At 52.5% G+C, this 129,587-nt stretch overlaps 2 protein-coding genes and 1 long non-coding RNA gene across 14 annotated transcripts; all 3 read right to left on the bottom strand.

The window, feature by feature from the left end:
* Window positions 1–2,340: 2,340 nt before the first annotated feature.
* LOC137841851 (uncharacterized) lies at window positions 2,341–12,199 on the bottom strand. Of its 6 annotated transcripts, none has more exons than XR_011088789.1 (5): window positions 12,070–12,199; window positions 11,613–11,793; window positions 5,266–8,853; window positions 3,161–3,469; window positions 2,341–2,680 (listed from the first exon to the last, which is right to left on the bottom strand). It is a non-coding gene; the product is annotated as an uncharacterized lncRNA (long non-coding RNA). The 6 variants fall into 6 exon arrangements; XR_011088788.1 differs by lacking the exon at window positions 2,341–2,680 and adding an exon at window positions 3,953–4,162 and having other exon boundaries at window positions 2,688–3,469; XR_011088792.1 differs by lacking the exon at window positions 2,341–2,680 and adding an exon at window positions 3,953–4,162 and having other exon boundaries at window positions 2,688–3,469; window positions 8,711–8,853.
* Window positions 12,200–31,598: 19,399 nt separating this feature from the next.
* On the bottom strand, window positions 31,599–47,353 carry PMP22 (peripheral myelin protein 22). The gene is made up of 5 exons (XM_068654777.1): window positions 47,194–47,353; window positions 46,270–46,370; window positions 45,116–45,206; window positions 36,053–36,193; window positions 31,599–32,879 (listed from the first exon to the last, which is right to left on the bottom strand). The coding sequence occupies exons 2-5, from the start codon at window positions 46,345–46,347 to the stop codon at window positions 32,713–32,715; spliced, it is 477 nt and encodes a 158-aa protein (XP_068510878.1). The 5' UTR covers window positions 46,348–46,370; window positions 47,194–47,353; the 3' UTR covers window positions 31,599–32,712.
* A 6,133-nt stretch (window positions 47,354–53,486) lies between these two features.
* TEKT3 (tektin 3) lies at window positions 53,487–123,873 on the bottom strand. 7 transcript variants are annotated; one of them, XM_068654773.1, is made up of 8 exons: window positions 123,739–123,873; window positions 59,547–60,154; window positions 58,945–59,028; window positions 57,502–57,572; window positions 57,144–57,287; window positions 55,666–55,888; window positions 55,346–55,500; window positions 53,487–53,835 (listed from the first exon to the last, which is right to left on the bottom strand). In XM_068654773.1, the coding sequence occupies exons 2-8, from the start codon at window positions 60,123–60,125 to the stop codon at window positions 53,619–53,621; spliced, it is 1,473 nt and encodes a 490-aa protein (XP_068510874.1). In that variant the 5' UTR covers window positions 60,126–60,154; window positions 123,739–123,873; the 3' UTR covers window positions 53,487–53,618. The 7 variants fall into 7 exon arrangements, with proteins under 7 accessions (XP_068510874.1, XP_068510876.1, XP_068510872.1 ...); XM_068654775.1 differs by lacking the exon at window positions 123,739–123,873 and adding an exon at window positions 114,933–115,676; XM_068654771.1 differs by lacking the exon at window positions 123,739–123,873 and adding an exon at window positions 110,091–112,083.
* Window positions 123,874–129,587: the final 5,714 nt, after the last annotated feature.

The raw sequence follows: 129,587 nt of genomic DNA, 5'->3' as shown, positions 1-129,587 counted from the left end.
GCAGGGAGACGTGGCTGGTCCTGCTGCCACTGATGTCCCCAGGGTCCAGGCTGCTGCTGAGCAGGTCGAGGGCTGGGCGATGCCTGCCTGGGCTGCAGCTTGGCCCTGGAGCAGAAATCAGGGCCTCTGCTTCAGGAAGAGGAACTGCATCCCCACCTCCAGGTCCTTGTCCCAGCTTTGAGAGGAAAACATCAAATTTTGGTCACTTTTTCATGTTACACTTCCACATCCCTTGTACATCTGCTCTAGGCAGCTGCGTGAAGCGAGGGAGGATGAAAGGCAGTGGTTGAACAGTGAGCAAACCCCAAGAGCAGCTCCCAGCTGCTGTTAATGGAGTTGGGTCCATTTGGGGTCCTGGACCAAGCTCGGGTATGTGCTGCTGCTTGATCCCCACTGAGGCTGCAAGCACCTGAGAAAGGCAGAGTGCCACCAGCCCGTGGCTCTCCTTCTCCTGCTACCTCCCCGGTGTGGCACCACGATCCTTTCTCCCAGTACTGCTCAGCACTCGGTTGTTGCCTTATAAATACAGAGCCAAAGAAAAGAGGAAATAAAAAAGGCAGCACTCGGAGTATTATCAATGACATTTAATCTTAACACCAGGATGACACCTAAAGCGTTTAAACCATCGCCTTGCCATGTCAGCAACTGTGCAAACAAGATCAAAAGGCTGCTGGAGCTGTAGCCCCAGCTTCACGCGTTTTGGCAGAGATGTGTGATGGCCAGGGGAGCTCTGGGAGCCGTGGCTCTGCACTGATGGGTCCCAAGCATGCAGGGGACAGCCAGCCCTGCAGGCACAGGACACACATGGTGGGCACAGCACCCATCTGACTGCGTGCAGAAATTGCTGTGCAGTTGGTCCGTGTCTCTTCAGTCCCAATCTAACTTGACAAATTTGAGCGTACTGAAAATATATTATGTCATGGTATGGAATGGATTTTAAACGCACCAATTGGCTCGCTCTGGAACATTTTAAATACCTGTTAGAGTGCTGCCACATGGCCCGGCAGGGTGTAACTGCGTAATGAGATGAAATTGAGCAAAGGAAAATTAAGGCCAAATAACAGCAGCAAATTCCTTGGGAATGAGGTCTCCTGTTCCCAGACCGCATCCGTGCTGGAGAGCTGAACTGCAGGGAGGCTGTTGCAGTGTGCCCATCCCAGCAAAGCAGTTCCACCCTGCAAACCAGAAGCCAGGCAAGCTTAACCCTTATTCTTGAAGCAAGCCCTCCAACAGGGCATCCCACAGCTAACGGTGGTGCTGCCTGAGGGCTGGGGGTGCTGGGAAAGAGCAATGGTCTTTCCGAGTGGAGGGTAACCTGAAAGGAGTAAAGGAAGAAAAAAAAAAAAAAGAGAGAGAGAGAAAATGGGAAAACGCCAAACACCAGGAAACAAGGGCTTCACCTCTCTTTGCTGATTCTTTTTAGGAGCATCCGACTGCAGCCTGCACCTCCACCCTCACACATACCCGTGTGTCCAGACCTTAGGCTTCAACCAATAATAGCAAATTTCGTATCCCAGATCAAAAGTCATAAAAGCAACATGCTTCTCCCAGGCACGTGTGTGTGCTATCTGGGACATTAAGGTCATATCATATAAGCCACAGATGTCTCCTATGCCCCCCTCAGCTCCCTTGCTGTTCCCCTTAACCCTAAACCAGGCCAGATTTCCTCCCAGTGAGTCAGGAAGTCTGATGGAGCAGCTCTGTGCCTCCTCTGATTTCATACCTTTTTCTGCCTAAGTTTGTCTGTGTTCTCCCAGGGCTATAAGGAAACAGCCCACACTTAAATTCCATTAGAGATTGACTCCTGGAGTCTATTTTGACAAATAAAGACTCTTTTGCTGGACTGCCACATTACAGCCCCAAAGCTGGAAGGGGACACGTGTCCCACAGAGGTGCTGCAGGGTTTGCATCTCTTCCAGCATTGCTGGAGTGAAGCATGCACAACCTGCACGGGGCTTTTTGGGAGCAGGTACCTCGTCTCCGGGCCTGGATGGTGCTGAGTGGTTTCACCACCTGCTAAGCCCCTCTCAAAGCCCGGCCATGCCTTTGAATGCGTGTTCCAGTCGTGCTATGGAAAACCTTTGTAAAGCACTGGCCAGCTGCCTAGAAAATGACTGAATGAGAACCCTCTTTTCTGGCCGTAGAATAATCGGTTACCTGGCTATCTATGACTGCTCCACTGCATGTCATCGAAGGACAATTCGCTCATTCATTCATTCACAGCAAACTCCATTAACCTCGTATGTGAGCCAAAAGGGTTCTGCATCTTGAAGATGCCCCATGAGTCTCTCCATGACACCAGCTAATTATCTCCTCATTAACAACAACATTAGCATTCCATTTGATATATACAAGTTAATTTGTTAATTGCACTTTAATTACAAAGTTATTAAGAGCTCAGAGGCATTCAACAGAAGATTGCAATTAACACAAGCTGCAAAATTGCTCCCGGCAATTTGGAGATGTTATCGGAAACTGATTCTCTGCGTTCAAGTGAAGATGGAAAAGAGACAGGAGATTTATGGGCTGACATCACAAATTCTCTGTTCCCTCTGAAGATGCTTTCATCCGCACCCTGGGAAGCACCAGGAGCTGCCATGTTCATACATTCTTCAATGTGGCTGAGGTCTGTGGCTCGTGTTTCCAGAAGCTCTGTTCCTCACCATGCACCCAGCAGAAGCTGGAGGGAAGAAGGAAAAAAGGAGGCATCCATGGGACTCTGTAAGCTGCATGAAAGTATTTGGCGTCTTGCAGATCAGGCCTGCACGTGGATGCAAAATTGCTGGTGCCTTCTTCTGTTGTGGAGAGGCCACGGTGAGATCTTATTCCTCTCCAGAGTTGAATTGTGTCTGCACGTTGCACTGGTTATCACCTGCACTGCCCGGGATGCTCAGCACCTTCCAGCCTTCAGTTCAGCACAACTCACATCACCCCCCTGTGGTGTTGGGCAAGGTTTTGTTTTGTTTTACTAGATGTCCACACAGAGGAATGTTTACATCGTTGGGTGGACACCCCAGGGATGAGGCTGCACCTTGGCCATGCTCCTTCCTGACCCCATGTATGTTGGGATCTCTGAGGCTGCCCCCAAACCACTGAAAATCTCAGTGACTAAGACCAAGTTCTCAAACCCTTGGAGCCCTAACGATTAAAAATATCATACCCTGGTGTAACCAGGCATCATGCTCAGGTTATAATTAAGGCTTTGTTCCTTCCCAGCGTGCTGGGTTTCAGGACCAACACCCTGATCTGCTCTGTGCCTCCTGGAGAAAACCAGGCAGTGGGGGCTCCCCTGGGCTCGGTGAGGTTTCCTGTTCTCTTTTTCTTTCTTTCCATTTATCTGAAGACTCTTACTGCAGCGTCATTCCTTAGATTAGCTGTCAGATCTGCTGGAAAAATGCACTGGTGAATATGGCCATTATCCACCCAGCCAGACGGAGCAGAACCCCGTCGCTGCTGTGTAAAAGGTGTGCTGTGGATGGAAAAAAGCAGGACACTGACCGTAGTACATGCCAAAGGCAGAAATAAATGATAAATACAGAGGATTTACAGATGGATTTAAGATAAAATTCCACTTTCCTACTAGCCTTACTAATGGTGCATTTCTTAGATGCTTTCATTTTGTAACTTATGAAAGACTGTGAGTTATGAAATGCCAATTGCACTTTATTAAAAAGGCCCCAAAGAAATTTTCTAACTCCTTTGAAAAAAGAACTTCTAGGGAATAACCACCAGCCCAAGGATTAGGGCAACCCAAAGAATGGGGGAAAGAAGAGAATTACATTTCTGCTAGAGAATTCTATAAAACAGTGTTCAGAAACCATGCAGATACAGAAAGGAATTTATTCCCTATAAATTATATATGTATGTAGGCTCATTTCTACAGATCTGTATTATGCGCATTTCAGCTGGCCTCTGTTCCTTTCATCTCAATTCATCTTTATTGCACTGTTACCTGCGGGACTCCATCCCACTTTTGCAATATAAAACATCTCTGGAAGTACCAAGTTTTCCACACCATTCCTCCTGGACCTCAATGTTTTCCCTGTTGCACCACACTCTGCTGCCACCGCTGCTCTGTGCTCAGGCTCCCTCTGCCTTCACCAGCTCACGGGACCGGACACCTCACCACGCCGACACACTGAGGGCAGGCTTGGTGACGGCTCTGCATCAGGATAAATTACTTGATTTCATCCAACATTACACTTAATAGCTGAAATTACCATTTTTCTCCTCAAGGTGATTCCCACCCACCTTTTCCAGTGAGAACACTTAGGAGGACTTTGGGAATGACATGGAAAGGAAGGAGTTTGGAAGGGTTCCTCCCGAACCTGAACTCACGAACTCCATGTTCATCACTAGAGCAATCAGTACGATGGTCCACAGCACACCAGCTAGATGAGATTTAGTGTGAAAATGATCCAAACACACACTTCAGTTTGAGTTTCCTAGCAGCAAATCAAAACGTGTCAGCAGCAGTCACCCCCTCAGATTAGTTCTGCACAAGCTGCAGAAATGAAAAACCATTCCTCCGGTCTGTCCCATGGTAAGAGCAGGAATAAGACAAGTTATAAATACAACTTTGACAACTCGCAGCAAAACCCCAAATAAGAAAAGCTCTTTTTGTTACTCACTTTGGTGAAACTGCATTTCCTCAGCTTTCTGATGCTAAAGCACTGGGGGGGCAGAGCAGAGGGAAAGCAGTTCCCAGAGGGGAGAGCACGCTTAAATTTGCTTTGCATTTTGCTGTGCTAAAGGAATCTCATTCCAGTTAGTTTGCAGTTACCAAAGGTAGAAATAATAATAATAATTACAATTTCTCCTACATTATTACTTTGAAAAAAGAGCTAATTCCAGCAGAAAAGTGTCTTTGATATGCTAAAAACTATTCTTGCACTCATCACATGTTTCAGTCCAAAGTAGGAGGAATATATTCATAAAATCATGATGCTTCAAAGAACAATCTAGATCTCCTTGGACAAATGCTCATTGATTTTAATGAAAACTGAGGGAAAATTCAAACAAATGGAGGCCAGAGTAGTTCCTGGACCTCTGCTTGCTGAAGTTTCACATGCTGGGGTCATTATTTCCCCATGAGCAGGTCTCCTTGCATGCACAAGGTGCAAATGGAAGAGGACAAGATAAGACATTGAATAAAAGTCAAAAATTGTTAGGAGAAAAAGGAGTAGTTCAGGATAAGAGGTCACCAAAGGAAAGGACTGCAGGGAGAGCATGGAGCTGGGGGGAGATACCAAGGGGGTCCTACACCTAGAGAGGGGGAAAGAGGCTCACATGGACACTGCCCTTCTGGGCTGGCATCTCTGCAAGGTTGGGACTCGTGCTGGTCCATTCCTGGGGGGCTTTGTGCAGAGCACCATCGTGCAGGGGCCCGAAGGTGTTGCTCTCACATCTTCCCTTGAATTTTGCAGTGGGTAAACAGAGCTGTCAGACACCAGGACTCTGTCCACACTAAATATTAAGTGTGAGTAGTAACTGCCGCAGCCTTCCCACGCGCTGGCTGGAAAAAAACAGTGCCAGTGTTAAACTGCTTGGCACCACCTCTGAGGGCTGCAGCTCAGGCTCCAGGGAAAAAAAAAAAAAAAAGAAAAAGAAAAAAAACAACCTTGGAAGTGGCCAAACTCGCCTGTTTTCAGGGGAGATTTAAACACAACCTCAGCTGCCTGAGGTATACAAGCTGTTTTCAGGATAAAGCCATGGGATTGAGTAAACCTGAGAGAAGTCAGCATTTCAAGCAACAATGATGAGAAACTCTGTGCCAGCTCCATCAGCTGGAGACAGACAAAATTTTTGATTCAAGATGTTTTTAAAACAGACTAATCTGGCCCAACGGAAACACTCATCCCAACTATATTTTGAGTGTTTTCTATCAAAGCTCAAAGGCTTGCAGGACCATGACAACTGAAAAATGAAATGTCTACCAATCAAAGAAAAAACACCAGTAAAACCTATTTATTCTGATGAAGCAGCTAATTCTCTTCTATTTGGATTACCAAAAAAAACAAAACAAAAAACAAACAAACAAACAAAAAAAACACGCCTGAAATGCTTACTTATTGGCTGCCAAAGGCCAGGAACATTCAGTCTGATGTTTAGGCAAAATTCAACTGATTTTATTTACAACTGATCAACAGTTTTCCCCCCGGAAAATGTCTTCATCCCATCTATTCTGAATCAAGCTGGGTTGCCTTTAGACAGCAAAGGCTTTAATATTACTTACAATGGACAGGAGCTAGCATGGAGCAGACCCTTCTCACACACCCAGGGGCATATGAGTAGACAAATATAAGTACAACAGGACTTTGGTTACAGCAAAAAGCAGGACAGAAGTGGCTTTCTCAGTAATGACATGCCACCAGCTGTGGATGTGCATTTTTGGGGTTGTACCCAGCAAAAACCTTCCCCCACTGCCAAGCAGAGGCTGGCTGAAGGGATGAGGCTGGTTTGCTGGTTTTCAGTGCAGTGATGAAACTACCAATTCTGCTGCTGTCTGGCCTAATTAAAGTACCAGTGCATCATATCAACAGTGCATGAAATGCCATCAGAATGTAAGAAATAGGGGCCAATTCTACAAGCAAGCAATTGTATGGCTGTGTTGAGAGGTCCAGGACCAAGCCCACAGGTGCAACCAGGTGAAGGAGAACACTGAGTTTACCCCCCCAAGTCCCAGGAGGTGCCCCAGGTGTTCAGCCCCAGGGGGGTTGAACTTTTTTCAAGGAAAAAATAGCTCAAAAGCTTTTCAAAACCAGCAGCACTCCCCTTAAAGATTGTCTCGGTTAAAGAACAGTTTGTTGAATGTCACTGACCAGCAATTCCCACCCACGGCCCTATCCACCAAAGCACTTTGGCCATGCTTTCACCATGGAGTCAGAAGAAATTGTCACTTGCCAAAGGACAGGACCACATTCAGCTGATGGAGACCACCAAGGAAGCTTTTGGGGCCATCTGCTCTACAGGGGCAGACAGTGACTTCTTGCCACCTCCAGACAAGCTCAGCAGCATCCCCACGTTCACCCGGATCAACCAGCTCACTAAAATCAGCCGTGTGTGAGCATGTCAGCAGCAAGACCTGCTCCTGCAGGTCCACTCCAGTCTTCTCCAGGGCCAGCAGGGGGGTCTGAGCAGGCAGCTGCAGTTTGGCCGTCATGAGCCAGTTCCCAGGAGGAAAGCACCTTGGAGCTCGCCCCAGTTCCTGCACCGACCCAGCACAGGAATGTGGTGGGAAGCCAAGGACTTGTCAGGCTCTCTCCCGCTGCAGATTTGCCAGGAGGTCTATAAAAATGTCATTGTCTCTCAGCTGCTGGTGATTATATTCCCCTTTACTATGGCTGCTGGTAATATGTATGTGTGTATATATAAGGGGGAATATCATTTCTGTGCAGGGCTGGCCTCCCCCTGGCCTTTTTCAAACAATAATAGACTAAATATAAAGAGACAGAAGCCGTTACTTGGCTCTTTAACCAGTGCCAAGGAAAATGAATAATTAAGAGCATATTACTTGCAATGAATTTATACTGATGCTTTTAAGTTAGGACCTACTAAGATCCTTTTTAAAATACATCATTCCCCCTTCATCTTTCATACAGAGTTCATATTCCAACCTAATACTTTATAGCAGCTACTGTTTAGAACCGAGTTAAAAGAAAGGCAGGCTTTAGGTTTCCATTACATGCCAGAAAGGAGCTCGGCGTAAAGGAATGAGGCAGTTAATCTGTTTTGTCTGTATTCTACCTGCCTGCAACTTTGCATCTCATCAGCCAGAAGAAATTACTTTGGCACCTTAAGCGCAAGCTGCTAGAAACATGGCCCTAAAGAGAGAAAGAATTGAAGCACCCACCAGCAAAGTTCACAAACGTCAATGTTGCTTGCAAATACGATGGTGCTATGGAGTCCCAGAGGAGCCCTGAGCTCTGTATCAGAGCCCATGGGCTCAGTTCATCCCTCCCATCTGTCTGTCCCCCCCTTTTTTTAAATAAAGAAATCACCCTCCTCTTCTGAGGGAAACAGAGGGGACAGTCCCCTGCTCATCACCCACCATGAGACCAAGGCTGCAGCACACTGGTACAGCAGCCTGGAGGAGGTTTTGGTGGCCAGGGAACCTCAGGGGACCTTGTTTAGTGAAAGACTGCAGTGTTTGGGGGTATTCATTCCATTAAATGCTCAGCCACGTGGAGATTTGCAGGTCAGCTGTCCAGTGTGGGAAGCTCTGTGATGTGAAGCAGGAGCCAAAGGACCAACAAGAGGTTCAGGATGCTCTATTACCGAGCTCATTCAAGGAAAGGCTGAGAGGTGATTTGACTACAAAACCTCCAGCAGAGGCTGTGACATCAACAGGTGAAGTTACAGCAAGTTTTGGTAGCTGTTAACCAGAAGTTAAACAAAACCATCAGGGAGCAAGTGCAAATTGTTGACATCTCTTAGCTGTCCATGCATGTGTGCGTCCTGCATGAGCAGGCTCACAAATAGTGCGGATTTTGGGCCTGAATTACACAGAAGGTCAGCCTGGGCCTATGGTCTGCTAAGGCCTCACAGGCTCTGCACAGTGGGTCTGTGCAGAAGACTTCAGATTACTTTTATTCCAAACACAAGATCCCTGTAGCAATGTCCCTGATCAGTGACAACGAGCACCAGGCCACTATGCAGAAGTCAGCAGCAAGATAAAGCCACAGCACACAGCTCTGCTCAGCTGGCTCACCATTATCTGAAGTGGTTTCTCCTGCTGGTTTGGCTGTTTTTGGGGGTTCTCCTGGAAGTTTGGCAGCTCAGAAAAGTGCCTGTCAGCTGCTGCTTGCCTTCTGAGGCACCTGCTCACCCAGGCCATTGAAGTCATGGAAGAGACTGTAGTAAATGAAAAAAAAAAGAAAATTCCCAGTCAGTTCAGCAGCAGCCCCTTGTGATCGGTGCATTATGCATCCATTGTGAACATCTAGCCACCATTAATTACAAGCCATTTGTGGTATTTCTCTGGGTAACTCCCCTGTTACTCCCACGCTCTGAGGAGGTGCGTGTAAGTGGTCATCACAAGCCAGGGAAAGCTGTGAAGGTAGTGGGGTTGTACTGACAACCTACAAAATCCAAGATAACACCTTTTCCTTGGATCCAGAATCCTTCACAAGTTTTCCCTCAGAAGCCACAAGGCCAGCAAAGAGGCTCCTCTGCTGCTGAGATGCCCGCTTCCAAATACTCAGCTTACATAAAGGAGAGGAAACAAATTGCAGCAGCCTTCCAGAACATCAATAAACATGTTCCAAATTACATTTCTTTTCACTCAAGAAAACACTTGTGGAGCATCATCTGCGACCACCAGCAATCTCCCTCCCACAGCTGCTTTTCGGCAGCCCTGTTACAGCCCCCAGCAAGGCTTTACATTTAATGGGCCTGAGAGTTCAGCAGGTCTCGTGAATCAGAAGTTCCTTGTGAATCAGAGCCTAGCTGGAAAATACAAGCTCACTGAGCCCCCAGGTGTGCTGTGTGAAACATCTCCCCTTTAGAAGAGCTCTCACTGAGGTCTGATTGCTTTCATTCAGCTCCACCTTTCCTTCCTCTCCCATTCAGCCCTAGGAAGCAGCTGGACCACACCGATGCTCTGCAGGCTGCTGGGTGAGGAGATCTAACCTAATCCACTGCTATTTGGTGCCAGCAGCAAGGAGCTGGGCAAACTGTTGTGTCCCACTCACGTGGGGCACTGGTAACAGCAGGAGACTGGAAGGGACACGTCTGGGTTTGATACCAGCTTCGTGCTGTAGCTCAGTGACCCCCACTGAGAACTTCAGCCAAGTCCTCCTGCAGCCCAGCCTGCACTGATGGTTTTGCTCCTCAGGGTCTGCAAACATCTGAGGTATCTTTTGTGCCCAAGAAAGATGTGGAGAGTGGCTCAGCCTCCTAGGAAAATGGTGACCTTCATGAAGAACGAACCCTGCTGTCCATGAGATGAGTTCTTGGATTCCCCCAGCATCAGCAGGTTAATAGGGCAATGTGGGGAAAATGAAGTCATTGCTGCTGACAAGGCACTAAACTTATCAAGAGAAAAGCATGCCCAGAGTGTTAACAACAGGGTGCTGAATGCTAACAGCTGCAATCTTTGTTTTTAACCAAAATAACTTTATAATAAATAAGGCCTTAAGCTGCAATCGCTCTTTAGAGAAAGGAATTTCCACCAGGTGAGTTGGACACACAGGAGCAGTATTTGCAGGCACTCGATGGCTCTGATCCCAGAGGCGTTAACCACACCACTCGTACCCAGGCAATTTTAAATTTCTGTTTGAATATTCCTACAAGTGCCACTCCTGAGTTGATTTAACACCACGGCAGTGGCGTCTAATAGCTCTCCAGTGATTAATAACAGTCATTTGTTCAAAGCTAACAGCCCCAGTGTGACAGTAACAGATAAATTAGCAACATTAAAAATATGCTAAAGAAAACATTTATGTACTGGATCAGTGCAGTATGTGATAGTAATATACATCAGTTGTGCCAATAACTAGCTATTAATGATGAGTGCTATATGTTTAAGCAATTTTTGCCCAGTTCCTTTGTAATTGTTCTGACATTGTTCATATTTAACTTGACGAGATGGGCCAGTTCTTAGGGACATTAGTGGGGTTTTTATGTGCTTAGACAAATACTGCAAGCAGATGGTGGGAGGAACAAGGAGAAGGTATGGCATTGTGTCCCTATCAGTCCTGTTTGTCTCTGAGAAACCAATGTGCCAAGTAATATTTGGGCATAAATTATAAGGCTATTTACCACACTACGTCCACAGCATTAAATGTCATGCAAAACATTTTAATAATGCAAATTAAAATTCTTATGCTCAGCACATCCTAAGATGCTGTGCTTGCTTATCAGAACTCCCTGCAACGTGCTCCTGCCCCCAGGGATAGCCAGCAGCCGAGCCCATGCCCTGGATCACAGCCTTCTGGCCCCATTCCAGCCCAGAGAGGAGATATTTAACCTAATTTCTGACAGAGGCCTGAGGCTGGCCTGGCCATGTCTCCAGGGCAGGTGAGAAGAGCAATGTGACATCCCCACTTGATCTCCTGGAGGCTGGGGAATACACTCCAAGGCCTCACAGTGTCCACATGTAAAGGCACAGCCAGCCCAGCTGGGTGCATCCTTGCATTTTGCTCTTATTTGTGCTCATGAACCACAGCAGACTGACTGCCATGTTTTTATTCAGATCTTTAGACAAGAGAAGGCAGCCCTTCTGCTGAAATTGCCCATTGCAATGCTATGTTGCTGCAGAAGTTTTTATGTTATTAGGAGGGATTGGCTTTCGTGTGCTTCCACCACTGACATTCAGGTGTTTGCAACAGGACAGCACAGTCTACAGCTTTCCCTGTACATGTGATACAGGGCATGCAATAGATGCTGCCAGTTGCCCTGGTTTTGATGCAAACAAGGCTACTACAAGCACTGTTGAGGTGGCAATGTTCCTAAACAAATCTCACGAGGCAGGCACGAACCCCAAATCCTAGGACTAAGTAGCAGAAAACCTTACAAACAGCCTGAGCCCTGATCCCAGAGAGGGGCACGCAGCCTTCCAGCCCTAGCACTACAACTGCTCACGCAGCCTGAGAGCAAATTTCGAAGTTTACCTGTGGTTGGTGGTTCTGCATGTGTCAGACCTGTCTCCAAAGGGCTCCAAGAACAGGACCACGCTGTCAACACACGCACACGTGCGCGGATGTTGGACGTGGAGCCTGTGCTGACAGATCCATGAGCTCATTGTTTCGTGCAGGTTGTTCTGTGGTGCTCAGCCTCCGCTCAAAAGGCCCACTGCAACGGAGATGATCAGGAAATGTTTATCTCTCCTGTCACACCATAATGGACCACTATGATTAGGCATGTCTAGCTTCCTCTAAATACTGCCTCTGCTTCCAGACTCTGTCTGGTTTTTGGGTGTTTGTTTAAACACTCCCAGTTTCCATTTTGAAAAATTTTTTAGGAGAAAAGAAACATTTTCAACTGTAAGCTTTCTAATCAGTTGATAAGCAATTCCATATATTAAAAAAAAAATGTTATTTTGGGGAAAATTCTCAAGCTACCTCCTACCTGGGATGGTTTCCTCCTGGGACCTCCAGGGATTTTTGCAAAGGGAGAATAGAGGCTGGGGACAGTCACTGATGAGCAGAGAGACAAAAGCCTTCACCTCTCCCTTGCTGTGATTTATAGTAAAGCACCCCAATCCAAGCCCTATTCCTCCCACCTGCAGCCCTGTTTATCCCACCTGCTATCAGTAACAGCTTCTCTGCAAAGGCTCTGCAGCCTCACCCTACAGAACATCTCTGTACTGGCACCTACAGATGGGACTGGTTGTCACTGCCTATGCAGAGGCATGGAGACACCTCCCAAAACTCACTCTTGAGTTACCCAATGTAAAATCTATAACCTACAGTTCCATAAATGCCAGCTTACAGCCCTGAGCAGTAGAGGAACATCATCTCAGGGGTGATGCTTGCATCCATTTTATAACCTCTCTTGTAGAAGCAGGAGAATCAAGTTTGAGAACAACTGATTTGAGGTGCAAAAATGCAAGGAAGTATATTTACCTAAGGAAAAACCATGGGAATAACAGATCAGGCATTGGCTGAGTAAATGAGCACTTACAAATTACTGTGCTATACAATATTAGTCTCAAAAATGCAGCTGGACAATTTTTCTTCTGGATTACATGACTCCAAGTCTCCTCAAAACTAGTGGTTCTGCAGCCTTGCTTTCCAGCTAGGGATTCTGCCTAGGCACAATCCAGCATGTCGAGACTTTGCAGCATGCCAGAAAATTTGCCATGTACCCAACACAGGCTCTGCAATTCCTCACCACTCCCCAGCACTGAAAGGGGATGCCCTGTGATTCAGCATCTCTCTTTGCTGTCACGCGAAGTTGCCTTCTGCTCCCACATTTTACCCCACCCCGGGCTGTTTGCATGCAGGAGAAATGTGTGGGGCTGTTTTGCTGGAAAGGTACCTCCTTGGCAATGCATCCCTGCAAGTCCTGAGCTGCAGGGCACTTTCTGACAGGGCTCACAAAATGCCTCTGACAGATGGATATGGTGCACATGTTATGCATTGGCTGAGGTGGTCTGTTAGCTGTGGCAGATTTGTGGGACAGGCAGCTGCGATCAGAAAGCTTTGGACGGGGTGTAGTCACAGAACCTTCTCCAGATTTAATGGACAGGAGGCTCTGCGCCGAAACCTGGCAGCTTGGCTTTGCTTTGAAGGCATGAGTTATGGTTTGTTCCCAAACAAGCAGGGGCAGACGTATGTCGAGATGGAGGTGGTGCCACATCTCAACCCAAAACAACTCCTCGCTGCTGCTGACCTGGCTTCAGCTGACCGGCATTGGGAAGGGAAGGGCCAGAAGTCCCCGGAGGCCACTGCGAGACAGGCACGGGCTCAGATGGCAGATGTCTACCTGGCTCTCACAGGCCGGGTGCTGCTAAGCCTTTATTTTGTCTCTGCTATCAGCCCAGCCAGAAGCTGCGGTCAGCTGTGCTGCTGCTGGGAAGAGAATTCCAGATTTCATTCATTAAGCCAAATCTCAGCCTGGCTGAGAAAACGCGGAGCGATTCAGATTGAGCCTATCAATCACTTGGATTGGCTTTTACATTTCTTACAGGCAGCAAAAGCCTTAATAAATATCAACTGCTGGAGATTTCTGACGTTGCTGGAGAAGTTTTCCAGGTTGCTGGTGGAGCAGAAGTTAACCAGAACCCAGGGCATGTGCTGGAGCCCCAAGGCTGAGGAATGGAGAGGACCACAGGGAACTGAGCCTCAGCCAAGTGTGCATAAACCACCCAGAGACTCATGGTGTGCAGGAAGGGAGAGGAATGTGAACAGCCAAAAAGGCAAGGAAAAGCAGCCCCGGGAATCGTGTGGTGGCATTGGAGGACAATAAAAGCCAGAATGTGCTGTTTGGATTCAGGTTAACTCTTCATTGCAAAGGAGATGGAGTCAGACTCCTCCTGCCTTCAAGAGAAGTCTGTCCTTCAACCCTGAGCTCCCAAGCAGTGAATTTAAGCCCCTGTGAACAGCAAAACTCAGTCACCTGAGAAGCAGCTCCCCGGACCCTAGCTCAGACTCCAAGCACATACCTGTATTTCTGCACCTGGCCAAGGTGCAGAAGGCAAAGGGTTTGTGTGCCAAGACAGCTCAAACAGGAGCATGCTGGCTAAAAAACAAGGGAGCCTAAGGCGTACCTGTAGGATTGCCAGACCCAAACACATGCATGGGCAGAAGCCATGCTCAGAAAAACAGGGTTGGAGGAGCTCCTGCTGGAGGAGCTCCTGCTGGAGCAGCCCCTTGCCACCCCCAGCAGCCCAGGCTCTCTCCTCTTGGTTCACAAGCAGGCGTTGCAACACGGCTGATCAGCAAGTGTCCAAATATTTCCTTTAGCAGCAATAGGCAGGAAATCTGCCTGTATTAGTGGTGCAAGCTCACGTTGCAGACCTTTGCCCCCTCGGTGTGAACATTGCACGTTCCATGCGGGTCGGCGCGAGATGCTTATTCTTTTCTGGCTTGTTTCATACCCAGACTCATTTGCAAGGGCCCAACTGTCATCACATTTATTTTTCTTCCTCATGCTTTTCTTGGCCTGGCCTGCTGGGCAGTGATGGTATGCGGGCCCAAGGGACCCCAGATGTGCTATGAAATGACGCAGAAGCATCAATATTTTCACGTTAAACGGATGGGGCTTTCTGCTGATCGACAACTCCTTGCAGTCAAGGTTGTTTAAGGGCTTGGGCGAGGAGGAGAGCAACGGTGGAAACAAAGGAGGGAAGAAATGCTTGAATGCAATGGTCTGGGGGAGATGATTTGGTTTTAATAGGGCTGATTATGATGCACAAGCAGAAATGGAGCTGCTGAAAGCCAGCTCCCCCGGCTTCACTGCTGATAAATCTCTGCACTTCTCTACGAGTGACAAAGGCAGCACCTCCGAGAGAGGCACGTAGCTTGGAGCTTAATTTTAAAGGCGTCATTTTGACCAAGGGCACTCTGAAAGCTCTGCAAAGGAAGGGCCTGATCCTGCCAAAAGAGATTCCTGTGTGAGCTGTGAGCATGAGAACAGTCCTGGGGGGAGCAGATGGGTGTTATGGCACCAAGGAGGGAGGGAGGCTCCGGGGCAGGTCTGGGGCTCAGGTAGCCCAACAGTGGGAGAGCATCAGCAGCAGCTCCTCAAACTTTATAAAAAGATATAAATCACTCCCTCTCCCTGTACTGATGGATTGACTGGAATAAAAACAGAGTAAGCACGTCCCAGAAAACCCTCAGGGGGACAGTGGTGCCAGCCGCCTGGTTTCTGATGAGACCAGTCTGTTTCAGCCCAGGTAAGGGCAGGCACTGAGACCCGTCCTGCCCCAGCAGGATGCAGAGACGAGGTGGGAAAGCAGCATGTTTACCCTCCCAGGCCATTCAGAGGCATCCAAAGTCATTCCCATGCCTCAGTTTCCCATAAAAAAAAAAAAAATCCAGACAGCAATACCAACCAGTTTTTTAACAGTAATTGAAAAGTGCTGCATCATATTCTTGTGTTTTTATTGTCAGTGCAATACTGGCAAGCTCTGGTTCAAACTGCAAGAAAACAGCCACGCTGTAATTAATTAAAGCAAAAGCTTGTGATCAAGTATAGCTTGACTGGGAGCCTGTGTTATACGACTTTCCCTCTTGAAAGAGGAATTGATGTTCATGCAACGCAGCCCTGCTGATCTGCCAGGAGCTCTCAGCCGTACGGGGACCACAGAGGCAGCCACGGGGTGCTTCCCGTCTCCAGCTCCCCCCAGGTTTTAAACCAAGCGCCCTTGGTGTGATTCCTTTGGATTTGCTTATTATACAAGACATTTTCAGGATGTCTGATCGTCTGGTTTTCGTATGCTCTGTGACACTGGGGAACAGAAACCAGGGCTGTGCAGCCTACTTCTTGCGCAGTTCCAGGACACATTAACACCAAGGGCCGGAAAGCATTCCTAAGTAATAATAATCATTAAATAAGAAGGCGAGAAATGCAAGCCAGAAATTGGAGAAACAGAGGTCGATCAAAAATATCATTAGCAAAGGAGAACAAATACACTGAACGTCTGTTCTTTCAAGTTCATGGAAAACCCCAGACACTGCAGGGCACTTTGCCTGCTTGCAGTAAATGGGAGGGTCACAAATTGCTACCTGCCAAGGGAGCAGGGCGGTGTGAAACCACCCCAGGATGCTGAAGGAAGGCTTACACCCAGAGCTGTTGTTTTATTTTTGGCAAAGCTTTCTGGTTTCTCATACATTGTGAAACCATACCATTTCTCCCTGCACTGGACTTTTATGGAAATGGATCAGACTTGGCAGATGATCTCTGAAAGAAACTCCCCCTTCCAGATATTTTTTTTTATTATTTGAATAAGAAATAAATGCAAAGGTCATGTTAAGAATAAAATGGGTGTTCTGAGCTCCCAGCTATACGCAGAAGATGGGCAGGCCCATGAACAGCAGAACGAATGTGCTCTGTTTTCCTACAGATGTGTGTCTCCCGTTTGATTCATTTTGGAACTGAATTAGGGCAAAGATCGCTGTCATCTCTGCCCATGCCCATCAAACTCCTCTCCCGGTCCTCCCTTGACAGAGATGTTGGCTGTGGCTTGTCAGCCGCTGGGCTCAGCTGCAGGAATCAACCCAAAACGATTAGAAGCAAAAGGGACACTGACCAAACCCCAGCCCATTTCCCATGCAGGTACACACGGTTGTTATTTCGGTAGCTACCTTCCCGTCAAATTGGTTGCCATCAGCCAGTGCATTCATGCATGAGAAGGGGACCGAGGACGGACAGAGATACATGTCCTTCCACCAGCTGGCTGCTCGGAGTCCCTTTCCCTCATACAGAGAGAAAATTTTGCAGCAAGGTCACCGCTTGCAGAGATAAAACTCCAACAGTCGTAAGGATCCCTCCCAGGATTGCAATGGGTGTTCCCCAGCACCTGATGTCAGCAATGTCTTCAAATATTGTGGTAAAATGCAATTTATTACTTTTTACTTGCAAGCAGCATTTTGTGCTGGGGACCATGTACAAGGTGCTCCCAGCTCCCTCACCCATGTAAGCAGCAGCAGGTGGATTCCTTCCTCACCCCACTGCCCTTGCTGCCCTCCTGCTGTGCTGTGCCCCCCCTCTCCTGATGCCCGAAGCCTTTTTCCCCACCAAAATCCCACTATTTGAATGCATCTGAGTAGCCTCCCTTCCTGAAGCCCAGTCTTCTGTGTCCTTGCTTTCCAAATTTCTAATCCAGCTTTCCTATGGAGATGACACCGTGTCTGTCTGTCTATTCCTCCAGCTCTCCAGTCTTTGCTTTCGGATGATTTCTCTTGAATTTCCCAGAGCAGAGGCAGTTCCAAAGACCTTAGTTTTTTTCCCAAGCACTGAGACCAGAGCGTGCAAAGCAGACAAAAGGGACTCCATGCACATCCCTGTAGGCTGTGTCCAGCAGTGCCTACACGTAGGGAAGCCAGGCAAGAACACAGCCCTGCTGCCCCCGGGATGGAAATTTGCTGATCTGAATACTACATCTGAGCCCTGGACATTGTGTGGGGACAACTCTAGAAACTGGGCTGCTGCCCTTGCTAGAAAAGAGGCAAACAGCTCTTATTTTGCTTTCCAGTCAGAGCAGGGAGCTGGCGATGGGGATGGGAAGGACCCTTCCAGAGCTGGGTTCGATGCCTGGCACCCAGCACCCAGACAACCCCCCCAGCCCCGCTGTTCACCCACAGTAACTCACAATAAGAGATTTTAATTGGCAATGTATTCTTTTTTTCACTGCAACATTGTTTTGCTGAACTCTGTCTTCATGTTCCTGACCAAAAAAATGGCCATGGGAGAAGCAAGGCTTTCCCTTTGGACTGGTGCCTCATGGCTGGTTTACTAAAACTTTCTGAATTCCTGTAATATTCCTCATAAAATTGCAGGGAAGGAAGTGGGAAGGAACTTTGGATTAAAGTTCTTGAGGAACGATATCCCCAAGCCTCACGTCAGGTCCCTAAGAATAAAAGAAACTATTGACCATTTGATGGTTCCCCTTTATAATCAATTCCAAATTAGTCTTTGAATATTCATTTGTTATTTCTGCTCCCCACCTTTCATTTGCTTGAGTGGAAATGCATAGAGAGAGCTTTGGGTTTTTTTTGCAGCCCCTTCTCAAAGCACCCTCTGAAGCCCTACAACCGGGTGGTACCCACAGGCCACCAGGCTGAAATACCTGGACCAGGCTGCTCTCTCTCACCCCAGCCCAGGATTGACATGATGTAGCTTGTTCCTGGCACAAAAATAATGTAAAATAAAAAGAAAAGGCACCCAAGCCTGGTTGCTCCCCCGCTGCTCATTCCAGCAGCCCTTCCGTAGTCTCTGACTGGAACACGGCCCGAGCAGACGCTTTCTTTTTGGTGTGGCAAGAAGAAAGATCATTTTTTTTAAATCATGCAAATGAGGAACAAGATCGGTGTATAAAATAAACAGACAAGCCATTTTTCACCTATAATTGTTTCTTTGCCACATTAATAAAAATATGGTGTGTGTTATGGTTAATGAATATGCAAATGAGCGATGATTAATAACTCATTTGGGGAGAAATGGGAAGATTCATTTACCTTCTGCAGTTCCTCTGTTCGACGTCCCTGCAGCTCCCTTCTCTTAATGCCTAACCCAGGCCCTGTGCACAATGAACCAGTGGGACCAACAATGCCAATATTCCACTTGTGCCTGTGCCCAAAGTGTTGGGCTCGAGGGCTTTTCACTGAAAAGCTCCTTTGAGAGGTGCCTTTTCCCAGCCTTTACGAGATCTGTGCCTAAAGGCAATACTCCTTTTTTAGACAATATTATGGGATTTTGCTTTTAATCTGGAAGTTTCCCTCAGAAAGCATCAGAGGGTGAACCATTTCCTTTTCTCCCTGCCCATTCTTGCACAAAGCACCTCCTGTCCGTGCCACCTTCCCCGCACAGACCCTCCCTAGCCTTGCTGCGTGCCCTGCAGCACTGCCACCACTGCCGGGATCCCACCAAAGCCCTGAGCCTTCACCCTGGGAACATTCATTTGCTGAGGGCTGGGGATGAGCTCTCACTCCCTGCCCCAGAGGCTGCTTCCCTCAAACACCGAGTTGCATTTATTGGGTAGCTACAACCCCAAAAGCGTGTCTACATCCCCTTCCTGCTCATTGCCATTTCATGTCGGAGCTGTCTTGGGCCTGTTCCTGGGGGGTGTCCCACATTCATCCAGCATCACTTCCTCCCCTTCTCTTTCTTGGGAGAGAAGGAAAAGTCTGGTTTCTGTTCAGAAGAGCCCTTGCCGGAGACCCAGAGCCACTGACCATTTGGAGGAACATCTTCATCCAAACCAGTGGCTCCATCAGTGGTACAGCAAGGTTCCTGCTCTGCTCCCCTCCCCTGCGCTGCTCCTGCAGTCGCCTGTTCTCCAGCCCTTTCCCAAAGACAGGCTGTCCATCTTCGGCATGATCCTGCTGCAGACAAAGGCTAACTTCAGCCTGCTGACCCCTTCCATGCTGCTGTGGGGCTGGGTCCTGACCCAGAACCTGGCTGCTACAGGCACCTGCAGTCCCCCACGGTGCCACAGCTGGATTTGTACCCAGTGCGTGGGACAGGAGAGCAGGACAAATCCCTGCTCCCCTCTTGGAGACAGGGGGGCTGAGATGCAAGGGAGTAGGAGGCTGGGCTGGGGTCTCAGCACCTGGGTGGCCCTGGCTCTCCTGGGTGATGCAGGGCAGCTTCCAGCAGCCTGCCTGTTGTGGACAAAGTCTCTCAAAGCTTTTTTATTTTTTCTCCCCCAGAATACACTGCCCATACTGATGCTCTCTTGCAACAGCCTGGTACAAAACACACAGTGCTGGTGTCAAAGGAATTTTCCTTTGGTTTCGCTACAATCAGGTGGGTTAAAGGGGGCTGAAACCAGTCCTGGGCAGTGATTTTTTGCACATTACCTGACTTATTCTGCAGAGTGCTAGGAGGTGTCTGAGCTGCTCGGGGTCTTTAATTTCCTCCCAGCTCCTCAGGACACACAGACCCCGGCTGTGCAGCGTTTCCGAGGACCTTCCACTAATTCCTTTGAACTCCTTTTATGCGTGCTGCGAGCTCAACTGTAAGGACAAACGCACCCTCTCGTGGCTGCAGATTTGCCTTCAAAGAGCCCAGGCTCTGCGAGCCCTCACTGTGTGAGAGCAAAGCAGCAGCAGCATGGCCAGACCCATCCTGCTCAGCCTGCCCTGCTCCCCACGGCCCCAAAACCCTCTGTAAAATTAGGAAGGCTTCCTGGGGCTCAGTTTGGCTCCACAGCATTTGGGTGGGCTGCACTGGGTGGGTGTTTCCCACAGGTCTGGTGCTGTAGAATTCGGGGTCAGATTCTGTATCGGGTTGGAAATAAACCTGCCAGGGTGTATTCATGTCTCCCCCTCTTCTCCCAGTCTCCCAGGGGTTTTTCCTTCCTATGGAGCCTCCAGCCTTTGCCCCTTTCTCCTGCACACAGCACTCGGGGTCATCACAGCATTCAGAGCTTTCTTTGCCTTCCAAAAACAGGGCATTTCCTGGAGAACTGCAGCTTCCCAGAAACACACAAACTCATCTTTAGTTCTCCCTGCTATTGGAAAACACAACCCAGAGGGGACAGCTTGGATAACTGCTGCCTGCAGAGGTGGTGGCAGTGGTGGTGGCAGTGGTGGTGTCCCTCCCTGCAGCTCCTGGGCTCATGGTGGTGTCCCCAGCTTGGGGACAGCAGGGGACCAAAGGTTGCAGACAGTCAAGGGAGAGAACAAAGCACAGCTCAATGGGTTTCTCCTGAAATGTGATTTAAGCTTCACAAAGACAATCCCAGACTCACTTCAGGGGACAGCCCGTCCCACACAGCCCCATCCATGGTACATGAGGCTCCAAAAGCCCACGAGGAGCCCAGGAGAAGTCAGCTGCTGCAAATCCCTGCTCCTGTGCTCCCTGCTCCCCTGTGCAGCGCTCACTCCCTGCTGAGCAGAGCTACCTGCAGCATCACGGCTGGAAACGGACATAGCCCAAATTCCTGGGTGAAGCCTGACAGACAGAACCAGCAGCAGCACCGTGTGTGTCCCCTCAAAATGGGAATTTGCCTGGAGGCATGTCATTGGAAATGCAATATTTTTAAGGGGGAAAAAAAAAAAAAAAGAAAGAAAAAAAAGAAAGAAAAAAAAAGAAAAATAAGAAAAAAGAAAAGCCATGATTAATCATTTGTTCCAATTTTTCATTAAAAGCAAGAATTTTCCTTAAAGTACACATTGGCTGCAGAAAAGCAGCTGTTTGTTTTGTTTTCTGTAATGCAAACCAGAAGATTTTTCCTGAAGTTTTTGAAAACCAGCTGCTTTGGTCAGCAAAGCAAAAACAAAAGGGAACTGTTGCAACAACTGAAATAACTGTTTTTCTCTGAGCTTCCAAGAAAGTAAAGAAAATTCAACCAGCTGCACGGCGCAGCATGAGCCTGCCCTGCCTATCCCGCCCCAGGTGAGCGCAGCCCCGACGTGGCAGGAGGGGAGCAGAGCTCGGTGCTAGCAGGGAAATTCCCGGGGGGCTCTCGGGGACCAAGCCCCCACCAGGACTGTTGCTGTCCCGTGCAGATGTTGGAGCTGAAACCCAGTGCTCCATGTGTGGGAGACATCTGTATGGCTGCCGGGGGCAGAAGGGACCCTTGGAGCCCCCAGCCCAGCTGCAGTGGGGGGAAGCACTGGGGCAGAGGCTTTGCAATCACGTTGTGTGTTCGCAGCTACCCAGAGCAGTTTCCATCTCCCCTACCTTTCACACAGCTTTCCAAGGCTGACGGAGGTGAGGAGGCCTCTCTGCTGTATGCATCTCTGCCTCATGCAAGGCATTGCAGCCACCAGGAAAAAAAAAAATCATAATAAAATAAAATCAAGGTGTTTTTCTGGTTCTTCAGTTGCGTATTGATTTTCACTTTGGACAAACAAAGCGTCACTCAGAAGCCAACCGCTTTCTCATTAATACACCTTTGGTGAATCCACTTCTATAGCAATCAATTAACACGTAAATAATTAAAACAACATTTTAGAATAAAGTGCTCTGCCTGTAGGAAGGCCTGGGATGTGTGAATTATGGAGCATTAATTCATACCTAGTTTTCTTAATGGCCCTCGACCTTCGGCCTCGCGCCTCGCAGCAATGAAGTGTGCATTAATTCCCCGTATTTCACGCGCTGTCAGCTCACCCCATTTGCATGGAGCGCAGCCCCCCGAGGGGTGCCCGGGGATCCCAAATCTGCAGGGACAGCAGATGCGGGTGGTGCTGGCTCGGCCGCAGCCCCTGCTGGGCTCAGGGGTTGCTGCACGGCTGCCCCGAGGCTCCAGAGGCACCAGACAGAGCCCGGGACCTGCTGCCCTGCAGGGTCCTGCGCTTTATTTAACCCAGCACCAGGGTTTGGGGGCTGGGGACCCTCCTGCAGGTAAATTTGCAATCATCTCTCCTACTGCTTAGGCAGAAACCCGCCTGATGTCTTAGCCTTGCCTCTCCAAAACACTGCCATGGCCATCACAGAGGTCCAGAGCTCAGACTTCCCATCCCTGGACAGAAACCACGGTGACTTTCTGGAAGGCACCGGCAGAGATGAAGCCCCTAGAGAGAAACCACACTGGCTTTTGGGGAGGGACTGATGGAAAGGTGCAGATGAAGTTTGAGCCTTTATGGCCTCCCTGCTCCCTCCTTCCCCTTCCCCAAGCAGGGACCCAATGTCCCTTTGCTCCTTCCTCCAGCGCGGCTCCATTGGAGCCATGCGAGGTGCTCACAGAGGGGCAGAGCCCACCTCCTATGGCCCCCCCAGTCCTCCCAGTCAGGGGGCACACGCAGCCCCCCAGGCAGAGCCAGCACCAGCACGTGCAGGTCTCGCACGGGGCCACGGCCCTCAGCCGAGGGATGCTTCAAAGGCGAGGATGCAAATTCTATTATCCATCCCTCAAGGTTTCCTCCGTTCAAATCGAATCTGGGCCCGGAACATGTCTGTGCTCCTGCACTTGGAGATGAGCTTTAATTAAGAGGTAAAATTATTAAAGCTGCAAGTTATTATAGCCTCAGGACCCCTGCCCAGTGATATGAAGCAGATGGTCCAGGGGCAAGCGAAAGCCCTTTAATAAAGAAGCGTTTGCAATTCATGAGCATTAATTATGTCCACTTCTCTCATTTTAAAATGTTATGCTTGTCAGCCCCGTTATTGTGTGGAAAGCAAGCATGATGAATTAGGCAAACCCCTTCTGGTTCAGGACATATTCTTTGTGTGACGAAAATTAAAAGTATTATCTCCCAGAAGATAGAGCGATTGGAATATTTAAGGGCTCCCCTCCCTCCGCCCAGCTTTCTCCCCACCAGCTCCGCTGCCCTGCCTGCTTTTTGGAGGGCACTGCTGGGACCCGGCCACCCCCAGGGGACAGCAGGTGGGGGACACCCGGCCCCAGCCCCTGGGATGGGGACTGAGGGTGCTGGGGTGCCCCAAACAGCTGTGCGGTGGGGAAGTGGTGCCACGCCAGGCAAGCCATCGATGCTCCTGCCTCACCCCCTGCCCACCCTATCTGTTATTTATAAGCCCATAAAACAAAGGCTGAGGGAGAGGGAGGGTCCTGGCTGAGCTCCCTGCCCTGCCACGGTTTGCCATCGTCACCAACGTGTTTCCCTGTCTGCTTTCCATGTGTGCTCGGCCCTGCTGCCGGGTCTGCTGGGCTGGGTGAGCCCAGGGGATGCCACCAGGCAGAAATGAGGTGCAGAGGCCAGCCTGGAGCTCCTAAATCCCCCACCCACAACCCCAGCGCCCACCAGGGTGGCAAAGCAGCTCCAGGGCCAAAGGCAAGGCAGCTGGGGGTGTTAGCAGGGCAGCACCCAGCACCCAAACACGGGGATGAGCCCCAGGAAAGCCACCTCAGGAACAAATGCTCCCAAACTTGTGCTGGTGCAGGGCACGCTCTGACATCCCAGCAGCAGCCTCCAAGGGACAATGTCACTCCTTATTCTTATTTTTTGCCTCTGGGCACCTGAAGCATTTAGTTAGATCACTTATAAGGCAGCAGGGGCAGCCTGCAATTCCTCCTGCCACCCGAGCAATGAGAATTTCCTTCTCGCTGCTCAGATTCATAGCTAAAAAGCTTCTCCTCACATTTTCCTAGGTACAAACCCAGGTTTTCCAGTTCTAGCACCGTGCCTGACATTACAGGGCTGGTGGGACATGGGAAGGGCTATAAAGCTGCTGAGCCAGCCCGCTCCCCAGCCCACAGGCACCAGATAACCCAGGCTGACCTTACAGCAGGGAGCTGCCCACCCTCCCGGTAAGAGCTCCACACGCTACACGGCCTCGGTTAAAGACGACATCGTTTCCATTCACAGAGATTTATTGGCTCCTCCTTTTGCCCAGGATTAAGCCTCATTGTGGGACCGCTTGATTTTTCCAGGCAGAGCAGCCCAGGACTGGCAGAGGCAGAGACATCGCGTGTGCAGGTCACCCAGAGACAGCTCAGCACCGGGTTTTAGGAGGGTGCATCCCCTCTGGAAACGGACCTCACACATCCCCCAAAACATTCCACCTCCGTTGCTGACTGCTAAGTGTCAGTCTGAGCGGGTTAGCACTGAATCCTCAGCCCAGAGCCAAAACTTTGGTGCTTCCAAATATAATCGGCCCTGCCTGTGAATCCTTACACACGATAAGCAAAATCCAAATGCAGGTTGCACAGGATCCAGGCACATGGAAAATAAAATAAATAGGGTGATTTTAGAGCTAGAACAGACTTGTGCCACCTTGACATGACACAGTGAGAGCAGGGCAGATGTCTGCGTGACTCGGAGTCCAGGCAAGCGGCCAAATGTCACATTTACTACCAGGACCCGGAGCCCTGCAGCCTGCTGCAGGTGCCACAGGAACCTGCTGCCCGCTCTTGCACATTTCCAGGGATCAGGGATTTTGTTTGTTTGCCTGTCAGCTTCACGGGGATTTGTTTCTGCTTCGTGATGTAATTTGGCCATGATTTATTTATAGCAGTGCTTATAAAATATGCAGCCCCCTCTGAAGCCTGTGTCCACATGAATGCTTGCAGGGACCAAAATAATTGCCACATATGCTGTCGGGCAAGCACAGCCTCAGAGGAAATGCTCCCAGGCTCCTGCAGGACCACAGCGCATCCTCTCTGAGGCTGGAAAATTCAGCCAGGCAGCACCCAGCACGGCCCTTTGGTATTAACACCAAATGTCACGTCTTTATTCCCATTTCTGCCTTCACTGGCCACATCCAGATGCTTCTGGTCACTCCCTGCCAGCAGCAGCTCAGCTGGTGCCACCATCAGAGCCCCTCACAGACTATTGCTGCTGCAGGAGATGTCCCAGCATGGTGACACTTCTCTCAGGGTGTCCCCAAGGGTTGCTCCAACACCTCTTAGGGTGGCCCTGCTGCAGATCCGTGAAGGCCCTGGGGAACCCCAAGAGGGAAGCACCTGATTCAACCCCCCAGCATGGCTGGGGACCCCCAGGACCAGGAGCTAAACGTGGCTGGGGCACCTGGGCAGACCCCAGCCTGGTGCTTGCCCCCTGCTCTCCCCTGGGAGGGAGCAGTCCTGCACCCATCCTTCAAAGGGCACCAAAAGCATCCAGAGAAGCAGCTACAACGCACCCAGCAGGCACAGGGGGCTCAGTCTGCTGCCCACAAAGGGACTCAGGGCCCATCCTGGTGCCCAGCACACCCAGCCAGGCTGGGGGCAGAGCTCAGGACCCCCAGGAGAGCCGTGCATGTTTGGAGCAGCACCTGCAGCCAGCCCAGCTCCGTGGGTCAGGCACCAAGGGCTGAGCTGCTCCAGGGGCTCTCAGGTGCGTGGTTACCTCCTGGTGCCAGCAAACCCCTTGCATGTGCAGCACTTCCCTCACACGTGCACAGGTGTGATTTGCTCATGCAATTAGCTCCGGACACCAGTATCTGCTGAGTGCCTGAGTGCACACTGAGCCTGCCCAGTCACATGCTGCTTCCCAGGCACGACACGGCAGCCAAAAGAGGCTCAAATCCCCCCAGCACCCGTTACTCCCCGTGCTAAAATCAAACATTTCTTGGCTAAGTTAAACACTAGCATACCTCCTCCCAGCTTGTGGGCAAATTCCATCGGTTCCCTGAGTCCTGGGTCACCCAGACAAAGGGGTGCACTTGGAAAACTCAACCTGCAGAGCTTTAACACCACCGGGGCTGCGAATCCTCCAGCTCTGCTGCTCCTGGGCTGCAAAGGGATGGGGTGCAGCTCCGCCTGCACAGCCAAGGCACTGGAGGGGGTCTCATTAAGGGGAAGAGAAAGAAAAAAAAAACTATTAGATAAACAAAAAACGGAGAAGGAAAAATATAATTTGTTAGCCCTGCTTTCTCCCAGAGCATCCCCATCCCCTCGGTGTGGTCAGTAGGAAGCGCTGCCCCGCTGAGGGCAGATGGCATCGCCTCCAAATCCCCCCCAGGTGCCTCACGGTCAATTAGAGGCGAGCAGGAGCCAGGGAGCGGGGTTAAAGATTACGCAAAGGGCCAGGCCGGTGGCGCAGCAGGGAGCTGCTCTGCTCATCTATATCATAGACACTAATTTGGTTTAATTTACTTCAAAGGCTTTCCTGGAGGCTGTGGCGTGTGCAGGGTTGGGATCTATTTTTCTCCAAAGAGGTTTGAAAGGAGCCGGGGCCTTTCTCTTGAAAGCATCCCAGGGAGAGTGCTTTGGGTTTTGATTTTTTTTTTTTTTATAAGGGCTGTCTCCAAAGGCAGATAAGAGGGAGCCCTGGGAAATGAAAGCCAAAAAAAAAGAAAAAAAAAAGTGTATATGAAAGGAAACACAACCGACAAAGAAATGAAGCAGCCAAAGCACTTTAAAATAAAGCCTGTCTCCACCCTGCGCCAGCAATAAAACCATCCTGCAAAGAGCTGGCAAAAATTCCCCAGGAAAAGTCCTTTGGTGAAAGGGAAAGATGTTGAATTATCCCCCAGGAAGCGAGTAACCCAGGCACTACTCGGCGCTTTTATCCTTTCATCAGTCTGGGGAGAAGTGGCTTGTTAATGCCAGGAGGCTTAGCGGGAATGTAAACCCAAGCAAACAGCGTGGGGCTGGGGGGGCTGCGGGCAGCCCCTCCTGGGGTGGGGGCAATGCAAGACCCCACCGGGGACAGCCCTATGGGGCACCACCCCAGCAGCATGCTTTCAGCTGGGATCCTCCTTGGCTGAAATCAGGATTAGACCTGCTAAATCCTCCTGGGTGCTTCTGCTGCATCTCAGACACCTCCTGCCTTCGAGGCAGGGGATTTCAGCGCCTGCACGCACCCCATCGTGGCCCAGCACCCCAAATTGTCCTGCGGCTGAGGAAGCACTCCATAAATCACTGCACAAAGAGGCCGTGCTCAGGGAAGCATCAATAATCACATTAAATAATTACAGGGGGAAAAGTTGACCAAGGGAGAACGGGAGGGCTGTGGGGTCAGCGCTGCAGAGCAGAGAGGGGAGGAGAGGCTGGAGGGTGGGGGTCTGGGGTTGGGTAATGGGGTGCAGGAAGAAAAGCCACCATAGGCTCTGAAAGCAGGTGGAGAGCACCCAAGCCATGTCCTGAATGGATCTAAATGTACGTCCCTAACCTCCTCACAGCTCCAGCCCTCTGGGGAAAATCCCCCTCTGAGCCTGGGGAAGATCGGCTGGGGAAGGCTGGAGCGGCTGCTTCTATTCAAGGCACAGTTGTGTTTATTATTGTTGGTGTTAATTAAAACAAATGTTACAGCAGCAACAAAGGAGCTACAAAACCTGCTCAAACCATGCATTATCCAAGTCTTGTGCTTGTCCTGAGCCAGGCTGAAGTGGGCAGCCCATCCAGGACAGGTTGTCTGGCGTTATTTGCGTCCCTGAATGGAAGCAATAAAATTAATGTTAGTTGTGGTTCATTTTATAAAGTTAATAATAAAACAAACAAACAAGCAAACAACAACAACAACAAAGACTAAGCAGCTAATTTACCAAAAGTAGAAAATTTAAAAGACAATTTGCATCAGCGCCAGGGTCACTTGCTCACACTGCTTCTCCATGCAGGTTGCGCAGGATAATTAATTGCATGCTGCTAACAAACTTGGCCACTTTGCTAATTGACTCGAGTTTGTCCCGAGGCATGTCTGACGCTCGGTGCTGACCCATGGCATGGCCTTACAGGTGCCGGCTTTCCCTGAGGAGCCTCCCTCGTTCACTGGGACACTCCAGCCAGGAGGCTGTGAAGGGGCTGGGAAGGGGCTGGAGCATCCTGGGTGGCTTTGGGACCCCAGGAGCAGGGAACCGCGGCTCCGAGGTGCCACCGTCCGGCTGCAGCCCCGCATCACAGGAGGCTGGACGGGGACCAGGGGCTGCGAAGCAGGCAGCTGCTCCGAGGCAGCCCGGATTTTTTTTATTCCTGCCATAATTTTTCAATTTACAAGGCGGTAAATGAAAGAGGAAGATGAGGTTTGCTCAGCGCATTTTTCAGCAGTATTTACTGCTGAGAGCACTAGGAAAACCATTTAAGCAAATGCTTTTATGATACAACACGCATTAAAGAAACTTCCCTAATATTTTTTTCACCCCTCTTTGCCACTTCTCCCATCCTGCTGCTGCTCCGTTCAGCTAGCTGGTTTATGGGCTGCCTCCATATTAATTGGGCCGTATTCCCAGGGTGCACTGAAATTTTTGATTCTCATTTAGCTCAAAGCGTGCATGCAGCTGATCGGGCAGAAATGCCGGGTCCTGCCTTAATGAATTTTGCCATCTAACGAGCCGGAGGGGCCTGGCATGGAACGGAGCACCCGGTGTGGGTGAGGCACCTCCAGGCCAGGTGCTGCTGGTCCCCAAATCCATCCTGGAGCCAGGTTCCTGTGCTGGGGCTCAGGGGCTGCTCACCGTGGCCGTAGGGTGTAGCAGGAGGTGTACAGGCTCAGGATGGTGTTTAGGAGAGGCTGCTTCACCAGGAGGCGATTGCCAACAAATCTGTGCCCTGCTGGGTGTGCAAGGCTCAGCCCAGCTCACCCCAGCGTTGGTGATGCCCCCAGCCTCAGCAGATGGGGCTGAAGAGCCCTGGAGCTGTTGGCCTTATTTTTACCCATTTTCTGTGCCTTAACCCAGCAGTTCCCAGTAAGGGAAGCCTGGAGACGTGCATCCCTCCATGCGGCCACCCCAAGGGCGAGGAGCCGCCACCCAGCCCCTTCGCTGCACGCCTGTCCCACCGCCGCCCAGGGGACACGGCCACCCCCAGCCTTCCGAGGTCGCAGCCCCGGCCCCCCCCCCCCGTTATCCCCGCACAGGACGCGGGTGGCTGGGGCAGGGCCGGGCCCAGGACGCGGCGCCCCCGCGGTGCCGCCTGCAGCCGCCGGGAGGCGGCCCCGCACCGCGCTGCGGCACGCACGGAGCCGGAGCAGCTCCGGGGGGCGGAGATTGGCTGAACTAAGAGGGAAAAAAAAAAAAAAAAAAAAAAAAAAAAAAAAAAAAAAAAAAGGAAAAAGTAAAATAAAGTAAAAGAAAAAGTAAAATAAAAGAAAAGGGAAAGGGAAACTGAAAGCAAAATAAAAGAAATTTTAAAAGAAAAATATAAGAAAAAGTAAAGTAAGATAAAATAAGAAAAAACAGAAGATTAAAATAAAAAGTAAAGTAAAAGGTAAAGTAAAAGAAAAGGGAAAGGGAAACTGAAAGAAAAAAAATAAATACAAAAAATATATAAGAAAATATAAGAAAAAGTAAAGTAAGATAAAATAAGAAAAGAGTAGGATAAAATAAGAAAAAGGATTAAAAAATGTAAAATAAAAGGGAAGGGAAATTGAAATAAAAAAAATGAAAGAAAATAAAATATAAGAAAAAGTACAGTAAGATAAAATAAGGAAAAAAAAGTAAGATAAAGTAAAATCAGATAAAATAAGAAAAAAAAAAAAAGTAAAATAAAGTAAAGTAAAATTGGAAAGAGCCCATCCAATGCCACGTGAGGCTGGTGCTGGGGCTGAGAGCAGCCGTGCCTCGAAGGTCTCACCCAGCAGCTCCCCCCCCCGGGGCAGGGTTTGGGGCATGCCCGCAGCCTCCAGCCCAGCTGAGCCAAGCCCTATGAGGCAGGTGGGGGCTGTTCGGGTGGGAATTGGTGGCTGCTCCCCTTTGGACCCTCCCTACGGGAAAACCAACCTGGAGCTGTCATTCCCGGGGGATGCAAACCTTTGTTTTGCCTCCACTTCAGAAGTCACCCTCTTTGGTGCGCTTCCAAATAGGCATCCCCGTGACAGAGCAAACACGAACTGCTGGGATGCTGCTGGGAGCTGCTCGTGCACACCTCAGCAGCACCAGGTAAGGAGGCAAAATGGAAGCTGCCAGCTTTTTTTATGTGTTCTGAGCTAGTCATCCGAGTGATTTTTTTATTATTATTTTATTTTTTTTCCATGGGAGAGGAGGAAAAAAACCACCTGTGTTCCTACCTGCTGCACAGACGGGACTGGAAGGGCCCTTTGTGTCCTTCCTGCTGGGTGCATGGTGCCAAGCCCGGGGGGGGGGGGGATATGGGACGGCCATGTGGCAGCTCAGGGGCAAACGAGAACCCTCCTAGGCTCAGGCAGCACACACCACAACAAGCACCCAGGGAAATCTTCCCATCCCAGCTGGGAATCACAGCCAGGAGCCCCAGGCCAAGCGGTCACAGAGCAATGCCAGGCTGTGTGCTGAGCGCTCAGGGAGGCACGGGGGCACCTCCTGCTCCTTCCCCTTGGGATGCGGCTGGGTTTCGTGCCTCGGGATCTGGCCTGATGCTAGCAACATGCAGTGTTGCAAGAGCCATTGTGTTGGTGCCAGCACCAGTTGCTGCTTCAGCTCGGATGTTTAATAGCCAGATGAATGAGTGAACGGAAGCAAAATGCTTCCGTGCCAGCCATCGGAGCTGCACACACTGCCCACAATATGCCCGGCCCTAATTGCACCCCCAGGCTCTGGGCATTTCAGGGCACAGAACTGAAAGGGTTCTGCTGTCTGTGTAGGGTGGTGGAGCTGGATGGACACCCCCCCCCCCAGGAAGCTGGTGCTGACCTGATCCCTTCGTGCTTAGGGGATGGAGAGGACACAAACGTGCTCCTGCTGTGTGGCTTTGGTGGCCACATCATGGGGACGACTTAGGACAGAGCTGGAAAGAGGAGCACACACCAGCACCATGGCACGGGGTGTTGAGCCCTTCGGCAGGATGGCCATGTGAGCAGGTTGGCAGAGCACAGCCTGGCTCTAACCCCCAAAACGCCAAAAGCAGAAGCAACGGAGTTATTCTGACTTTTATTTCATTGCTTCTTAGTCCACACAGTCGGTATAAAATCAGAAAAGCAAAGCCAAAAAAAAAAAAAAAAAAAAAGAAAGAAAAAAACCCTAAATGAAACAAAAACAACGACAGCAACGCAGTGTCTGGAGTCCTCAGAAGGCAGCCTGGGGTCTGTGCAGGTGCCCGCTCAATTCATTGCCAGACACCTCTCTGACACACAGACAGAGGACAGACATCGTGCTCCGGGGGCGAAGGGCAGCAGGGCTCCTCCACCCCGAGCTGTTTCTGTTCCTCTTGACCATGGGGCGGGGGGAAAGGAACCTCGGTTATAAATGCTTTATTAAAAATAATAGTAAGAGCAAGTTGTCTAAGTACAAAAGCAGTTAAAGCTCGTTTATATTACACAGAATTATTTCTCATTTCTAGCTTTGTTGTTTACCTCAAGGTTGTTAACTGAATTTCCAGTGAATAAGGTTAAATGGCTAGCAGTATAAGGAATGGTAAATAGATAGCACCATTTCATATATCTGGCATTTGATTTCATAGATATACGGGGTTTGCTTCCTGCTCATCGGTACTCTAGCTCCACGGCAAGGACAACGCACATTGCGTGGCGGGGAGAGCCCGTGCCCGGGGGCTTGGCTCAGGGCGCACACAGCCCCCGGCACCCTGGGCACACGCTTGGATGGAGCACAGCCCGCGCTCGCCTGCATTCAACCTAAGTGATTTAAAAGCCCAAATTCCCAGCGGGTGTGGTGGCAAGGCAGTGGGACTTAGGCACATAAGTCATTTAGGCACTTTGGGCAGTCCTTTGCTCCGAAAACCCTTCGAACCTTTTGGAAGCGCCTCCGCCAGCCCTGGCCGTGCCCTCCAGCCGCCAAAATCTCAGTGGGCAGGAGGAGCAGGGGCCAAGCCTCCGGCCGACATCACCAGGCGTAACTCCCCGCTGCTCTGCGGAGCGGCACCGACCAGTGCCAGAGAGACAGCAGCCAGAGCTGGGGGGCTCCAATGGCACGGCTGGGGTGGGGAAGGAGAGCTCAGATCACAAAGGGCTTGCATGAGAGAAAAATCACCGCGCTCTTGTTACACTGTTAGGAGTAATAATTCCTTAGGCACTTTCTTTAGGCTTTAAAACATAGCATATGGTCAACAAAAGCAAACAATACTATGTACATATATGTAAAAAGTGTTATAAATAGGTTTTTTAAACCATAGATACTATATACATCCTCAATTAACAAGTAACCCTTTGAGTGTTTCCTTTTGGGGTCGGTTGGGTTTGGTTTGTTTTTTTTTTGGTGGGAGGGTTTATTCCTTTTTTTTTTCTTTTTTTTTTTTTTTTTGGTTAATTTTCTTTTCCGTTTTCTCGTCTATTTTCCCCCGCCTCCGTCTCCTCCGTGGACGTCATGAGTGCCCCGGTTGCGCCTCCTGCGGCATCACTCGCGCTTCCGTAGGATGACGTAGACGATGCCGCTGGCGAGGGCCAGGGGGAAGGCGAGCCACGCCAGGATATAGGCGAAGCCATAGGAGGTGTTTTCCGAGGCTTGGTGCCAGTCCGTGTGCCTCACTGTGAAGATGGCCGCGCCGCTCATCACGCAGAGCCCTGCGGGGAAGAGCAAGGGGATCGGTGAGCAGCAGTTCCCGGATGGAAACCCACAGCTGGATAACGCCCCGTGCCAGCACTTTTTCTGTTGCCTCCTCGCATCTCCTGGAAAACTATGGTTTGGGGGACGTGATGCTGTGGGTCCTGGCTGCAGGTGAGTGGGATATCACCATCAGGCTATGAGCATCACCTGGTCTAACCCTCACCCAGCTCCAGGTGCTGCTCAGGACCAGTCCTGCTGCCCTGGGTGTCTCAATTGCAGCCTGAACCGCCCTCCCAGAGCTGCTGCAAGATGTCAGGCACAAGCTGGGCTTTTTTCTCAGTACCCCAGTTTATCACCTGCCCGTGCAGGTGCATCTGGGGCCACCCAGTCCCTGCAGTGGCTCTGGCTGGGCACAGCCTGCACCCGTCCTCCTCCCCTGCAGGCACCATCCTGCACTGCCACCATCCTACAGCTCGTCCTGCTTTTGTCCCCCGTGTCCCCTCCTCGCCAGCCACGGGCCATCCGCTCCGGTAGGCAGCATTTTAGCTTTATTGCAAAAACAAAGCATCAGCACTGGGGACTGCCCAGCGCCAACACAAAGCCACCACTATTCCTCCCTGAAAACAAGCTCTTTCAGTCCATCCCAGCACTTCTATTATGCAGTGGCTGGGCTGTTGTCAGCACTACATCCCCTGCACGGACCTCGGGACCACCTACATTGAACAGCGGTGATATTTGAGCTCTAATTCCACTTGACACTGAGCCTTTGTTCTGGGAAAGTGCAGAAGTGGGAATACGTTTCATTAACGCGCCACTGGGGCAGTTTCCATTCTGTGAGCACGAGAGCGAACTCCCACTGCCCCGGCCCATGCAAAGAGAGCAAAACAATTGTCTGGCAATGCTGATGGGACTGAGAGCAGGCGTGCGGCCATGCCAGTCACCTACAGACTCCAGAAAATACAGCGGCAATTGTCCCCAGGAAGAATTTGGCAAAATTAAGAGGCAATGGATGCATTTCTGCAGCATCTGCACTGGTTTGGGCCCGGGGGATAGGCGAGGAAGTGAAGCCAGCTGCACTCAGTGGTTGCAAGGTGCAAGACAAAGGCGTCACCACTCTGCAGCCTGGTTTGAGGAACACATTTCGGTCTTGCTTTGACAGGCCTGGAGGGCAAAGTCTACCTAAAGCCTGACTCCCAGGGCTGTGTGTGGTGACAGCCTGGCCAGCTGCATTGGTGATGCTGAAGCAGGGAAGAGTGAGGGAGAAATGGGGCCAAGCCCCAGGTTTCCACAGCTGCTGGAAGTCAGTTGAGGTGATTACACAGTGACCGATCCACCAGGTAGGAGTAGTGAGGGGGGAGAAAGCTGTTGAGGGTCTCCTGGTGCCTCTGGAGGCTGGAATCCCACCTGGGAAAACTAAAGGAGGCCTCAGGGCATGGATCCAAGCAGCGTGGAGGAGGTGCTGGGGATGCCTCCTGCCCTGGCCCTGCACAGCTGCCCTCTTTCTTGCCCTTACCCATCCAGTGGTCCTGTCCTTGTCACCTGCTGGTTCAGGCCGAGCAGCACTGCAGGCCCAGCTCCAGAACTGGGAGCCCTCGGCTCTGCCATGCTACGTCCCCCGGGAGGGGGCTGCAGGGTCCTGGAGGGCCCAGGGAAGAGCCTCCTCATCCTTCCCAAGAGGAGAGAAATCCTCTCCAGCCTTTCACAGCAAGCTGCAAGGAGACCACGCTGAGCTGAGCTCCTCTGCCCGGTGCTGTCTGTGCCAGTGGGTGAGACCTCCCTACAGCAAGCCTCACATTTGGCATCACAGGAAGGATGGGGACCGGTTCCCATTTCTGCGTGGTCCACATGGACCCAAACCTCTGCCTACTGCCCCCAGGCCATGGGAAAGCTTTGTGGGCTCATCTCCCACTTTTCCCATCCTCTGTGCTGTGCTGGAGGAGGATCTGACAAGGAAGGAGCCAGCACATCCCTGGCCTGACCCTGCCTCCCCCAGGACGTGCAGCACAGCATGGACAATGGCTGCGCTCCCATTGCTCCTCTAAGGATGAGGATGCACCTGCAACCACTTCAGAGCAAGCAGCCTTCTGCTCCCAGACCTATTAGATGAGTTCCTGAGCAGATAATTGCATTACTAATGCCCATTTCCTCTCCTCATCTCCACGGCTGTAATGGGTTTCGACACATCTATCTTCCCAGCGATGGTGAACTGATATGAACTCACCACCTGCGTTACGGCCAAGCAAATGTACTTATAGGAGATTTCATGCCACATTTGCCAATAAAGGTTAGGTCTAAACTGCTCCAGAATTTGTGATGGCCAGTCATGTAGAGGATGCTCTGCTTAAAGTTCAGCAGACGAGTTTTCCCCCTGATTTAGCGGCAGGACCTAGGGTGCTTTTCAGTTTCCCAGCCAAAGCTCTAGCAGACAGCAAGCCTCCTTCCCAGCCAGCTGAGCATTAGGTTCATACTTCAGCCAGAACCTCCTTGAATTTACTTGTTCTATCCTGAACACTTGAAAATCCTCCTCCCTGGTTTCATACGTGGAAACACAAATGCCTCCACGGCATCTATATTTGGAGAGCTGCAACGTAGTGCAAAAATCCTGGCTCGCTTCCAGCGCCGACTTCTTAAGAGTTAAAAATAGCAGCTGACAGTTCAAAGGCAGCTGGCTCACCCCGCACGCTCCAGCGGCTCCTTGCTGATGTGGGAAGCACCAGGCCCCCTTATGGCAAGTTTATAAATAATTCTCGGATCCTCTTGTGCCAAAACAGGATCTTCACTACGTCCCCACCCCACCAGCAGCTGCGGAAACCTCGCCCAGCTCCCCGAAGGTGGATCCCAAAGCCAGCCCCATCAGCATTTACCCAACACCGTGGGACGAGGCAGCAGAATAGCCTGGCTCCTGCCCACCCTCCCCAGGGGTGCTCCTCTTGTCTGCCCCTTCAAAATCACCCCAGCTGGTGGAGCAAATCCCTGTGAAGCATGGCCAGAAGAGCATGGTGCATAACATGCCCTGATGGCAAGACACCACCTGGGAATGTGAGAGCTGTATGGACCCAAATTATTTGTACCTCTTCCCTCCAAGGACCCAGCTTGGCTGCCCTTCCTGCCCTCATTTTCCCTCTCCTCTGCTTTAAGCCCATCCCCAGCACATCCCCATGGCTGGCCCCACCGATCAGCCCCCACTTACCAGCAAGGATTTGGAAGATCCCAGTAATGTAAAACCGCCCGCCCTTGGTGAGCGTGAAGAGCTGGCAAAAGAACAGGAAGAGGGACAAGACGCTGAAGATGATGGAGAGGATCATCATCGCCTGGACAGACTGCAGCCATTCTGTGGGAAGACAGACAGAAAGCTCAGCAGGGGTATTGATGATGGCATCATGCCCTGTGCCACCGTCCTACCACCCCATGGGGCTCTTGGTTCCCACTTGTGCTTCTGCATGGTTTTGGGGACATGGACACATCCAGCAGTATGCCAGTGGGTGTTCTCATCAAGCATGAGCCTGGGGCTTTTGGACAACATGTGCATGGACCAAGATGCTGGGAAAAAGGAACCACAGAGCCTCGCTAAGCGGAGAAGCACTTAAAATAAGAGTGCATTTCGGCTGTGCCGAGAACACCGAAACCACGTGCAGCGAGGTGGGAGACCCCGAGCCAGCCACGCTCGGAGGCAGAACAAACACACAGCGAGCGCAAACCCCTCTGCCCTCACTGAGGAGCCTTTGGGAAGGAGCCAGCAGCAGCTGCCAAACGCAGCTCTGTCCCAGAGCCGACCAGTTAAACCAGCCCCTGCGTGAGTCACTGCCCAGCTATTTCCAGGCCTAGTGGGTGTGTAACTCCCTGAGTAAGAAAATATATATAAATAAACAAGACAAATGCCTCTCCATCCCATAAACAGAAGGAGGCAGTGCCTCTCTCCACCAGGATGGGGTGACAAATACTACCGCTTTTCTTTAAAAAGACTGGGCTCAACATGGATATTCTCAGCATTCCTGCACGTCTTGAGAGAGGTCCTTCAGGATACAGCATGAATTCATTCACCACGAAAACCAGCCCCATGCTCCTGCCACAGTTTGACTCCCACCAGCTACGCTCCCCAGGCTGTGCTTTCTGTGGTACACAGCGTTTCTATGGGGGGGAAAAAAAAAGCCTGAAACACAGCAAAACTTCAAAACCAAGCTATGCTTTGGCACAGCAGCCTTTGACACTTGGTGCAGCAATGAGGCAGTTTGGGACTGCCTGAGGCAGAGGTGAGGCTGGATGCGATCCGAGGGCACGGCGCAGCCTCCTGCCAGCACGGGGATGACGATGCACGCCTGAGCCCTTCCAGCAAAGGCTCCAAAAGAGAATAGCAAATCCATGCCCGCAGGGAACATCCTGTGCGATTTGGTAATGTCTGCCTCGTTTGACTTGTGATCGTAAATTCTATCTCCTGTCTCTGCGTCCTGCCTCTTGCTGTTCACACAACACACCAAGCGCAGGCCCCACTCCCAAAGGCAGACAAAGCACCCGTAGCGGCCCCTGCTCGTTGCAGACAGCTTTTTTCCTTCCCTTCCTTCTCACGCTTCCCATGCCAAATTGCTCTGCAGCATCAACTTGCTGAAGAGCTGCCGCGCTCCACTTGTTCCAGTGCCAGCAGGTTCACATCCACTGCACCACTTGCTGTAATTCCTTAGGACAGGAGAACAGCACTTCCAGGAAAGCCCAGTGCAGTTTTCACACTGACAAGCACACAAAACATCCCGTATATTTCGTCTATCAGTCACTGGCTGGGCAGGGAACCCCCCACCAGGGCCACCCCAACCCCTCAGCCCCAGCCACGCTCAGCCAGCTGCGATGCCAGAGGCAATGCTAACATCAAGTCATAAATCAGTGCTCAGATGGAAGCAGAGAAACATGGTTAGAGTGTCCAGCTGCAGAACTGCCATCCCATTTCCATGCTTCAGCATAGAAAGACCCCCACCCCGGTCCTCTTGGCATTTGCACAGCTGTGGGGCTGGGGCCCAGAGGAGCCCTTTCTGCCCAGATCCAGAGGTGGATGCTCCAACTGCCGGTTATTTTAGGCGAAGGCTGTCTAGACAGAAAGCTGAGCTGCTCTTCTAATTGCATCCGCCTCCCCATGCCTCTTTTTTGGTTCTGAATGTGAGTGATTTATATGGGCTTGCAAAATCCCATTGTCATAGAGAGCTGTGCCGGAGGAATTGAAAGGCAGGAAGGGGAAGCCCCCCATGGACCAGGAGCGTTCAGGAGCCAGCCGTGCTGCCCCAAAGCAGACCATAGCCATGGCACAGGCTGGCAAACAAGAAAGTTGGGAGATGATCCCGCAGAGCAGAGCTTTGGGATCGCCCCCATCCAGCTTTTTGTTGGCCTCCTTTGCAAAACAAGGGCCAGGGTCCCCAGCTCCTCACTCAGCCCCACAGGTGCAGCTGCTGTGCTCCCAGCAAGTCCAAGCCCACAGATTTCATCTGTCTTACAACAGTTAATTGCCTTTAATTCTTTAGAAAGCACCTCTATGACTGCACCTAGCACTGCTAGCTCAACCCCATTAGCTTTCAACTCCTTTGCTATTAGCACTGCATCCTACCTCTAGACTTTTAAGAAATAAAACAGGTTTTTCCCGGGGAGGTCTGGGTCCCTGGAGCTGCACCGCGGGGCTGTCAGCGCTGTTTACTCGCAGGCTGTTATTTGTGGTTTCCCTGGGCAGCCAGGCCGTTGTTCCATTTTCCTCCTGCATCTGCTCAGCTCCGTGTTTATATCTTTGTTCTTCAGGAGGAGGAAGAAAAGGGAACAGAGTGGAAAGGGCAGATAACACCCTGCCCACCGCTTCCTGAGAGGACCCATCACAGGCAGTTTTAGAGCCCTCTCAGACAGAAATTATACAACAAGTGTTTAGAAAAGAAACTCTAAATTTTCCCTAAGCTCCGCAAGCCCTGATGTGCTCACACCACCGCTTACAGCAGGGAAAAGACTTCCCCCCGGGATACTGAAGAGCAGGTTTCTACCGGAAAAATAAAAAACTGGAGCAGAACTTGCAGCTGAATCCCCCAACAGGAGAGCAGCTCACCCTACCCCTCCCAGCAGGGCCTCACCCTGCTTGCAGGGAGGTTTTGCACCCACTGAGGGGTGCAGCTGAGCAGGGTTGGTGGGGTGGGATGGGCAGAAATGTGCCCTTGGCCAGGAGTAGATGGCCATAAAGGACAGGTGTTGGCTCCCCAGGGATGTATTCACTGCTCTGTCACAGACATTCAATCCTCTTTGGACCCAGCCAAGGAGAAAGAATAAAGTGCAAACACAGAAACATTAATCTGAGCAGCCAGCTTATGCACTTGACGTAAGGCATGACTAAATTTGTGCTATGCATTAAAACCACCCGTGTGCTGTAACTGCAGCTGATAGCACTGCACATCTGTCTTGCCTCTTGCAATCTGCATATGCACTGCACCCTCAAAATGCAGCCACTTCTGGGGAAGAAAACATCCACTAAGGAGGTCCCTGTAGAGTATAACACATAAAAAAAAAAAAGAAAAGAAAAGGAAATTCATAATTACACAGCAAGGAAAAGCTGCTCCATCGGTGCTGGGAGCTGATGATCAGCAAGGTCAGCAACACGAGCATCCACCAGCACAAAGGCACAAGCCTGGGTACTAGGCTAAACTTCTAGGGCTACATTTCAGCATTCTTCAACCCAGAAATGCCAAAAAAAAAAAAAAAAAACAGATACCTTCTGTGCTCCCCCTGAGCAGCACAGAGCCCAGCCACCACCCATGTCCCCACCACTCGAAGCCTCCTCTCCCTGCCATGGGGAGCTCCGTGACGTGGTAACTCCCTTCACTTCGGTCCCACCCACACAAAGCCAAACCTTCCCCGGCTGTGCTCTGGGCTGCTCCAGCTGGGAAGAGCAGGATTTGCACTCAGCAGCTGCTCCTTGCCTGTCCTCACGTGTCCGCTACTTGGAAAGGAGCACAGGGTGATGGATTGGGGCATTCCTGGAAATCACCCCCCAAGAGGGGGACTTTAAAGAGCTCCTGAGGTATTTGCAAGGGCTGGGGGTGAGCAGGTGGAAGCACTGAGGCTGCAGGTGGAGCGCAGTGCTGCAATTCCATCCCAGTTCTTCCCAGTCCTCTGTGCAGCTCCTTCAGGAGGTGAAGCCCCCACAGCACTGCTCTCCTCTTGTCCGTCCTCTCTTTTGGTGCATCCTTGAGGCCCCATCCAAGAAGTCCCCACGGCTCCGCAGCTCTCCAGAGCTGTAGCATTCAGAGACACACCAGCTGTGTGGCACCACATCTCCATGGCTCAGCCTCAAGACCGACCACAGCAGCCATCCCATCAGACCATCGAGGCTCACATCCCACAGAGGCAAAAACCGGTGCCACTAAAGCAGCGCAAAGCTGCTGGCACCATGCAGAGCACCTTCCAACAGCTTCAGGATGTCCAACTCTTCTTCCAAAACCATTGGGGTGGAGACCTCCTTCTGGCTTGTGCTTGAGAGCAAGTGGAGTTGATAAACGCATCATTTCAGGGCCTCTAAAAGGGCTGAGTTAAAGTCCAGGCACCAGGACTGGGGATGGATAGCAGTGGTGCCCTGACCCAGTGGGGCCACGGAGACACCCAAGAGTCATCCAAGTCCAAACCTGTTGGGTTGAGGGTTCTCTGGCACTGCACACTGCAGCAGACCCTCAACCATCCTGGTTTCACAGCCTTGGCTTTCTCACATGTTGCCTTCTTCTTCCCTTTGGCTCCTCTTCCATGTGCCAAGGCAAGCGGGGCCGACCAGGTGACCCCATACAGCCGGGAGCAGGGAAAGCAGCACCGCTCCTAACCTCCCACACCAAATGTGCTTGGTTAGAACAGGCAACAGCAAAAGCTTGTTTTTAAGTAGAAGAAACCTCTTTCATACTGTAGGCAACACGGTTGTGGTAGAAACCAATCTGAAATGCAAAATACTCCCCTGGAATACCCCACGGTTCATCACAGACATGTAAATGCTGAGCTGCAGTCACCCACAAGCTGGTGGAGAGGGGGCTCATCCTGCCCCAGTTAAGCCAGTGTTATCAACCACTAATGACAAGGGGGTGCCCCAGGTCCCCACCCTGCTGGGACTAAAATCTGGCTCTTTGCTGCTCTGCTGTGAAGACCTTGAAGGCGCAGAGATGTCCACAAGCCAAGAGGTCCACCCATGTGCTCCATGAGCCCAATGGGGCCCGCTAATGGCTAGAACCTCAAGCATATCGAGGGGTGTGCATTATCCCACACAGATGACCCATTATTTACTACAGGGCTTCATTGTAACAGATTCGGCACCCTTCAACATGGGCATCACCCTCCTGCTCCTGCAAGTGTCCCCTCGCCAGTGACAAATTCTCCAAAGCTTGACCCAGTCGTTGCAGCTTTGGCCATTCCAGTGGGCCAAAGGGAATTTGCCCCCATTCTTTTATCCAGATATTTTATACTTCTATCAATAACAGAATGAGAACTGCAGAAATAATTTTACTCAGGGCAAGGATTCAGTGCAGCCTTGTGACATCATTTTTAGTCACCAAAAGGACTACAGCAAGTTACGCAGCAACTCCATCCCTCTACACCTATCCTATGTCAGACAAGTCCAGAATCGCTGGAAGAAAAGAGCTGGAAAGCACAAGGGAAGCAAAGCTGTGCTGGGGCAGGGCTGGCAGAGCACAAGCAAGGGGTTTGGATGTTCCTGCTGTGCATTTTAAAGTGGAGAAGCAGCAGCACAATTCCTCCTGGGAAGCGCTGATGGGTCAGCAGAGGTGCCCCCACCTTGTGCCAGGGAGGAAAACATTTCCTGCCTCCTCCAGCACAAAGAGAAGCACCTCGGGCACTGGCAGTGCTGCCAACAGTCCCATCCACCAGCTTCTGCTGTGTAGGATTGGAGCTGGCCAACATCACACCTGTGTCCTGCTGGTGCTTGGCCACGAGCGTGGCTTTTCCCTGAGCGATGCTTCCTGCAGAAACAGGGGACCGTGGCAGCCCATGCTGTCGGTGGGGCTTTACACTGGGTTAAAAGCCACCTGCAGCACTGGAGACACAGAGCAAAGCTCTGCAATGGCCCGGCAGCAAAGGGGCTCTGCAGGAGTCGGTGTGCAGAGGAGAAGAGAAACCCCCAGCGATGGGAACGGACGCTCAGGGCAGGTCTCTGCTCTGGGTGACCCACACATGCTTTGCTTGCGGCCGTCACATCAGCAAATTGGTGAGTGCATCGTACGGCTCTCGGTAATCCTGCGGATTGGCACTCTGCATGTTTCCCAAGGTCTGGGGTTTTCTTTTCCCTTTGAAAAAGCCCCAAAACACCAGCCTGCCTGTGAACAAGCCAGTCATGTGAAAGCCACAGAGCAGCAACATGAGAAACTTTGAGGAGACAACAGGAAAGATGTCTCATGATGCTACAGAAGGATGTCCCGCAGGTCCCCACTGCTTCCCTGCATTTGGCATTCCCAGAGTCAGAGAAAGAGCAGTAGGTAGCAGAAAAACAATCCTCTTGCGTATGTAAAAAAAATCAGATGTGGGGAGAAAAAGCCATTTTTGGAGGGAAAAAAAATATTGTTGTCTGCAAAATCTGGGGTGGAATCTGTTTAAGAGCACTTGAGAGGCTCAGGTCCAGCCACTCGCCCCATGCCTGCAGCAGGGTTGTGCAGCTGGGGGCTGGCGCGCAGCCGTGCCGGAGCACAATTCTGGGATTCAGAGCTGAATTCTTGAGATAAGTCTTTTCCAGGAATGTCTGACAGTGCAAACGAAGCAAAGATTGCAACATTTTTTCCATAGTTCTCGGCCTCTTGAAAAAAAAAAGTCATTATCTAACAAGCAAACGCAGAAAGCGAAGCAACAAGCAGGCAGCTGTGGAAGGCGAAGCAGTGGGCAGCTGCCCCCCGCCCGGCATTTCCACCTCCTGCCCTCCCCACGCAGGCTCCTGGCAAGGATGCACGGGGGGCTCAGAGCTGCTGTGGAGGTGGGAACTCAGCACAACCCCAAAAACCCCGTGTGTGCTGGAAGCACGAGTCCCAGCCCCACCTAATTCCACCTATTCCGAGCGCAAAAAAAAAAACAGCTGAAGAAATACTGCACGACAGTGGCCACTACGATGGCCAGAGGAAAAACAACTGCTTCTACGTAAAGACCGAGTTCTGCCAAATTCCTGAGCGAGGATTTCTTGCTCGCAGCCCAGAGCAGCCCTTGGCACGCTGAGATTAACCGTTGAGCGCCGTCCTTGGCACGAGCACAGAGACATGAATTCTCCAGGCTTTCTGCAGCCCAGCGTAACGTGCACAGCCTGTGTTTTGAGAGGTTTAAATGGGAACGGTTTGTGGTAGCTGCTATAGGATCATTTATATTTTTGAAAGTAAGCATATTCCTAGCAGAGGGAGTACGAGGAGTGCAGCGTGGATCTGGCAGAGGATAAGCACAAGCCCCGGAGGTGGCCCTGCCACAGCATTCGCACCATGCCCCAGGCCCCGTGTCCCACCGTCACCCTGAAAAGTGTCCAACAGCATCTGCCCTGGCGGCACAGGGGCAGTGGGAGCAAGGGGGTTCACTGGAAAGTTTTTAAAAGCAGATTTAAAAAGCCTTGGCAATATCCTTTGGTTTTGCCTTTCTACAGGTCTGGATCCTGCACCCAAGGTCCCAGCAGGTGAACACCGGTGCTCTGGGACTGCTCCCACACCCCGGCCATGGGGCGGATGGGGCAGAAGCTTCCACCCAAGCAAGATCCCCTTTTCCTGGTGCCAGAGCAGAGCTGTCTTATAAAAAAGAGCTGGGAGAGAGGTCTTTAAATGAAGGCTTGAGCACAATGCAGCTCCACTCAGAGAGCAGCCCGCAGTGGCACCTTTTCAACCAGACCCTAGTTGCTCAGACGTATTTTTAGCTGGCCCATCTTACCTACAGCCCCTATAATGATAAAAATTAATCACTGGGAAAGATTCAAAGGGAAGCCCCTCTCTGAGCAGCTCCTGGGAACAGGGCACACAACGTAGCCTCCTGTCACCTCGGATGCTCAGACATGGGGGGCACCTTCCCACCCACATTTTGGACAGGCCCCTCTCACCCCCGACAATTCGCCAACACCCTGCAAATACCCAGAGAAAGCAATGCAGTTTGTGAAGCAAAAGATTTGGGAAGGTTTTTACAGACTGGGGCAAAAATCTCTGCCTTTTCTTTCAAGCACAAAGTCAGCAGTTTTGGAGCACGCGTGACCGGCAGCGAAGCCGCCTGCTGCTGCTGCGAGCCCCAGCCAACCGCTGCTGAAGGCCAAGGCTCCAGCGGGCTCCAGCAGGCTCCAGCCTGGCCCCAGCCTGGCTCCAGCACTCCCTGGCCAGCCCCAACACCAGCAGGCGTCAGCAGAGACCCGCGGTGCTGCCTTGGCTCCCCCGCAGGGCGAGCTTCAGCATCCCCCTCGTGGGGTACCCGCGGGTGTTTTGCTCCCAGCAGGCTGGGGACTGGGGAGACTGATGAACCCCCAAAAGCTTTGACCACCTCCCATCCCTGCAAGACCCTTCTGTGCGACCACACCAAGACCAAGTCGCATCACACTGCTCCTACACCAGGAGCGGGATTTTGGCCCAGGGGCTGTCACCACGCTCCCAGCAACACCAGTCTGAGCCACCGGGTGCTCTACTGGTTTCACTGGAGGTCACGCTGGGAGAATCCACTCCCAGGAGAAAGCGAATCCAGGCTAACTGAAACCAGCAAGCACCGGGCACAGCACCACTGACACAAGCCCTGTCTTCTGAGGAAACTGAGGCACAGACCTGTGTGACTCCCTGAGCACAGATCTGGCATCACAGCTACCGCCAGGTGCTTGGGGAGCTCTGTGCCGCAGCATCTGAGCATCAACTCCTCTCCTGCTAAGCTCAGAAACCTGGAAAAAACTCCCGGCTGGGCGTCAGCCTTCACCTGGCAAGGAGCACCTCTGCCAGCTGAGCCCCGATGTGCCACGCAGCATCCCCAAACGTGCAGGTGCCATTTGGCCATGGGATGAGGCAGGGCCTGAGCGCTCAGCACATCCCCACCTGCGCTGCTCACGGGGAAGAGAGGCCCCAGACCTCAGCCTGGCCCAGCAGCAAAGAGCGGGGCAGCTTTAGGGTTAGGAGCCAGGGAATCCTCCACAGCCAGCCTCAGGGGGTGCAGGGAGAGACAAGGCAGGACCACAAATAACCCACAAAGGCAAATGCCCCTTGATTTCACAAGAGAGGAGGAGAAAAGTGAATGGCAGTGGCATCACTGAGAGCCGGGGAGCACTCACCATTTGTGGACGATGTCAGGCACTGGAAGATAGCACCGGAGGAGCAGTTCTGCCACAGGTCCGCCGTCTGCCCGCCGTTCACGAGCCATTGCTGCAAGAGAGACACGGCCCCGTGAGCAGGAACCGCACACCCTGGCCACAGATTCGGCACGGAGCGGCCCCTGCGCTCCCAGGCACAGGCTTTGCTTTAGAAAGGGCTTTGCAGAGTAAACACCGATATTTGCTTTTAGCCGCTCTGGCCTCAACGGCAGAAAAACAGAAGCTCTTTATTCGCTTTAAACACGGGCCAGGTCTCACAGGGGACGCGCACTTCCCTCCACTCTGCCGTCCCGGTGCCTGGCCGGGCAATTTGAATGCTTCCACGTGATTTCTAACGACTTGGAAGATTTTTGTAAAGTCTTCCACAACTACTACCAAAAAAAAAAAAAAAAAATTAAAAATGGAAAGAACCTGATGAAGCAAGCCTGGAGCTGATCAGCTCCATGAAGCTGCTGTGTTAAAACCAAGTCAGACTTATTTCTAAACTGAGGAGGTATTAACGGGGCGCTGGGCTGAGGAAGGTGCTGGGAACCCCGCGCAGCACCCAGCCCTCAGTTTTCCCACTGTATACAAAGCTTACACCTTGACCCACCCCCCAGCAGGAGCCCATCTGGGTTAGGAGATGCTGCAGCCCCAAAGGAGCAGGTCTGGAGAGCAAAACCGCTGGTGCTGAGGCCCCAGTGCCCAAAGCAGCCCCATTTCAAGGGGCTTTGCTCAGACTGGCTGTACTGGTCTTGCTGGATCCCGTTAGCAGCTGGGGAGCGCAGTTTCACCCACAAGGGAGCAGGTTTGGGTGCTCTGAGGCTGCTTGATGTGAGCCAAAGGAGGCTGATGGGGAGCTTGGCTCTAGTAGCTCTCCGTGCCCTAACACCAATGGGGATGCGCTGAGCATCCTCTGCCACGCACGGCTACACCCACCGGTTACATCCGACAACATAAACACAGGAAGAGTTTTCTGTGCAAAAAAACCCTCCCAAATCCCACTGCTAGCAAGACAGCAATCGGAAAGCAAAGGTTTCCTGCTAAAAGCCGGGCTGGAAAATGAGCCACAAATAAAAATAACGCGGCGTGACCCTCCCGTGCCACGCCAGTGCCCGAGGAGCGGCCGTACTTACGCTGACGATGGTGGAGACGAAGAGGAGCACCAGCACGGTGACGTGGAGCACGATGATCCCCAGCAGCAAAAGCAGCATCTTGGCGGTGGTCTGGGGCAAAACTGGAGGGGGAAAGGGAGATGCTGTTGAGCTGGGGGGGATGTTTGTGTGTGTGTGTGTGAGTCCCAGCCCCGAGGGCAGCAGGAGGCGCTCGGCGGACGGCAGGAGCCCGCCCGGCCCCGCTGGGAGCCCCGGCGCGGTGCGGGGGATGCTTGGGCAGTGCCCGGCCCCGGGGCTGCTCCCCGAGCCCCCCCCGGCGGAGCGGGCATCCCAGCCCCGGTGCCCCGGGGGTCCTCCCGGCCCTTCCCCGGGGGGGTTTAGGGGTGTTCCCCTGCGCTGCTCCCCAGAAATCCCCTCCTCGGGGCTCCCCCAAGCTCTCTCACCCGGGGGGCATCCTCGGCACCCCTCCGCTGAAAAGCAACGGGGGGGCTCCTCCAGACTCTCTCCGCCGGGGCTGGGGGGCTCCGATCCCTCTCCCCCAGGGGTGGGGGTGCTTCCCCGGCCCGGCTCCCCTCGGTACCCCCGCGGGTGGGCTCTATCTCGGCTCCTCTCCGCCGGGGGAGGAAGTCCCGGATCCCCTCCCCATGGGACCACCGGGGCAAAACCCTCCAGCCCTTCTCCCTAAGGGAACCTTTCCCCTGCCCACCTCCCCTGGGGACCCCCAGGGCGGGGGGAAAAGAGGGGGGAAAGGCGGGGGGGGTCGTTTATCTCAGCCCATCTCTCCCCAGGGAGCTCCCTCGGACCCCATTCTCGGGGGGTGGGGGGTGCCTACGGCTCCCCATCTCCCCTCGGAGGAGGGGAAGGGGAGGACAACCTAAGCCTCGAAGACCCCCGAGGTGGCTTCCCCGGTCCCTGTCCCCTCCGGCCGGCCCGGGCCGTACTCACGTCGCGGAACCGGGGCTCGCTGGGCGGCGGGCGCGGTGCGGAGCGGTGCGGAGCGGGGCGCAGGGTGCGGAGCGGGCAGCGCGGCGCGGAGCGGGCGGCGGCGCTGTCAAGGTTCCCCTTTAACCGGAGCCACCGCCCCGCTTGCGTCTGCGGGACAGGGAGGGTCCTGCGGCCGCTCCTCCTATAAATGAGGCGGCAGAGCCCGGGCACCAAAATGTGCATCGCCCCCCCCCAGCCATCCCCGTTCCCCTCACCCCCCCATTTGTCCTCCGATGCTGGCTCTGGGACTCGTTCCCAGCTGGGAACACCCGAGGGGTCCCCACCCCATGGGGGAGTCCAGCCGCGCCCCGGGGATGCCGACCAGCGGGGTGCCCCCCTCCGATCCGGGGGGAGGAGGTTGCCCTTCCCTGGGGCTGTGCCCAAAGCCTCAGCGCGGCGCCGTCTGTCTGTCCGGCTGTGTCTGTCCGGCCGTGTCCGTGTGTCTCGGAGCAGCTGCGAGGCTGTGGCTGGGTGCTCCCCGGGCTGCTGATGCGGTGCCGGCAGCCGTGGGTTTTCCCCCCTCACCCAGCACAGGGAGCCGTGGGACAGGGCCAGGGCTGGGGAAGGGGCGGCTGGAAGTGCCGGGTTCAAGGGGGGTTTGGCTCTGACTTACACACGGGGGCTGTGTCCAGGAAAGCAACCCCTGTGTGATATGTCCCTGCCATAGCAGTTGATTTGGGGGGTTAGCACCTGAAAGCCAAGTCCTGCGGAACTGATTTTCACAAAACCTGGGGATCTGAGGTGCTCAGAGGAAGGGGTGGTTGCGCTCTGTACAGCCGCCTTCGCTCATTTTTCAACCACAGACAATCTGTTGATACAATCATTGCACTCACACCCCCACAGACCCCAAATGAATCCTGAGAACTGCCCCAGCCTCCCCTTCACCTCTCCCTTCCTCACCCACCGCCTCCAAACCAGTCCTGCTTTGCTGCAGAGATGAGAGAATTCGGCATTCAGCCACCAGAACCGTAAATCTTGGGAGAAAGGGGGAGAGGAGCGTGCTTGGCTCCCTCCTCCTGGCAAGCACAGGCGTGTTCCCTGCAGCACGGGCTTTGGCTCCGCTGCGCTCCTGCGAGCGGTCCCACTGCACGCATTGGCCAGCGAGAGGGAACTGGGAGCGCCCAGGGGAGGCGACTGGGGGAGGTGGGTCAGGGGCTGGAGAGGGGCCCCCAGCCTCACACCGTGCTCCAACCCCTGCTTTATCCCCACCACGATGCCACTGAGCCAAGCTCCAGCAGCGTGGGCTCTGAACAGCGCAGAGGAAGGTTTGCCCAGCCTGCTTTTGAAGGATGAGATTTGCCCTTTCCACTGAAAAATTCCCCCCCCCATGTCCCCATGCTGCGTGATGCTGCTGCACGCCGGGCAGGGTGCTGCACGCGACAGCGGAGCCAGGGCCATTGGCGGCTGCGAGCCCCGCAGGACTGCAACATCTGGAGCGCCATCGGGACATTCCTCGCTAATGAGGCTATTTCGAGCCGCCCTGCTGCCGTGGGCTGGGCGCGGAGGCTGCTTGCAGAGCAGAAGGAGCCACCGTGCTTGGGGCTGCGCAAACACAGCGTGAGAAGGGGCTCGTCCCCAAGGACCATGAGTTAGTCTGTTGTGAGACAGCCTGACAGTCTTCTGGTTTGGGTTTGTGGGTCTGAGATCTCGGCTCCTCTGCCTCCGGGTAAATTTTCTGACCCCAAAAACGCAGCAAAAGAGGCACAATGGTGAAAAGCAGCTGGGGTTGCACGCTGCACCCAAGCTCCTCCGTGAGTGTGGTAGAGCACGAGCAGCTCAGCCTCACTTCTGAAAACAGTGCCAAAAGCACAGGACAAACAGCTGAAACTCGAGTCAGGGAAAAGAGCAGCCTAAGGGTAACGAAGCCAATTTTGGCTGTGAGTTGCAGATTAGAATCTGTGGAGGAAGCCCGGAGAGAAGAATACATTGACCCAGTGCTCCTCAGACCTTGGAAAGGTGCATCATCCCAACGGAGCAGGGCTTCCAAAAAACACCACCTGAAAGTTTGCTGTCGCGGCAGCTCAGGAGGCTGAGGACCAGGCAGAGCTCACAGTGGGACACTGGAGGCAAAGCTCCTCTGCTCCTTCCTCAAACTGAGGCACCAGCTGGCTGCTGTCAGGCAGGAGGGGTGGGAGGGATGACATTCACAAGGGAGCTCTTTGGGGTTTTGTTGGAGATGGCGTCACCTTCCAGCCCCGTGCAGGATGGGGAGTTGCACCGTGCTCCCCACCAAGGGGCCTGTCCTGCTCGTCTGTACGAGTGTGGCTTGTGCTGGCTGCTGCCTAAATGAAAGCAGGAGCTGGAATCAATTTCAGAAATGTTTTGTGTACAAGCAAGACTTGCCACAGGCAGTGCTGGGAAAGATGTAAGGTTAAAGGATTGCGTAAACACTGGGTGAAAAATCTGAACCTTTGCCATGGGATCATTTAAAACCGTTACGATGCTTCAGCTTCAGTTTCTAGAATACAGCAACGAGAAGTTAGGAGAGCACTTGTGCTTCCTGTAACATTAAGAGGCTCAAATGCTACTTTAGCAAGGCAGCAATGGGCTTTGAGGCTTGGCAGGGTTTAAGCCTCACTGAACTGTGTTTGTGGCATCACCTGAAGCAGCACATCACAGGCTCTGCCACCATCGGTCCAGCGTACTCGTACACCATCCCGTTCCTGCTCTTGGCCCCAGGCCAGGTGGACTAAACTGCTCCTAAACCAAGCCTTTCCAAACTACACCAAAAGACTAGATTTTTTCTGTATCTCCTCTCTTGTGGGTGAACACGTTTAACCCCAGGACTTTGCTCCATCATCACAATTTTAGGGAGTGGCTTCCTGTTCCCTGCCCTGTGATGAAGACCATGAACAATGGAAGATTCTGAATGCAAAGGTGAAGGGACAGAAATCTGCACTGCCGTCACTGAGCCTGGGACTCATGCAGGGCTGGGATTAGGAAAACAATCCTGTTTTCAAACAACTGTGCAAGTGGGGCAATAAAGAGAGCAATAAGCACAGATGCATCATAATATGGACAATCACATAATGGAAGAGCTATTTGAAATGCCATTTCAAGGAGAAAAAAAAAAAAAAAAAAAGGAAGGAAATGGAAGGGAAGACACAGGCATTTCAATGTAGCAAGCTTCTAAAATAAGAGGTCTAATAGATTTTGGAGACATTTACTTACTCTTCCTGCCATTTGTTTTCCACCAAACCAAGAAGAATTTGTAAAATATTTCAGTCCTGTCAACTCTACATTCATGCCCCTGAAAAAATTTTATCCAACTTTCTCTTTCAGCTCCAAGCCAGTTGTCATCACTGATAGAGGCAGGCTGAAATCACTGGAGAAAATCCCCATTGGCCTCAATGAAACCAAAATACACCCACTAGCTCCTAAAAGCCAAAAAACCAACTGTGCTTCCCAGCTGGGACATGCCTGTGTGTCAGAACATACTCAGACACTTTGAGAAACTGTGATTTGTGCTCCCTGGCATGCTGACAGCACGTAAAAGGAGCTAACCTGCTGCGAGCTCCTGTATTGAACCTACATCTAAAGCAGTTTCAAGCCACCTTTTTGCCCAGGTTATTGAGTTTTGTCCTCTTGGCTTCAGCAGTTCTGGGTTTGATCCCTTTTTCAGGGATTTCCATAGGACTGGCCACCGATGCTCTGAGCAGGCTGCTCCATGCCCTGCAGCTCCCTGCTGAGGGACCCAGCAGATGCCGAAAGTCTTCAGGGGCTCGAAGAACAACTGGAACGAGATCATGTGAAACAAATCCGTTGGGGGCTATTAAATTCAAGGACAGCACTGGCAGCTCAGGAAGTCCTTCAAATACTAATTGCTGGAAGCTGGGAAAGTCGGCTGGGAAAGTCTCACAGGCGCTTGCCTTCTTCTGGTCCTTTCATCTGAGCATCTCCCCTTGGCTCTGTCAGAGATTGAATTTGGGACTCGTTGGACGGTGGTCTGAACCAGCACAGCCATGTCTTTGCTCCGACATTGCCCAAGTTTCTTTAAATGTTTAGCTCAAGTTTTCTCTCTCTCTTTTTTTTTTTCTTCTTTTTTTTCATGATAATGATGAGTTGGGTTTTTTGGAATGCTGATGCTGTTTTGGGAGTTGTGTAGAGCATATCTACACTAGTTGTGCAATATACTGCTGGCATGCTTTTTTGGCAAACTTTCCTTTCACCCAAATTCATATCAGACATTCACTGATTTTCCTTTTCTTTTCTTAGGCAGCTAAACTGCCCAGGTCTCCCTTTGAACAACATTTTGATAGACTGGCCTTGACTCATCACTGGGTCTGGGGCGGGCATGATGCTTAGCTTGCATGAAGCAGTGTTGTCATGGTTTTATTCATTTATTTTCTGTGCTCCAGACAGCAAACAGTTTACAAATCCAGTTCTGCAGGGTTTATTGGGATGATGCAGGAGGGAGGGTGGGAATATGGCTGTGGGATACAAAGGAATTTACGCAAATCATCTTCCTCAGCAACTTGGCTGATAAGCAAGCAATAAAATGGTAATAAACAGCAATAAAAGTAGGCGCGCTGCTCTTCAGAATGAAGGCATTTAAAGAAAGGAAACATCAAATCAATGCTGAAAGGCAGCAGGGACAGACAGGAAGGATAGTACTATCTAAAAGTGAATTATGAGAGCAAATCATTTAATGGTACGACAGCAAAGGCACCTCACACATCAGATGCAGGAAGGCAGGGCAGTTATTTAACGCACCTGGTGCACATCAAAGAGAGAGGCTGCTGGGTCGCAGCCCCCAAAATAACCCTGCAGAGACTGAACTGAGAAGGTTCATCTGCTGAAGGGCTACAGATAATGGATGCTGAATGGGTGCAGGCGCAGCAGGGACCCACGAACCCCAGCGATGGGCTTTGAAGCTCCTGGGACGTGACCAAGGCTATGAGGGAGCCCCAGCACAAACACCACCATCTGCCTCTGTCCTCGTTCTTGGGGCCTCTGTTTGATTTCCTTTTCATACAATAAAGCCCCAAAGGGACATCCCTGCATGATCACTGTGCCAAGGGACTTCCCTCGGTGCTCCAAAAAGGCTGGACAAAAACCCTTTTCTCTGTCCACGCTGCCAAATGTGCCAGTGAAGAAACTCTTGGCTGGCGACCTTGCTGCTCATGGTGTTTAATGATCATGACAGCTTCATGTCAGCACTTGGGAGAGATGATTAATTTCCCATCTGCTGACATGGAGCCAACAAGGGCCCCGTGGCTCCTTGCTCCCCATCGGCCCCAACGCCTGTCCCTAGGGACACAGGCGGCCTCAAAGCTGAGGGTGGAACTGAAGCCTTCATTTCTGCCCGAAGAAATTGGGCTGGTTTTTTTTAGAAGGGGATGAGGAGTTGGGAAGAGGTTGAATGGTTTCCTGCAGTTTGAAGCATTTATGGCCTCTGTTATGCCTTATTTCAGCTTCTCCCATCCAAAGCCCCCTGCACGTCTCCAGCAGGTATGGTGAGAGTTAAATAGGGCAGTGCACGGGCATGGCCCGCTCCTGCAGACAATTATTTGGGAGGGTGAACAGACTGAAATGAGACACGACACTAAAGCTGGAGTAAATAGAATGATAAGCAAACTCTTCCAAAAATTTTCCTTTAAGAAAATAATAAAAAAAAAAAATCAGGCACGGATGCAATTAACATCACCCAGCTGTGCCTTCCCTCCTGATCCCCTTTGGGTTTTATGGGGTCTAAGGTGCAGAACTTGTGATTTTGGTGTCTCCACCAACAAACCAAACCCAAGAGTTTACATTAAGAACCAATTCATACAACAAAACTAAAACCACTGCATTTTCATCAATTAACAGGTCAAAGATACTTCCTTGTTTTACTTTTTCCTTTTTTTCCTTCCCCATGCTGTTATATTAGAAGACACTTAGATTTTTTAAAAGAAAGAGAATTATCGTCAGAAACCAGCTTAAAATGCAAGTCTTCCTGTTTATGAGTGGAAGATACTGCAGCGCTTCTCAGGATAGCTTGTGTTTCTGCCGCACTGTTAAAAATACATTATGGATGTCAACACCTAATTACTCTGACAACTGCCGTTACTTCCCCTTGTGCTTTTTCCACAGACAGACTCAAAAGGAGGAAGACCGGGCAGGTTTTTTTTCTCCTAAAATCATTGACTGAAAGGGAAGGGTGAATCCCTTGGGGGGGAAGGTGGGGGGAGGTTGCTCTTGGTGCACACGGGATATTTTCATCTACCGATGCTCTGAATAAGCAGTGGAAGGAGAAAAAAGAACAGCAGACGGTGTAAGACACAAAGTGAGCATTTAATTCCTACTCAGGGCTTCCATCGGGAAGTCTGACCGTGGATATTCAAGGTATCGTAGCAGAACTGAGAAGACATCCCACAACAGGCAGGGGGAGCGGGGCTGAGCCCAGCCTAGACGTACCCCACCAGCCGCGCCGTGCAGGGGAAGCTCTTGCGCATCCCCATGCACTTCTCCTGGTCAATGAAGAGAGAGTTGGCTTTGACAGCCAGGTCGTGCTCCAGGACTGCCTTGGACCGGACCAACGTCTGCAGCGTGTCCTCGGCATCCCTCAGGCGCTGCTGCAGGCTCTGGATCGTCTCATCGAGTTCGCGGACCTCATTGACAAGGCTGGGGAACAGCAAGAAACCTCATGAGCATGGAGGCAGAAGGATTTCCCCCTTCGGTGAGGTCAGGTTAACTCGACCCTATTTTCTGGCAGCCGTGCATGAAAGCTGAGGGCTGGGCTGCTCCTCCGCGTGAAAGCTGAGGGCAGGAGGCTGCACCAGGGCAGGGAGCCCCAGTGGTTTCCTGTTCCCCTTCGGGTTTGTGGCTTTGTCTGTTCACCCTCCTGGATTTCCTTGGGCAAGGGTCCTCCCCACACCCAAAGACATACAGCCAGCAGCAGAGGAGAGTTGCGAGAGGCTAAAAGTGAATGTGAAACTAGTGGAAGACAGAAAAAAATTAAAAAAAATAAAAAAATAAATAAAAAGGAAAAAAAATAACAGCAAGTGAGATGTTAAAGAGGGTCAAGAGCTGGGTGTTCTGAGAAAGCTTAAAATTGCTTTTCAAAGATTTCCCTTTGGATCAGGCCAAGGGGCGGCCCAGGCAGGGAGCTCAGCCCCCTCCTTGCTGCATGGGGGTGGCTGCTCAGGACACCCTTGGGTGCCCGGCTTCTCCTCCAGGCAGAGACAGCATCGGGGTGATGCTAATGAGAGGAGAGCAGAGGTGGCATCAGGATGGGTAAGACACAAAGTAGGATGTGGCTGAGCTCTCCCCAGGTTTTCTTCCTTTCTCTGAGAAAGGGGAAGACCCCTCCAGATTCACAAACCCACCAGCTCCCGCCCAGTAAACTGGCCAGCTTAGGTTTGTTTTTCCTTCTGTGCCTACAGCAGCAGCAAGGTCACCGCCAGGGGCCAGGGAGACAAATCCCTTATCTGTGAAACATCCTCGCTTCTGCCTCTTGGGGAAGCTGCTGGTTTTGGCCTGCCTTCCTCTCAGAGTGCTTGGTAACCTTGGAAGGCTGAAGGGAGAAGGAGGAGGAGGAGGCACGGAAGGAAGCCCTGGCCAAGCCTCTCCTGCTGACGGGGCAGATAAGACCTTGAAGGAATGCCAAGAAGCAGTTGCGCAGCCTGCCCCAGTCTTCCAGGAGCCTCCCGCGATCCTGCACTCGAGAGTTTTTGTTTTCCACTGTCCCCAGGGCAGGTGAGGACAGTCCTTGCTGCTACCTGCTTCTCCCTGTGTTGCACCTTTCTTACTGGTACCCCAGGGGAAGGAGCTGAGTGCTCTCAGGGTGATACTATGGGGGAGCAAGAGGCTTATTCTTCCAAACAGGGCACATCCAACCATGGGGAGGAGGACATTGATCCAAGTGGGATCAATTCAGATCAATTCAGCCCCTCATGGGGCAGCATCAGGCTGTACCTGGCCATGGTGTGGCCATGGCACAAGAGCCTCCTCCATGGGTGCAAAGCTCTCCCAGCACCAGGGATGCTTGCTCAGTGCTTTCTGCTATATGCATTTAAACAAGGACTATATAGAAAAAAATAGACCCCGGTCAGTTTTGTCACCCAGTGATGCTCCTGAGGGCTACCACTGGTGACTCCTCGTGGGTGCTGCCAGCCCCACGCTCCGGCCTTACCGCAGCTGGGCGCTGTCCCGGCACAGCTCCACGTGGGGCCTCCGCGTGCGCTCGTCCAGCCGGGTCTGAGCGACTTTTAGCGGAGGCACTTTGTCCCTAATGGCTTTTCGGATGGCTTCGATGCTCATCTCGATCTGGAAGATTTCCTGCAGTGTCTGGCATGAAAAAGAAACAGGTGCATAAATTCAAAAGTGCATTCTCAAATAACAGCATCGTTTCCCATTGCCCTGGACCTGGGCCAGGTCTGCATGGAGGTTTTTGCTTGGGAGACACCACTGAGAAGAGATCATTTTACACCAGAAGGGAAGGGCTGAGGGCACCTTGGCCAGGTGGGTCTGAATCTTGCTCTTGGCGTCGGCTGTCTCGGCGATGCGGTTGGTGAAGGCGACGTTCGCGCTGTTGAACTGATTCCACATCTCGTTGGCCGTTACCACCAGCAAATTCTCGATCTCATCCCGCAGCTTGGCAGAGGCCGCCCGCTCGCTCTGGGAGCGCAGGATGTTGTCGTCCGTAAACTTGGCCCAGGAATCTGGCACTGAGATGCTGCGGGAGGAAAGGGGAGGCCCCCGGTGGCCCCGTGCTGCTGGAGCTGCCCATGGGCAGGCACCAGGTCGGGTTAAACACAGCCTCCCAGGGATCCATGCTCTTTGGCCACATGAAAGTTAAACATCTGGACGCCATTCATCCCATAAAGGTTATCAAATACTGACATGTCCATGACAACTCTGCAATAATTAGGAAGGCTCACACAAACAGTAGATTCCCATAGAAAAAATGAGATTTTAATCAGCCCTCGTATTTACATGTTAATGGCATTAAAGTGCCAAGTGATTCACAGCTCTGTGACAACACACAGACTGCACTGACTCATTTTGCTCGTAACTTATCTCAATTTCATACAAAACTGAATGAGCATTAGATAATACTCGATTCCCTGTCTGTGCACTCGGGATGGAGTTCACGCCTGTGCAGCAGTCCAGAACAAGGTCAACAAAAGCCTCAAATACCACATAAGCTCCATTTAAAACATGCTGATCCTCTGCACATTTTACCCCCTCTGAATTTCAGCATCAATCCTTTGCAATTCACTTGCCTGTCTAAATATGTCTGAGCTCTGTTGTGAAGAATTATTCAAGCACCAGAAAAAAACGAATCAATCCATGTGTGTCCCCCCCCAACAACTGCATGTGTCTGTGTGCACAGCAGATTTATCCCCCGAGCCCTTTGCCACTCGCAGCATATCTCTGCGAGTGCTGCTTTAGGTCATCGTTCATTTATTGCAGAGCCAAAGCTGAATTCCTGGCACCCAAAAGCATCTGAACTCTGTCCCAGGACCATGCTCTCTACTCCTTTATCTTCTGTGCCACCTGGGCTCCCTGCCAGCCCCTCTGCCAGCAGCCCCCAGACTTTCCGTCAATGAAGAGCACCTGGGAAGCACCGACACAGCCTTGGACATGTGCACGGACCTAACGAGGTGCGTCGCAGTGCTGAGCTGAATTCGTTTTCAGGCTGATCTCTGCACCCTGATCTAATGTTTAATTAGGTGGGACGCACTTCATTCTGCTTTTTCTCTCTAAACCTTGTTCTTTGAGCCACCCAGTACAGAGGGCTGGGCTGGATATGGCACGCCAAGGCACAGGGGATGGGGACAGCCAGTGCTGTGCCAGAACAGCCAGTGCCGTGCCAGGACAGCCACCACCATGCCAGGAGTGCCATCACCATGCCAGGACAGCCACTACCATCCCAGGAGTGCCACCACACCCCTGGGACCCGCAGCCTGGTGCTGGAGTGCACTCACGTGGCATCGACCCGCTCCACCCCGCGGTGGTAGCTGATGCCGTCGGAGGTGTTCCTCAGGTGGTGGCACTTGTCGTCGATGCGGTAGGCTGTCTGCTTGTTGGCCAGATCCCTCTCCACCTCGTGCTGGGCCGCCCTGTTGGACCTTTGGCAAGGAAAGAGCAGCCGTCAGTGTCCCGCGTGGCTCAGGGCTTTCCCCCGGGACTGCGGGCTCCCACGAGCATCGCCACTTTTTTGTATGGGGCTGACAGAGGGGGTCACATCTACAGGATGGGGTAAGGGTGGGGGTCTGCTGGGGTTCACGTTACAGCTGCAAAGTCACTTCAGCCCTGCCACACGAGCTGGGAGCTGCCCCTTACGCGAGCTGGGCTTTCGCCCTGTCCAGGAAGCGCTGCATCCTCTCCTGGCACGACCTGATGACGTCCACCTCCTGGGCAGAGACAAAGCACAACAACGTCAGTGTCCACACTCGTTGGTCCTGGTCACACTCATCCCCTTGGGCCTCTCCAGCCCTGGTGTAGTGACCAGGAGGGGGACAGGACAGTGCTATGGCCACAGCCGCAGCCTTTGCCCTGACTTTTGGGGGGTGGCCAAGCATTTTCTTGTCTTGGTTTCCACTCCAAGCAGTGCTTAGTGCCTCACTGTGGCAGCAGGGCCAGATCCTGACCTGGTCTGACTGCTCATAGCAGTTACCTGGATGAGCTACACAACCATCCCCAATCAGCACCTGCCCTTTTTGCTCCCGGAATGTTTTCTACCCCAGGAGAGATCCCACACAAATGGGACAAGGAGATGGATTTTCCTTCAGTGCGAATTCCCAGCCACTTCTAAGAATGAGGCTGGAGGAAGGCATGTGCTGCTCACCACTCTCCTGACTTCAGCACACCTCCGTCACGTTTGTGCAGCCCCGGATCCTGGAGGCAGTGATAGGGAGGCTCCAAAACAGGTAATTTTTAAGCTCTCTGGTTTGTAACAACCAGCTGAAAAGTACGGCCTAAATGTGTCCTCAACACTTGAAATCCAAACAGCCATTATAAAGATACCAACTCTGATTATTTTCCTAAAATCTCATGACCTTTAAACCAATTTGCTAATTTTTAGGGCCTGACTCATAAGAAAAAATCTTCTAACAGAGCAGTGGCTTCACAGTCCCAGGGGCTGCCGTTTCCTTCCCAGCTTCACGAGGCCCTCGCAGTGATTGTGCTTTGCTGTGCCCTGGGTTAGGATCCCATCTTCTGTGCCAACTCTCATCTTGTTTGCTTTTATTCATAATTTAAAGCAGACTATATAAAGGCAGGCAGGAGTGCACGTTTTTATGGTTTCTATAAAATGTACTGCTTAAGTACACAGAGCGGCAGTCCTGCTGCAGCCGCGCTGCTCTGAGCAAAGCAAAGCTGGGGGTAGATGTAATATTTTTATTAGACTGGCGAGTACAGCTGGGAAAAGCAGAGAAGCCATTGGCCACACACTGCCTCCCTCTATCTGTACGTGCATATCTGTGTGTGCTGAGATGCATGTAGGTGCTGTGCGGGCAGGGCTCTGGGGTGCAGGACACGGGGCAAGAAGACGGGGACAGAAACTGCTTGAAGGGGGACCAGGACCTCTGCATGCTGCACAAAGACACAGCTGCTTTCCAGTAAGTTAGGGAAAGTCTTACCCCAAAATGTGGGCGTGCTGTTGATGGACACACCATCCCTTGGCCCAGGGACTGAGGGGATTAGTGCCCAAGAGCCAGCTATGGGACAGGTAGGGCAGTTTGGGCAGAAGGAGCTCTAGCACACGCTCTGTGCTGCCAGACTCACTGTGAAGAGCTCTTTCTCCACGTTGTCGTGCACCAGGTCGATGCCCATCCTCTTCTCCCGGTGGAGCAAGCACTCCTGAGCGACCTGTTGGGGACATGCCAAGCTGCAGGGACAGGGTCCTGTCCTCCAGCAATGTAAGAGAAAAGAAATTGGAGGTGGGCACAGAGAGGAAAAACATGTCCAGGGCAGGGTTTAGCTGGCAATGAGCAGCTGAGCTGCAACATCAGCATTACATTGTACGAGGAGTGCACGTGGCCCTGGTGCACCCGCAGCTGTGCACGGGGACCCGGGTCTGGCTGGAAGCTGACCTCACCCGAGCCACGTAGCACAACATGGGCTTTCCTATCCCAACCCAAGATGTTGGATATACTGCTAATAAAAATATTTGGTTAAGCAAATAGTGTTCTGATGTGCTCAGCATGCACTGATCGGGGATGCAGCAGATGGCGAGGGGCTTGTTTACTGCTGACTTAACTAACGGTCCCTTAATAAAAACTTTCTAGACATTACGGGGCTCCAATGAAACTTAATTAGACGTTTGAATGGCTGCAGATGTCTCAGCAGCAGTCTGCAGTGTGCAGCCTGCTGGGCACAGCGCTCACCTGGAGCGGGGCCTCGGTCTCTGCCAGGGCTCTTTCCAGCCGCCTCTTCATGTCTGAGAGTGCGTTGGTCTCCCCGATCATCTCATCCAGCTCATGGCAGAGCTCCGACTTCCAAAAGTCGATGTCATTGACACGCTCTCCCAGGTTTTTGGTGCTCTCCGTCTGCGTTTTCTTCGTCTGCTGGTACTTGTCCTGAATCAGGCGGGAGGTGTCGACCCTGAGGTTCTCCGAGTTGTGCCTGGACGTCTCCGACTCCCTGTAGTTGGTGAGGTTGGAGCGGTACCAGTCATCGGGGGAGTACCGGGTGAAAAGGGACGTCCTGTTGGAAACGAACGGCAGCGTCTTGCTGGGGGTGAGCCCCTGGGCGCTTCCAGAAAAGGGAGCCAAAGTGGGATTGATGGCAGCCGTCCTATAGTAGGCGCTGGGTGCCCAGGGAAGGCTGAAGCTCTGAGGCAAGGGGTAGTAAGGAAAACGGTTCTTGTAGCTCGAAGCCATGGTGCTGATGGCAGGCAGAAAGTTGGTGGGGGTCGACCTCGGGTGGGCATGAGTTGCCGTCAAGGGCGAGCCGACGAGCTCCATGCTTGGTCGCTGCTCTTAGGGCAGGGGTCCTGCAGGGGGAGGAGGCAGGAGTCGCACTCAGCAAGCATTTCTTGTAGCAACACAAGCAACGTACAACACCGAGAGCAAGCACACAGCACCCACACAGCACCCAAACGGGCTTAGAGCCCTCGAAAGCAAATCCCTCCTGACAGCATCCCGAGCACTTGTATATACAAGGATTTGGCTTTGTTGTTAGTATCTGGTGTCAGGTCTTGAAAAGCAGAGAGAAACAAATCATCGCTGCTGAGGAGAATGACAGATATTATGCCTTCATTTTCCTTAAATCTGTCATTCCAATGAAAGTGTAGTTGCTGATTCTCTGCTGTTCGTTTGTTTCTTTTGGCCGGCATATCTGCTGATCTTACAGTGCTCCAGATGTGATTTTCCCTTTAAAAGTTCCATTACCGGCCCTGATAGCCGTGTCCCTTTGGGGCTGCTACCAACCCAGCGTGATTTGTGGGTGAGGGGCTCTGTCCTCACTGCACCCTCACTTGCACTAAAAGCTCAAACGAGGAGCCTGCAGGCAAGCTGAGCTGTGCAGAACTACACTCAAATTCAAAAAAACTCCCACCAATTTTACTTAAAAAAAAAGGCATCTCTCTTGACTTGCAAAGGAAGAAAAATGTCTGTGTTGCAGCCAATGTCACATAAATGCACTTGGAAAGGAGAAATCATCCCACAGTCTTTCGGGGTCACCTCGTAAACGCCAGCAACCCAAGGCAGTAACCCAGAGCAAAGCATCCCAGGGAGACTGGCACCACTGGATGCCCTCACAGGTGGGGGGAGCTCCTCAGCCAAGTGAGATCAGAAATACAAGTCAGAGGGCCAGGTAAAGTACCCAGAGCACCTAACCCAAGGACACGTGCTCAGGAGGGTTTCTTGTGCTTGATGCAGAGCTCTTGTATGGTTGCAAGTGTCACCCACAGGCAGAGTAAGTCACCACAGACCATCATAGCCTGCTGCTGTGGTACATGGACATGTCCTGCCCCAAACACATCCCATCCACATCCCACCCAGCCTGGCCAGAGCCCTGCTGAAAGGCTGGGACACCAGCGTGCCACAAGGCCCATGGATGGCAGGGGTTTTGACACGAGGCATTGCTAAATCCCGTTTGCTACTGCATGCAGTCAACATTATCCCTTTAAAAATAGGCCATTTGCATGCAGTGAACTGGCTGTTATTCTCGAACAAAGTGTCCACACAAGCAATCACATGATGAGCTTTAATTGCTCCTCTTGGGCTACCCTGATCAATTTGCATGAGTAGGCAAGCTGAGAGAGGCCGGCCTGTTTTCGAAATTACAAAACCCTTGGGGAAAAGAGGGGTTTTTGCTTCTAGCCAGCTCTGCAACAAAGAGCACCTCTACAAAAGGCAGGACCAACAACCGCTCACAGCTTCCTACCAAAATGCTTAAAACAGGATGGATGGGCGAGGGAGAGATGAGCAGGTCCTGTGCCCTGGTGGCACCGCCAGGCTGCTGGCAGCGGGTGACACTCGCTGGGTCTCCGGTACCCGCAATGGTTTGATACATCCATGTGAGCGCTGATCAAAATGCAGCTATTAAATAAATGCATGGCACATACAGGAGAATAACAGGTCCTGCAGCTAGGGTAAGTCAGAGGAAAATAGGGATGAGTCAGAGGGGAAACGTGCCCAGCCTGCAGCTGGGAAATCATTGAACTTTGCGGATGGTATTTTCAAGCCGTGCCCGATTTTGGCCTCTCTCGCCTGGCTGCCCCAGTACCTGAGTCCAGGGCAGCAGAGCTGTGGGCACCGAGCCTCGGCCCCGGGGTCTGACCTGGCCCAAGCAGCGCTGGGACAGGCAGCGGGAAACTCACACCCTCGGGTTTAACAAAAATATATTTGCAAACACGAAGCCAGTCTGGCAGAGCCGAGGACGAAATGTCTGTGCTCGGGTCCAACAAAAACCTCTGTGCGTGCCGGTTCCCACAAAGCCGTCCCTTCAGCCCTTTTGTCCCTGCTGGGCTTCACCCAGCTCAGTGCTACTTTTTGTACCTGAGAAACAGCCTTCAGAGAGGAGACAACTTCCCTGGCTCCCACCCCGCACGTAAATTATTCCCTTTCAGATCCTGATATATGTATCTTTAGAAAAGGAGAAAAAAGCCCTTGGGAATGGATTGGGGTTGTATTTCCCTGCATTTCCAGCTGAAATAAATGTTCCTCCCTCCCCCTAGGGATAAACCGCCCTCAGGTGACACTTTCTGCCCCCCTGAACACAAATGCTCTGGAGCCCCCGACCACCTGAGCACAGGGGTATAAGAGGTACCACCCCAATGATACCTGGAGGGGATTAGGAAAAATATCTACTTCTAACACCCCCATTACTCCCAGTTAAAGCATACGCTTACCTCTGCTGCCTGGGTGGGTGCTCAGGGGGTGCCTGGGGGCTGCCCCTCACCACCGTGCTGTCGGGCTGGGTGGCAGCAGCGCTGGGTGCTGCAGCATCCCCAGCACCCGGCTGCCAGGGACACAGGACCTGGGGGGACGTTGCTACAGGCGCTGGGTGCTCAGTGACCGGATTCTGCCTGGGCAACCTCCTGCAGCTGCTATGGCAACCTGGGGATGCTGCTGGGCAATGCAGCGTTCTCAGCGGGCATCCTAGTGCCTGCCCTGGGCAACCTACTACCCCCGCTGGGCAACTCAGTGCAGCACCTGGGCAACTCAGTGATGGCTCTGGGCAACTTAATACTGGCCTTGGGCAACTTAGTACTGGCCCTGAGCAATCCAGTGCAGCTGTTGGGCAACCCAGTGCCCTAAATGGCACCACCCAGTGCAGCCTCTGGGCTATGTAGTGACTGTGCTGGGCAACTTGATCCCACCCCTGGGCAACCCTGTGCTGGCCTCGGACATGCTAGTGTTAGTGCTGGTGCTCCTGGGCCAGCCCCACATCACACTTCACCCAGGGGAAACATTTCCTTTGGCTTCATTTTATCCCTTTAGACTAACTGTCAGCAACGCGGATGGTAAATCAAATATTCAGGCTGATGTTTGTCCTTTCGTATTCCATTGTCAGTTTCTTCTCGTTTTCCCACCTATTGTAGTTGCTGACTGAGATGGTACCAAAATGCTTTACAGCCTCTCGTGAGCAGAAATCCAGAAATCCTTGCCTCTTTGCCAAAGATCCGACAGAAAAAATAATTCAGTCCAACTGCTTCGCATATACAAAGCTCAGCATGCTTTGATTTCACTTTAAACACTCATCTTGTTTTAGCCGGGTGAAGAATCAACTTAATCAAACTGAAATAAAAGGCTCAGCACACAAGCTGCTTTTCTGCAGCTCAGCCAGATCTTTCCAGCAGACGATGGGCAGCCTCTGCCCCTCGGCAGGACCCAGCCCATCTCCGTGTCCCCCGCATCCATCCCCACCTGCACGCCCTGCTCCAGCTGATCTGGTTCAGGTGAATCATTGCATGATGAGGGATGCCACTAGTGGTTGTAGGTCACCACACTGCCTCAGTGGCATTTGCTGGAATTAAGCAGTAATATTTAGATGGCATTGTAGGGAAGGGACTTTCTAGGGATGCATCGGTGGCAGCAGACAGGGACATGAGCACTGTGCTGCAGGGGGACAGAGGGGACAGCAGAGTGGGTGAAGCTTTGGTCCCATCACAGCTTCTGCAGTGGATTTTCAAGTGCTTATGATGTGCCTTAAAGCTACAAAGGTGAGGCTTCAGTGAAACTGCCAAATTCACAAGCTGATTGACTCCAAAGCAAGAAGTTACCAACTGTACCCAGTACGTGAACCCGATACCCCTCATGCTCCAGTAACCACACTGATTTAAGTGGACAGTTCACATCACCTCCACTCATCCCAGTAATTAAACCCAGTCTCTTAATTACAACTACGACTTTGACAACATCAAATTCTCTAAAATCACAGACCTCCCACTCCCAGTTCCAGTGGGACATCCCCAGACTTGCTGGACGTGTGAGAACACCACTCGTCCCAAAGCCTTGACCATTTTAGCCCAGAGCCAAAAAAGAAACAAGCGTGGAAGCGTGAGGCTGATGTGACGCACTGGTGCCAGCCCAGGTTCGCCTGCTTGGCTAAACTGGAATTACAAGGGATACATTTAGATACCTAAGTACAAAATCTACTGCCAAAAGCTGTCAATCTTCCTGTCACAGCTCTGCGTTCTCACTGCCTATTAATACATCTGGGATCGTAAGCTGCCTTTCTGAAAATACCCAGATCCGGATTCTTTACAGCATCTGTCAAAGAGCCCACAGAACATTGCCCCATCACAGAGCTTTATTCTGCTTTTGAGTGTTCCTCTCTCTCCTTCAAACACCGTATCTGCCTGAAAGGGATCTATTGTCTGTGCAATAGCAGAACACTTTTCAAAAGACACATCAATTCATGAAGAACTGAAAAAAAATTAAACCACGTGTGGTGTGTCCTGTGCTGTCATACCGCAGGGCAGGGATGTTCACAGGCAGCACATGCTCACCCTGGCCCAGGGCTACTTTAGGATTCCAACAGCTTTCAAGATTTTATCTATTTGTGAAAGCAAGGCTGGCTTCTAGGGACGAGCTGCACCCATGGGTCCTGCTCTTGGCTCCGTCTGGCTGGGAAATGCATGAGACTTTCCAGGGTTTTGCTGGAACCTGTTCCAGTGAAAACTGTGATTGAACATAAAAGATGGAGGGCCAAGGACTCTCCAGGCAAGTCCTGAGATGCCTTGGTCTGTACACATGGCCAGTGAAAAAATATGTTTATGGCCGCTGCCAAGCCTGTGGCCATATTTGTATTTGGACACCAAATCTGGAGGAGATGAAGGGAAGGATGAGCAGCTTGGCAAGGAGAAAGGTGGCTTTGGGCACGTGAAGCCACTGGAGATTATGTAGGGCTCAACCCCTTTCCTCTGCCAACAGCCCTGTGAAGAGCTCAGGACCTTCCCCCATGGCTGGAGAAGCCCAAGCACCTCTGCTGGCCCCTCCAAAGCCCCATGCAGCACCTCAAGTACCACCATTCTGCTGGTGGGACCTGTCAGAAACCCCAGCTCCTGGACCTGCTGGCAGTACCTCTCTGCGCTCTGCAGGTGGACAGGTAATGCCAAATTCAGATCCGTGGTTAATCCCAGCTCCTTTGAGTCACTTCTTTGGTTTCCTTAAAGAGCTACAAAAATGCATCCCCAACAGGACCAGACTCCCCTCCCTTTGCTCTGGTTTAACATGGGATGAACTCTACATCGTCAGCGAGCCTGTTAATGCTGCAATGCAGGTGGGCCCATCTGCATGCTACCATCTTGACAAAGGCTTGAGAAAATATCTTGTGTGTATTGCAGCCCCATCCTGCACCCAGTTCCAACACAGGAGCTGTTCATAGAAAAACTGATGAAAACATGCGTTGTGAGACTTTTCCTTTCTCTGAGGTGGAAGCGTGCTGTAGATACCTTGATGCTTTGAAAGAGACGTGAGCAATACACCAAATATTTTGCAGAAATCAATGGCAATTATCTGAGAGAATCATTTTTATCTATGGGCTTCATGGGAATTTTTTCACATAAGAGGTTGTTAGTGATTGCTTTCCCAGAACCTGCCTTTTCTGCCAAAGTTCCCCTCTCCTTTTCCACCCTGACTTTCAGCTTAGCAAAACCCTGATTTTCCTACCAATAAACCCAAGGGATACATTCGTGCCAAGTGCTAGTGAGCAAGGGCAGGCTGCAGAGAGGGGGCAAAACAAAACCTCAGACCTCTGCCCTGTCCTACCAATTGCCCTCTGGTCATCCTGGAGCTAGAGCGCCCGTTTCCACCTCCTCCCACCCTCGTCCTGATGGGGTGAGCAGGTCCCACTTCAGCCCTGCCCCAAAGCAGAAGGTTCAGCCTCCTCTACTGGAAGACAAGTCACCAAATTGGCAAAGGCCCCAAAGAAACAATTGAGTTAAACCAGCAGGACCTGTTGTGTGGAGAAGCACATGACATCGATGCTGACTTACCTCTGTCCCCACACAAAACTGCCCCAGAGCAAAGATGCTCAGGAGCTGCGCGTGGTGTGCCAACAGGAGCCCTCTGCTCCCAGCTTGACCCACGGGGACAGCTGAATGGAGCCCCCTCCCCTAGGGTTAGGCATTGCAGCCTAAAGCATTTCCCTTTATACTCAGTGGGAAGAGATAGGCCTCTGCAGAGGCCTTTATCTGAACTGCCCTAGGTGCTTTTTTAGGATTAGAGAAGCAGTGCATGGGGAGGTGCATTTCTCCCAAGTCCTGTCCGAGATGCACCGAGCGATACCCAGAGCCTTATGCCTAACTGAGCCAGGGCAGACGAGCCCGACTCTCTCAGATGAACCATCCTTAGACCTTCAGCAAGGTCAGACCTGCCAAAAAGCTGACCTCAAAGTCTGGGATTCCAAAGATACCAAGCATGGAAAATTGCTTCTTAGGTGATCATCACTTGAGGCTCTTCACGAAGAAGAAACAGATCAAGATGAGAAAGCAGACTGGTAGATGAATTATTTAGTCTAACCATAGTAGCACATGAGTGAGCTTTCCAAACAATAAATGTGGCATGAATAAATCATCACAAATCCCTCCTTGAGCTCTCGCGATGAGTCACAACCACCAAACCGCAGCTCCTTGCTCTGCCCGCTCAGGGCAGGCTACGCCGCGTGTCCACAAGGGTTGGATGCAGATAACCCACGTAATCCTAGCCGTGTGAACTCAGGAAACACAACGGTTTAGTTTATTGGCAAATTTCTCAGCAGTGCCCAAGTAACTGCAGGAAATAAAAGTGACTTATCTGGGGGAGGGTCTCCCTGTAGCTGCCTGTGGCAGGGCCAGGTCTTGCTTTCTGCGTTGGCTTTGTTGCAAAGTCCAAAGCTGTGGGAAAGATGTGCCTTAAATTGCATCCAGCAAGCAAAGGGCTTGTTCGCACCAGTGTGAAACTGTTATAAAATTCAATCAGCTACACAAACAAATAATATGCACGCAAGCAAGAACGAGACAGTCCTGCGCATACCCGCTGGTTCGCAGTCATATAAAAGGTCTAGACATTGGCATGAAAAAAGACAAAAATATGCACAGAGCAGACGATGCAGAGCGTAACACCACGTCTGGCTCCTCATGGGACCTGCCAGGGGCCTGACGGGGTTTTGTTCTTCCATTTTGTAATAACTGGAATCACTTCAGTGAGCTTGGATGCTGCTCTGTACAGTTTGTTACAGGCTAAGCATGTGCCTATCCCTGCAGAAAGACCCTGCTTCTGCACAGGGTCACACTTCAGGGTTACCTCCTTGACCACCTCTGGCACACAGAAAATGACTTATCCCCGTCCCCAACTAGTTTTCCTTTGTGAATCCCATCTCGATGTGCAGCCCTGGATTTATCAGGTGCAACTTTCCAGCACCCCAGGGGCTGGATTTTTAGAAGAAGGCCAGGCAGAAACCACTCGGAGCCAATGTCACTGTGGTCCCATAACCGATGGAGCGTGAGGAAGGGAGATGAAATCAGTTTCTCTACACTCGCTTTGAAACATCCCACCCGTGAAAGCATTTAACCATGTGCTGTTTATTAACATCCCCACCAGCCCCAGTATTTCAGTGCAATTTAAACACAAACCTAAAATTAAGCCTAAGCATCTGAGATCTGCTGAGTAGAAATGGATGGTTCGTGTGATTAATGCTAGGCACATGCTTTTGTGCTTAGCTGCAGTGAGTTATTGGTGGCCTCTCCATGCTCATATACATTCCCCATTTCTGAGCCAGATGTGAAAGCAATTAGCACAATGGGAAGACTATCTTTAAGTCTGTGGGGCTTTTTATAGGTTGGTGTTTATTTTTGGACCTACTTTCTTGAGGTGAACTTTGGCAGGCTGTTCAAGGACTGGTTTATGTCATGACTGGCTATTGTTTGAAGTTTTTTATTGCTTTGGCAAGGCTTTGGGTTGGAAAGAGGAGGGGGGAGCTTTTGTATTTTTTTTTCTCTGTCATCTTATTCTGGCTACTCTTTAACAGACAGCAAAAGGATCACAAAGTCTCTGGTGCCAATAGGAGCGACCTCAGCTTCTGCCTCCTCAGGAAATAGCAAGGGCTGAAGGCAGTCCTGCTATGGAAGTGCCCAGAAAGGTCATCTGGAAAAAAGAACAGCCTCATGGAAACTGCTTTTAAAAAGAGGAAAATATAAAAAAATCTCTCTCCTCACTTTTCAAGTCCCCTTGTGGCATGGCCAGGATGCTCTTTCCGCAGCCATATAAATACCTTTCCCTGTGGCACTGCACTCTGGTGAAGAAGCTTTGCCCCTCTGCAGCACCTTATTACACAGCCCCTCACTTGCCCATGCTGCAGGGCTCCTGTCCCCAGGGAATTAACCCCCAGCAGGCACAGAAGGTCCAGAAGATGGAGGTCCTGGTAGCGCTGCCATCAGCACAGTGCCAGTGAGGTACTGGGAGCTCTGCGGTTCTCTTCCCCACCCCTAATGCACTCTCCCAGTTCAGGGCAAAGAAAATCAGCTCCTGTTGCACAGCTATTTCAGTATGTCCTCAGCAAACACAGTAAAAGTCCCTTGCCTGAACTGCTGCAGCAAACCTGCTGGACACAGCATCAGGAGCCATGCGATGCTGTGTTTAAGCTCCCTTCGCACATCTGCTTGGTTTCTACAGCAGCAATACTGAGTGGGTGATGTGCTGGATGTGCTACAGCCATTAGGGAGGAATTCAGCCAGCCCAGGGCAAAAACAGCCTCATCCCATCCTTTTTCTGTGCCCTCTGCCTCACTGGGCTTAGGGTACAATTGGGTGCTCACACTTGGGTGCAGAGGTGAGAAAATGCACAGGAGATTGGACTCCATCCCCACACACCAACCCTGGGACCTCCTGAAGCTGCAGCCAAAACTCGACAAAGTAGATATGAGCTGCTGTTACTCACATTTTCCAAAATACAGGAGTCGTCGGCTGGATGGTTCCAGTGCTGCTCTGTTCTGGACACACACACCAAGCATTCACAGTGCTTATGAGTGCAGTTATTTAAAAACACCACCCAGTCTGTGCTTGGCTCTGAGCAGAGCTGATTTAAACACTTCAGCTGAGTGTTCACCTGCAGAGTTACTTCTACTGCAAATGAAGCAATAATTCCATGTGGTTGCTATTATTGAGTATCACTCGTTAGCTCAAGGGACTTTTATCTCCAGAGGAAATTTCCTTTTATCAGATTTGGCCACTGAAAGCTCTGATGAGCATAAAGCATGCGTAGTTAAGAGCCATTTCGAAATGTGATACGAAATCAAGATATGATTTAGTTGCTGCATAAGGACACCAAAACAGCCTACCTGCTTGGCCAAGCATTGTGCTGGACGTGGAGCCTGGATCTGCACTGCCTGGTCCTTTCAGAAAATTTGGCTTTCTCGCCACATTCGCAGCTGGCCCTGGGAGCTGTCACAGCCCCAGCCAGGATGCCAGAGATGGATCCTGCAACATTCCCAGGATGATTTTGGGTCCATTCCCAGCCACAGCCCAGGCACACACCAGCAGTCAGGTCAGCACCACACTGCTGTCTGTACATCAGCAGCCGCGGGGGCTTGAGGATTACAGGGGACATTTACTCCTCGAAACTCTTTCCATGCACAGCTAAAAAATAATTAAGAGTGCTGTAATCACACTAGATTCCGTAAATTACTTATTTCATTTGGTAGGGTTTTTTTTTTTATTGTTTTGTTTTGTTTTTCTAGATCATATTTCCTAATAAAAAACCACTTTTCTTCTATCATTGGTGAGTGTCTCCCATTATCTATCTGCTCCCAATGCACCAGCGAGAGGAGCGTTTCCTTGCCGCTGCGCCCCGCCGCAGACCTTTAGCGCTATCATTAAGATTCGATTACGTAAATATTTTGCCCGAAGCTTTATCTCATGTTACATGCAATTTTTATCCTTGGAACATCGTGGTCCACTTAGCCAGATGGAGTGTGCGGTGCCTGCTACAGAAAACAGCAAGCAGGGCTGAATCGATGGGCTTCCTCCCCTGCAAGTGGCGTGTATTTTCAAGCAGTTTAAGCAAAAGGTGCTTTCTGAGTGCATCCTGAGCAGCCTTCGGGAAAAAAAAAAAAAAAAAAAAAAAAGTTAATTTTGGCATTTCTGGGGAGATGAGTGTTGCTCCTCAGACTAATTGGCAAGAGGATGAAAGTCACTGTGGATAGTCTGGAGCACACAGCTGAGGCGTGCTAGGCGCAGCCTGGCAGAGCAAAGTCCTCTGGCTCCGCACCCCAAACCACCAAGCAGGTTTGCTCTAAAAAGCACCTTGCAGTTTGAAGCTTCTGTCAGTAGCTGAGATTTCCACCTGCATCTCCACAAGTGATGTGCCAACCTCTCACTGTCGCTCTAAATCCCAGTGCTTTTTCCTGAACCTCGAGGGAGCATGAAAAGTTTCTGGTGCGGGGCAATGCTGGTGCTGGATCCCCAGCGCTGCTCCTCTTGCACAGGAACTCTATTTTTTCCCCTACCTTTGCTAGCATAGTGCACACAAATGCTTTCTGCCTGCTCACACGCAGTGCTATCAGAAGTGCATGCATCTCCAAGCACCTGGACACCACTAATTGATTTTAATGAGAGCATCCCGCTACCTCTTGCTCTTCTGCACCTGTATGGGACCAGCCAGAGGAGCTGCTGCTTCCTAACAGCAGCTTCTCCTGCGACCTGAGAGCCAGGCTGGGCTTCTCCAGTGCCACCAACTGTCCTTGGAAGGAGAGAGGCTGGCAGAGAAGTCCTGCACTCAGAAATTCAGCACACGAATGAAGCTGAGGGCAGCAGGGAGAACCCTGCCATGGCTGAGCCCGAGCCACAGCACGATGGAGCTTCGCCTGCCAGCCCCACACAGCAAAATAAACACTCTGATTCCACCACTAAACAAAAATAGATAAAACCAGATAAGGACACCGAAGCAAATAATAACCAGGAAAAACCTGTGATAAATCATGAAAGCCAAAGAAGTATGCCAGGAAAGTTACATTTTCCCACCCTTCGCTGAGAAGCGATTTCACGCCGTGCTTGCCTGGACTGTCTGCAGCTACTAACAGCTACCAGGAGCTGGAGCGCCCACAGAGACCAGTAACAACACTCCAGAGACCAGTAACAAAACCCGGGGCTTCCAGTAAGGCCACTGCTCATCTCTCACAGAGAGACCCGTGGGACTTCCTCAACTGCAATATCTGCTGGGGCTGAGACAGCGCCGAGCTATGGGCAGACTCCTTAGCAAAGAGACTGCCAGGTGAGGGCGAAAAAGTGTATTCACTGCTGTGGATAAACCCTGTGTGCATGTTTTGGGGACCAAATACGAGGGAGAGAGGCACAGATACCAGTGGGAATGAGGAATTTATCAACTGCTCTGCTACAGCTCTGCCTTGTGTAAGCACTTCCACCTCCTTCTCCTCCCAAAAATGCCTTGCAGGTGGATGATGAGCACAGGAGCATCGCACGGACCAGAACCTTTCAGCTGCCTCAGGAGAAGCATTTAGTCCTTTGGCACAGCAAATTCCTACTAGCACCACCCTCACCACCCTGAGCAGATAAGCCCAAAAGGGCCACTTGTGCCACTGAAAAAAGCTCTTTGCTCCCTTGTCCCCACGCAGAGGTCACTCCTCTCGAGAGGTGCAGGCAGCTTGGGTTGGACCAACCCTTCCCAGAGCTGAAATTTTGGCACAAGCTCGGTTCCCTGGCTTGATTTTTCCCAAACAAGCTCTGAAGGTTTTTGGGTTTGCAGCCTGGTGGAGCTCACATTTTTCCACATTATTATTTTTCCCTCTTTCAGGAGTGTGCGATTCAGCTCCTGGGGGCTTTTCAGCACTATGTGCAAGCTGTCTTCCAGATCTGGGTCTGAGTGGTTTCATTACGCCCACCTCGAGTTTTACTTGAGTAAAGCCCAAAATACAGAGTAAGCAATAGCCAAACCTAGTGATTTTTGCCTGGTTTTCAGCCAACGTTTTTCAAACCCACCTGAATACATAAACTGTCACAGTTGTAAAGCTGGGATGTAAAACAGAGGCAGTTCATTCACTTGCTTAGACATTTCGTGGCCGGGCTCTGCTGACCCATTTTACACTTTTACCCTCAGATTAGCCGAGTTGTGCCCAAAAGTGCACAGGAACAAGTTCAGGAACTAGGACAAATAACCCTGCCCAGGCACATGGCAGCCCCAATTTACTGCTTTTAATCTAATGATGCTGTTCTGTAAAACCAATGTCAATATTTATCCCGTGCTCCTGAAATACTTGGGGTCGCACTGTGAAGGGTTGAATATCACCTGGGTTCACCTGTCACCTTCTGGGGAAGTGGCACCAACGTCACCTGCAGAGAAGCTCCCCGTGAGGCTCCTGGAAGGGTGTGCCAGGAGCAGGCATGATCCTGGTGTGGAAGGTAGGATCGGGGAAGGTGCACCTGGCACCCCCAGGAGATGCTAAGCCCCCGGCTTCTGTGGGCACTTATAAATTGTGAGAATTAAACTCCTCTGCCAGCATTGAAAGGAAGGAAACAAGGGTGGAAGGACCCACCTGTGCTGTCAGATTTATCGTTTTATTTGGAGTTTCATGAAAATAAGTATTTCTCCTGAAGCCACAATTGCTGTGGTCATAAGGTTATATCAGCAGCTCACCTCTTGCCCCAAGATTGCTTTTTAAAGCTTATTTTGCATATCAACATGCGACCCCAAAAGGGAAATAGTAAGGCCAAAAGTGTTCAGATGATACGCCCCTATATTTTCCAGGAAAAATGGGGTGGAACCACAAACCCCATCCCTCTGATCTCGTTCGTACTAAACTTCCCAGGACCAGAGGTACTCCAGCATCGCACCTGTTAACCAGAAAGAGGTGGGAGCAGGAGTCCTGCCCCCACTAAAACAGGCAGAGTCGCTCCCAAAGCTCAGCAGCATCTCGGCAGAAGGACCTCGTTGATTCCGAGGGAGATCTGTGCTCCTCTCTGCTGGGGGGAACAGCCCCAACAACTGCCCATGGCTCCGGCAGCGTGGCAGCAGCTCTGCAAGGATGAGCTCCGCCACCCCGCAGCTGGTGCCCTGCTGGTCCCCATCCAAGCAGCCGCCCGCAGCCCCGAGCTGTGCCAGTCCACCCAATGGGCACAAGATGCCCTGGGGATGGCAGCCTGATGTTGGAACTGAAGCCTGCCACTTAGCAATTGTGTTGGGCTGTTCGGGACAAGCACTTCACGCTTCCCCATCCCTTTCCCCCCAGCAGCATCCTGCCCCGTGGCGGGGCTGGGCTATTCTTAGCAGCATCTATTTTGGGATCCAGGCTGGAATGCTGGAATTAAGATCTTTCCTTCCTTTAAAGAAACCAAGACAAATGATATTCAGAGAGCTTCGCTTTGGTTTGAAGGCCTTATTCTCTGGCAGATTTATACCCAAACTTAACATTTACTGGGGACCATAGTGTGCTCCCCCCCAGCACCAGCAGCTCTCCCAGGCTGTGGGGAGCTGGGTGGTAGTTCTGCAATGCACAAAGTAGCTGCTCTGGGGTTTATTCAGCCCCTCTTTCTTGGCAACACTTTGCAGCAGCCTCACTTTAGATTTAGTAAAATATTTTCCACCACCCCCTTTATTTATTTACTTATTGGACAGCAAACAGCTTTTGGACACAATGCAAACTGCTGCGGAGAAGAACAAATTAAATCTGTTCAGCTAACTTTGGAGACTGCTCTTAGGAACCCAACGATGTTTTCTTCCTCTCAGTGTTCTTGGGAAGGTGCTGCTGTTGCAAACGGTGTATGAGCCCTTAGCCGCCTGGGGCAGCTCGGCAGCTCTACTCCTTCACAGAGCAGCTCAAAGATTTGACTGAGAACAAAATACACCTTTCCTCCCAAACACAGGTTTCCCCCAGGGCTGCACGGTAGATGTTCAAGGGCATCCCAAACACCAGGGTGGCATTTCACAGGTAGCAGTGCAATGGGATTTCTAGAAAACTGTTTAAAGCCACGTCTGTTCAACCTGCCGGCAAACACGGGCCATGTCACCAAAACAGATTAACTCAAGGATCTGCACAGAACAAGGTCACAGTAAAGTCACATTAGTTGGTGGTGAAACCTTCCTTTGAACTGGCCAGAAGAAAGCACATGGCAGAAACGTAGAGGTAGCAAGTCCTGGACCACGGGCTGTATGCCACCGCTCCTCAGGAGCAGCCTGTCCACTCCACACCACTGGACAATGTTCAACGGAGGTGAGCAACCATCACCCACAGCTTCCCTTGCAAACCAGCACAGGCTGGCACTGCCTCACTCATACACACTCACACTGTTCAGATTTCAGTATTTTGCTAACTGAAGCAAACAGAAGCTCAGCCGGGCTCCTGGCAGCTCCATTATTGCTTTAGCAGCCACAGGCTGAGCACATGCAAGGCACAGCCAAAAGCCACGAAGAGCTTTTGGGATCTCCAACCAATGCCAGGATTTGGGAGTTTGCAAAGGGAGTGAAAACTGAAATCGTGGTTAAAAAAAACAACAACCTTACAGCTTCCTCCAGCCCCGCAGGGCCCGAGGCTCCAACCGCTCCCACCACAGCCGTCTGTCTGTCCTGGCGCTGCTGGAGCCAGGCGTCCTTCTTGCTCCGTGTCCCTGGCCATGGGGGATGTGTCATGACCTTAAAGCTGTGGTGTTGCCCCAGGTTTCCTCTGTGTGAGTTATCTCCCCTTATATCTGACTCCAGTGAATAATTAAAAAAAAAAAACTGCATCCTGAGCAGAGCTGGCTGGAGCTGCAGTTCCCATTACTTGGGAAATCCTGACATTAAGGGAGAAATTGACTCTGCCTCTGCCTAAAAAAAATAAAATACAACTAACCACCACTAAAATTCTTGTATTTGCCAAGAAAATGAATTTCCCCTCAGCAATCAATTCAGGGCCATGACAATGTTTCACTTCAGTGGATTTACTTTGACTCTTCGTTATTCCTTTCATTCCTACATGTTTCTTAAATTATGTACTACATGCATTTGGAACTATAAAATCTATAAAGACAATATATTAAAATTTACAGACTGCATTACATGAAACTCATTTAAGTTACAGAACAGAAATGAAATATTCTGCCTCTGCTGAAGTTTTGATACTATCCAAACAAAATATTACAACTCTTTTTTTTTTTTTCCTGCTGGAAAATGTTGTTGGAGTCAGCACATTTCTACTACATGGCTTAAGGTTAATTAACCTGTTTTTTCAGAGGGAAAAATATTCTGAGAACAATTATTGAGTGGCTGTAGTAGCTGAGATACTCCCGCCCTGTTCATCCCAAACCGCTCTCACCCATCTCTTAATCCCTGCTGCTAAAATGCTGTGCCTGCAGACAAGCAACGAGGACAGAAACAAACCAGGTTTTTCCAACCTCATGCTCCAGTCCTGAAAGTTGGCATGAAAAGCCTACAGGGAGGCTCAGAGGAGCTCCTTCCTCACTCCCTTCTGTGTGGAAGTAATTAAGTAACTAACTCCTGCTAGGCTCGACAGGCAAATCTTCACCTTCTCTACAGCAACAAAATGTGCAATGGGCCTTTTATGCATCTTGGCAGTGCTGGGTGCAACCTGATGAGATCTGTGCAAAACGTCATTTGAAAGCTTTGATTTCACAGCGAGCCATGGAAAAAAAATGTGGCTCTGCTTGGAGCCCAGGGCAGCCCAGCAGCACACGTGGCGGGCCCCTTCGCAGCAGCACGAGCTCTCCTTTCTTCCAGCAGCCATCGGTACATCCAAAGGGAGCAGGGAGAGCTCCCTTTCTGCACTGCCTCGCAGACGAGCTGCCTTCCCCGTGCACTTTACCCTGCTGGCCCGGTGCCCGTGGCCCCATCACGCTTCTCCTCTGCAGCGGGAGCACCAGCTTCCCAAGGCCAGGGTTACCAAAGGCACCGCAGCGCAGCCAGGGCATGGGATGAGGCCAGGAAAGCCCCGAGGCAGCTGCTTTGCTGCCACGTGTTTGGGTTCTTTCTCTGCTTTTACCTTGCTGCTGGTGAAACTGGTTCAGTCATACCAAAAGTACATCAAGGGAGGTCTGATAACGTGACTGAAGTGTTGTCCCCAGACCATAATAGCTGTTCCCGTGGAGCTGCTATGGCAGCACTGATCATGGTCACAGAGCAGCTGAGGTCAAAGGCACCTCTGGGTGCCTCTGGTCCCCAACTGCCCCAGCAGGGACACCCCGAGCAGGCGCCCAGCACCACGTCCAGGCAGCTTTGGGACATCCCCAAGGAGTCCCCAGCACCTCTCTGGGTATCTGTGCAGGGCTCCGGCACCTGCCTAGCACAGACGTGTTCCTGGTGGTCAGACGGAGCTTCCCATGCTCCAGTTTGTGCCCAGTGCCTCTGCTCCTGGCCCTGGGCACCACTGGCAAGAGCCTGACTCTGTCCTCCCTGCACCCTCCCCTCGGGTGCCATGGACATGGACGGGATCCCCCTGCACTTGCTCCTCTCTGGGCTGAGCAGCCCCAGCTCTCCCAGCCTTTCCTTGTAGTAGAGGTCCCTAAAATCATCCCTGCAGCCTTTCCCTGGACTCTCTCCAGTCCGTCCAGGTCTCTCTTGCACTGGAGAGCCCAGCACTGGACCCAGCACTCCAGCTGTGGCCCCACCAGCACTGAGCAGAGGGGCAGGCTCACCTCCCTCTGGCAGCACTTCACCTAGGACACCCAGGACCCCGTCAGCCTTCTTTGCAGCGAGGGCATGCTGCTGGCTCGTGCTCAGCTTGGTGCCCAGCAGCATCCCCAGCCCCACTGTGCCCGGCTGCTTCCAGCCAGGTGCCCCCTGCGCATCCCGGGGGGCTTTGCACTGCTCAGAGGAGATGCTGCCTTGGCCCCTCTCACCAGCTACGTGCCCCACCATGACGGCTGGACAGACAATGTGCTCTCCCCCAGGCATGATGGCTCGTGGGGATCTGCCTGTCTGTCTTGGCCATTTGTAAAAATTTTGAGACATTCAGAAGTTTAAGAAAAAAACAAAAAAAACCTCCCATCAGGCTGCATTTGTCAGGATGAGCTTGAGTGAAGCCAGGCCAGGCTGGTGCCTTCCAGGAGCAGCCCTGCCTGCAGCCCATCCATCCCACCGACGCGTCTGCTCTGCCCCTTCCCCAGCCCCTGAAGACTTTCCTCCTCGGCCTGAGGCTAAATCTTTATCTTTTGCAGGAGCTATGCAGCTATGCACAGGTTTGGTTTTCTTGCAGCACGTTCCAGCCACTGGCAGACATTCCTGTGTTAATCCCAGGGAGCAGAGACCCCCTTCCCGGATAAATTAGGGTTGATTTGGGTGCAGACCCAATGCTACAATGCTGTGCCAGCATGAAGGGACACATTGCACCTGGGTTAGCTTGGTCACCAGCCAGCCAGAAAACAAAGATACATCTTTGCATCCTTCCCATCCCTACTTGTCGACAAGGAGCTTGGTAAAAGGCAACACAGTCAGATGTAAGAGGGACTCACCCCGTCCCTGGAAAGCTTCCAGAACTGAAAAGGGAGATGACACAGTGTGGAAAATGTAAAACTTAATGGCTCTGCTTCATCAGGATTGTAATCAAATAAAACCATGATGGACACTGTTGGGCAAACACAGTGAGACACATCGCTAGGAGCCCCACCTGCAATAAAAGCTAACCTCAGGACCAGAGACAGCTTATTTGGAGGGCTCATAATGTGCCAGCATGTGTAAGGACACACACACAAGGCCTTCAGGGCAATGCCAGAGCTGGTGCCACTCCTGTCTCCTGTGCAGAGAGGAGCCCTGAGCATCCCGCTCCCCTCTCTCTGCTCTCTAGGAATGACACAAACACTTCCAGTGCTGCTCACACTGAGGTCACCTTGCCCTTGCCTTGGCTCAGCTGCTTTCTGAAATGCAGAAACAAACTGTGTTTTTAATGCAGAAACTGTATTTAATCTGCTCCTCCCTGCTGCGAGGACACACACCCTGGCACATGGGGCCAGGCTGAGAGCTTTGTGTGGGGCTCCCATCCCCAAACCCCAGCAGCACAGCTCAGTGCAGAGGAGTTTTCAATAACTCGAGCAGCACCCAGGGGCTCCGGGAGCCCTGGGAGCATGGGCAGCAGGGCTTATCCATATCAAGGAGCTTTCTGCACATCCAGCATTCTTGGCACAAGTTTCCCAGGGTAACTTGGACTTTCCCTCCTGCAACCCACGTGTGATTTTACTTCAGTTTCCTAGGAAAAGCCACGGCATTCCCCTAACTTCTCTTTGCATTCCCCAATTTCCAGAAAGCCACCACCAAACCCCTCCCTGCTGCCCCAAGCAGTGCCACTGGGGATTAAAACTCATGCTACTGAAAAAGGAGACTGAATTCCCAGCCCCAAAGTGCTCCCGGCTCCCGTAAAACAGCAGTAGCCTGGTGTGGTGCGTGGGATGTTCCCCTCGAGCAGGCACCAGCAGCCGTGCCCACCCCATGGGACCCCCGGCAGGGCGCAGAGCGAGGGGAGAGGCACCACAACTGCCCCGGCCAGATAAGGGCAATAACGCTGCCTCGGCAGAAATTGCCTGCAAGGAATCAAAGAGCAGGGAGGGCAGCTGAGTCACCGGGGAGTTTGGTAAATAAGGCAGCAGTTATCAGCTGGGGACTTTATTCTTAGGAAAAACTCCTGAAACCTCAGTGTTCCCTCTGGCAGAGCCAAACGTGTGCTCAGATGTTTCAAGAGCAGGGAAGCCACAGCGAACTCTTCAGCTGAAAAGCTGCCTGGTAGCATTGGTCACGGTGGGTCTCAGTGAACAGCTCTCTATCTGAACAGAGGAAGGAGGGGAAAATGCTTTTTCCAGAGAAGCTCTTGAGCACACCGTTGTGAGCTCTTGGCATGCCCCAAATATGCCATTTAAGTAAAAAGATAAATTTAAGTCCTCTGCAAATACACCAGGAGTGTGAGCAAAGAGCAAGCAGAAAACACTGGGAGCGTTCAGGCAGTGCTGGCGAAGGCTCGGCACAGAAGCAGCTTTTGTTCAGCAGCAATTAGCGCATTCCTGCAGAGCCAAGGGGCCGCAGCAGGGAAGAGGCTCCCCTTGTCACTGCCCCCGTCCAACCGCTCCCGCTGGGACACCCAGCTGGCGAGGGCGGTGATGGATGGTGTCATGAAAGCAGGTAGGTGATGCTCAGGATGCTGCCCCACCAGCAGAACAATGCTGGGGATGGAAGGGTGCGGAGACAAAACCTGGGGAACATCCCTGGGGATGGAGCAGCCGAGGGACAGAGCCTCCTCCTGGGGACAGAGCAGCCCCCAGGGAGCAAAACGTCCCTCAGGGAGGGAGCTCTGCCCCCCAGGATGGGGATGGAGATGGGGAGGATGGGTCCCTGCCCTGCCAGCCCTTGGTGGAAGAGGGCAGGTCCTCTCCTGCCCTGCACCCCCTGGAAGTGGTACCTCGTGTTCCCAGTGTCTCCCACCCAGGGAGATGTCTCCAGGAGACACCTGGTAGGTGTCTAAGAGAGGCAGGGAGCTGCCTGTCTCCTTCCAGGGACTCACACAAGGCCAGGAGGCTGGAGCGTGTGAGCCACCCAGCCCTGCAGTGGCTCAACCAGCAGTGATTCATCCCTCCGTGCACTTAATAGCATTATGGGCAGCATCTTCCCTCGAGCACGGCGCGCTGCTCTATCTGATGGGCATCCAGCCACTGGTCCCTGCGGCTGGGTGGGACCTGCTCCTGCTGTGCCCTCAGCACATCTGTTAACTCCCAGTGCCCAGCAGGACCAGTCTCAAGGCTGGAGAGAGATTGTCTGCAAAGCACTCAGGGGTTGTAAATGGAAAGCTTGTAGAAATTCACTTCACAGTAGAAAATCTCATAAAGCCTGGACTCCTGATGTTCCAGAACAGGCTCTGTTTAAGAAAAGGCACATATTTGGCTTCTGCTTATCTGGAGTACTACTGCAAAAAGTGCTTTGCTTCCCCTGTGAGGTGCAATCCCCGTGCTGCTCTCCCCTACCAGGCACGTAGCCAGGCACACACCTATCTCCCACCCCCTCCACCCACCAAAAAAGCAGGCCCAGGTCAGCTCTGTGTCATTCTTTGTCTGTGCAAAGCAAAGCAGAGCTCCAGGAGACCAGCAGCACTTTATACAGGGAGGGATTTCTGCTCCCACCACAAAAGGAGACACAAACCAGCGTCCTCAGGATGCTCGGGCACCCTCAGCACCCAGGGCACGGAGAAGGGTTGGCAGCTCCACCCCAGCCCGACAGCTCCTTGGCTTCCAGCCACGCTGTCCTCCAGAGACAACCGTGGTGTGTCACAGGCAACAAAAAGGAGAAAGCCAGACGGCGTCACAACAAACACAGGGCCTTCGGTGATGCTCGTGGGGATGCACCCTGCCCTACCCTCTGATTCACATCCCTCCTGGCGCACAGATGGGCTGGGACGTCTCCAAAGGTCTGTGCCAACCCAAGGGGAAGGTGACACTGGGTTCAGCCAAGTGAGTGTGTGTGTGTGAGGGCATTGCCTGGGGTGTGCCAGGTCACCGCTGTATTGCAGAGGGAGAAAGGAACCAAGCCCTGCACCACCCAGCACAGATCTGCCGGTCCTGCATGGGGAAGCCTCCTGCCTGCTCCCTGCAGCCACGGCTGCTGCCCTGAAACCTCACCTGCATTTTGACCAGCTGCATGGGAACATCACTTTAAACACCACCTTTAGAGCCTCCGCCACACCAAGGGTTAACCAACACCCTCCCCACCAGGAATCTGAGGGTTATCTCAAAGGGGCTGGGATGCTGGGGGCGTTGGTGTCGGCTCCTCAAGGAGCGAGAGCACCCCACGTCCGACGGCCCCAGCAGACACACCACAGCCTTTGTGAACCTTCCCTGGAAGGTTCCTGTGCCCTTACAAGGGGCTCAGCACTCGAAGCTCAGCCATAGGATTCAGGTTGGCACTCAGGTCACTGTTCATACAGATCAGATTGTGTCATCAATTTATTTAATGACATTCCCTAATTCACTTACATGCTACTTTGCCGGCCGTGGCGGGGCTGCAGTTGCAGGCAGAGCCCTGGCAGGCAGCAGCCTGTGCGCAATTACAATCTGAATCGATGCTATTCGAGGCTGCCCGTGGGTGTTGTGCCGCCAGCCAGCAGATTTTTGTGCAAGCCCAAAATGCAGTCAGGGCAGAGAGAGGTCCAGAAGCAGGAGGAACTCAGCCCCAAGCGCTGCTGCAGGCTCAGAAGCAGCTCGCTGAACTCTGTGCTTTGCACCAAGGGCTGCCAGAAAAATTGTGCTGAGCTCAAAGGCTGTCGGTGAGCATCAGTCGGGGCTTCAGGGGGAGGAAACGGCTCCTGGGACATAGGATTGGCAGAGCTGCCTGGGGCTCAACCTAGCACCATCAGAGTCAATACCCGAGCTCTTCAGCTAAATGCACCAGGGGTTGTGGAATGGCTTTTATGCTACACAGGGAAAATACCTTCAGAAAACCTCCACGTACACACAGGTGGGAAAAAAAATGGGGAAAGAAGGAAGAAACTGTGAACTTTCATCTGACTTAAATTTTGTACCTCATCAGACCCCCTTAAACAATTTTGATGAAACCTCTAAAAGAAAAACCTTCAGTTAAGTAGCTTTGTTTTGTTTCTGCAGCTAACACAATCGTTTTGAATAGCTGAATGCAATCAGCTTCATCTCAGCACAAAAGCACCACGGTAACTGTGCACATGGCACCCATGGGGCCAGCACCCTGGAACGACAGAAACCTCTGAGCTGACAGCACAGGGACCTGGCTGCTCCCTGCAGCACCCTGCGTGGGAGGGACACGTCTAAATATTTTATGCAATTCATTCGGGTTCATTGGTTTCTTTGGCCCTGAAATACCATCCTGAGGCGTGGGCAGCTTTATAAAAGCATTAGTCATGAAGCATCTCGGGAGGATCCCGCTGACAGCTACCTCATCCCGATGGACCTTGGCTTCTTGAAACAAGTGCAAGGTGTCTCTGCTCCCCCGTCTCTGATGTGAGGAGGTGGATGTGCCACCTCCACCCAAATAAATGCTACAATGAGCTAATAGATGAGAACTCTGCATCTGTGACAAAGCTCAGGTGCCTCATTTTGCAGTGCTCAGGGGAGGAGGACTTGAAGTGAGGACAGGTGGGGCTTTTCTGGAGGAAATTGCTGCTCTCTGAGGGTTGGGCAGCTGAAATCCTTTTTTCTTCCACCCTGTTAAGAGGGGTAGCTTCATGGGGTAGCCTTGCACCACAGCAGGGAATGGAGAAAGGACAGTGTTATGGGCTGATACTGTGACATTTGGGGTTAAGGTAAAAACAGCAATATGTTAGCAAAAAGATCTGGTCCTAACCATACAGACAGCACCCCAATTGGGGGTTGGGAGCAATTATAGCATTTTCTGTGTTTGTACCAAGAAACTCACAGCACAGCTTGCTGGCTATTACAAAGTGTTGAAGGCAGCCGAGGGCAAAACCTCTCCTTACAGAGCACAGCAGATGCTGGGCTTCATCCCAGAGCCATGCACCAGCCTCTAACCTGCTTCATCCCAGCCAGGCGAGAAGATGGTCTTGTCTGCGGGGTGGGGAAGGGGCACCCAGCTGCATCCCCAGTGACACGGGTTGCTCCAGCCGAGGTGCCCTCTGCACCTGCCTCACCTGGGTTCTGGAGGTCTGCAGCTTGCTAGCGCATTGCATCGAAGGGAGGAAAAAGCCAGCACCGTTTTCCAATTCCTTCTTTCTACCATTTGCATTTTCCATCCTCCCACACCCTCTGGCTTTGTTTGACACACTAAAATCACCAGAGAACAGGGGCCAAGCCCCACGTCCTGGCTATGAGGTCAGGCAGTGGTGGACCCCATGGCACGAGGAACCCTGTGCTGGGAGACAAGAGCCCCTTGGATGTAGCAGCTCTTTCTGCACTGCAGAGCTGGCAGATCACAGCAAACACCAGCGAGCTGGTTCCTTTGCTTATTGTTATTTCGACCAGGCCTTTATTAAGGTTAAAGATCCCGACCCCTCAGGCTGAGCAGCTACATCTGAGCGAGTTCAGGAAGGCCGCAGGGCCGGCACCCGCCCGCGGTTGCCAAAACAAATGGTTGTATTCTCCAACAGCTTCCTCCCCCGAGACTCAATTCGTGAAAGAGAAAATCGAAGCCAAGAAACCTGAGGTGTGAAGCAGCAACCCTGCAGTAAGAAAGGCCCCTGAATTAAACTACAACGTGTAACAGCGGCGCCTTTGGTTGATTTCTTCTTCATGTGCATGGGATGGAAACATGGGCATGGTGAAATGCAGGTTTCTGGAGGAAAAGGAGTTTTCCCTGGGGCAAAAAGGAAATAATAATAATAATATATATATATATACCAGGGTGGAAGGGTCCTCAGGTGGCTGTAGATTGAGCCCCAGCCTTGAGGGCTGCCACCAGGCCGCAGGCAGCTGTCCCCTCTCCCACCACCACTGCCCTCAGCAGCGATGCTCTAACCCAGCACCTCACTGCCTGCTTCCCCCCCTCCTGCACCACTTCCATCGGTATTGCAGAATTAGGTCAACATCTGGGACATCTCCAAGCCCTACCACAAGGTTGTGACAAGAGAGAAATGTCTCTTCCCTTCGACTTCTCTCTTCATTCCCGTTGCCATCAAGGGCTTTCTCCCAATATCCCATCATGTCTCATGCGCCCAGCAGACCTTCTCATGTCTTTGCCTGCCAGTCATCCACGTTCAGCAGCTCGTGCCTTGCACACCGAGGAGGATTTCCCACACCCACACGCTCGGGTGCCTTCCTCACATCTCCGCACGTGAAGACTCCCCCACAGCAGGGCCAGCTGCCTGCAGGAGCGGGGTGTTGAGACCAGCCAGGGTCCAACACCACGGCCGTTCAGCCCCAGCTGGGCGATGCTTCCATTTCAACAGAGAGGAGATGGAGCCGATGGGCAGAGAGCTGGCTCTATAGCTCACTGTGACACGTGCCAGGGACACAGAGCAGGACTCCTCAGTGAATCATTTGCTCCTGTCCATGACAATCCCGCCACAAGGTTCATTTATGTAATTAATGCCTCTCATCCCAAAGGATCCTGATTTGCTTGAAAGATACTGAACCTGGTCTCCCTCTTGCACCATTCACGCAATGCTGAGAGAAAATGCAGACATCTCTGGGAAGAAGCAGCAGATGTTATAATGCTACAAGACATCGAGTGCCGGGACCAAAATTACTAGGGAGGTGTACATACATTTAGCCATAAAATTGGTCTTAACATCTCTATTCCTGTAAAAACCATCTTGGAATTTTTAGGGTCACAAGGACCTTGGTTTTATCCCATGTGAAAGACGGTACCTCCCCCTAGCTCCGTGCCGAGGAACTGGTTCAGTAACGTCTCAAACATCTGTCACTGAAGCTCCCCTGGAGCATCTGGGGACTTCTTCAGTCCCCTGCATTGTGCCAGGATGCTTTCAGACAACCTCTCAAGTCATTTTGTAAGATTAAAAATAAAATAAAAAAAATCTCAACTTCCGAGGCTCTGCCCTTCAGCTCCCCTCTGTGTAGCTACACACCCCGTCCCTGGATCACCCAGGTCATAAAAAAAACACAGCCTGGAAGGGAGAGGAGAGAAAAATCCAGTTTCAGAGGAGGTTGTGGTTGTCCAGCACCAGGACCTGCCACAGAAACACCACTGACCCACTGGAAATCCCACAGTGCAGGAGACAACTGCGTCCTTGCCTTCAGCCTGCTGAAAAGGGAGATGTTCAAAATTTAAGTTGCAACTGAAAAGCACTAACGCTTGATCAAAGAAAAATGTATTTTTCTTTTTCCACCCCAGACCTTACTAAGGACCATGTCCACACTGATTTGCCCGTGATCAAAACCATGCCTTTGTGTCCACCTAATGTCTTCCAGGCTCTCCAACCACACCAAGCGGCAAGAGCGAGCTCCGTGCTCATGCTGCGCTTTTCCTCCCCATCTTTAGAAGTTAAAAAATCAAAGATGTGTGGGCACACTGTGTTTTATAACAGCTGTGTCTCCCTCCCTGCAAGTGCAGAACAGGGCCGTTTGTCCTTGTCCTCAGTGCCCGCACTGCCCCAGCCTTTGGCTGCAGCAGGGGGTGGCAGCAGGGGCTGTCTGCGAGGTGGTGTGGGTACAGCCTGGACTGGTTTGGGCTCCTGGAGAGCTCAGGAGGGAGTAATGGGGTGGAGAGCACCCACCCTGATCCCATGCATGTCTGGAGGAACCAGTGCAATTCACTGTGTCCTGTGAACTACCCGGGTTTCTCAGATGGAAACCCTCTTGGCTGTACACAGCCCTGCTGTATGACAGCTATCCCAAGCAATACCCATCTTGGTTACTTAAATTCCTGTCTTTTTTCACTTGTCACCCAGTTTTTCTACCTGGCTTCTCATTTAGGAAGCAGTTTTAGACTGACAGCCTCCAGCCTGTGGTGGGACTCCCTACGGCCACGTGAAGGCAGGTTCCCACGGGAGCACCCAAGCTTTGCTCCCACTGGTGGTGCCCAGAGGGTGCAACCACAGCCACAGCTGGAGGCAAATTACTGTCACAAGATATCCACTGCAGACTTCCAGCATCCTGCTTTTGTTCAAATGCTGTGGGAAGGAGACATGTGCCTTGGTGAGGCTGGGAAGAGGAGTTATTTTTGAGTGAAAAGCCTGCATAGAACCATAGGAGACATACAGTGCTCTGCATTTCCCAGAAGACAAATTGTGCCGTAATCTCCATCCCCAGCTTGCCCTGGCCCCACACACGATGCACAGATAAACCCAGCACTGCCAGGCGTGTGGTTTCCCTCCCCATGCTGAAGCAGCATGGTTTCAGAGTTGAAGTGTCAGAGGCTGAAGCCCTGAGGCACAGAGAGCCACGGGTGCCAGCTCAGCATGCCAGCACAAAGCCCCCCAAAGGTCACATCTCCTCATGATGGATGGTGGCAGGGAAATGCACACTGCTGGAACAGCAGCTGCAGGCACAGCACGGCATGATCCAGGGAGCAGGGGGACTTGTGCCACCACCAAGATGTCACAGCTGGGCAAAGGAGAAGCAAGAAAATCTGCCAGCACAGCACTGCCATGTCCTGCCAACCCCAGGAGAAATGAGCAGAGGCAACAAGGAGAAGGCGAGAGGATGTCACTGCCCCCGAGCCTGGTTGCCTCGTGGTGTCACAGCTCCAACACCTGGAGAAACAGTCGGTGGTGGGAACCAGTGGAGGTTCCTGGGCTTTGTTGGTGAAATCTGGGACTTCTCATTTTCACCTTTTTCAGGCCTTTTCACTGTCCCTCCCTAAAGGTCGTGTGGACATTTCCTTGAAGGCGGGCATGGCAGAGCTTGGCTGAAAGACCCAGAGCTGGGAGTACCTGGAGACAGGTTTTGTCTCAGTGCCAGACTGGCTGGAGGACATCCATCTCCCTCTCTGTGATTGCCTACTCTGAAACCACCTGGATAAAAAGGATTTCAGGTCAAAAGGATTTAAAGAAAGCGACATTTTCCAAACTGGGGAATCCTAGTAAACTTCTTCAACAATTCAGCTCCGGTTTCTTTGGCTCCATTCCAAGAGGTGCCACCAACCCAAACACGTGGGAGCTTATGAGACTGAGCAAGGCATCCCGCTGCTCTCTGGAAGACGTGATGCATATTCCTATATTCTCCATTGCTATTTCCGCCAACAGACCTCACTCTGCATCCTCCCTCTTCCTTACATGCTCTGTCTTATTAATAGCGTGCCCACCGTGCCCACTGCAGCCCAGCAGGGCCATCTCAATGCACAGGGATGGGCGTCCCAAGGGCTCCGCGTCACCCTCAGGAGCTGTTCAACAGCTCGCTCAGGCTAATTCCTGCACATACCTCCACAACAGGCAAACACTGGCAAAGGGGAAGGGAAAGAGGGGGGCAGCAGAAACTGCACAGAGAGGTGACAAACATCCCCAGCAGGCAGGGACCTGTGAGTATCCTGCAGTTACAGGCAAATCTGGAGCAGCTGTGTTCCGTGCCCAGGGCAGAACATGCCCAGGAGCACCTCCGAGGGCCCCTGCTTACGCAGGGCTGGAAGTTTGTACTTCGGTGACTCATCTGCCCAGCTTTGTTCCACCTGATTCCAGGCACTTTGCTAAGCCAGGAGGCCAGGCTCCCTGGGGAGCTGGGGGTGAGCCCACAGCCCCAGCAGCATCCTTCCCTGGGGTGCGCACACCCTGCTTGTGCTGCCCGCAGCCCCCTGCCCTCATCCCCACTCCTTTTACAAAGGAAAAGCAGCGGGCTCTCCAGCAGAGCCAGGAGCCACGCTGTGGTTTTAATTTCAGGACAGGCTTTTTATAGCTTGCAGTGAAAAAAAAGCCGTGCAACGTGAGAAGGTCGGGGTAATGTGACCGCCCTGCAGCGTGCTCAGCACCGAGAGCGGCCGGGCACAAACACAAACCTGCCGTCAGCGAACCATGCAAAGCCCCCCACACCCAGAGAAAGGCACCTTGTCATTTTTTTGCTCGTGCTGGGCTCCAGTTCACGCTACAGCCTTGCTCAGCTGGTGAGCACAGTGACACACGGAGCCCTGCTGAACTCGGCTGGCACGGGGCTGGTGCTCTGTAGCCTTGGGGTTGTGCACTCAAGTAGCTGCTCACAAGTATCGGGGCAGGACGTAGAGCACGGCCCTTCATCCTAACACTGCAAAACACTTTAAAGGAGCTGCTGGCTCCACAGGTCTTTACATTGGATTGCAAGGAGCATTTTTGTGCTTGCTAAGTCAATATGTGACTAATTGTTGGGAAGAGCAAAGAATTCAGCCCCTAGTTTCTGTTTCCCTTAATATGGGGAAACTCGGGACCCAAAAAATAAAAAATAAAAGGAAAGAAAAAGTCCAGATTGGTTGGAACTTGCAAATAAAACTTCTTCCTCTGTGCATCAGAGCAGCTCCCACCTAGGCAGCACCTGCCTGTGCTACGGGAGCACCCAGCTGGGCAATCCCTCCCTGTCCGAACCCAGTGTTCATTCACAGACTTTGCAACCGAAACGGCCCCGCTGCCACAGCAACGAGCACCTCAGGAAGTCTAAAACAGTAACAGGAAAAACAGCAAAAGCTGCACGGGGCAGCACCATGCTGACAGCACCACCCACGAGCTCACTCTCTCGTGTGTTTATACAGCGTCATGAGATCCTATATAACCAACAGGGCTTTTCTGGTTTATGAAACGTGCGTGTTGTAACAGAGCCTCATTCATCAAACATGTTGCTAATGAATTTTCCATTGAGCAAAACCAGGGGTGCTCTCAGACAGCTCCTGAAGTGGAGCCTGCGTTTGGACCCAACTGCTGGACAATTTGGGGTTCTTTTTCCCATCAGCTTCAGGATGATTTCCAAGCAGGGCTTTCACACCCAGCGTCAGCACCTCCCGAGGTCGGGTCCATTCACCCATCCCAAAGCAGATGTACCTGCTCTCCCTCCACCGAGGCACCTGAGACCTGCAGACAGCCAAAGACAAGGGCGAGAAGTGGCTCCCATCAATGACAGAAGAACCCCAAACCCATTTTCAGAGGGAATTTAGCCAACAAGAAGCCTGTCTTTGAGATTCAGGTGCATATTTTTATCTCAGATTAAGACAAAGCAAGAGCCCAAAATACAAAATGAGTCCGAACTCTTACAGCAATGGCAGAAATCTCTCTGCCAAAGCCGGGCCGTAGCCGGACAGAGGACACCCGGTAAGGATTCGTGGTCCCTGCCATCTGCTCCTGTTCTCCTCGGCTCCCACCCTGCTCCCCAGCTCGCGGTGTGGATCAAACCCTGCCGTTTGGCAGAGGACAGCAGGAAAACCAATCCCCCATCGCGCAGACCGCGGTTCATAAGGGGATTGAGTTTCAGAGAGAAAACCTCCGGCATTCTGCTCCGTGACCCTGCGCCGAGCAGACGGCACGGGCCGTGCCACCGGAGAGCTGCGTCCAGCAGAGAGGGGCACATCCATGCCACGGCCCTGCCGCCGGGAACCAGCAGCTCTGTGGGACTCACAAATATTTGGTGCTCAAGGAAGGCGAGCGCCTGCCAGCAGTTCTCACGAAGGCTACGGCACGATGGGATTTGTTCTCGGTCCAAAATATCCCTTAACATTAATGCTCAAGGCATGCTGCAAGAAAACAGTGCTCTGCTGGGACTTGGGGCAGGGACTGACTCCCTCCGAGTCCTTTCCTGCCAATTTTTAGCGTCATTGCAATTAGAAATGTGCTGCTCTGTGGACATTCTGCTTTAGCCGGCCTCTTAAGGCAATGCCCATTGCTCAGCATTAAGCCACCGACACCTTTTAGTGGACACCACACTTAAATTTTAGCAGCTGCTTTTTCTAAAGGCCTGGATTGTGTCATGTCCTTGTCATGTCCTTTTCTCAGCTGCAAGTCACCCTCAAAAAAAAAAAAAAAAAAAAAAAAAAGAGGAAAATGAAGAGGCAAAAGTGGCAGAGAGCTGGAGCCTGGAAAGCCCAGGAAACACCAACAGCCTTGGAGGCCAACCAGCCCCCAAAAATGCTGTGCAGATACATTGGTGTAATGCCTGGATGACAGCAGGGTGGGATGGTGAGAGCATCTTTCAAAACACCTTTACCAGCCTGTGCTTGCACACGGGTGGGATATTCAGGTGTCCTGGGGGGTCAGGGAAGGGGCTAGGGCAAGAGATGCTGCAGGATACCCACATCCTACCCAGCATCAGCAGATAACACCTGGTTAACCACAAAGGAAGACAGCAAGTGACTTAAACCCCATCTGAGATGATCTATGTGTTGGATATTCTCAAGTCATAAAAACCATATGAACTTGGCAAGAACCCCCCACACCCAGCTTGTCCCCAGCCCTGGCTGGGCACCAGGCACAGGACACGAGGCACAACCCCAGCAGGAGACAATAGGAAAAGCTCAGTGCCTTTCGGCAGAGGTTTGCAGAGGGTCCTCCTCCCTGGGGTGACGCACACATGGCTCCCCGAGGGACCTTTGTCCCCAAGAAAAGCCACGTCAGCCGGCAGCAATTGGGCATGGGGAAGGCGAGGTGACTCGTCTGGAATTTGGGCAACGCAGCCAGTTTGTCGCGGAGGACCACGCTGCGCCATGGGAGGGGGAGGAGGAGTTTTCCAAGGCAAAAGTGCTTATTCATCACCAGAACTCATTTGGAAATACTCCAAAAGCAGCTGTTAGAAGAAGTGAAACTTCTCCTAAGCCTGTTCCTGCTCTGACATAACTTTGTACAAAATTTTCTCCTCTCTGCAGTGGGACTGGGAGAAGAAGCTCAAAGTGAGACTGCCCCTCCCATGGCCATCACCTCGCTTTTGCCTCTGCTTCTTCATCAGAAAACCTGCGCCAGTCTGTCCTGCTGCAGAAAAAGGAGCTGACAGTGCTCCTGTCCCAGCCCTCATTGCACCACTGAGCAGCACTGGCCAAAGACAGGAGCAGGCTGAGGTGCAATGACCCCACCTCGTGCCACCCATCACAGTGAAAATGGATCCTGCACCCTGCAGGATGCGGGCTTTTCTCTAGAGCTCAGAGAAATCCCCAGAGCTGCAAACTCAGTGTGAATTCTGGGAGATAAGCAGATAAGAGAAGCGTTGACTGTCACCAGCGAACATTTCCTGCTTGTGTTAACTTGGCACTTCTTGGGGGCACCAAAAGAGATCTTTGCATAGCTCCTGCCAGGCACCTCTTAGGTAACACGGCCTGTACATCTCAACATTTAAGGTCAAATAAAATAAGTTCATTTGCAGAGGAAAGTAATGTAGGAACTAAAAATTAGGCATCTTTGATTTCCTGTTGCCTACCCATTTGTTGATCCCAGCTACAGCGGCAGTGACAGCCATCAGCTGGCCTGATGCTCAGCCCCACACCAGCCCGTGCCACGTGGCCATGACCTGGATTGCTCCATTAAAAAGGGCCCCAAAAGCCCAATGCTAGTAGTGCCCCCTCCAGCCCCTATGTCTGCATCAGCTCATTGCTTTAACAAAGGTAATCCGTGCTGGCCTGAGACCAAAAGGCCATCAAGCTGCTCTCATGAGCCAAATGCAGTCAAGAAATGGTGAAAAACAGTTTTTCCTATTCCAGCCAGACCTTAACCACAAGCTCAGTTTCTTTCCCAACCCATCCCTGGGGGTACAGCCGGGGTTTACAGCCAACAGCTCTGCAGCAACCTCGATGTCCCCAGGGACAGCCTGGGACACCCCAGCTCCCCCCCGTGCACCCACCACGGGGCTGGGGTTGCTTCACAGAGCCAGGCAGCAGGGCCAGGCCCAGAGGGTGCAGACACCAAGCACATCAGCCACAGCCCCTTGTTCCGGCTGCTATAGCACAGGATGATTTTTATCCCAGCAGGAGTCCAAGGCATGGAGCCCACCAGCTGCGGTGCAAGCAGGAAGGCCGGAACGAAGCCAGCGGATATGTCTGCATCAAAGGGCCAAACCCACGATTTGTACCTTCTCTTTCAGCAAAATTCATCAATCTCAATCACGGGAAGCAATGGATCTTACAAAATTTTGGAGTGAAGTTCATTTCTACATGAAAATTCATGGTCCATCTACGGAGCTGAGCATGATCAGGTCAGGAATATCCCTAGAGGAGTGATAGCCATCTGCAGCCGAGTATCCCACTGAGCTTTGCCTTTACTAAAAATCTTGTCGTTTTTCCCCTTCTAAACCAGAGCTCTGGGTCAAAACTTGCATGTTGTTGGGCACTACGTTCTCGTGGGAGAAAAGGGTCCTCAAAAGCGCCTTGAAGCCTGTGACACTGCAGGGGGTTGGCAATGACCTCCAGGTGTGTCTTGGCCTTTGGGAAACATCCCCATTTTTAACCCATCCCCACAAAACAGCCCTTCCTTCAGCCTGGGCCTCACCATTCCCTGGCAGGCGCCAGGCCGCTGCTTCTGCTCGTGTCCCAGCAGAGACCCTTGGATCTGAGCAGAGTTCCAGCAGCCTCCATGAGGCCTGACTTTCTTTCAGCCCAGCTTCACTCTAACGAGATGGAGGAACCAGCTGAGGCTCCTCAACCCACCACTGTCACCACAAAACTTCTTTAATGGGGGGTGGAAATAAATTCTAAAAGGGGAAACATGACTCTCACCTGCCCTACTGCAGGAAAAGCAGGATTTGCATGGCCAAAAGCATTCACCTCCCACCACAAGAGGCCATTGGGAGCAGCCTGCCCAAGCTAGATGCATTTTCCCATGCTAAGCTACAGTGCAAAACCAGCCATTGTGTGCTGGATCCTGCGAGCCTTTTCCGTAACAATCAAAGCAAACAATAATCCTCCAGCCCTGGGGAGTGATGGGACATTGCTTGCATTGCTGAGTAAATGGAGGTTTCCAATCCCACAGTTGTGCATTAAGGCAAAACACCTAACTGTTGGTACCTGGTTTCCAGGCCACCATTACAACAACATCCCCTACCTCCTCCAAAAGTCATCCAGGTTTTATATACACCCTGTAATTTTTACATCGTTATGCTGTCAGATCCTCCAGGGAGCAGAGCTTCAAGTGGAAGCAGTGAGAGGTCCAAGTGGCCCCACCACGAGCAGCCTGCTTTCCACAGTGGCACCTTTCCCTGCGCTCACTGCTTCATCCAGACGCTGGAGCATCCCTGTTTCTCCATCAGGGAGTGAATCAGCAAGTCTAGAGCCCTGCTCGCTGTGGATTAGCTCTCCATTGGAAAGGATAGCTCTTGTTATCGTCATTGTACTTTCCATTAATCCGCCTGAAGGAGCCTGGCCAGCAGCCCAGAATGGCTGGGGCGGCCACAGAGAGTTTCTGTTCCCCAAGCATATTTTCAGCTCCACCACGCCGAGCTGCCCGCAGCCCTGCTAACAGCACCAGCTAATAGCAGGGGCTGCTTCCAGCCCCGAGAGATCAACGGCAAGTGAATGTGTGGAGAGAGCGAGAGCATCTTCCAGGAAACGTGCTGCTGGATCCAGGCACGGTTAGAAGGAAGACAGAGAGGAGTGATGTGGTGAGCATCACAGCAAGGCTTGCTTTGGCTGTCACCCTGCTGTAAACCAACCCAAAAGTCAGATACAGCCCCTCTGTAGCCAGCACAGACCTACAGGGCTCAGCACATCGCTGTGGAGAGGTGCAGGGGTCCTGGTACATACACGCTCTGCTGCTGCAACTGCGTACATGGGGCTGGCAGCTCCCCAGGGAGTTTTTTCCATGTTTTGATGAGATAACTGAGCTCACAGGGCAGGGGTGAGGATGGACAGCAGCACGACCTCTTCCCTTCACCCCCATCATGCTTCCAGGCAGCACCTTCTGATAAGTGCCCCTGTGGCTTGCTACCTCTGCTGAATTTTGCAAGCAAGAGCAACATTGTTTTTTCAAGCATTTAATAAACACTTGAGGGGGGCAACACAGTCAAACGAGTATCCTTACAGGAAGATCATGAAGGAACAAAGCATCTTGCACAGTTGCAATGTATGATGAACCCTCTTCTGCTCTGCAGCATCAAGCGTAGGATGTGACAGCAGACAGGCACATGACTTATTTATAAACTCCCAGTTTCTGGCTGCCTTTGGCTGACATGCTTTCTGTGGGCAGATGGAATGCCATCCATCTCTCGAGGCTGCTAAAAGGCAGCCCAGGATGTCAGCACAGAGCTGCGGCAGAGTGAGCATCCACACCCTTCACCAGGCAGCTGCATCCCCCTGGAGCTGCGGGTACAGCCCCCAAGAAGTAGGAGTCCTGAAGGAATTGCCAAGCCCTCGTTGCAAGTCGGAGACTTTTCCCAGCTGCTGCCTTCTGTGCCATCCCCCACCATGGCTTTGGCATTTAGGGAGCCTGCAGAGCAGCAGGTCTGACTGCAGCTCCCAATGACTGTAAAAGCAATCCATGATGCTCAGAGAGGACCACAGGCTGAAGGATGCAGTGGTGGCAGTTGCACATGCAGCCTCCTCCCCATCCCCGCTGGCATTTTAAGCTCCCAGCTCCACCAGCAGCTTAAACTCCAGCCCACCAAGAGCCCCCTGCTCCCAGCAGAGCAAACCCCACAGCTGCAGAGAACAGGAGGGAGCACAGCACTGGCAGACCCCTCCGCAGCTCCACCTTGCAGGTGATGGGTGCTTCCTGGGGCTGTCCTTCCCAGCCAAGGCAGAGCCAAAGATCTAAGAGACGGCATGGCTCTCCTTCCCCAGGCTCATCGCAGAGGTCGTATTTATGTATTTAAAACTGAAAATCTGTGGTCAAAACCAAACCAAAATCAGTTTGTGGTTTGTACGTTTCTAACAATAAACTGTAAGGCCTTGAAGAAAGCAACTACTGTGCATCAGGAAAACTTGAGGAAGGCACCTACCATTTTCATTTAGCCAGGAAGAAATTTCCATTATGAGAAAGGTGTAAAAATCCCCCGTTCAACCCTGTTCTTTGCACACCTAAAATTCCCACTGCAGGACCAAGGGAAGCCTCAGGGAAGCAGATGTCACCCACCAAAGGCAGAACTGAAACGCTGCAATCCCTGGCAGCACGCGAGGTGCAAGGATTCACCCTTAGGTTTAAGGCAGGAATCTCAAGCAGTGTTTCAGCTTTGTTCCTGCCCTTGTTGTGCTGGCAAGCAGCTCAGATGAAAGACAGAGATAAAACAGGCAAGGAGAGAGAGGAAACAGATGAAAGATCGGCTTGGAAAGAGAGAAGTTACAGCATTTGGGGTCTCCTTCCCATGCCCCCATCCATGCTGTGACATGCAGAAGGTCTTGAACCTTAATACAGGTGGGAACACAGCAACAGCCCTGCAGAAGTGATGGCTTCCTTCCCTCAAGCAGATTGGTTTTGGGGGTAGAACTGCATTTCCAAGCTTCCCCTGGACAGCAAAGGACCACAAATACCACCTCTGGCCCACCCACCCAGTGCTCCTGCACCCAGAGCTTTTGGCTCACTTTGGGGCTCAGGCTGGAGCAGTTTGGGAAACCAGGACAGGGCAGGGCTGCCGTGCACTAAACTGCTGCAGACTTTGCCTTTGCATCTGCAGCAACAGAATTAAAATGTGGCTGCTGGAGCAGGAAGGCACTCAGGGCTCGAGCAGGGCAGGGGTGCACAAGGCAGTGCTGACCTCCAGGTATGCAACAAGCCTGCGGGTGCTGCAACGGGACCTGATGAGGTGGCACCTAGCTCAGCTGTGTGAGATGAGCCGTGTAGATGGGGCTTGTTGTGCCACAAGGAAGCCTGGAGAGCTGGGCAGAAATCAGAGCAAGGTTTGATGCAGGTGATTTGAGGCGAGGTGAAGATCTCTGGCAGTGTCAGAGGTGCACTCACTTTTCCCACCCTGCAGAGACTTGTTAGTTTTACATACTCAGGAGCAAGCTTTATCCCTCCCCCACGCTGCTACCCAACATCTCATCATGGATCCATGACCATAACCACCCGAACCAGCTCTCCCGTGAGCACCACGCGGTGAAGCCCTGCAGGGCACCACCTCTCTGCAGGTCAGATGGCTGAGTTCAGCAAAAAGCACTGCCAGGAACATCTGATGCTTCCTGCAGAGCGGCAGCAGGATGAAAACATAACTCCCCCAGCCTTTGAAGAGCTCGTGGGATGTCACCACCATCTAACCTCCCGTTGCTGCTGAAACGGTGGAGGTAACAGGAGCCAGAAAGCTTTACCAATGATGCTAACCAAGACCCCAAAGTCCTTGTAAGCAAGGCCATACCTGAAACCCACCCTGAAGGAGTCTCAAAGCACTTTAAGCTGATTAAAGGCCATTATCCAGATTCTACGAATGGTGAAACAGAGGCAAAGTGCAACAGGGATTTGGACCTTCAGCACCCAGTGATGGGTGACCTGATAAAGCTACCCTGACCACAGCTCTCGTTAGGCTTCAGAGTTAACAGAAGAAGCATGGAGCACACATCCACTCCCTGGAGATGAGCCAGGGCAGCTTGCTGCAAGAGGCCCGAGCACCCCAAGATGTCTGTGGGTTCTTCACACCGGGACTGCCACCTCTCCTGGTGCTGTGGCATGGAGCGGGGAGATGGAGGGTCCCCCCAGAGAAGGCTCCGAGCTGTCCCCTCGCACAGACCCGGGGGGCCATGTGCTGGCTGAGCACTGCGGCGCAACTGGTGGTGGATTGACAAAGAGCTTGTGTCTGTGTGCCACGCTATAAATATTCCTTTTCAAAAAGGCACAACTGGAAAAATGTCTAAATGTCTATTTTTGCCTCCTCTGCTTCACCCACTCGAAACATTGACATCATACCAAGCTCCTACTGAGACCGAGTCATTCCCGAGACCCAGAGAAGCACAAAATGCACCCAGCTTCAGTGCTGGGGAAGGGAGAAAAGCATTTCTGTAGCCCAGGAAGATGGCCAGGACAGCACGGGACAGCAAGTGCAGGCTGCAACAGTGCCTGAGCAAGGAGCTACCACCCTCCAGCAAGAAGCTCTGCATGTGAGAGTAAAACTGGGTGGGTGCACAGACACCCCAGAGACCCCCCCCCAGGGGTCAGAGGCTTTTCTAAAAACATATCCATGCATTGGTGACAGGCTCAGAGGAACTGCTGCAGAGCACAGCAGCCACCCCAAAACCCTCAGCAGCCTCACACCCAGCTGATCCATCAGCCCAAAACCCCCCCTGAAAGCACCACCAGGGCCCCAAAGCCCACAGTCACCATTTTCCACAGCCCTGTCATCCTGCTCTCAGGTGCCAGCACATACACAACCACACTTGCTCCTGCAGGAAATCAATCTGTATTTTGCTTAAATAAGGCAGTCAGCACCTGGCTTACATCTATTTAATGACCTGAGCATCTGGTTTCAATACAGCAGGCAAGGAGCAACCGCAGCATAACAGCAGCCATTTAGAGCTGCAATTAGCTCTGGGCCCCCAGCCGTACATTACAATAATGAAGTGGGTGCTGCTGAGCCTGCTGACAGCTGCAGGAGGGTCAATTCCACCCCACCTCCCCAAACCACCCCAGATCTCCTCCTGCCTCAGATCCCCCGTGTTCCCTGTGCCACAGCCAACACCTTGCTGCCTCTCTGCCGCCTTCCTGGTGGGCATCTCCAAAGGATCCCTGCAAAACTGCTGGGCATGGGACTGCCCATTGAGCCCAGGCATTGCTGCTGCACCTCACCATGCAGCAAGGCTCTGCCTGTCCAGGGCAGGGCTCAGCACATCATTTTATGGGCTCAGCCTTGCAGGGTGTGTGGCTAGGGCACAGAGCTCACCCCCTGCACCACTGTCATTGCAGCCCTGGGCTCGCTGCCACCACGTGTTGCCCCACCTTAGGGCTCCAAAACAGCATCCACAGATTTCAGCCGGAGCTGAACGGAGCCCTCAAAGCCTTTTGTTAGCACTGGTGGGCAGAACCAGCTGAAATCTGCAGTTACCATTCTGAGAAACTGCAGCTCGAGGGTGGTCCTTCACTGACAATGGAAAAGTCAAGACGTCCCATAAAGAGAAGTCACTGAAAAACTCATTTTAAGAACTGCCAAAGCCAGCATGTGTCCCCTCCCCCCCCCACCGCCCCCCTACTCAGTGCTTTTCACAATGTACATATTTGTCTGACTCCATTGTCTGCTTACTGTAACTCCCTTACTTATGGAGAAGCAAGGCTTCAATATTTGTTAAAGACATGACGCATTTTCAACTGTTTCTTTGGATAAAATCATTAAGCTCCTCGAAGCTTTTACGTCCCTAGCCTTTTTGCTGCAGAAAGCTGCTCCCTCCGAACATTTTCCAGCAGCCTGAACGTGCCTGAAACCCAGTGCACCAGGTCATGCTCCAGTCCCTGCTGTAGAGATGGGGAAACTGAGGCACAAAAAGTTCATGCATCCAGCGAGGACAAACAGATCAAGAGCAGGGCAGAGAGCAGCCTGTGATGCCTCCCTTGCTCCTAGGCCATGGGATGGGGTTTCCCAGCTGGCCAGGCAGTGCTGCAAGGGTGCCCTGGGACACCTTCCCCAGCAAACTGACACACGCACGTTGCAGCACGCATGCAAACATTTGCACATGCGAAAGTAAAAGCCTTGTGTTTTCTCAGGCACCTCAGCTACCATTTCTGGCTCTCTAGGGATGATTTCCACCTGTTTCCATACCCTTTCTTGCCACAGAACTGGCTATAAATAACTCTGGTTTTTCACCTGCGGAAGGAGACAGCTGTGTCCCAGGGGAGGAGGCGCAGAAGTGAAACCGGTTCAGTGCAGGGGCACAAACAAGATCCCAGCCCTGGCAGAACAAGAAGGAAAAGGGATGTTTTGTTTCTCACCACTCCCCAGCTGTGCAAGCACATCGTCCGCACCCGCTTCAGCACCCTCTGCACAGAGCTACCCTACAGCAGCCCGAGCCTAAAGTCGCTGGGGATTAGCGATCGCAGAGCAAACCCTTACCCAGGAGAGATTTGGGCAACAACTCACAGCACACCTTACATCGCACTAAATATAACTGACCAACCCCGCTTGCAGATGACGTCCACATCAGCATGGACGTAAGCACGGGACGCTACAGGTCCCTTTTCCAGGATCCCTCACAGTAAACAGAAGAGGCAGCAGGAAGAGCTGGAAATGAAGGTTTATTTATTTATTGCCCGTTTTGTGGCTTGCGACCAAAGCCTCATGCTGGCAGGCACGGGGCTGGTGGGGCACGGCGCCTGCGCGGGCATGAGGGGGCTGGAATGGGCCAGGGCACAGATTTATTAATACACCCATAGAAAGTGGCAATTTCTGTTGTGTTTTCTAATTCTTGACATTTTTCCCTGAAGACGCCCAACAGTGCTTCCCGAGGCATTCAGCTGGCGGGTGGCATTAGCCCCCCTCTCAGCCAGACCACACGAGCTGGTGCAGCAGCAAATAGTGCCCAGTGTTACAGCCCAGGGCGAGTGGCTTCCTCAAACAAATTTGGTTTTGATGTGAAAATATTTTGACAAAAATATTCCCAAGCACAAGGGATAGGAAAACACTTGGTTTCACAGCACATTAGATGAAGCCCCGGCAGAAGTGGATCAGAAATTTGGCAGAGGGATATGGTTTTTTGCTGTCCTTGTGACAGATACTCCCAACCAGACTTGGCTGATTTAGAAACTTTGGAGAAATACAGCACCCGACATCTCCAGCAGAGCCACACCACCTGGCCAGCCCTCTGGGCACCAGCACGTGGCCAAAGCCAGCACCCTCCATCTCACCTCTGCAGAGCCTCCCGCCCCTTACATGCTCCCCTTGCCCATGCTGGAAGAGAATCCTACTGTCCCGTGCTCCTTCTGCTGCAGACTTTAGTTGTGTAGCCACTGATGTTTTGTCCAACTTGATCCATGCCTTGCTCCATGCACAGGGCAGACGATTCCTAACAGAGGTGGATGCACATCTGAGGTGCCTGCTCAAGTTGAGTCTCAGCGAAGGACAGTGGCCATGACAAAGGCAGCACAGATGGTCCTGGAAAACTGGATTCTACCTCTGTCAGCCCACGAGGAACTAGGTGACACCAGACTTTCAAAAGTTTTTGCAAAAGGTAATGTTCCTCAGTGCTGATGGCCTCAGCTGGTGTGCGCCAGCAGCTGGAGACACCAAGGACAAACTTTCCTGTATCACTTAAGCTCAGAATTGCTGGGGAGATGTGATTCCTGCCTGTACTCAGCCTTAACACCTCTGCTCATCTGTTGGAGTAGGAAAGGAATAGCTGCTCATCTACCTGCTGCCTGCTCGTCTTTAATGCTGCCCTGCTTTTCTTTTAGTTCATTTGTGCACGAAAACATTCACGTACCCATACACGCAGGCTGGTGCGCATGACTTAAACAGAAAAAAAGAATGGAAAGAAGGGATAAACCCACAGGCAGGGTCTGGGTGTGAGTGGCCAACTCCTCAGCCTTCCAGTCAGTGCTCCCTCGGCCCCACGCAGCTGAAGACAACAGGGACATGGATTTCCTCAGGGCGCTTTTCCTCCGCCACTGCCCAACATCTCAAGATGACACAGACGCCGATGCGCAGCCCCCCGGGGCTGCTACCCCCAGCCAAGTCCCCGGCAGCGCTGGGCACTGCTGCCAGCAGGGTCACTGGGTGCAGGAGGGCAGAGAACAGGGCTCTGTGTGTGCTGGGCTGCGTGGGCGCACAGGCATCCGCGTCTCCATACCCTGCCCCTGCGCTGCACCCTCTGTGGGGTGTTTGCAAGCAGCAAAGGGCTGCCCGTGTCTCTGAAGCAAGCTGGAGAGGTGGTGGTTACAGTTTTGTCCCGAAAGCAGGCGAGCAAAATGCAACACCATGTTTTGCACTCGTCTGCTTTCATTCAAATAAGGCTTTTAGGAAGAGTCCAAAAACTGAAGTCTATTTGCATTTCTAATTTAATGCACTCAGGAAAACATCTGAGAGTTCCCTTTTTCATTTTTTCATTTCCAGCTGCAGACGAGTCATTTCTTCTTGCTGGAAGAAGCCAGGGAGCCACACGGTACCATACACGAGGGAGGTTTTCTTGCAAAAATAACCCTACTGCGAGCACTTGGAGACAACAAGCTGCTCTCAGCCGTGGACTTTCTTAGGGAGCCCTTGCCCATCCCGGCACAGCTGCCACCTCCGCTCAGCACCGATGGCGCTGGGGCTTCCTCCAAAGCAGCAGTTCCTGGAGACTCTGGGCTTGGCTCCCTCCATGCAGGGCGGGCGGCTGCAGCCCTCCTCCAGTCATCCTGCTCAACCAGCATCTTCACCACCGGGGCCGTGTGGGTGGCGTAGGCAGGACGCGGGCGGTGGCACTGGATGAGGTGGCCGGGCAGACCCACGTTGGCCAAGGGCTGGGCGTGCTCTGCAAGCCAAGAAAGAGACCATGAGGGCACGGGACCACAGCCGGCTGCCTCCTGGCTTCTTATCCCTGCAGGAAGGGAGAAGGAAGGGTGCCTTCAGTGCCACCAAGGACACATTTTGGAGCTGAAGACCACAGCTGGGGTCGGTGAGGGCTTTGCCATGAGCACGGAGGGCCAGGCAGCACTGTGGGAGAGGCAGGCAGGGCAACACCCGGTAGCTCTTCTGCAACAAGACCCAGATAACCCATGCGAGAAATGCAGATGGCATCCACCACTTCCAGCCTTTGTGCCTTTATTTTATTTTAAAACAGATCTCATTTCTGCAGCACTGAGCAAAGCCCACAATTGCTGACAGCATGACAAAACCACACCAAAGATCTTTCCAGGCTTAGCTTTCTGCCCTAAAACCCTCAGTCACCCAAGTCCTGTGCCTCCAACGTTGGTAGAAATGGCTGGAGGGATTAGACTGAGCATACCTGGGAAGACGTCTGCTCAAGGGAAACTTCACACAGCAGAAAATCCCAAGAGAAAAAGTCATCCAGAAGAGAGAGACCTAGATCATCATAAATCAGACCACTGGTATTCCATTTATAAAGTATTACCAAGACCTTTCATAAAACCAGTTGGTTTTTACTGAAATGCCAATCATTTAAAAATCACATAGCACAAAAGCAGAACTTCCTGCATGACTTTAATACTTTACTTTTCACTGCCTTGTCCTAGTACACCAGTTGGTACTACCTACAACTAGGCAGTCAAGTATAAAACATGATCTGGCTTGGCACAAGCAGCTGGATAAGATGGACAACAAGGAGCCCCACTTACTGAGACTACCCTGAAGGTCTAACTCCATCAAAGGGACAAACTCTGCCCTCCAGGGTATTTGTGACCTGTCTGTAGCAAGCTCTGAACAGCAGCCTGCAGGCAAGAAGGAAGGATGTACACAGAGACGGAGCAACTGTCCTGAAAACAGCAGCTCCATGGCAGCTCACCGGACACCCTGCAGGGCTCTGCAGCCCCTGGTTGCAGAGGGGAAGGAGGCAAAGTCTCTCCAGGTGGGATTTACAAACCTGTGTGCATCACACCTTACTCCTAAATCAGTCAGGTATTTGCAAAAATCCCAGTCTTTACTTCTCAGCTGTGCACCATTTGCCTTTTTATTTATTTTAACTGGGACAGATTCTGCCTCTCTCCTGCAGAGTCAGTTCTTTATGAGCATGCTGCACAGAACAGGAAAACACCCAGAAAAAGAAAGATACACCTGGGTGTGCTGGGGCTCTGACACTCAGCTGCAGCACTGGGATCCTCATCAGAATGAGGGCAGCTCCGGGTACTCGGGCACGGGGACATGTGTACGGGGAGACAGAGCTGTGAGCATTTCCCAGGGTCCTGCCACGCGCTCCTGGTAGGAACCAAAACCACAGAAGCCTGGAACTCAATGTCTGAGAACTGAGAGCATTTAAAGAAACGTGCTGCTTCAGATTGTCCTCTACCAAAAACCATGGGGACAAAAAGAGGAGAAAAAAGTGTATATCCAGTGCCTTCTGCACCAAGCTGCATCCTGTGGGCTCCCTGCTCCCGCAGCCTGTTGCAGGACCATGAATTTGCTTTGCTCCAGCTGCACTCGCTCACACTGCAGGGACATGTCCAGCACCGAGCTCACCCTGAGTCACCCCCGGTGCCACCCCTGTGCTGTGCCGGGCCCCCCAGGGTGTGCCGAGGGCCCTGCATGAGACTGAGCAGCCCCATAGGCAATGGCTCTTCCCCAGGCTTATAAATAGAAACAGCCCGATGTGCTTGCAGGAAAAAAACTTTCCATACCCCCATGCCCCGCCCCCCCCCCCAAAAAAAAAAGTCTCACTGAAATGCTGTTGCTATGAAGTTCTGCTGTTCCATACCTGTGCTATGCGCTCTCAGCTTTACAAGAGAGAAAAGCCCTGCCAAAACCTGCCTTGTTCTGAGCTATGAGTTTTCAGAGGGCAGCACACTGTGCTGAAGCGACGTGTTTATTTTGACAAGCTGAAATAGTCCACGGCCCTTCCACAGCTTGTTCTCACTCGGTGCTCACATCTTTTAACCCTTATGTTACAGAATTATTTTACGATTAACCTGTCAGGCTAATTTGCAGAAAAGAAACTCAAAAGGGGTTTAGTCACGTTAAAGGACAATCCAACTATTTTCCAAGCCAACACGCACAAGGGCCGAGCCCTGCAGCAGGATTTGGCACCAAACGCAACACAAACAAGGCACCAGAAGGAGAGCTGCTCTGGAGTCCTTCTCATTTTTAGAAGCTGTAGCTCAGATCTTTAAAATAAACTAAAAAAATAACAAAAATAGATAAACACCCTGAGGGAAACCTGGGCAGCCGGCCCTGGCACAGGGCAGGGCTGCGAGTTTGATTCAGCAGCAGCAGAGCTGGGAAGGAGCGCTGTGTGCCCCAGGACAGAGGTTTTTGCAGCAAAACCTCTCCGCCTGTTCCGAGGACAGCCCCAACAGCTGCGGGATGCTACCAGGGGCCTGTGAGGGTGACAGGGACAGCGACAGCCACACCGGCAGCGCCAGCTCCCAACAAAGCACACACAGGCTGGAACAGGGCCAGGACCACACCGTAAGGAGATGCGGAGCTATTTCTGCATACAGCCCCACGACAAAACGTGCTAGACGGTTTGGCAAAGCAAACAGAAAGCTCCAGCTCGGTCCCTCACCCAAACCACCAGATGTACAACAAAAATGCGAGGAATGAGCAACACGAGGTGGTGGAAGAGGGAAGGACAAGGGTTACAGTGCGGAGATGTGGCTCTGACCCACACCTCTGGCTTGCACGCCCACTGTTTTTGTTGGAACACCCACCTGTGCTGCACCCAGCCATGTGCTCCCAGCCCAGAGCATTTCTGGGGAGAGGAGGCCAGCCACGCTCACGAGTTTGGAGCAGGAGGACACGTGCATGCACTAATATTTCAGTCTTTGCACGGTATTATTTTGATCCTGGATAAATACTACTGCTCATGTGATATTCACGTAGGCTGTGGTTTCTCAAAGAGCCCTGGGCCTGACTGCATTGCTCGGGTGCTAGAGCAGCATCTCACAGGGCAAGAAAAGGAAAGGTTCCTACGATTTCCCAAATGATGAGGAAGAAAAAGGCAGCCTGATGGACAGCAACCCCAGCCTGAATATTTGTAGAAGTGGAAAGGTTCGGTGACAGGCTAAAGTTTGGATACTTGTCAGGTGAATGCTCCTGGGCAGCTGTGGGTGCTTTGATGCAGAAAGAACCAGGTGAGGCTGCAGGACCTGCCGTCCAAATTGCCCACACTGGGGCACGGGGACAGAGCCTGCTGCAAGTCCCAGAGATTTCTCCTCTGACCTTCCAGCCCTTCCCAAGCCAGCTGTGAACAGAGGAACCCCAGAGAGAAGAGAAATATCCCCCAACCTCAGAGCCCTGGCCCCTGGCTTCCACCCTTTTTGTGGGCTATGTCAAGGGGGGTGTGAGGAGACAAATGCCACAACAGCTCGGGGAGCCGAGGATGGGAACACAAAGCACTGGAGAGGAGAAGCCAGGGAAAGCCTGGAGCTGACAGCACCTCAGCAAGTGAGTGGGTCAGCAGCCACCGCTTGTTATTTACAGTTTGTGCTTGGCTACTGGCCTGGGAGCGCCGTCAGAGCACGGGGAGAAAAGGCTCCACAAACATCCCTGGAAGTCCTCCAGGCAGATCAACTCCTCTGCTCCGTGAGCACCTGCCAGTGAGACCCATCTCCAGGCCGTCCCGGTGGCCTGGCAAGGGCTTCCCAGAGCACGCAGGGCTGACCTCCATCCCGTCCCGCTGCAGGGCCGGGATTAGGGCCGGACGTCGCAGGCTGAGCCTGGGATTTATCTGGTGATGATCTCTGAGATGTCTCCTCACGGGATGCTCCAGGGGAAACACTCCAATGCGCTCTCCTGCCCTGGTGCCAGCCTGGGATTCCCTGTGGCACGCAGCTGGGAGCACGGCCTCAGAGCACGGCCTGAGTGTTCTGCCATGCACTACATGGGGCCGCAACAGGCCCTGTCCTGCATCCCCTGTCCCGCTGCCACAAGCAATCAGCCTGGGGCATGCAGCACCTCGTGCAGGCCCCAGGCATCAGCTGGACTGCTCCCTGCAGCCACCAGGACTTCCCCCACGCCCCCCCAACCAACCATTCTCCTCTGATCTGTTTCCATCTCAATTTTTGCAACATCTCTTGCTGCCCAGCCCAGGCAGTGGGCACACTGTGAGAAGACACAGGTACACAGTGTCCAGCTCTCCCCAAGCTGAGCCAGGACCTTGCAACATATCTCGAACATGCAGCCTCACACCATTAAATTTCATGCACTTCTGCTGAAAGTAGTAACCCTAAAGTATAAGGCTAAAAAATCCCCCTACGTGGATTATTTCTAAAGATACCCCAAAAGATGTAATATCTAGAACAGGACTGGGAAACACACCACGTTAGCATCACTTTTTTCTCCTGAAATAAAACTCATCCCCCCAGCACAGCCACCCAGCCAGGCAGCCCACGGCACCCCCCGCCCCGCTGTGGAGGCTGTGAGGAGTGGGATGGGGCCAGGTAGCACAACATTATGCCCCATCAGCCTTTAGGTGGGAAAGGTGAAATTAAACCCACTCAGAGGGCAGGGGCACTTCCAGGTCTGGCCTCAGCTTCCTAATGTCCTACCTAGAATCACACCCTGCTCACATCAAGTGGAGCTTATCTGGGGACAGCCGTGGGCTCAAGGCACGTGCCTTCACAGCCAGTGTGTTTTACAAGGATGCTGATTTTACACCTGTGGCCATTATTCCTGCAAACATTGTCTGGCAGACATTTGCCAATCCCTCCAACATTAAGACCTCTCTAAAATGCTCAGGATAGTCAGCCAGACCACTTCACGCAGAATTCTCAACTCTGGAAAAGTTTTTAAACCTTTTGAGAATCCGGGCACTTCAGATCCAGAGAGAATTTCTCTTCTGCCCAGCACAGAGACCCAGCCCCTAGTTTTCCCCATACCACACGCATAGGGCTGTGCCTGGAGCTCTTCTTTATATCCTTCAAATAGCATTTCTGAGACGTATCCTGGCATTTACGAATACATTTGGTCCAAAAATCAAATCAAAACAGCTTCTTTGCAAGCAAAAAAGTCACCATTCCTGCCCAGCATTGCACCATTGCTGTATGGGCAGCAGCGGGACCACAGCCAGGGACCCACTTGGGTCACCTCACAGTGGCTGGGCAGCACAAACCTCCAGCCAGCCCCATCCAACCAGGCAATTAAATCAGACTCACAATTGTTGGGATACCACAGCAGCACACTTCACAGAACCACATAAAAAAAAAAAAAAAAAAAAAAAAAAAAAAAAGAAATCAAACAATGATTCTTTTGAGCTGCTGAATGAAAACGAAACGGGCAATACCAAAATTAAAATGGAAGCCACCAAAAAGAACTACAATTCCTGTGAGAACTGGGACATGTGGCTGGTTTTAAACCCAAATCTATTACTTAGGAAAAAATTCTTTACTGTGAGGGTGGTCAAACACTGAAACAGGTTTCGTAGTGAGGTGGCTGATGCCCCATGCCCATCAGTGTTCGAGGCATTTGTATAATGTCCTTAATAATAAGGCTTTAACTTCTGGTTTGCCCTGAAGCAGTCAGGCAGTGGGACTCGACCTTTGCAGATCCCTTCCAACTGACCTCTTCTGGCCTACATGTATTGAAACACGGACAGTCAGAGGTCCTCATTTCTTCAGGATGGGAAGAAAACCTTAGACAAAGCTCTGCTGCCAGAATCCTTGGTCAATGAACACCTCCCTCGTGCACTACAACTCTAACAGCACACAAGAGAGCTGGTAACAGGGAAACAGCAACTGCTTGTTCCACTTGATTTTCTCCAACTACAGGCTGAGATATTCAACGTAATAAAAGGAAAAAGCTTCCCGAGAGAGCGGAGGGAAGGCTGCTTTTTATGAAAGGCATGTAAGCCATAAAGCGCCCAGCACATCGCTCCGTGCTGCCACTCGGGCGAGTTAATTCTGAGCGCGCTGCTGGCAGCGGGACAGCTTTCACACCCTTATATTTAGAGGGACCCGCCTGAAAAACAGCCAAGGCTGTCACCGATAAATCAGGCCGTTCTGACAGCACCCAGAACGCGTAGTAAAAGCAAATGGGGGGGGGAAATGAAATTACATGCTGCAAAGGGAATTCTGCGAAATAATAAGCTTCTATTTTGTGTTTTTAAAAGCTCACAATAATTAGAACTATTTTCCCCTCTGTTTTTAAGCCAGCCCTTGCTGACGGGCTCTGGGCCTCCAGCCTCTGTGTTCCTGCAGTGCACCAGAGGTGGGGGGAAGTCTCATCCACAGAGCACTTGGGGTGGGGATCACATTGTCTGCCTTTGACTGGAAAAATCCCACCTCAAGCAAATTGAAGCATCTGTTTTTCTACAGCCAACAAATAGAGCACTAAATAACGCTTGTCTGAGGTGGGAAGACATCAGCAGCTGATTTCTCTAACTAGATGAGCATCTTGTTTTCATCTGAATGTGCTCTGGCCCCTCTGCCAGCAGGTGTTAAACCAGAGCTTACTGCACGGCTTCCTAATTTATAGCTATTTAGGATCAGGAAGACGTTTCCCACCATATCAAATTCCCACCCTGGAAGAAGTCTCTGATGAAGTGGTAGATGCTGATGCTTCACACACAGGCCCTAGGTCTGAGCAAACACCAGGCCCTGCAGTTTAACTCCCCACCACTCCCTCAGGCTTTAGCCCCATGCTGTACCCATCCCATCTTCCCCACGGCCCAGGGTGAGGACCACCTCCACCTCTCCAGGAAAGCCGACAGACCATCAGGCGTATCTTAACGCTGTATTTTACACTCTCTCAGCTTAGCCTGCATCGCCCAGAGATTTTCATGACAGGAGGTTCCTGCCCAAAGAAGCTTCAGCCTTTCAGTTTAAGCAACATACAAATGCCACTTCACCAGAAGTCAGCTTCAACCCTTATACAACTCAACAGCAATTCACTCATCTTCAGAAAGATTTTAATATGACCCCTCAGTGAGTAGCCAGATGGAACAGCAATTGCTAAAAGAACTGCTGGAAACCAAACAAAGCTGATGAAAGGATAAGAGCAACAAAACCATCCTTTATTCATTCATCTTACTTTACTGTTTGAAATGCTCCATGAACTGCTTCCAACCCAAACTCCTCCCCAAACATATGAACCGGGAAGCTGTTTTGTAGAGATGGAAAGAGATGATCAGAGGCTCTGAAAGGGCTGGGGGAGGAAGAGATCAACAGAAGAGGCAGCAGGGGGAATTTGGGAACACAGGATATACCCCATGAAAGACCTTAGGAAGGAGAGAAACCCTGGCTGTGCACTAGGGCCACAGTGACAAACCATCCAGAAAGCATCACAAAGGTTTTATTTGTCTGTTCCAGGATGGGCCTGACCTAACGTCAGGTGGAGCTGGTGGTGCCCAGCCACTGCCTCCAAGGGGCTCTGGGTGCACTGGAGGCTGAGCCCTGGGGTGAAGCACGATGGCCCAGGAGCAGTCAGCCAAGCTCCTGCCCCAGCAGGTGCAACCACATCACCCCCAAAGTCTCCTGAAAGGTGGTGACAGGAGGCAGCAAGGTGTGAGCCCACACAGGCCACGTCCCCTCCATCACCTCACCTTCCAGGAGAGCCACCCCAGCGAGCACATCCCAGGTCCAGGCTGGGTTACTGGGACCAGCTTCCTTACTGGTCATGAGTTAGGAAGAGCTGACAGAGGAACATAAAGGAACCAAAAACAAGAGTTCCCACAGCAGCAGCCTCCACGGCCTCCCAGTTTCGTGGAGATGTTTTACAACACGCCCAGCGATGTGCCAGGTTTCAGGGCTGGGCACAGGAGCTGTGCTCAGCACTCACGTGCAGGCTGCTGAATGAACAAAACAGCAGGAATGCTGCTGGCCTTTGAGTAACTTGTTTCTACTTCGCAGGCATGATATGGTCTTTTGCACTTCTATTTTTTCTTACTACGAAGGGGAAGGGAACGTGACAGAAAAAAAGCTGGGTGCCAGGATCACACCCAGGACACCACAGTGTGTGTACGTACAAACAGCAACTAAAATAGCAGGGGTGGTTCCCCAGCTGCCGCGGGCTGTGTGGTGCTATTCATCTGATTGTCACACCAGGAGGACATCTGACCCCAAAGCAGGACAGGCAATACCCAGGCAAGAACAGAAGGAGACACTGGGCCATGCTGGTGGAGAGGGGGACATCCACCAGCTCCACGCTTGTATCTGCAAGCGAGAATTCACCCCCTGCTATCACACATGCAGCAGCCCCTTGAATCAAAAGCAGCACAAACTGGTCATTTCATTCCAAAACCTGCTTTAGTTGTCTTTCTGCTGCTTTCCAGCCCGTTTCCCCAGCTGATCCTGTATCTCCACCTGCAGGAGCCTGAGCAGGAGGTGGCCGGGTACTGCTGGTGTCACCGAGGAGGACACGGAGCCGGGGGAACAGCCAGAGCAGGGACAGGCAAGAGAAAGTGCTTGTTTGTGTGCAAGCACAAGGAGGCAAATAGTTGACATTAAGGCTTCAGGGAGGCTGTGGGACTGGGCTATTTCTTTCAGCCCTCGCACAAAGGGACCTTTTTTGTCTTGCTGCAGAACAGAAATGATATTGAAGGGTCTGTGGAATTTCTGGGCATTTTCTCCCCTTGGAGACGCGCTGGCCCGTGCTTCACAGCGCAGGACAAAGTAGGACGCAGAGAACAAGCTGTTCACATGTGGCCCTGCATCTGCCTCCAAGTGCTTTCTGTCTCCCTGCTGCCACCCCGCTCCATCCCCAAGGAGCCCCTGCTGCTTGCGGCAGAGCCCCGAGGTGCCACAGGGCTCACTCCTGGCCTCGGAGCAGCTCCAAAGCAGCCAGCCAAGCCAACAAGCAGCTACAGGGTGCCATAAAACACACACAGAGCTCTTCTCCCTCCCGCTGTGACACAGGTACAGAGATTTCTCCAAGATCATTAAGGATGCATCTGCTGCATGGCCCTCCCCAAGCCCCTGCCACCCTGAGAGCTCGGTGAGGCTGGCACAGGCCCCGCACACTGCTCATCCTGGAGCTCCCTGTGCCATCTCCAGCTGGGGACAGTCAAAAAACTCATCCTCCGCAGACAGCCAAGCTGCTGCCCGTGCTGCTGGAAAGCAGCCGGGACAGGGAATAAAGCTGATGTCTGCCATCGGCCAGAGAGCGACACCTCCATGCACGCAGAGTGCCCACCAAGCCAGCCCTGACACAGCCACCACTGCTGGGATGAAATCCCCATCGCCACCGGGACACAGCACAGCTCCGGCCTCTCGCAGGCATTTCCCTGCCTCACCCACTCAGCACCAAGGGGAAAACGGAGACCTTCCAAGTTCATCTGGAGTCCCGCCACGTTTTCCTCTTGCAGAACATGTACAGCACACAGCCAGAGCCTGGAGGTCACTTCAGGACAGCCTTCGCACAAAAGGCTGGAGGCACATGGAAAATAAAAACCCATTCTCAGGCAACGAGCGCCGAGCGTGCCCCCGTGCCAGCAGCGGGTGAGCAACCCCAGCGAGCCGGCAGCGGGGCTGGCAGGGAGCCGGGACAGAGCGGGGACTGCACGCGGACGGCGGCACCGGCAGGATCAGCAGAGGAGCTGGCAGGATATTTCCCCCGTTAACTCTGAGATTCTGGGGGAGGAAACCAAAAATATTGAGAGCATCTGCCGCCACGGTGTTGGGCAGAGGGAGCCAGCCCAGTCACACCGGGCACTCTTCCTCATGGGCACCAATTCACCTCCAAACCCTGACTGCATCCAAAAAACAAGCCCAGATGGGGAGCAAAGCCTCCTCTTGCTCCAGGCAATCAGGCTTTCAGCTGAGGAGCCCTTTCTGGTCCCCAGCACCTGCCTATGAATTATCTGTGCAGATTTTGTGCCTCTGGGGCACCGCGCATCCTCGGGGAGGACTTCACCTCCGTGGCCAGGGGGAAGGCGATGGTGAGAAATCAGCACTGCCATTTCCAGCTGATGCAGGGGAAGAAGCAGTGCCTGGGGAACAATGAGTACTGACGGGTACTTTGTGAGCCCAGTGGGCAGGGAGCACACGGCAGAGCAGTGAAGCGGCGTGCAGAGCCGGTGGCACAGCTCAAACAGACCAGCCTGCAGCCCTTCGTGTCTCAGAGGCCCCTGCAAGAAATTCTGGCATTGCCACTTCAAATTAGTGCTTAGCTCGGAGAAAATGGGCTTCAGTCCTCTGAGAAAGCGCTCTGACTGGCTACAGCTCTCCTTCCTAATTCCCGGTTTGAGTTTCTGTAATAAATCCCAGATTGCTCAACTTCCACTACACTGGTCTATGAGCTCAGGCAGCAGTTAACCCTCTGTGGCCCCAGGCAATCAGTAAATATCCTTCTCCTGTTTTATCTTCCTTTGATGCCATTTTTAGGATAAACTGCACGCCGGGGAAGGCAACCAGCTCCCCGAAGCACTCACAGCTGTGCCATCTACCCCCTATCCAAAGCCCACTACCCCCCAATACCTTACACCACCTTCTTCCTTGTACAGACCACAAGGCACAGGGCTGTGAGGAGTGAATGCAAGGAATAAGGGTTAATCTTTGGCATGCTGTTACATCAGGCTACCGTGCAGCAGCTTCCAGAGAGCATCAGTCCATGTACAACCTGCCCAGAAGTCACTGCAATGCAAGGGGGGGGGAAGAGCAAGGTCTGCAGAGTGCATGAGCATACATAGTGCCTGTCTGGGAGCGTGGCTGTTGCACGCTGGATATCAGAGACCAAAGAAAGCGAGACAGCATTTTTCATCCAGAAAAATCTTTGACAGAAATAGACTTGGTTTTGGAACAATCAGCAGCATTACCAACACTTTCTCACATGGCAGGGCAGGGATGCAGCCAGCATCACATCCCCACATCCTCAGCCTCCTACTGCACCTTGCCAGGAGCTGCCCAGGGCAGCAATTAAACAATTAACTCCCAGTTAATTGGTAATTAACCAATTAACTCCCTGACATCTCTGCCTACTGCAGAGCAGAGAGCAGCACATGCTGCCCACAGCTCCCGAAGTGTTGGTGGCCACAAATGTCTTCACAGCCTCCACAGCCAAAGAGGCTCCTCTGAGTTTTCCTCCCCAGCCTGGGCTGCAGACGTGTTCGTGCCACTTCTGGCAGGACACTTTGCCCGGGAGCAGACCCCGGTGGCAGCTCACAGCCCCAGCCCCTTGGTGGGCTGCACTGAGGGATGCTCCTCACCCTCCTGCACCTCCCAGCAGGATCAGGCTCTGGAGCTGGGCCCTTTTCTGAGGCCTCCGTGACAGATCTGCCCCAAACGTGCTCTCCCCCTGCTCCCCACCCCACCACCTCATCCCTCAGCCCACTGACCCCAGCCGGCTCAGGGTTTGCTATCACTGCTTCCACATAACCCCTGGGGTGCACCACACACCCCAGTGCCACCCCCCTGCACTCTGCAGTCCCTAAAACCACCCTCTGCAACTCTGCTGTCTGTAAACACCACGGTAATAAAATACCCCCCTGCAGCAGAGCTGCACACCTTGCCTCATGGCTCGGACATCCACCTTAGAAGCCCTCCAGGCTGCCACAGATTGGGATAAAAGCCTCAATACATTTGTAAAGACCACATCGTTTGAGCTACTCGACTCTGCTTTTGCCTGGAAGGGAGCTGGCGTGGGGTGCTGTTACAGCACGGCTTCCACTTCATGACTCTCGCAAACCTCCCACAGCTCACAGTGACAGAGCAATGCAGCAGGCCTCGCTGTGAGCCAGATCTTGCAAAAAGCTTAATCAGGCATGTCGTGTCACCCATATAAACACTACCAGGGAAGCCAGAGAGATGGTATTCTCATTTACAGATCAATGCACGTGCTGCAGGCTTCGCAGTCAGAGCTTTCAAGAGTTTTCCTGCACTGCTTTTTTCCACCATGAGATGCTCCTGTGGCCGGTCTGCTGGAAATGCCACCACACATACTGGTGTTTGGGGCTTCTGAGTCACTCGGGGCTGTGCTTTCTCACACCATCTCTGGACTAACCCCACGGCACCTTCCCAAGTGTTTGGTCTGTCCCCAAAGGTGCCAGGGCAGGGGAAGCACCAGGACACGTGGTGGCAGGGCGCACACTGCGGAGTAAATCCACCAAAAGCATCATCCCTGTGACTGCCTTACTGATGACATTCCTGCTTTGGGCAGCTTTCCCATTGTGCACTCCCAGCTTCCACTTTCTGCTCCAGCAGTGACAAGCTGGTGGAAGTCCTTATACGCGTCCTTGGCCCAGCATCACCCTCTTGTTGTTGCTGTTTCGGGTGTCCAGCACAGTGGGGTACCAGAGCTAAATAAAACCTACCAAAGCACAAGTAATGACCACATTTTTCCTGGTAATCACTTTCCTAAGGCGTTAGCCAGTGCTTCCTTGGAAGGATGGCCATTTTTCACTGCTAGCTGACAAATTCAAAGCAATGTTTTCCACCCGCAGTTCTTCAGCAGGCACACCCAGCCCCTCCTGCAGGGCTCATGCACCTTGGTGGTGATGCTCCAAGCCTCATACCCAGAGCCAAGCACGGAGAGCCGCGGGTCCTGCCCAGAACAGGGTGCCTGCCCCCAGCACAAGACTCCAGCAGGCTCTGAGCTGGCAATGCAGGCTCCTTGCAGGCTGCAAACCTTCCCCACATAATCTGGTCAATATTTAGACAGAAAGCGCTGAGCTTCCTGCTGTCACAGTGCTCCTCTTCTGCAGGCACACTAATTTGCTTCAGGGATGCTGCAACACAGCAACCTGCATTCCCCTCCCAGGCATCTTGCCGCAGCTCCCAGCACCTCCAGTCTTTGCACAAGCACTGAACCACCCCGAGCTGGTGGTTAAAACACACCACAGTTACCCTGCAAACAGCAAGGACAGGATTTGGGGTCAGACAAGATCAGGAAAAAGGAGAGGAACCAGGCTGGCAGTGCAGGCAGGCAGGGATAGCAGCTTCCAGCATTAGTCAGAAAGAGTCAAAAGTTCACGTCCTTCCCACAGCAGAAGAGCTCTGCAGAGGCGCTGCGCTCAGGTTAAGGACTCTGGCAGGAGGGAGGAAGATTTTCCCAGTGAGGACTTGCCCCTCACAACCTAACGCTTGCCCTCTCTGCATGAGAACAAAGCCCCAGGCAAAATGTAACACAAAGCAAGCCAAAAACCCGAGTCCAGGCAGAGAGCAGCACCTTCCAGGGAGCCCCAGGCGTGATGGCCAGAGTGCTCGGCGCTGGGTACCAGACCCTCACCGCACCAAGCCAGGCGCTGCCTCCAGAAGAGCCACGCTACAATCACTTCTCATAGCCGAGCTGAAGTCCTGGAGGTGCCAGGGGATGGGGCAACCTCCAGGCCAATGCTCAGGATCTGGAGACTGATCTCAGAGCTGGGGGAGCCCCCTGGAGTCCGCCCTCACCAGGAGCAGTGGCTCCCACCCCTGCCCAGCCAATTCCAGTATCGGACCGGTGAAGCATGGCTCTGCAAGGCCAACGGGAGGCTGGCATGCACACATGGGGAAAGCCTTGCCCACAGCTAGAGATAAGAGGAGTCTCTGACTCCCAGGCAGCAAGCAGGAGTGACAAAAATTGCTGCTGTGGAGAGCAGCAGGGATGCTCTGCTCCTCCAGGGCTTCCTCCCTCCTTCACCAGGAGCTGCCCCTGCAGAGCATCCTTCATCTGTGTCCTGTGCGACAGCCCCGCAGCATTTTGGCTGTGGTGAAGGCAGGGCATCCCCTGGGCATTTTCTCCAACATCTAACAAGTACAGGGAGGAGATGCTGAAGCACAACAAAAACACAAACCCAGACACAGATCTGGCCACGTTTACAGACAGCCCCAACAAAAGCTTACACAGAGCTCCACAGGAAGGAAGAGAGCATTCTCCCTCCTCACAGCCTCCAAGGCCAGCTTCCCATTTGTGCTCAGACACTACCCCAGCAAACGCCAGGACAACACGGACAGCACCGCGAGGAGACCAGCACAGCCCAGCCCAGCACTGCAGCTCCCTGGCAGCAAACAGCCTGGCTCACACTCAGCCCCCTGAAGTAGCTGCCATCGGGCTCGTACAATGCAAATTAAACAGAAGGTTTTGCAATCAAGCCTCGCATCAAGGTTAGAGCAGTGAGATTCAAGTTACAGGCACAGCTTCAAGCTAATATTTGTTTTACCCTAATTACTGTGCCGTTAACCCCTGCAGCAAGGCGACCCCAAGAGGCAGGCTCCTGCTGAGGCTCTCGCAGCAACCCCATGCCACGAGCACAGCCAGCTCTATCTGGCCAGATAAATCCAGAGCACCTCTCCTCTGAAAGATTCCTGGATCGAATTGTGCATCTTTCAGACGTGAAGCATGCAGCAGGAGCTGTGGATGCCAAGGGGCCCACCCAGCTGTTCAGTGCTGCCTTTTTGTCAGGCGAGACAGCCTGAACCTTAACTGGTGCATTGCTGGGCTTGCGTCTGATGGCTCCTGCATCCCACAGGAACGGGGAGGATGCTCTGGGCTCCAGCTCTTCTCCTTCCTGCCTCTTTTGTTGTCTGCAATCCCAACAGAATTTCACAAAAGAAGTGGATTACTCAGGAAAGCCACGTTTTCCCTTTCCTGACACATCCTACAACATGACTCAGCCAAAAAGAAGAGGAAAAGACGTGCATGTGCAGCAAGCAAGCATAGAAAGGATGGCGCAAGACCGCCAGGGCGGCTCACACCCAGGCTCCAGGTTCAGTTTGATCATTGCCCTGTGCTGCTGTTATTCCAGTGCTCGAGCAGAGCTGGAGCAGTTCAGTAGCAGCTCAAGGAGTGTCCTGCCAAATCCCCACCAACAGCTTCCACGTGGCTGCTGGAGAAGCCCTCTCCAATGACCATTTTGACAGACATCCCAATTTCTGGCTGAGAAGGGTTTCTCAGCTTCCAGGCTGAATGGGGAAGATCAGATCAGAAGTTACTGCAGAAGACACCTCCTTTCCCACCCAGCAGCCTGGTCTGGCTGCCAGCTGGACAAGAGATGGGGGGACACCTCCTTGCTCCCAGAGGGGCTTTGGGAGAGGCCACCTCTCCCTTACGGAGCGCTTCCACCCCTGCTGTGGTCAGCTACAGCCTGGTGCTGTTATCACAGGGTCGGGATGTGGTGCTGGAGGCAGCGGTGCTGGATGCTCGGTGGTCCTGCAGCAGGGACAGGGACACCCAGGCAGGGCACTGAGCTGCAGGCAGCTGCAAGAACAGGCACCAGGATACAAAGTGATCACGAAAAGAAGGATCCCTTGTAGCTGCAGAGCCTCCAGCAGACGAGGACCAATGGATGGAGCTACTCTTCTGTGGATTTCCTGGAAGACTGAGTCAGCTTCCCCATGCCCCCACTCCTGGGGCTGGAAGCAGGGGGCAAAGCTTCCATCCCTGTCTTCTGGGCCCATCCTGGAAGCTCTCTGGGGCAAGGACTGCATCGAGCTCACAGACCCCAACTTCCTCAGCACACCTGGTCCTGCTGCAAGAGAATCCCCTTCTCCCAGCCTGTCCTAGAAGCACCAGGACGGAGCCGTGCCTGCAGGTCCCCAGCCCCAACAGCAGCCAGAAGGAATTTCACTGAGCAAGAGGTGAAGCCTCTGCGGTTTCTGGTATCTCCCTGCCACAAGGGAGGCCCCACGTCTTAAAGCACTCTGCCTCATTCACGGCACTGCCGAGGCTGGAGGCACCTCTGGAGATCTTCTAGTCCCACCTGCCTCCCCAAAGCAGGCTCAGCTGCAGCCTGCTCAGGGCTGTCTGGCCAGGTTTTGAATGATTCCAAGGATGGAGACTTTCCTGTTTAACATTTCTTCTGCTTTAACTGAGAGCCCACCTTTTAATCATTATGCATGGAAAAAAAGATGTTTGTACAAAAGCCCTCGGATCAGGCAACGTCCAATCCCAACAGCAATAATGAGTTGAGCTGGCTGCAGATGAGTTGGGAGAAAAAAGGCTTCAGCTAGAAACTATTTTGCTGGAATAAATCTGCTTCTTGGAGTTCTCTCACTTTGTCAAAAAGTCAACGCCTACTGGAAAACATCCACTTTGCATCAAAACCCTGATCAGCCAAGAGAACAGAAGACTTCGCCGTTTGGTCAAAACAACCTCTCAAAACAGAAAACCTTAAAACAGAAAGCCTGCATGGTTTTGTTTTCTTTTCATCATGCAATTCCCTGTAGCAGAGGGAAAACCTCTCCCTGCCAGCCCCAGGGTGACACTGGGGCTGGAGCGCAGTGTTCCAGCCGTGGGGTGCATCCCAATGTGCCTGCACCCCTGGCCCCATCCCACCCCCCACCAGCAGCACTTGGCTCCAGCCCAAGACCCCACAGAACATTTTATTGACCAAGTATCTCCATGGCTGCAGGCCAGACTTATTGTTCACACACAAAACCCTTGCTCCGTTGATGTCCAAGTCCCGCTCACAGCTTTGCCAGGTGCAGGATTGCAAACCCCAGTCCTTAGCAGGCAACCTGGCCCTTGGAAGCAGAGCAGGGATGGCCAGGCGAGCTCCTCGAGTCCTCCAGCTCCCCTAAACACAGATGCCACAGGAGCCAGCGGGCAGCAGAGATGTGCCTGGCGTGCCCCAGGGGTGCCGCTCCGTGGCAGCGGGGTGTGCACGCGCATGCCCCCAGACCTGAGCAGCTCTGGATGGGGCATGCAATGTGAGCCCAGGGCCAAAATAGCATCTGTTCTTAGCAGGAAGATGCTGCAAGGCCGCGACACCCGCCCGCCACGCCAAAAATGCGAGGTGGGAATGTTCAGCATCCAGGCAAATCAGCCTCGGGAACAGCAACCCCGAGCTCCTGCAATTCATCTTCCAGGGGAAGGGAACGTCCCCGGCCCACCCGAAGGAAACCCGGGACGACCTGGGGCGGAGATCCCGAACAACAAACAGGAGCCGAACAAAAGCCAGGGCTTAAAAGGAAGCCGTGCACGGACGTGCCACCGAATATAGCTCAGGAAGGGGCCCGTGTGTTTGGGCACATGAGCTGCTGAGCTCACCCACACGGGTGGTCACGTTCCTCTGCTCAGAGGCTCTGGCATGGCTCAGCTGCAGCAGGTTCTTGTCTGTTCTTGCTGCCCCCGGATTCGGCAACACTGCCGTTAGGGCAGCAGCCTGCACCAGAGGGTGAGAGTTTTACAAGGCCAGGAAAGAAAAATCCCGCAGGTGGTCACTGTGGGAGCCTCCCAGGACAGCTGATGCAGAGGTCAGTGAAAGCAGCCTCCTGGTCACCTCCTTTTCCTGATTTTAGCAAGCCCGTGGCCTGAGAAGCACTGATGGCTGCTGCACATCAGGAAAAAGATATTTATTTTTAAAGGCCAAAGTACAGGCACGTTTATCCATCAGGAACAGCCCAGGAGCACAGCAGCAGGAGCCCAAAGAGAACTGCCTGGTGTGCTTTACAGCCCTCCTGTAAGCAAACTTTTCCTCTGCAGTCCGTAGCAGGGAAGTCAGTTTTGCCAAAGCAATGACCTTTTCCATGTTTGCCACCTCAGACAAACTTCTGAGGACCAGTTTCACTCAAACACGGGAAGCTGTCCCCGTTTTTAGACCGCAGCTCATCCAAAGGGAAAGCGCCCTCACTGCAGGCTGTGAGCAAGCCGTGACTGTGACAACAAACAAACCAAACGCTTTCTAAGGACACGAGGCTTTACCTTTGGCTGGCTAGCTATGCACACAACACTATGAAAACCTGAAAGGCTTTATTTGGGGAAGATCATCCTCTTATTCACAGGTGCCCTGCTCTCCTGCAGAGACCAGCTCCAGCTTCAGGACCCGCCTTGGGGCCAGCTCTGGGACCAAGCCCCCATCCTTCCCAGCTCCAGCCCCCATGGACAAACACATACACGTGCTGATGTTCTCCTGCAAAGAACGCCAAGCCCCCAGGCATTTGAGTGCTGTGCGGTCACTCAGCTCTGGTTTGCAGCCATAAATTGGAAGGCAGCCAGTTTTTGCTCAGAGCAGCACGAAGAGCATCGCTGATCGCAGAGAGACCTTCACAGGCTCCCATGTGCCAAGACCACCAGGCAGTGATTTGGGTAACACACACACCACCCCACGGTCCTCCAGCTGCAGGGCAGCCTGTTCACACCCTTTAGATGGCAGTAACTTTCTGAAAGCTGAGAAAATGCACAGATAAGGGAAAAGGGTAAGAACAATCACATGAAGCTCATGAGGGATGAGTCTGGGTGAGAGGGAGGTCAGGAAGCAAGCTCAGCATGCTCACACCCCTCCAGATGTACACACAGACTTGGAGGACGTGCAGCTGGAGCCGGCCAGCAGCACAGGATAAATGGAAGGAGCACATCTGAAACTATCTGAAGAGAGCTTTGTGGTGATTTCTGGAGCAACCGCCAGGGAAGGGATCCTTTCCAGCAGCAGCACTCGGTGACAGGGCCACCAGGCAGCCCGTCCGAGGGGACAGCCTGGTCCCTGCAGGACACACGCTCACACTGATGCCTCCATATCAGTCACCCACAGTTCAAGTCATACCCTGCTTTTCTGCAAGCATCCCCAAGATATTTGCTTGCAAGTTCCCTGCAAGGAAGTATTTGATACAGTTTTCAAGGAGAAGCAACACTGCACAAGCTTGGGCATCAGCAACACGGGTTTCTTCATAAATATGAGCACTCACTGAACTAATCACTTGCAACTTTCTTTTCCTAAGCCATGATTGAGAAAAGTTTTTATTTGCTGCATAATGATTCCCAGAGGAGAGCTCAGTCCCCTGAAGCCTTACTGCATCTCCTGCTTGCCGGGGAGCATTTTGGCTGTTATCTCCATTTCAGAGAACATGAAAGCAAGGCCATCTTCCCAAGAGGTGCAAATGAAGAAGGTGAAACCCAAACAAAACCAATGAGTGGCTGCAGCAGGTACCCAAAATGCTGACTTCTGAGCTGGTAGGAAAGATGTTTCAGATAGAGGGGGAAAAAAGCGAACTCCGAACAATGAGCCACTGTGTAAAGCAGGTTGATTCCAAATGAAAGTACAGAAAGCTATTTCTGAAGTCAGCCAAGGAGTTTTGTGATCCCAGCCCTGACGCATCCTCGGGCGGTGTTTCCTCCTCACAGACAAAGCCCCCTCGGAGGCGCTGAGCTCCCAGAGCCGAGTCCCTGCTGTGTCCTCAGCCACGTCCCGTCCCCACCTGCAGCACTCTGCCCTGCACAGCAGACATTTGCTCCCTAAATCCACCTCTGGAGTTGAAATACTCCATATTCTGGGGGGCCAAATCAGGGCGTTTGGTTCCAATTAGTTTTCCTAATCGGTCCTGAACGCCGGCCAGGGCTGAAGCTACTCCAGCTGTACATATGGCTTGGAGCAGGAAGGGCACAACTCCTTCGAAACATCCTCTCCAGCGCGTATTTCACAACAGCCCCTCACTCCAAGAAGGAAATTCACCCCAGCACTGGAAGGTTTTCCTTCTCAAGAGGACTGCTCGCACTTCCTCTTGAGCTGTTTTTTGTACACTCTTCAGCCATGCACTTCCAACCATCTTTGTAAATACAGCAGTGAACAGAGCCTATGGGCAAGGCAGAATAAAATGAATCTTTTTTTTTTTTTTTTTTAAAGGAGCAAAGGAACTCGGATGGGCTCGCACAGACACCTCCCTGTTCTGCAGCGAGCCGTTCCCTCGCCACATCCGTACTGGGAGGAATTTCCCACCCGGAGGCAGACACAGGCAGCAGTGTGCTCGGCCAGCACCAGGACCCTCGCTGCCCTGGGCTGCAAATGCTCCTGGAATTGCTGGGCTCACGTGCTGGGCAGGGAAAGTTTCCTTTGCTGGGCTGCACCAGCTCCTCCCTCCTGCGCTGTCCTGGCCCCAGGGCCAGCAAGGGGATTTCACACTGCCCACTGTGCCACTGTGCAGCAGCCCAGCCTGCTGCCCGGCCCTATTTAGATTTTATGTAGGACCCAATTCCATCACCCTGATGAGATATCGCCCTTACTGCTCACTTATGGACCAGCGAGCAAGTGGTACCTGGCACAAACCACGGCAATATGTTGGAGCACACAGAGGAAGGAGCCAGGCATTTCCTGCACCTCCACCACCAAAGTCCAGAAGCTTTGCAGAGCCCAGCCGAGGATCTCACCCATCTGGGTCTGAAGCTCAAATGGAGCTGAAGACCTGGCCCAACCCCCAGCTTTACCTGCTCTGTAGGGTAAATCAAGAAGGACCAAAGGCAATCCCCTAAATCCACGTAGCCAGTGTCCTGCCCCAAGCCCCGGAGAAGGACCAGGACTTCCCAGCTCCAGCAAAAGGAACGTGTGGGACAGGACGGACTCATCCAGTCTCAGTTTCCTACAGTCCAGACCTGGTACAGGTGACAACAGTGAACAGGGGGACAAGAGACCGGCTGCTCACTGCACCAGCTACCCAACACTGATGGCTCCATCAGCATGTGTTCCTCCAGGGTGCTCCAGGGCAGCCCAAACCCTTGGCAGAAACACTCCCCAGGGTAGAGAGATCCTCACCTGCCCCACCTGGAGAACTGGAAGAAACGCCCAGATTTCTGTCCGTTTCCACACAGTTCAGTGAGCCCCGGCACCACCTCCTCATCACTGCTCCTACCTCCAGAAGTGGAGAAAAAATACCTGGCAGTTGTAACAGTCCAGGTGAATCTCATCAGTAATGAGAACATTGATCCATGCAGCAGCAGATGCCATCATGCTCTTTGGAAGGTCTGAGCAGGTAAGCCAGCCCACCCAGGCTCTGCTGAGGAGCATTTCTCTTCCCAATAGCACTGCCCCCATCCAGCCCAAATGGGCACGGTGGCCAAGGAGCAAGTGGGGATGGGTCTGGAGTGGCAGGACTGACCCCCAGGAGAGCACTCAACAACTTAGGGCAGCCCCCAGGCTACCTCAAGACAAGGGAAGAGAAAAATCAGAGCCCCTCAATTTCTCAGTCGCACTTCAGTTCCTATTTAAGAGGACTTTCAGGTCTGCTTTGCAGCTACCAGACCTTTAAGTGAGCACCCCCAGGCTCCTGCAGAGTTAACTCCAGCCCTGTCCCAGGCAGACCGAGGAGGCAGCCAGGAGCCGTGGCTCACCCAGCAGGTCAGCGCTCCAACATCTGCTTCCCATGTCCCCCAGGCAGGGCTCCAGGAGCAGAGCATCTGCATCTGCCTGCCCGGCTCCACGCAGCACGAGGCTTTTTCTCCTCAGACGCTGCTGATCAGCAGTCCCGGCAGAACTTGGAGGAGCAGAGCTCAGAGCAGGAGCTTTCAAGAAACACACCTCGTCCCTTGAGAAAATACTAGGCTACAAAATACAGACTAGAAACAGAGCAGCTGCGATTCCTGCCCGTAACACAGGGCTGGAAAACAGTTCTGCCTCCCCCAGCACATCCCAGCAGGGCTGCTCTGTCTCCGACGAGCATCCTTTCTCCATAGCAGGGAGTCAGCAACCTGCAGCCCCCACGCCTGGGTGCCAGCAGAGCCACCCGCAGGCTGGGCATGGGCAGAGCTGGAGGAACCGGGGGCACAGGGAGCTGGTTCCCCCCCTCATGATGCCAGGAGGATGATATTCAGTGCCAGGACAGCACATCCCCCCCCAGGGCAAGGGGAGCCCAGCACAGGGCTGAATCCCACACGTGCACTGATTTTAAAGTCACCTTTCAGGGTGACGTGTGCCTTGCTACCCAGGACCCAAAGGGCAGAGCAGGGACCATGCAGTGAGCCAGTGGCAGCCCCAACATCCCCGCGCTTTGTGCTGCAGCCTCCCTGGGGGGCTGGCGAGGGGCACAGCAGCACCCCAGGGGCGAGCAGCCCCCCCAGCTGGGGGACCTCAGCTCATCACACCCCCCAGGCACACATCACCTGCATCCCACACAAGTCACCAGCTGCTCAAAGAGCCTTTGAATGCCAACTTGCCTCCCTCTGTGCACGGATCCACACCACTCAGTGCCCTCTTGATCCCGTTTTCCAGGGGTGGCGCAGACTCTTGCTGTCCTGAACAAGGCACCCAGCTTCAAGTCCTATGCTAAGAGGACAGCTGCTGGCCAGCTAAGCACCATTATCTGGCTATTCCATGCATCTTTTTCCTTTGTACAGCATTAACATATTTTTAATATCCATACAAAAAATACCCTGGCCATTTTTGAATTAATGCAACTATATGTAGTAGATATATATATATGTATTCTATACATAGCTATTAGCTTACAGACATGAAAATAACTTTTTAATCCAATGTATCAGCCTCTCCAGCTGGAATTGTCCCTGTGCTGCAGAGGTTTGGGTGGAAAACAAGCAGGAGAGCCCAGGGGTGCTGCTCTGTGCTCAAAGTGCCAGGGCAGCTTGTGCTGTGGGAGATCACACACATGCAAGGGTTTTACTACCCAGAAACATGGCAGAAAACATTATGAGAAGAGCTAGAGAATCATTGATCCAGCCGAGATCACAGCAAGAGGCTCTGACACAGCAAGGATGGGCCAGGTACCAGACAGATATAAATACATAATGCAAAGACAGACAAGATCCAGGGAAATGCAAAACACCAAGAAACACCCCACAGACTTAGCATCACTTAAATTCTTGTTCGCTTCTTACGTGCAAGCCGCAGCCCCGGGCGTGCTCTCAGCTCCGCAGGAAGCCAGGCTGCCTTACACACACACAGCCATGCTCACTGTGCCCCTGCCACACCAGTTCACACACACAAAATACTCATTTGAACATCACCTGCTGCAAATAGGCACTCCCTTGTCCCACAATTTGAGATCATGTGTGTAAGGAAGACTGAAGTATCCAGTTACTAATGGCTGTAATTAGCCACTAATCACCCTCCCTTGCTGGGGACCTGGGGAAGGAGCTCACACCTGGGGACACAACCTAGGATGAGCAGCTTAAATGAGCCCTGCTATTTTCCTGAAACACCAAACCTTCATCAACATACAGCAGCCAGGTTTAAACATCGCCCCAGGGGATGGCTAAGCTCAGAGTAAGGAGCACCAAGGCCTTCGCCCAAGCCCCCCAGCACTTACCCGCACCCGAGTTGCTGCTTGAAGACATTTCCATCCGTGTCAACTGGTCAAAATTTTCCTGCTCTGAAGGCTTCAGGATTTCCTTTAAAAAGCGTCCATCTTGCTCACTGAGCATGAGGTGAAGGTAAATTTAAAAGAAAAGAAAGAGGAGAAAAAAAAAAAAGCACCACCACAAGAGGCTACAGGGCTGAAACCTCTCCTGTGTTTCCCCCAGGCCAGCAGCAGGCTGCAGGAGGCTGCGGCGCTGCCAACAAACACGGGGTTTCTATAGAGATGTTGTGCTGCAGCTGCCCCAGGCCGAGCACGGTCACAGCCTCGTGCACAGCAGGATGGTCTGAGAGCCACCATGAGCAGCACAAACCTGGCTGTGACGGGCTTGAACCTGGTCCCACACCTCGGATACTGAGCGCAGCGCTGGGCAGGCTGTGGGGGCGCACATCTCCAAGAAAAAGCAGGAGTGCCACGGATGAGCTACGTCTGCCCCAGCTTTCCCCACGCTGGGCACGCAGTCCCCAGTGCCTTGTTGCTCTTTCCCCCATCAGCACCTCTGCTTCCCCCTCTACATGATTGCATTTTGCCAAAAAAAAAAAAAAGCAAGCCCAGGACTGCTTTCCAGCCCTGGGACAGGCCCAGCACCCATTAAAAGGAGAGGGGGAAGCTCAGCCGTGCTGCTGGAGGTGCTTTTAGCCCCAGAGCAGCTGTGCCTGCTCACCCAGCCACCCTGTGGCACGCCCTGGGGGGGGTTGTCCTGTTTGGGTGAGTTTCAGCCGAATCAGCCAGCTGGTGGAAGGGCTGGGGGGGGGGGCAGGCGAACACTGCGCTCCTACAGAGCTCCTTTCCGCAGAAATAACCCTAAAGCCAACCACGATGTCCCCAGCCATTCCTGTCGTCCTGTGTGTGGCCTTAGCTGTCCCTACAGGTGTTTCCTCATCCCCTGGTGGGCATTTCTGTGGTGGTCCAACCTCATTTTGGGGAAGCCAGGTCCCACGCAGAGATGCGCCAGGGAGCGGCACCAGGCACCCAGCCGGGCAGCACCCAGAGCCCCCCAGCAGGATGTGAGGGTGTTCTGACAGTGAGAGGGGCAGAGCTTGCCCAAAATGCCCCCCGGAGCAGCAAGGAACTGCTGCAAGCACAGCCGCACACCCACAATGAGGCGTTGGGCTCATAAAGGGGGAGAAGGAGCCGGAGCTGCCCAGGGAAGCAAAGCCCTGGGTGCTCGGTGGCACCCTCTCTGCCCCCATCTGCCCAACGCTCAGACCCTCCTCTTCCTCCTGGCAAACAGGGCACCCTGGTGGATGCTGTGTGCGTGTCCCCACCTCTTCTACCCCATGCCCGGTCCCACCAGAGCACATCCTGACCCCAGCATCCCGCCAGCACTCCCTCCGTGGGCACCCCGCCGCGCATTGTGACACCTGCACGGGGCGGGTGCTGCCCGCGGCTGCGCTGCTCCCACCGCCGTCATCACCTGGAGCTGGGCGCTCCTGGCAGGGAATCGGTGATCTGGATACGTGCAGCAAGTGCTCTCGTTTTCCTGTAGCCAGTACAGCAGGAGAAGGCTGAAGGATTTGGGCGCATGAGGGAATTGGCCAACGCTCGTGTATTAAAACCACAATAACCAAAGCGAGCATCCGTGCAGGAGCAGAGCTCAGGTACTTCCCTGCTACATTTCAGCCCCAAACAAGACTTTAACCTGTATGCGTTGGTTCCTAGCTCCCTTAAAAACTGGCTGTTGGCACTGCACAGCAGCTCGGCTGGTGTTTGCAGTGTCTGTGTAGCCTTGGCAAACTGGGCACTCATTGCATGCCCCTGCACAAGGAGCAAAGCATCGCCAGGCACCAGCACACCACAGATACCACACCGATGGATGCCTTTTGTGTATCAGCTGGTGGACCCGTAGGACTTCTAAAAATATCCTGCTTTTACCTCTGTGTATTTTAAAAATACCCAGCCAGGCACCGCGAGCTCAGCCTGCTGGAGCAGGAGGGAGATTTCACAACAACTTCTGCATCTGAGTTACACTGAAAAATTTTTGCAATAGCAGCAGGAAGAACGGGCTGACCTCATGGATTTTTTTCTACACTGGGAGCTTTTGGGAGCTTGTGATCCCTCCCAGAGCTTCCAGTTTGCTTTTTAGGATAAACCCCAGGCAAAGAAGGGATGACTGGGGAGCAGCTGGATCTGGAGCCCGTTCCCCGGGGAGCTGGGGGTTTTGAGCCTGTTTTCAACCCTCCTGCCCCACGGCAGCACCGCAAATCCATGTGCTCTGAGCCTCCAGCTGCTGTGCATCCCTAAAGGCGCGTGCCTTGATGCCAGGCAGGTGAAAGAAACATGGGGCAGCCGTAACACGGCGCTGCTCGCGTGGGTTTGCACCTGCAGCAGGTGGCTGAGCAGTCCCTGCGGGGGAACCCACTGCGTTCATCACCCGACTGCTCATGGGGAAGGGATTTGGACGCCCACAGCGTGTCTGGGTTGAGTAATACATCTGGCAAGAAGCAGGCGAGTTTGGGAAGTGTGTCACGGCGCATCGCGTGCCACAGGAGCGTGCAGCGGGGTGGGCAAAGCCCCGCTCCAGCCCAGCTCTCCCCGGGGTGCCGGCACCCGTCCTGCACCCAGATGCACCCCGGTGCCCCCCTCCCTGCTGCCCTCGCCCAGACGAAGCCACACGTGCCCCTCGGTGTCCCCAGGCGATGCTGCAGGCTGGGCAGCAGGGGAAGGGGGGTGGCATGTGCTCCTCCCCTGCCCCCTCGTCCGATTTAGGGGCAGGGTTTGGCAATCCCCCAGGCAGCACAGGGAACGCCCGGGGCGGGGGCAGCGGGTGGGAGCTGGGAGGCGGCAGGCACCGAGGAGAGGGGGGCGAAGCGGGGAGGATGCGCTGGGAAAGACAGGAGGCAGAAAACAGCAAATTCAGCCAAGGCCAGCGATTCCTCCCAAAACAACCCAGGGAGTTGGGATCTGGGCTGGGTGTCTGCCTGGAGCGTCCCTTGTGATGGGATGAGCAGTGATGTGCAAAGGAGAGGGAACCATCCCCATCCCCATCCCCATCCCCATCCCCATATCCTCATATCCCTGTCCCCATCCCCATCTCCCCGTCCCCCTCCCCGGGTGTGTCCCGGCGCCTCCGCCGCGCTTCCCGGCCAGCAGCAGGAAAGGCGGGCGCTCGAGCGGCTTCTTTGTGGCTGCCGGTAACTGTTTTCCCAGAGCATCGTAAATAAAGAGCCCAGAGAACACGCGGAGCAGGCAGAGCCCTCCCTGCACAGCCACAAGTTTCAGCGCTGAGGTCACTTCTGGTGTCCCAGCCCAGCCGCATCCCAGCCCTGGGCTTGGAGGAGAGGGGACAGAGGAGGAGGGCTGGGGGCAGGAGCAGGGCTCGGAGCTGGGGGCGATGTTATTCTGCCTCAGAAAGCCGCGATGCACAAGGCTTCCCCCCCCCCCCCCCCCACAGCCCCCTTGGCTGCCAAAATCATGGCACCAAGGAGACGCTGACATCAGTCCCCAGCCAGGATTCCAGGAGCTTTCCCTGGTTCAGATGTTCCTGGAAGTGAATAATCGCTTCCCCGCCGCCCCCTGCCCTGGGGACAGGCACTCCAGGTCCCAGAAAAGAAGCTCGGGGACAAAGGCTCAGCCCGGAGCTGCCAGCACAGCAGGAAGCCCGAGAGCCACTCACGGGGATGTGCGGGGCTGGCGTGACACAGATCCGCTGCCACCCCGCCGGGTCACTTACAGCAAACCCTTTTTTTTTCCCCCAGAAGTGGGATGTGTCATGCATTTACTGCATTTATTGCTTTTGGTAAAGGAAGCTCGGTGTGTGCATGGGGAGCAGGACCTGGCAAGGCAGTGCCTGGGGAGGTGAGGTGGTCTCACATCGTGTCGGGGAGGTGGCACCAGGCAAGGAAAGGGAGCGTGGTGAGATGCTGCTGTGGCCCGGATGGACCTACCGGAGGGAAAGCACTTTGGTGGGGAGGGCAGCTCAGCACTGTCCTGGTGGGAACACCTCTACAAGGTCTGGTGTTTGGGGACACCGAGGCAGGGAGCTGAGGCTGCCTAATTCCTGCAAACGGGTCGATGCTGAAGCTGTGATTAAAGGCTGGTGGCACTGCCAGGTCCAGAGGAATGTGAAATCTCTTCCCTAAATGTGTGTCTTTGGCATCCAAGAATGTAAGAATATAATGAGGGTAATAAAGTAATGGCAATGGTCTTGGGTGTCTGCTTTGCTTTGCTGGGAGCAGCAGGCTGCAGGAAGGAGCAGCTCTCCCCGAGGGGACCCACAGCTCCCCTCTGGCCACTTCCAGGCAGCAACAAAACATTTCCATCCCCTGAGCTGTGACAAATCCTCCCGGTCAGAGCCGATGGCAGCCCTCAGCGTGCTGTGCCTCATCCCCTGGGCAGGGCTTGAGGTCGGGCACATCCTTCCCGTGCTGCTCCCAGCCCCGGTGCTGTGCGCTCCTCATCTGCCTGCCCAGGAGCTCCATCAAAGTTCTCCCCTTCCCCCAGCTTTGGTTTCCACACTGCGATGGCAACTTCTTTCCTAGGGAGGGGAAGGTGCCCAACAGCCACGTCTGCACTCCGGGCTGCAAGTGGAGGACTTGGGAGAAAGATTCAGGTTCTCCACGGGGGCCTGAAACCCTCCACATCTCCACCAGTATGCGCTGGTAGCCGGGCTCGTGCAAAGGAGGTGCAGGGCAGCGACACCTTTCCATGCAAAAGCATCAACAGGCATTATAAGCGTGGCTGCACAAGTCCTGCTCCACATCCCAGCCACCAGCAGAGCAGCGCTGAGCCCGGTGTGTGTGTACGGAGCCTCTCAGCAGCCCCGGCTAAAGCAGACACGAGCCACTGCATGGGCTGGAGGCACTGCAGCACTCTGTGAACCCAGGGAGCCCTCTCCTAACTGGGATAGGAGGAGATGCTGCAACACGGAGCTGGGCAACAAATCCTGGCCCTTCAGACTGGGGAGCCAGCGATGGTTGGAAGAACAACCCCGTGGAGCATCGTGCCCAGCGGTGTTGGCAGATTGCTGCTCTGTGCACCCCTGTGCAGAGCTAAAAGGCTCAATATGTTCCTTCCAGGTGGGGATGGATTTTTGGACAAAGCTGCAGCTGGTGCTTGTGTTGGTGCTTTGTCTCAGCCGTGGTGACTCTCAGCAGAGCACCTGCCTCCACAGCACGTAAAAAGCCTCAGAGATAGCAAAAAAAATAAGCTGTGCATGGGCTCCTGGCATTCCTCTGGCATGTTCTGGGCCACGCACAGCACAGCCGATGCCTTTCTCTTTCCATGAGCTCATGCTTCAAGCTGTGAGCAGCACGGAGCAGAGTCTGAGCTCCAGGAGAACTGCAAGAGCACATCCCAATGCAGGAGCAGGGGAGCAGGGCATGGAGAAGGATGGAAAGCTTTAAATTAGCATCAGACATCAATGGGAGACTCCCCCATCTCCTGCTCCAGGTGTTCACAAAGTCCCAGGAAGCAAGAGGAGGAAGGTGGGTGAGGGAAATGTCACCTGGACACGGAGCAGCAGACCCCAGCAGGAGGTGGCCAGGTGGCCTCGTGTAGAGGCTGGAAGAGGAAGATGAGGAATTTAAATACAGCACGAAGGCCACGAAGCCCATCAGTGTGGGATGCAGACTGCATGGAGGTCCCTGTTGCATTTTGGATAAGAAACAAGGCAAGAAAATCTTCCAAGTGTTGCCAGGGCTGGGCACCTGAACTCGTTCTTGCACACCTGAACTATCCGATCCTCTCCGTGTCTCTTCAAACACCACTGGGATTCAGAAGAACAAACACAATTTCTGGGAAAAAATATGTTTTTTTTTTCAGATGTTGGGGACAAAAAATTTAACTCTTCTCTCTCTTCC

This window comes from Anas acuta, chromosome 18, assembly GCF_963932015.1.
Source record: "Anas acuta chromosome 18, bAnaAcu1.1, whole genome shotgun sequence".
In the NCBI taxonomy this organism is placed as follows: domain Eukaryota; kingdom Metazoa; phylum Chordata; class Aves; order Anseriformes; family Anatidae; genus Anas; species Anas acuta.
The sequence above is the reverse complement of the archived record's forward strand: the minus strand, read 5'-3'. Positions and strand labels throughout refer to the sequence as shown.

Excerpts from the sequence above, each read along its gene's own strand:
- PMP22 (XM_068654777.1), bottom strand. The coding sequence starts at position 46,347 with ATGCTGCTTTTGCTGCTGGGGATCATCGTGCTCCACGTCACCGTGCTG. Across the intron at positions 36,194-45,115 it reads CCTGACATCGTCCACAAATG|AATGGCTGCAGTCTGTCCAG; the intron begins GTGAGTGCTCCC and ends GTCTTCCCACAG. Across the intron at positions 32,880-36,052 it reads GATCTTCCAAATCCTTGCTG|GGCTCTGCGTGATGAGCGGC; the intron begins GTAAGTGGGGGC and ends TCTTCCCCGCAG.
- TEKT3 (XM_068654773.1), bottom strand. The coding sequence starts at position 60,125 with ATGGAGCTCGTCGGCTCGCCCTTGACGGCAACTCATGCCCACCCGAGG. Across the intron at positions 55,501-55,665 it reads TTCAGACCCACCTGGCCAAG|ACACTGCAGGAAATCTTCCA; the intron begins GTGCCCTCAGCC and ends TTTTCATGCCAG. Across the intron at positions 53,836-55,345 it reads CGGGACAGCGCCCAGCTGCG|CCTTGTCAATGAGGTCCGCG; the intron begins GTAAGGCCGGAG and ends GCTGTTCCCCAG.